Source organism: Salmo salar, chromosome ssa26 (genome assembly GCF_905237065.1).
Source record: "Salmo salar chromosome ssa26, Ssal_v3.1, whole genome shotgun sequence".
In the NCBI taxonomy this organism is placed as follows: domain Eukaryota; kingdom Metazoa; phylum Chordata; class Actinopteri; order Salmoniformes; family Salmonidae; genus Salmo; species Salmo salar.
In genome coordinates this window covers 20,507,258-20,635,000 of record NC_059467.1, presented here as the reverse complement: position 1 = coordinate 20,635,000, position 127,743 = coordinate 20,507,258, and the positions used below count along the sequence as shown (strand labels likewise).

At 43.5% G+C, this 127,743-nt stretch overlaps 5 protein-coding genes across 14 annotated transcripts in view; 3 read left to right on the top strand and 2 right to left on the bottom strand.

Moving 5' to 3' along the window:
- LOC106587341 (ubiquitin carboxyl-terminal hydrolase MINDY-2) overlaps window positions 1–5,194 on the top strand; it is a 35,385-nt gene extending 30,191 nt beyond the window's left edge. Inside the window, exons 8-9 of one of the 2 annotated variants that reach the window (XM_014175659.2) lie at window positions 51–227; window positions 913–5,194. In XM_014175659.2, coding sequence (XP_014031134.1) covers window positions 51–227; window positions 913–1,068 — 333 coding nt within the window. In that variant the 3' untranslated portion in view covers window positions 1,069–5,194. Of the gene's footprint in view, window positions 1–50; window positions 228–909 lie in introns of both variants that reach the window. The other variant, XM_014175658.2, reaches the window with a different exon arrangement.
- A 60-nt stretch (window positions 5,195–5,254) lies between these two features.
- LOC106587340 (SAFB-like transcription modulator) lies at window positions 5,255–17,765 on the bottom strand. Of its 2 annotated transcripts, XM_045708680.1 has the most exons (20): window positions 17,535–17,765; window positions 15,262–15,349; window positions 15,138–15,176; window positions 14,953–15,074; window positions 14,716–14,743; window positions 13,061–13,556; window positions 12,391–12,434; window positions 11,879–11,991; window positions 11,475–11,624; window positions 11,016–11,131; window positions 10,767–10,918; window positions 10,524–10,684; window positions 10,294–10,433; window positions 10,018–10,198; window positions 9,743–9,867; window positions 9,187–9,363; window positions 8,716–9,069; window positions 8,478–8,619; window positions 8,196–8,356; window positions 5,255–5,735 (listed from the first exon to the last, which is right to left on the bottom strand). In XM_045708680.1, the coding sequence occupies exons 1-20, from the start codon at window positions 17,667–17,669 to the stop codon at window positions 5,633–5,635; spliced, it is 3,027 nt and encodes a 1,008-aa protein (XP_045564636.1). In that variant the 5' UTR covers window positions 17,670–17,765; the 3' UTR covers window positions 5,255–5,632. The 2 variants fall into 2 exon arrangements, with proteins under 2 accessions (XP_045564636.1, XP_014031130.2); XM_014175655.2 differs by having other exon boundaries at window positions 14,953–15,176.
- Window positions 17,766–24,262: 6,497 nt separating this feature from the next.
- On the top strand, window positions 24,263–69,154 carry LOC106587339 (E3 ubiquitin-protein ligase Arkadia). 6 transcript variants are annotated; one of them, XM_014175650.2, is made up of 15 exons: window positions 24,263–24,403; window positions 35,704–36,683; window positions 44,265–44,391; window positions 56,617–56,774; window positions 61,495–61,689; window positions 61,821–62,167; window positions 63,486–63,738; window positions 64,455–64,815; window positions 64,967–65,092; window positions 65,295–65,412; window positions 65,875–65,955; window positions 66,153–66,248; window positions 66,555–66,647; window positions 67,118–67,221; window positions 67,619–69,154. In XM_014175650.2, exons 2-15 carry the CDS (start codon window positions 35,789–35,791, stop codon window positions 67,737–67,739), a joined length of 3,075 nt encoding a protein of 1,024 aa, XP_014031125.1. In that variant the 5' UTR covers window positions 24,263–24,403; window positions 35,704–35,788; the 3' UTR covers window positions 67,740–69,154. The 6 variants fall into 6 exon arrangements, with proteins under 6 accessions (XP_014031125.1, XP_014031126.1, XP_014031128.1 ...); XM_014175651.2 differs by having other exon boundaries at window positions 24,264–24,327; XM_014175652.2 differs by having other exon boundaries at window positions 24,266–24,697; window positions 63,489–63,738.
- Window positions 69,155–71,573: 2,419 nt separating this feature from the next.
- On the top strand, window positions 71,574–74,153 carry ccnb2 (cyclin B2). 2 transcript variants are annotated; one of them, XM_014175648.2, is made up of 8 exons: window positions 71,574–71,772; window positions 72,134–72,250; window positions 72,352–72,612; window positions 72,714–72,872; window positions 72,949–73,185; window positions 73,369–73,509; window positions 73,648–73,758; window positions 73,874–74,153. In XM_014175648.2, exons 1-8 carry the CDS (start codon window positions 71,746–71,748, stop codon window positions 73,988–73,990), a joined length of 1,170 nt encoding a protein of 389 aa, XP_014031123.1. In that variant the 5' UTR covers window positions 71,574–71,745; the 3' UTR covers window positions 73,991–74,153. The 2 variants fall into 2 exon arrangements, with proteins under 2 accessions (XP_014031123.1, XP_014031121.1); XM_014175646.2 differs by having other exon boundaries at window positions 72,349–72,612.
- Window positions 74,154–74,841: 688 nt separating this feature from the next.
- On the bottom strand, window positions 74,842–127,397 carry LOC106587337 (unconventional myosin-Ie). Of its 2 annotated transcripts, XM_014175644.2 has the most exons (29): window positions 127,096–127,397; window positions 104,282–104,425; window positions 102,934–103,023; window positions 101,752–101,846; window positions 97,900–97,987; window positions 94,560–94,649; window positions 93,502–93,633; window positions 92,866–93,000; window positions 92,487–92,619; window positions 90,992–91,188; window positions 90,806–90,886; window positions 89,964–90,050; window positions 89,750–89,836; window positions 88,674–88,841; window positions 87,998–88,083; window positions 86,549–86,630; window positions 86,034–86,140; window positions 85,253–85,351; window positions 84,229–84,373; window positions 81,500–81,614; window positions 81,154–81,323; window positions 80,912–81,057; window positions 79,181–79,327; window positions 78,798–78,955; window positions 78,594–78,683; window positions 78,286–78,499; window positions 77,991–78,026; window positions 76,495–76,664; window positions 74,842–76,337 (listed from the first exon to the last, which is right to left on the bottom strand). In XM_014175644.2, exons 1-29 carry the CDS (start codon window positions 127,096–127,098, stop codon window positions 76,261–76,263), a joined length of 3,372 nt encoding a protein of 1,123 aa, XP_014031119.2. In that variant the 5' UTR covers window positions 127,099–127,397; the 3' UTR covers window positions 74,842–76,260. The 2 variants fall into 2 exon arrangements, with proteins under 2 accessions (XP_014031119.2, XP_014031120.2); XM_014175645.2 differs by lacking the exon at window positions 77,991–78,026.
- Between the last annotated feature and the right edge of the window lie 346 nt (window positions 127,398–127,743).

Here is a 127,743-nt window from a genome sequence, read left to right as displayed (position 1 = left end):
ATTCTCTTTTTCTCTCTCTCTTTCTCTCTCTCTACCCCCCCCGTATGCAGGACTACCTGATGGCGTTGTCGCTGCAGCAGGAGCAGCAGAGTCAGGACCTGCAGTGGGAGCAGCTCCCCGAGGGCATCAGTGACCTGGAGCTGGCCAAGAAGCTGCAGGAGGAGGAGGACCGACGAGCCTCCCAGTACTACCAGGAACAGGAGCAGGCTGCCGCAGCACAAGCACAGGTCTGGGAAGGAGCCAGGGAGGGAGGGAGGGAGGGAGGGAAAGGGGGATACCAAGTCAATTGTACAACTGAATACCTTCAACTTAAATGTGTCTTCTGCATTTAACCCAACCCCTCTGAGCAGGAGGGGAGCTTGTGAGAAGGGGGGAGGGAAGATGCGAGGAGTGGAATTGAATGAGGAATATGATGAGAGAAAGATGTTTAGGGAAAAAAAGAGGAATGAGGATGAGAAAAAGGGTAAGGGTTGTCAGTTTATATAGATATAGCCGTCAGGGGATTAGTCAGATAGAAATAAAATATGTAGCTGACATGAATCTGTTGTACACAATACATGTTCTATCTGAATGTATCTCTATGTTCAGATACAGCTCAGGGCTGTTCTTACGCACGACGCAACGCAGAGTGCCTGGATACAGCCCTTAGTAGTAGTAAATTGGCCATATACCACAAACCCCCGAGGTGCCTTATTGCTATTATAAACTGGTTACCAACTTAATTAGAGCAGTAAAAATAAATGTTTTGTCATACCTGTGGTATACGGTCTGATATACCACGGCTGTCAGCCAATCAGCATTCAGGGCTCGAACCACCCAGTTTATAATGTTGCTTATTCACCCGCTTGAATGAGCCACAGGTAGGTATTATGGTTGATGCTCCTCTTCCATCCTGTCTGTGTTGTGCAGCAGCCAGCAGAGGGAAGTGACGAAGCAGACAGAGCAGAAGCAGCATCATCATCAACAGCAGCAGCTGAAGCCACGCCCAGCCCAGGGAAGCAGCCCTCTGCCGGGGAGCGCAAACCCAAAAAAGAGCCCAAGGATAAAGACAAATGTGTTCTATTGTAACAGAGGATGGTTGTGTGTTTGTGTGAGAGAGAAAGAGGGGGGCAGCATTTTTTTTCACATTGACCTGACAGCCTACGAACAGCCCCTTTTGAAAGCGAGAGTTAGCGATGAGACAAACTGAGGAGTTGCCGTTCCCAAGCCACTGGTGCCTGCCATCCTCTACCCTCAGTGGGCCCGGACAACAGAGGAAGGAACGCTATGACAACTACCACTAATCTTTTGTACAGTTGGCCAAACTTTGTTACAAGTTGCACAGTGCACTATATTTGTGATCTGGGGTCAAGGTTAATGGGGGTGGTTTTATAGCAAAATGAGAAAAATTCCAGAAACAGGATGCTGGGAGGGAAAGAATTCAGAATCTGAAATATCTCTCATGACACCAACTTTTTTCAAGGAAATCGGTTTCATTCATTTTCATTATTGCAGTTGATAAGCTATTTTTTGTTCAAAAGAAATGACAGCACATATGTATAGATATGCCTGCTTTGATTCAGTTCAGTGTTTGAGCATTAGACTTTTTACTGAAAACACAACCTTCAATAGCTAGCTATTGGTTGTTGGGGGTCATTTAGCTCCTTCCAATTGGAGATAATCAAGAATTTGTTCAGAGTCTTATTGGGATTGAGATGAGGTGATAGTGACATCAGTGAGTCTAATATCTAAGCACTCCTGTCTCTTCGCCACGTTAATGGACGCCAAATTACTACTTTAAGTGTGTTTTTGCGTGTGTTTGCATGTGCTTGTATGCGTGTGTGTGAGACTATTTTAGAGAACTATTTTATTTTGGTATATACTTAAATTGAAAGGGATTCATTTGTTTTTGCCGGTTAGAAATGAATGTAAGACCCTGTTGTGACAAGGCTTTTGTATATCTCTCTAACACTACCCACATCCCTGTTCTTCCTGAGAGGCCTGGAAGTCAGTGCCATACTCTGATAAGGGCTGTCTCTACCAACCCTCATCTGCCATTTAAGACTCGCCCTATCCAGATTGGCTTTACCAGAGTATGGCAGTGTTGAATTCTGGTGTGTGTGTGTATGGCATTGGTGTCTACAGTGTGTATGTGTGGCTGATATGCTCGGCTGCATTGATTAATGCTCTTAATTTCAACTTGGAAATAACCTAACGTCAACAACAAAAATGTTTTCCGATGTCTATGAGCAGTTGGATTGAAAGATATGCCATGTATTTCATTTCTCATATTTGCTGTATATGCTTCACATCCAGTAGAGTCTGGACAATCACACAGACAGTACCATGGAAACACAGGACGGTGCACCTAATTTGACTTCTGTCGCTCACTCCCTGAGAGACTTGGCTGGTTATTGGTTGCAGAGGAAGAGTGATAGTAGTATCCCACACTAATAGTCTTTAGTGCCCAGTGTCACACAGACCTGCCGGCAGTTATGTTGTCAATATGGGAAGCCTCATGACCTAGTTGAGTTATGGAAGTAGGATATTCTACTGTAGCCATGTTTCAATCCATGTACTCCTCCTACATCATCTGACTTTCAAACAAATGTATATACATTGTGTACATACCTAATGCACATTTATGACAGAGCTAGCTAGTAGTTTGCGCCACTGTCCTACTATGGTACTGCCTCCTGATAGAACACAGTAAATCTATCTACACATTCCAGCTGGATGCCTTGACTCAAGCCTTGTGTTGTACGTCAGACCTAGAAACACAGTTATAGGGGAGACTCCTCGCAGTGCTGCTAGTTAAGGGGTCTCCCATTTTTGGCTGTTACATTTTGTTCTCATTGTCCAGAAATGGACAACCCCAGCCTTCAAGGACAAGTCCAGTACTTAGTATTTCTTTTTGCCTGGCTACTGGCTGCATCTTGTAGGAGTAGGCTACCTGACTGACCGGTAGTAAGGCTTATCTGCAGGCTGGACTTGAGGACTGGGGTTAGCTCAGCCTGTCTATATGGTCCTCACGAGGCCACACTTACTCTGTATAGAAAATGCCTTACAACAGTTACAATATCTTTTATAAGAATAAACGGAAACAGGTGTATTACCGGAATGAGACAATCTGTAGATTTTAAACTAGACATCAGAAATACTCTCAGGCCTTCTCTGAAGGGACATATCCTTGAGTGTCTTTTGTAAATTGTTTGTGTATTAGCTGCCTTGGCAACAGCAATGATTGATATATACCATTGTAAAGTATTTAATATACCCTGTAGAAACTCCCTCAAGAGAATGTTGTAATGTAAATGTGTAACCACGTATAGGTATCAGTAACAAATTATTTCAACACATGGTATCTAACTAGGTCGACTTCATATTATCAGGCTGTTCATAATTATCGCTAGTTATGTTCATGGATGGCATAACGATGGGTTTCTGAGCTTCTCGCAGGCCTACCTAGTCAAAGGAATTCACTATGACTTTACACTAGAATAAGTTTACCCCTTGTAATGGAATTCAAGGCTGCTTTTCGAAAGTGAATTAAACTGCTGTTGCTTTTATGTTCACAATGACTACCCAAAAAGTAATATATGGCTGAATAGACAGGACTTAGAGAAACACCTATGTTGAAGCGAGCGTGTACATCCTGTATATGGTATGCTACAGTATGTCCTTTACATTATTGACTACAGTGATTTTGTGAAAGGTTGGGGGGATGGGCGAAGGACCACGTCCCTTTGAGTGTCAGGGACACAATCCATATTCTTGTTTCTTTTGTAAAATAACATCCATTTTAAAGTTACCGTCACACTGCAGCTTGAATTATACTTGTTAATATGGTCAACCTTCCCAATGGCCTAAACCCATTTGTAACGACATTCAAAAGGCAACTAGTACTGAGTATTAAGATGAGAACCTGAGGGCCACTTGATCTAATTACTTTGAGGTTTTTGGGGGAGCATCAAGATGTTAAACACATGCCTCACACACATTTTTTTTTTTTTAATTGTGCGTAAGCTTGCTTTGAGTCATTTACATTGCATTATTTACCAGTATCTAGATATTGTTTTGTGTTTCAGCTTGAATGTTGTTCCTCAAAATAATTGATAAGGATTTTGTTTGTGGAATGTCTCGAGTGAATATGTGTAAGCCTTGTTATAGTGCTGGGGCGGTAAATACTGTACAAACAATAGTCTGTTAACAAGGTAGTCCTTGAACATAGTCATTGTAATTGGTTTTGCACTGTTACATTGATATGCACTACTAAGGTTGTGTTTGGACAGGCATGTTCTTTCCAAGCGCATCAGATCTGATTGAAGACCAATTAGTGAGAAAAAAAAGATCAGAATTGGTCTGCCTGTGTAAACGCAGCCTAAGAGAAGAGAAAATACCTCATTTTATACAGAATTAGAAATTGTGCGAGAGTGCTATTGTTCTTTGGGTACCTTGTAAAAATAGAATACTGTCTGGAATTGCTACAACAGTCAGTTGAATATGAAATGCTCAATTGTTTCTTTATGACAAAGGTATGAAAGGGCTGGTTAAATATTTTGGCTAAAAGTACATTAAGTACTGTGTAGCCCTTTTCAATAAAAGTTGATGCAACTTGAACTTCAGGTAGCTGTTCACCCGTTTATCTGCTAAGGCCAGAATTGTTTTATAGCATTTGCTTTTCACACTAAAAAAATTGTCACTAATGCCGCTGGCTGGTCATCTAGAGGGAAGGGATTTTAAAAGTTGGCTATTTTGATACTGTATAGATTGGAGAAAATTGTTTTTTCCCCTAGTAGTTTCATATGGGAAATGTGTAAAAATCAGATATTCTGGAGCACAGAACATGAACGCAATCCACCATATTGATTTCACTTGTTCTGTTGAGATTAAATGCAATTATATTAATCCCAATGTTATTCTGATGCATAATGCATACTAATGACATTTAGCAGAGTATAACTTCAATGATGTATTATGTTAATATTCTCACTTATGTTTAACCACACACAAAAAGGTCAATCCTCGTGTTGGAAAGTTCAAATGTTTATCTATATACATATGACCAAATAATGTATGTAGCCTATCACAGTACCATTGCAAAATGTAGATGGTGTTTATTCTGTAACAAAATGCCTTAGACGAGGGACATTCAGCCTGATTATTAAAGTACATGGACAATAAAAAATAAAAACGTGTTCTCTTTTCACAACCACTCAATGTGTGATGTCTTGTATGTGCACTTCATGAGTAAAATGTAGGAGCGAAGACAAAATGAGCAAGATGTATAATTTAATAACCTTCAGAAGCACCAGGGGCATAACTAAAAATGATGGTTAAAGAATACATTGATCTGCTTACATTTTACATACGGTACATGGAGTTTCAGTTAGGGGAAGAGCAGTCAACATCAAACTTGTTACAAATAACTAAAGCTGTACAATTCTAAAGTTAAACATTATGTGCACAGGGTTGTTTAAGTCACAGCACAACTGTTAGGAAACCATACATTGAGGTAACCTATACAGAACAAAACATTTCTATATCAACCTTATGGCTAGAAACCAGCCTCTTAAAACACAATACTCAAAAGATGTACTTAAAAAAATGTATTTTTGAAAAATAAGCTTAAGCTGATCTGGGTGAGAGGCAGTTAGAACCGTCGGGGTGCTCCTTTGAAGGGCTTGAATCCGCCAACACTGGACATGGAACTGTTGGTGATCTGCACGATTCTGTTCATTGCAGACGAAGAGTGGCTGGAGAAACAAAAATACATTTCTGCCTAAAGTAGCATACAGTAAAGACACAGGAGCTCAAATATGCCTCCGGATGAAAGTGACGAGAGCGACAATGAAAACGATCCAATATCGGATGAAGCAATTCTGAGGCTATTCAACTCCGACACCGAAGGAGATGACTTCAGTGGTTTCAGTGCACAGGAGGAGGAAGATAGCGACCAATGACTTTCTTGGTAGGCTACTGTTTACTGCTAATTTTTATTTTTTGTTACAAGCCGTGTTTCGTTAAAGCCTATTTATTTTTGTTACAAGCCGTGTTTCGTTAAAGCCTATTTATTTTTGTTACAAGCCGTGTTTCGTTAAAGCCTATTTATTTTTGTTACAAGCCGTGTTTCGTTAAAGCCTGTGTAAAGTTAATTTGTTTCAATGTACCGGTAGGCACCTGCGGCTTATAGACATGTGCGGCTTATTTATGTTCAAAATAAATAAAAATAAAAATAATTCAGTGGGTGCGGCTTATATTCAGGTGCGCTTAATAGTCCGGAAATTACGGTACATAATATATTCATTGGAGTTTTTTTTACACTTGGATTGATAGTTTGCTTGGGCGGTATACCGGAGTATATGGAAATAGCCACTACATGGTTTTTCCATACCGCTGTTGAATTTTAATATTTGTAGCTACTTTAAGTAAATACCTGCAGTCAACTTGTACAGCCAGTAAGGATTGTCACAATTTTTCATTATGAAGCTTACTGGTAGTCCTCAGTCACATGGTGTTTGTTTATAAGCACACAACAAGAGACCAGAGCCTTGTTTTTTATTTGACCTTTATTTAACTAGACAAGTCAGTTAAGAACAAATTCTTATTTTCAATGACGGCCTAGGAACAGTGGGTTAACTCCCTTGTTCAGGGGCAGAACGACAGATTTTTACCTTGTCAGCTCAGGGATTTGATCTTGCAACCTTCCGGTTACTAGTCCAACACTCTAACCACTAGACTACCTGTGAGTCACTCACTTGTGTAGCACACGCCAGGTGATCGAGTTAGTTATCTTATACCTATGAACTGTCTAAAATGTGCTAAATGCTCTACAGTTGTGATATGGTTTGCTAATTTAGTAGCTATTTAGCCATCTAACTAAGTGGTTAACTTCTTTCAAAATCAAGCTTTGCTTGTAACAGCAGAGAATCCCCTCCTGGATCAAGAGCCTTGCTAATATTTGCTTTGTGGATGCAGCAAACTGTGGAGCATTTTTTAGTTACTTGTATAACTTCGAGCTGGTTTGTCTGTCCTGCAAATACTTTAGGTCAGAGACTGTACACAATGTCCTCTTTAGTATTTAGTTAGCATTATCTTTGGGATTTTACATCTACTTGTTAGCATTGCTAACCTTCGGATTACAGGAGATCCAGCGGGGTTTGAAAATAGTGCTCCTTTTGTTCAGTGTAGGTATTACGGTGTATTACGGAATATCCCGGCATGGCACAACGACGGTATGGAAATATGGATACCACCCAAGCCTAATTCATAGTGCTCAGACAAGTCAGGTACACATGATATATATATTCATTTCAGTCACAACTATTACAGATTAAATCCACCCCTGGGCTTCTCTCAGCCCATCCCACCTATCTCCATAGACCACCTGCTCTTGATTTCCTTGTGCCATTTCCTTTTCAACTGTTCTGTGATGTTTTACACAGATTCTCAAACCTTTCTAAATGGGATATTATCAACAGATGTGAATTAAAAATATATATTTTGTTGTTGATTGATTGACTCCGGCTTTCCTGATCGCCCAACAGTGCTATTTGTAGGGCTCATTTTGGAACAACGTCATGACTGTTTACCATTCCTGAACCTGTGACCAGAAACAGGCTACATAGGAGCAATACCAGAATAAGTGGTCAAATTATTGTCTCTTCGCAGCAAAATCTGCATAGCTGACATGGTTGTATGCCCCATATACATAACATTCTTCTTTTGGTGGCAAGAATATTGTATAATAATTTAAATAGAAAAAATAAGTTTTGAGTCAAGCGTTGTTTGTGTATCAGTTTATAAACCGTGTGCCGTGGAATCAGCACACTGGAAATCTCTTCCAAGTATTTTGCAACTTGTATGGTAGCATGGTCAACATTTTGGTCCTCAAATAAAACTGGTATATTTTTCTATTCATGACAATTCTCTTTCTCCAATTTTGCTCTTTAATAAAGGCCAGACAAACAAGCTCCCCTTCTCCTCCTTCCACTTGCCTCCTCCATTTTTGCAGTAATGCACCAATCAGTTGGTTGTAATTTTAGATAGAGCTAACAATTTCACATACTTGTGTTAACTGCACATGTGACATAACTCCACCTCTCCTATTCATAATATCATTAACAAATATATATATTATTTTTTATCAATTAGTATATTTGAGTTTAACCATAACAGGGAAAAGTACACAGTCTTAATGCAACGGCAGTGAATACCTTGAGTGTGGGGCCATCATGCTGCCACGGCTGTCTCCCATCCTGCGGCTGTCTGGGAAGCCCCCTCCCTGGGATCCAGCCCCACCATGCCACTCCTTCCTGGGGGCCGGTTGGTCCCGGCCATGCCGCTCCACCACCACCTGGCGGCCAGAGCTGAAATGCTGGGTAGAGAACAGGGGAGATTGTAGTTATGAATTCCCTATCTGAAATTTAACTAAAATAGAGGAAATGGAGGGTATTGAATGTGTAGATTTAGTTATGGGGGATTGGTGAGGTGCTGACCTGGTCTGCCATGAGTCTTCCTCCATCCCGGCCACTGAAGTTGGATCTTCCTCGGCTGGCTGAGGAGCCTCCTCTGAGAGCAGGCCCCTGGCCATCTCTGCCTGAACGCTCTGGCCGCATACCTCCGGTACGCACAGCTCCACTACACAAACACAGAGACATGATTATTACCACACGGATAACAACAAAAAGGCCAACTTTAATCAAACAAGCACACTAGGCATCCATCCATTCTCACCGTATGTCCCCCTTAGGTGCACTCATGCTGCTGTCATTCTTCCATCCTGCATGCCCAGTATGAGTAGCATGACCAGCGTGCCCGGTGCCTCTGGGGGAGCGGCCGGTATGAGACATGCCAGGCATGGGTGCTCTGCCCCCTGCTGGGCGCTCAGGCATGGGCGCGGCCCGACGCTCGTCCCTGTCTCGGATCTCTCGGCGGTCTGTGTCACGGACGTCTGCGCGTGGAGTTGGAGGAGGCTCGGCCCTGCGGACAGTCTCAAAGTTCTTGGGGTAGCGTTCAAACCCAGAGCTGTCCCTGCGAGCAGCAGGACGGGACTTCTTGGCCTCAGGCTCACTGTTGAAGCGGTTACGTCTGAAAACAACCCACACCCAAAATGGATTGTCAGATTCTGTCAAGAGCTGACTGTTACTGGAGGGGGATAGACATGCTAAACTGCTATGTGGGCTATGTAGCTTGCTCTTTGCCTACCTCTCAATGGTGTTGGGCTCAACGGCTGCAGCCTCGGGGAAGCCTCTGCCTCTCTCCCGGGGGCTGAACTGTGTAAAGCGGTTCTGCTGGCGGTTGTAGTCCGAGCCCTGGTTGACACGGCCCTCAGACTCTGGCTGGATCTTCTTGTTTCCATTCCAGTAGGGATCATCCCTCCGGCTGAAACATTCAATGGAGAATATGCTTTAACTGGGCGACAAGTAAACTGGTGTGGAATACCACTTTTTGAGCTTGGTCAGATATGATACCAAATTGTATCTTTCACTTTTCAGTTGATGGTCAAATTGACATCTGCTGGTCATGTCTGAGACCAAGCATCCCTGTCTGCCGTGGGATGCAGACAGACCAGGATAGTATGGGAGACAAGTCTGTGTGCAGGGACAACGACAAAGCAGTACTGCACAAGCTGATCTGTAACCTATCCTGCAACTTCATGGACATAATGGTGGAAGCTGGTTGTCCACGATCAGAGCCTCAACTACACAGAGCAAACCGCAGAAAAACATCCCATCACAAACAACAGCGTGGCCTTGTGTACCTGTGGTCCACATCGCGGCCTCTCTTCAGGTTGTTTCTCTTCTCCTGCTCGTAGCGGAGCTGCTCCTGCTGCCTCCTCAGCTCCTCCCGCTCACGAGCCATACGCTCCGCCTCTTTACGCCGCTCCTGCATCACAGCGAGATAACGTCAGTGTTACATTATCAATCCACTAAATGGTTTGAGTAAACAACTCACCTTCCTCCTGTTGTTTTTACAACAACCAACTAAGGTACAGCCTAGAAGACTAAACATCCTTAATGATTTGAGTCCAAGCACCTGCTCTATGCGGATCCTTTCTCTCTCCAGCCTTTCCCTCTCCATGCGCTCCCTCTCCAGTTTCTGCCTCTCCACCTCAAGCCTGTGGCGTTCCCGGAGCAGGTTCTCCCTCTCCTCCCGCTCCCTAATCAGACTGATACGCTCACGCTCCCGGCGTTCCCGCTCCGCTATCTCACGCCGCCTGACGGGACAGGAAGTCACAGAAACATTAGTACCCAGCATCCTCACGGTACTACAAAGTACAACAATTACAGTAGGAGTTTGTTTCAGGCTGACCTGCGAAGCTCCCCAGCCCTGCGGGCCCGCTCCAGCCGGACCATACGCACGCGCAACCTCTGCTCTTTCATCTTCTCAAAGGGGAGGATGTCTTTGCTGCCTCCCTTGTTGGGGAAAACTCTAACTCTATTCATCTCCATCTAGGAAAAACAAGCATGTAGAGGTGAACATTGAGAAAGAAAGTTCCATGATCAAACTTTGTCGGATAGAAGAAAAAAACTGTGACCAACCTCTTCGGGAGGCATGAAATATCTGGGTCTCCGCTGCATCATGTTGTTGTTGGTGGTGAAACCCGGCTTGTCAAATCTCCCCCTCCTGAACGGTGGTCTCACTTTGTTCAGGTCTCCTTTGGCATGATCAATCACCACCATCTTGCCAGGGCTCTTTGTCCCTACACAAAACAGGACAGAGGTTCATTTTTACTAACCTACAACAGAATACATAAAAAGGAACCTGAGAAGGAGCATACATACTTCCACCATGCTTTTTATCATCTTTCTTGGAGGCATCCGGGCCTGAGCTGGATGTTGTGCTTTTAGACTCCTGCTTCTTGGATGAATCCTTGCCGTCTTTGTCTGATGGCTTGTCGGACTTCTTCTCCTCTTTTTTGGAGGATGGCTGGGTTCTTCAGGGGGGGAAAAAAAAGAGCACACAGAAGTGAACATTTCTTTCAAATTTCCCCATTCTGAAAAAGACAGATTTTGTGTTTCTTCCTCACTTACTTGCTAGTGCTAGTCTTGTTTGTCAACGCACTACGTTTGTCACTCGATTTGCTGGAGCTGGTTTTGTCATCGGATTCCTTCTTCGAAGGTTCTTTCTTAAAGGGATCACTTTTAACCTAAAAAGACAACAAAAACTCCGTCACAGTATTTAAAGGCTCCGTCACAATTCTGAAGCAATGTAATTTCAATTAATTGAAGAACAAAAGGACCTTGAACCTTGTTTCTCCCTACAATGAAAATTACAGAGCGCATGTTGGCTCAATGGCTCAGAAGAGAATGTCAGCAAATGTTGTTTTGCGAAAAACTCTCAAAATGGAATCTTAGAATCATCAAGAGTTCTGGAGGTTTTATGACATCACAAAGATAGAAGTCAGAGAAAAGATTCGGAACTGGAAAATTGTTATCGTGCTCTCAACATTCTAGCTGAACAATGTGCAAAGCAACTGTTTGTCAGCTTACCCTTTCAACAGATATCTGCTGGCCGTGGAGTTCTGTGCGGTCTAGGTGGGAGATGCACCTTCCCACCTCTGCACTGGAAGACATTGTCACCAAGCCATAACATTTGGCTCCAGGACTGCGAGCATTAGTAACCACTTTGGCACTAAAAACCTGTGGCAACAGGAATTTGTTTAGAGGCGGTGCAACTACATGCTGCTTGTAGAGGGGTTGGGTTAAATGCGAAAGACATTTCAGTTGAATGCATTGTTGTACAACTGACTACGTATCCCCCTTTCCTCTAGTAAACCAGTAAATTGTTTCCAATAAGTCAAAGCAAAACCATGACACCCATACAGTAAGAAACATCAAACCCCAGTACCCCACCACAAGAAACAGTTTATGGATGTTTTAAGCTCTAGGCTTACCTTCCCATATTTGCCAAAAAGGTTTTTCAAATCAGCTGCTTTGGTGTTGGAGGACAGGCCACTCACCCATATGTTTCGAGTGGAGCTGCTTGCACTACTACTGCTGATACTTCCTGAAATAGGGTCGTTTCAAAACATACATGCACTGTAGAGGCTTTTATATGTCTACACATTGTACAAACTAATCTACAACAGCCTAATGTTACATACCGGTAAGCATTAAATGTTAAAATGCAGGTGCTTTTGACTAAATTAAATCACTTCAGACACCTTTAAAATGCCAAAGAAATGTACTTTTTAGATATGTGAAGAAAACTGGGTAATACGCAGATTACACCAGTGGTACTAAAATTCCCAGATCAATTCTGTTTGTTCTGACGCTTGAGAAAATGCCATTTTGGCTGTCCAGTCAATACGCACATTGATTACATGCACTACATAAAGGCTTATGCTTGATCATCGTCTGATCACTAGTAGTGACGTCTTGAGAAATGTATCTGTAAAATGCTTACCTTTGTCATCTTTTGTGGCCTTTCCATCTCTGTCCTTTGAAGAACTACAAAGCAGATTTCACAACAAATAAAAAGAAACAAGAGATGAGTACCAGTATATGAAAGCCCCTGCGGAATATGACGTACACCAGGGAAAACAACTTTTTTTGTAAAAAAAAAAAAAGAAACACTTTTTTTGCTGTATGTATTTTTTTTTTTATCCCCACGGGCAAGGCTTGCATTTGGACAAAACTCCCATAATGGCCTTTTTCATTGCTTTTCCACGGGTGATATGGGTCATGTTCTCAGCCAATTTACTCCCTGGACCAATGAAATCTTCAGTATTGCGTTCGACTTCACAGCGAATCATTTCATATGTTTCTGACAAACTGACATCACAGGGACTACTGCCCTTTAAAAAGCCCTACGTGGGAACTGGAAAAGGCAAACGTGCTGGAAAGGTGAAAGTAACATCTGTTTTCAGCTCCTGGTTAATGACACAAATTACCCAACTTCAGAAAAACAACCAAATGAAAGTAACAAATGGGAGGCTCATTAGGTACATCAATGAACATTTCTCATTAGGAAAAAAAGTAAAAAAAATCTTGAGGCTACCCACAATGCTGCGTTCACAGTGAGCTGGAACTTGGTAGTAGTATCTTAAAGAACTGACATAGCTAGAAAGACAAACCTCTTTCCTTGACCTGATGCCCCAGTAGACGAGGGGCCTTTCTTCCCAGAATCCTTGTCTTTGTCTCCCATTTCAGCTTTCTTCGAGGCCTCTCTGCTTTCCTTCTTAGAGGAGTCAACCTTGGTCCCGTCATCCTTCTTACCATCTTTATGGCCTTCCACTTCCATCTTCATGGCATCCTTGGGGCTCGTCTCAGCAGAGGCCTCTGGTTCGTCACAGCCCTTGTCTACCTCTGAATCTGGAAGTTTCACATGTTTACCTGTTTCCAGGAGGTCATCACCATCAACATCCAGCGTGATGGCATCTTCATTCTGGAGTGTGACGGATATGTTATCGTCCTCGTCTTCTTTAGCGGAGACGGCAACTTCAGTTTCGATCTCCTCCACTTGTTCGGCCTCCGCCTCGGCTTCTGCCTCAACCTCGGTTTCTGGGAGGCCGTCCTCACTGGGTGGAGGTTTAGAATTTTCACGAGTACCATCATCTGTATCAGTTACATCTGAGGGATTTAATAAGGATAAAACATGGCAAAAAAAAACACAATGTTTAACATTGACATGTCTGTTACTTGACCTAGGAAGTAGAATAGAAAGCAAGTTTAGTATTAGTGGTCATCGAAGGGTAGAAGACCACAGGAACACACAAAACATACATTCCTCATTGAAAAATGGTGGTGCGGATCAATAATCTTCATGTCATTTTCACCACCAATACTTCTTTTGCGATCCTTACAGTTATGTGTACTGTACAGTGAAGTTACTCTTCAATGCTCCTGTCATTAGGAGCTCCATTCCCGTTCTTCAGTTTGAAGAGAGGGCATTTGTTCAAATGAAAGGAAAAGACCATCTGTCCAACTTCTTCCGTAACCAAAAAAAGTATAATCTGTGCCCAAAGCCATAGAGGTCAAATTCAGTCTCATTTTATGGCTGTTCTACTGCCGAGGGCTCTCCCATCATAGTCTTTATGGTCATCTCCCATGTCTTCTTTCCCTCATAAAAGTCTGTCTTAAGTGACTTGGGATGGTTGACAAAAAAAATGGATGCCATCTTTAATCGTCCTTGTGACTGTAGTGACTGGCTCAAGTCCTTAGCAAATGTGTCCTCTAGTCTGTACATCATGTCCTGGTTGGTCTTTGAGCATTCTCAGCGATGATTTCTTCTCTCCGTCTAAGACATCTGTACTGCAGTTGGGTGCTACAGGAGGATGGGCCCTGATGGGCAGGAGTCCCCCATGGTATCGTCAGCACACTGGAACTCCCTCTAACTCAGCTTGCCTTCTTCAGTGCAAACCTTTCCCTCACCTTAAAGAAGCCTGTTGATTCCTGAGCTTTGTATCTTGAGGGAATGTACAATGCAGTCTGTATGGTTGATGCTCCTCTTGCATCTCAGGCCTGGAAGAGTAACATCCCACCCTCAAAAAAAGTACTGTGACAAAAAGAAGCAAGTCCTCCACAAACAAGATGTCCCTTCTATGTTGTATTCATGAACAATGAGTCCTGGATAAATGGCTGGCTGAGTATCCAGCCAGCAGACAAAAGAAATGGAAGGCATAAAGGAGAGAGGGGGCATAGCAGATTCTTACCTTCACGCAAAGGGGGCTACCTGCAAATCTCCCCCCAAAAAAGTAATCAATTCAATAGGGTGTGAGCACAAACATACCTTCTTCAACGTCATCCTCGTCTCCCTCCTGAAAGAGACCAACGTGAAAGGTAAATACACAAAGATAGTTTCAGTCTAATGCCTTACTTAAACTGGGTTAACCGATCTGAATACCAGCATTTCATTTTAAAAACGATATCTGATCTGGGTATGGTAACCTAATGATCTCTAGTCTACCGTGAGAGTGGGCTAAACACAAACATACTACAAGCGTAAACATATTCATGTGACACTCACCTTGGAAAAATATTTGTTTTCCTTGGTAGCAGATGCCTCTTCCTTGGTAGCAGATTCCTCTTCCTTGGAGAAGGATTCATCTTCCTTGGAGAAGGATTCATCTTCCTTGGAGAAGGATTCATCTTCCTTGGAGAAGGATTCATCTTCCTTGGAGAAGGATTCATCTTCCTTGGAGAAGGATTCATCTTCCATTGGATTGTCAGTGTCAGAGTCCACTTTCTTTCCTAAAGAAGTAATGGAGTCATATCATCCAAATTGGATGATAAGAAATATTGAACAGTAACTTAAATACTAGGAATGTCAAATTACCTTTAGCTTTTGCATTTTTTCTATTAGGCGTGTCTGCTGGGAGTGGAATTTCAATGGTCTCTGGATCTCCACCTTCCTCCTCAATGGCCTGAGAAAGTATTAAAAAAATAACACTATTGTAATTACTAGTCATTTACCTGACATTAATTTAGCTGCATGTCCCGCCCTTATATTTAGCCTCACAATGAAGTGTTTAACCATTTTCTTTTCAGGACAACAAGTAGAACACAAAACAATTTGACATAAAACAGTTGCATTCGTGAGTTTTATTGACAAATCTCGAGAGAGAAAAAATTGGTCCGCCAAAGCATAAACCTGATGAAAATGAATTTATATGAATGCTGTAAGTACAGAAATTGTTTGCTCACTGTGATATGAATATCCAACTTGTCAGAGACAACAACTATGTGAGCTTATTACAGTATTATAGAAACCATGTCACTACGCTCTTCTAGACAGAAGTAACCCGTACCCTTCTAACGACTCTTATGCAGCTTGTGAGCGTCATAGAGCAAAACATGGAGTCTCACATTTTTATAGATAATAGTTTGTAGCTCAAACCATTCGGGCTCCACAGACATTTTAGTAAAAAGACCCAGTCCTGGGCCCCTTCGGGGTCCGCCCTTGCCTCAAACACCGCTTTAGCTCAGCCCCCCTTAATCACACAGAAGTATGTAGTTCAAACACACTACGTTTAAAAGCGGTTAGAAGTCCAAAACGCACACCGGCGTTATGGTGGGACTCATCGAGTTAAAATACATTCGTTACTCACCAAATATGGAGTTTTGAATAGCAACTATTGTCATTTACTGCCGGCATGGCCAGGATGTACGTCCAAAAAAGGTCTAAATAAAAATGTACAAGCAACTGAAAAAATGCCTATTCTGCACCTCCAATGTAAATCACTCACGTCACAATGATCGCTGATAGCACTAACCTTACTGCCATGAACAGGTCAGAAGTCTACAACAGCTCAATACATTGGAGCTGCTGAAGAGGCATTGTTTAGGCCTACATACCGGGTTGTCACTAGTTACCACAGGCACAAAGTCATAAACCCCACCTATTTCTACAATTTAACATCTTAAAATCTGATTTTAAACCTAGCAGCTAACCCAAATCAAACTGCTAACCTTACGCCTAAACTTAAATCAGTGATGGTAGGTGTATTTAAGGTGATGGAGGGCAACAACAACAAATTATGAGTATGGCCTTATTTCTATTACAGCATATTTTATGACTGTCATTCATATTCCATTCACCCAGCTCAATGTAACATCGATAGGTTTAGGCTACTACATAATACCTGAATATTCCCTATATCCATCATGAGGTTGCTACAACCTAGCCTATGAATGAAAGTTTACAACATAGGTGCACAGGATCAGAGAAAATTGAGTAATCAAGTTGACAGACAGTGACATTCAATACAAACAGCACGATCATATAATTTATGATATAGACTATTTTGGCTTTGTGGCTGTGTTATCTAGTGGAAACCTATATACCGGCTTATTTGGTGAGTAACTAACGTACTTTGACAGGATTCAATTTGAGAAACTGGTGAATGGCTGCTTCCTGGGTTTAAATGAGCTTCACCATATCAACGTCTCCTGTCAAGTCAGATTATAGTTAATTATATGTATAAAAATGTACTTTAGTTTATTTAGTAAATATTATCTTAACGCTTGTTCTTAAAACTTCTTTGTTGGTTAAGGTACTGTAAGTAAGCATTTCACGGTAAGGTAAACACCCGTTTTATTCGGCGCTAGTGAAAAATAAAATTAGATTTTAATTTGAATTATAAACGTTAACTCTGATCAAGGTATTTTGCGAAATGTGTGTGTGGATGTGCTGTGGGCTTAAAGAAACCTCGTTTTCTAAGGGAGACATAGATGCGATAGATGTCATGGCCAGTTAACATTAGTTAGCAACGCCCCCACACCGACTGCATCGATGCAGGACCGTGGTCTACCTTGTCAACCTGACGCTGCAAAGCCAGGCCGCGTGCATGCAGTAGGAAAACAAGACAAAATCCAACGGTAACGTTAGCTAGCAGACTAAACATCTTAGTTGGCAACTATGAAAATAGCAAGCTGTACATAGATACACATTCATCCCATAACAAGTTGGATAGCTAAACTATCTAGTTGGCAGCAGTTGAGGACGGCCAAAATCAATCAGATTCGTACAACTGTTTGGTAGCTAACATTAGCTAGCCTAGTGGTCGTTAGCTTTGCGTTCGCCAAGTACAAATAAATTGAGCTCGTTACCTGTTTCAGCCTGGCAATTAGAACATTCTTCACACCTGTGACATCTAAATTCCGTCGCTTGAGTTCAGATTTGAGATCTATAACTCGTAAATCTGTTATTTTCTTTGACTCCGTTGAAATGGCACCCGACGCCATTTTACCTTGCTGGATGTGTTGTTGTAAACTTGTGTGTGCAGAAGGGAAGCACGCATGCTCACGCAATGGCCCCAAAGTTATTATTCTCAAAATGTGTATTGGCGGATCGCATCCAACTGAAATATGCATACACTGCCACCTACTGTACTGGAGTGGGAGGCTAATCACGGCCTCATTATTAATCTATCTTCTTCTATGATATCATGGCGGTCCGCAAACAAACGTTTAAAGTGCATGCCGCCATCTTATTAATCTATTTCTCTTATATAGCCCTTTGTTTCCACCTACTGTTCTGGAGTGCAAATTCATTACACTTTGTGACACAAAGGGGAAGAAAAATCCCTATACCATCTAACCCTACACCCATTAAAACCTCACCCCTATTCCACTACTTGGCCCTATCTGATCCTACACTGGCAGCCTGGGAGGACTGGACCCTATCTTTCAACACACCTTGTCCTCTGCAACAAAATATTGTACACCCAAGTACTTCTCTGCAGTTGCCACCCCAACATATATTTTCTTTGATTTACGTTCCATTTCTGCGATACAGTTGATAACCATGGCTATGAATGCTAAGATCCCAACCTTACTGAAACCCATGTTATTCCTATCAATTCAATTCAAAGGGGCTTTATTGGCATGGGAAACATGCATTTCCATTGCCAAAGCAAGTAAAATAAACAAAAGTGAGAAGACACAAAACAACAACAACAAAAAGATTCCCATTTAACAGTAAATATTGCATTCAAAAAGGTTTTAAAAAGATAAAGACATTTCACATTGGAGGCTGCTGAGGGGAGGACGGCTCATAATAATGGCTGGAACAGAGCAAATGGAATGGCATCAAACCATGTGTTTGATGTATTTGATAGCGTTCCGCCTATTCCGCTCCAGTCATTACCACGAGCCCATCCTCCCCAATTAAGGTGCCACCAACCTCCTGTGATTTCAAGTGTTACTATATATTATCAGCTATGTAGTGTTTTAGCAATGTGCAAATAGTTATAGTACGAATAGTAGGTAAAGATAAACAGATAAATATTGGTGGTATTTAAATCATTATTTGTGCTCCACATGGTTACCCTTTTCTCATGGCAACAGGCCACAAATCTTGCTGCTATGATTGCACACTGCAGTATTTCACCAAACAGATATGGGAGTTTGGTTTGTTTTTGAATTCTTTGTGGATCTGTGTGATCTGTGGGAAATATGCATATCTAATGTGGTCATACACTCAGTTTCCCCAATTAAGGTGCCACCAAGGTCCTGTGCTTGAGAGCCAGGCCTGCATATGGTGGCCTCTCTCGATAGCAAGGCTATGATCACAGAGTCTTCACGTAGTCAAGGATTTTATTAATTTTCTCAATCACATTTGTCAGGTATTTTCTGTTTAGGGCATTCCAATTTGCTCCGTTTTTTAGTTGATTCTTTCCAGTGTGTCAAATAGTTATCTTTTTTGATTGGGTGTAATTGTGTTGCTGTCCAGGGGCTCTGTGGGGTCTGTTTGTGTTTGTGTTCTACTGTCAAGTTTATAGCTTCACTATTGCAGTGAAATGTTTTGTCCGGGAAGTTGCCTTAATGGGATTGGATTTGTTGTTGCCCAATAGTTTTTTGGTAGGTTTCTACACTACTTTCCTTCCATCTATACTTTCATTCCATCTTCTTAACAGTATGCAGTTTGGTTGGCTTTGACACCTCATGATAGAGCATTGTTCTGTTCAAGTAGGCTGTGATGTTGATTTGATCTGATAGGGGTGTCATTGGTCTGACTGTGAACGCTCATTGGTCTAACTGAGACTCTAGGTTGAGGTTTGTGATAAAGTAATCTAAAGTACTACAGCCAAGGGATGAGCTGTAGGTGTACCTACTGTAGGAGTCCCCTTGACACCTAACATTGACTATGTACAGACCCAGTGTGCAACAGAGCTGCAAGACTTGTGACCCATTTTTGTTTTATGTTTTGTCGTAGTTGTGTCAAGGGGGGCATATTTGGGAGGGAATACTGTCACCTCCAGGTAGCTGTTTGTCCCCCTGTGTGCTGAGAATGTCAGGTTCTTGTCCAGTTCAGCCATTTAGGTTACCACAGACTAGCATGTGTCCAGGACCTGGAAATGATTGACCTCTCCCTCTAGGATGGAGAAGCTGTCTTCATGGATATAGGTAGCACACAGGAGGACATTTTACTCTGTTGAGATAATTTCCTTTAGAATTTCTAGCCAAATGTAAAATGTTCCTGTTTTGATTAATTTAATAGAGTGGGTTACGTCTGATCTCTGTGTAACAGCTGGTAATTTGGTGGATGCGACACCAGCTCCCTGTAATCTAGAGGGCAACCAGTGGGTCCATTTCCACTATACCATGTTTCTTGCAGGATGACACTGTCTGTAATTCTGATTTATTTGGTGAAGTCTGGGTTCCTGCTCTTTAGGCCAAAAGCAGATTACCCCAGACCTTGTATATTCCAGGATGAGATAGTAAAAGCTTTGTGGTCCATAGTGTCGGTGTTGTTATTTGTGTGGTTTAGGCTTGGACCAATAATTGTGAGCAGAGCATCTGATACATGCCTCTTAGGTCGCAGGATGGGGCTTGGGTGGGTGTAAGAGTGGGGCTTGTGCCCATCACTCTCTATTGGGGTCGGCCAACTCACAGGGAGCCTCTTAGGATCCCTCGCCCTGGACCCATAGGAGTTAGCACTTCTTTCCACGGTACCCTGCTCCAGAGAGCAAAGCATGTCACAGGTCTTGTCCTGAGGGAAGTGGTGCAGATGGCCCACACCCTCTGGATGGAAGACACACAGAAAATCATCACCAGTCCATTTCGAGTTACTTAAACTGATTCAACAGTCTCCAACTTCCTTTCCACCCATCCTGACACCACATATGGTTCAGCCAGAAGACAAGTATCCATTCTCTAGAACAATCTCACTCCCACTGGGCCTGAATCATCCTTGTCATCATCTATCAATCAATCAAATGTATTTATAAAGCCCTTTTCACATCAGCCGATGTCACAAAGTGCTATACAGAAACCCAGCCTAAAACCCCAAACAGCAAGCAATGCAGATGTAGAAGTACGGTGGCTAGGAAAAACTCCCTAGAAAGGCAGGAACCTAGGAAGAAACATAGAGAGGAACCAGGCTCTGAGGGGTGGCCAGTCCTCTTCTGGTTGTGCCGGGTGGAGATTATAACAGTACATGGCCAAGATGTTCAAATGTTCATAGATGACCAGCAGGGTCAAATAATAATAATCACAGTGGTTGTAGAGGGTGCAACAGGTTAGCACCTCAGGAGTAAATTTCAGTTGGCTTTTCAAAGTCGATCATTCAGTGTTAGAGACAGCAGGTGCGGTAGAGAGAGAGAGTCGAAAACAGCAGGTCCGGGACAAGGTAGCACATCCGGCCAACAGGTCAGGGTTCCATAGCTGCAGGCAGAACAGTTGAAACTGGAGCAGCAGCACGACCAGGTGGACTGGGGACAGCAAGGAGTCATCAGGCCAGGTAGTCCTGAGGCATGGTCCTAGGGCTCAGGTCCTCCGAGAGAAGAGAGAAAGAGAATTAGAGGGAGCATACTTAAATTCACACAGGACACCGGATAAGACAGGAGAAATATTCCAGATATAACAGACTGACCCTATCCCCCGACACAAACTATTGCAGCATAATTACTGGAGGCTGAGACAGGAGGGGTTGGGAGACACTGTGGCCCCGTCCGACTATACCCCCCGGACAGGGCCAACCAGCAGGATCTTTGCCAAAGCACAGCCCTCACACCACTAGAGGGATATCTTCAACCACCAACTTAGTACCCTGAGACAAGGCTGAGTATAGCCCACAAAGATCTCCTCCATGGCACGAACCCAAGGGGGGCGCCAACCCGGACAGGACGATCACGTCAGAGACTCAATCATTGAGAAGCATCCTCACCCTCGTCAAGTAAAAATGTTTTGCTACCGGTTGCGTTTTTTATTTTTGTACTTGACGCCAATCTTCCTCACCACACAGCTTCCCTCTACACTCAACTGCTTTCTTTCTTCGCTGTCCATTCCCACATCTCCACGCTTTTTCCGCTCCTTCATCCGCTGTAATAGCAAACTGTTTAAACGGTTCTTCTATCTTGAATTTGCCGCCATGTCGCGGTGACTCAAAAAGCTCTACCAGCCGCCATTACTCCTCACGGCTCGCAATATTGACGTAGCTATCGTGAACTATCGCCAATATCGGTATATACCGGGATTTTGATCACCAGTCAACTTACTGTGTATTGACATTCATATTGCTATGTATTCCCTTACCTATGGATCATCATCTTGGGTCCATGCAATGGGGTATCAGCCTACTCAGTGACACCCAGAGAACACAACTGTGAAAAGTTCACACAAATATTAGCATCGTAGCTTTTATTGCAAGACTTTGACTGTGGGAAATCACCCCCCCAGTCAGTCTATTGTGCGTATTGGTCATTCATATTGCAACGTAGCCTACAGCCTTACCCCATTTCATGGACCCAAGATCCATAGGTATCAGCTTACTCGGTGACACCAACAGAACACCACTGTAAAGAGTGTACACAAATATTAGCATCATAGCACTTATTGCGGGACTTTGACACCAGTATGAACTGAGCCACATTAGCTCACCAGTCAACCTACTATGTGTATTGGCATTCATACTGCACTGTACACCCTTACTTATAGATCTTGGGTCCATGAAATGGGGTATCAACCTACAAAACACAATAAGTAATTAATTTGACACAAAAAATATAATGTTGAAATCGCACTGTGGATGTATTAGACTTCAGAATTGCGTTGGGGGCATACTTATATGCACTGTACAGCCTTACCTATTGATCTTGGGTCCATGAACTGGGGTATCAGCCTAGTCGTGACACCCACAGAACACAACTCTGAAGAGTTTACACAAATATTAGCATTGTTGTTCTTCTTGTGGGACTTTAACTGTGGGATATCACCTCACTATCCAGCCTATTGTGCGTATTGACATTCATATTGGAATGTACAGTGTGAGCAAGACAAAAGAGCTGATCATGGACTACAGGAAAAGGTGGGTTGAACAGGCCCCAATTAACATCAACGGGGCTGTACTGGAGCGGGTCGAGAGTTTCAAGTTCCTTGGTGTCCACATCAACAACGATCTATCATGGTCCAAACACACCAAGACAGTCGTGAAGAGGGCACAACAAAACCTTTTCCCCCTGGAGACTGAGAAGATTTGGCATGGGTCCCTAGTTCTTCAAAAAATTCTACAGCTGCACCATCGAGAGCATCCTGACCGGTTGCATCACCGCCTGGTATGGCAACTGCTCGGCATCTGACCTTAAGGCGCGACAGAGGGTAGTGTGTACGGCCCAGTACATCACTGGGGCCAAGCTTCCTGCAATCCAGGACCTATATAATAGGTGGTGTCAGAGGAAAGCCCATAAAATTGTCAGAGACTCCAGTCACCCAAGTCATAGACAGTTTTCTGCGGTACCAGAGTGCCAAGTCTAGGACCAAAAGGCTCCTTAACAGCTTCTACCCCCAAGCCATAAGACTGCTGAACAGCTAAACAAATGGCTACAGGACTTTTGTTTTGTACACTGCTGTTACTCTGTTTATTATCTATGTATAGTCACTTCACCTCTACCTACATGTACAAATTATCTCTAACCTGTACCCCTGCACACTGACTCGGTACCCCCTGTATATAGCCTCGTTATTGTTATGTTATTGTGTTACTTTTTATAATTTTTTACTTTCGTTTATTTGGTAAATATTTTCTTAACTCTTCTTGAGCTGCACTGTTGGTTAAGGGCTTGTAAGTAAGCATTTCACGGTAAAGTCTACACTTTAAAAATTCTGTCGTTCTGCCTCTGAACAAGGCAGTTAACCCACTGTTCCCCGGTAGGCCGTCATTGTACATAAGAATTTGTTCTTAACTGACTTGCCTAGTTAAATAAAAAAAGGAAAAAATATTCGGCGCGTGTGACAAAGTTTGATTTGATTTATAGCCTTACCTATGGCTCTTGGTATCAGCCTACTCACTGACACCCACAGAACACAACGCTGAAGAGTTTACACAAATATTTGCGACGTAGAATTTAATGGACCCAAGATCCATGGGTAAGGCTGTACATTGCAATATGAATGTCAATACACATAGTAGGTTGACTGGTGAGCTAATGTGAGTCAGTTCACACCGGTGTCAAAGTCCCGCAATAAGTGCTAAAACGCTAATATTTGTGTAGACTCTTCACAGTTGTGTTCTGTGGGTGTCACGAGTAGGCTGATACCCCATTTCATGGACCCAACATCAATAGATAAGGCTGTACAGGGCATATACGAATGTCACCAACGCAGTTCTGAAATCTAATACATTCACAGTGCGACTTCAATTTGTTTTGGTCAAATTAACTAGTTATTGTCTTTTGTTGGATTTAATTAACAACATTCCAACCTTGTTTAGCAGGATATGTTCCAAATATGGTATTACTCCACTATTTGTACCCATTTGCATGTTTCAATGGGGGACATTTATTTTGAAGGTGAATCGCAAATTCCAGGCACCTTTGTGGCTAATCCTTATTGTGGCTAGCTTCACACAAGTCCAGCAACCCAACCTAGGTGCCAGCGAGAGTAAACGGACGAGTCGACCTGGGTAAACAACAGTGGTCGCCTCGAAGAGGCAGGAATGGGGACTTCATCGAGGGCCCTGATGGCAAATAGAATGGAATGTGTGTTTTATCGTAGAAAAAACTGTATGTATTGCGTAGCGTGTTAATATGCCACATAAAGCCAGGAAAAATAGCAAGTATTTTTCTCTCGGGTCTTTAGCCAGGCGCTGATTTGTAACGACGTTGGTATTGCCACGGGCCCACTTCGATTTTGTTCCTGTTGTCAGTTTCACTACCCGGTGACTGTCGTTCGATCGCGATTTACTTGTGTCCCTTATTTAAGTTTATCCAGGGCATATGTAATTCAAAGGAAGCCACGAAATAACACAGAAGCCCACTTTCAAGAGAGTACAGGTATGTGTTGAGTCAATATAGCTAGCTAGATAACTGTCTTTGTTTTTCTCTCAGCGTTAGCTGGCTAACACGACCAGACAGTAGCCAGCGTACTGTAGCTAGCTAGCAAGCTATTGTTTGCTCTGAAGATTCAGTAGTTAATGTTAGCTTGGTACGGTAGTAGCTAAAATGTCTTGTTGTGAGCCATTTTTGTGGGGGTTGGATAGCTAATGAGTTAGGTAGCTAGCTACATTGGTTATTAGCTAATATGATCTTATCAGCGAGTTCATTAGAAACACAACATTTGATTGTGAAGCTTTGCAGCTCTTCCATCTTGCTAACTAAGTAAACTAGTTAGCCAAGGCCATGTAGCTATAGCCATTTCTTTATTACATTTTACGATGAACTCGGACGTAACCCAAGTAGCGAACGTTAAGTTAACCAAATAAGACAATTACACGTAGAACTGACTTAATTAAACGTTAGCTTACTAGTGCTGGATAACGTTGGGCAACATCAAAATGTTTTGTATCTGTGACAGACACATCAGAGAGGAGGATGATGATGATGAATGTTAAATCATCATCATCATCATGATGAAACTGCGCTGTCAAATCAGCCTGGTAGCGTTTTAGGTTTGTTAGGTTTGTTGACTTAATATTGCTAGAGAAGAAAACAAAATGCTGAAGACACTTACAGCAGTCATTTGAATTATGGTGTGGCTTTGGTTGTAATCTTGATGCATTATGTATAAAGATTAAATACAGACAGGCTTGTACAATTAGTATGGTTAGGTACCTAAAGAGCCATAGACCAAATTAGGAAATATCTCAGATTGAGGCCTAGTACAAGCCAGAAAACATTAGGCAAATACTGGCAATGGTTAATAAAAAAAAAAATGCATGAAGGAGAACATTGTCAACCGAATGACTCATTGTTAGGAAACTTGATGTGTACACTTGGGACCAGTCAATCGTTAATTATCCTGTCCTAAATTCTTCGCCCTGTTCCAGTATAAGAAGCACCAATAATTCTTCCCTCATTACATGTTTTGGTTTGTGTTCACGATGTTGATGCCACTCTTTATCTATGATAGAAGACAGCCCATCTCATAGTGACAATTTGGAGAACAATAACACATCACTGGATAGATTTAAAGCTGCAATATGTAACTTTTTGGGCGACTCGAACAATTTCACATAGAAATATGAGTTACAGATCTGTCATTCTCATTGAAAGAAACACTTAATCCCCGTTTCCATTGGCACTTCGAAGTCAACCCAGGCTGGCCTGGCCTTGGTGGGCAAGCTCAAATGGCATTCCCCCCCCCAGAAATGATAAATTATGTCATGTTGCTAGGTAGCCAATATGTGACTGTAGCTTGCTTCGCTGATGTTGCTTGCGAACAAGATGTTGAATAATTGAATTCACCCTCACCATGCGATCACAAACGTTAGTTACCCTATACTCCTGCCAGTGCCAGCCAACCACGTATTTAGCTTGCTGACGTTGGCTAACTAAACGTTAGCGTCGTTGTTAGCATAACTAATAATTCCTACCTTGCTTACCATGGTATTGGCTATTAGCTAGCTTTCAATACGACCTGGCTAGCAAAAATGTCAACTCTGATTTGCTAGTTAAGGTTAGGTAGCTAGCATTTGAGTGCTGACAGTTCTCATTAAAGTTTGTGTAGTGTAATAATGAATAAAGGACCCAGCTATTATGGTAATTTGTGTTATGTCTAGCTACTGCAGTACTGCTTGTCCATGTGCTAGCTAACAGCAACAAGCCCAGAAAAGCTAGATAAACGTATCAGCAACCAGCAGTGATCCGCTTGGTGGTTGCATAGTAATGGCGTCACCAACCCGAATTCGAATCGAGCTGGCGCCAGTTGTGAAACTAGGCTGCGTTGGCCCGGGTTTCCCTCGACCCAGGTCGAATCTGGCCAAATTTCAAGTGCCAGTGGAAACGGGCCTTTGGAAGCGGTAGCTCTGTTCTGTGTTCTATTTCTATGCTTACGTTCTTAAAGTTAGTTTTTGCGTCTTTTACTTTCGGTTTTGTACACCAGCTTCAAGCAGTACAATGATTCTCAACACTATACTTGCTTGTTTTGTCACAAACTGAAATTAGGTGAACTATTATAAGAAAAGGCTTGGACATCTCAAATACAGGCTTGAGATAATAGTGCCATGATGTAGGCCTATTTCAATACTACTACAATTCTGTGGGCAGAACAGACGTGATTACTTCTGATGAACATTCATATCACTGTTTTTATCAAGTCAAACTGAAACTGACAAAAAAATTAACCATGCTGATGTGCTGAGGGGAAATGCTGAAATGGGCCCCACTATTATCATTCTATAACTGTGCCACTGCTCTGCAATAAGGCATCCAGTGGGTTTTAGAAGCTGCCATAGTTGCAAGGGAATGTGTGTAGCTACAATTAAGTTTATTTCTAGCTCATATCATTTTAACGGTGCTCTGCCATTTCCTAAAATTATCAAGGATCTAGTATATAGTACCATGTGCTAATAGGAAACCAATGCTTAATCACTCAAGGGTTGTCTAGGTGTTCCTTCTTTGAATGCAAAAAATGTGTTTATACAAATGGCCGTTCTTGTCAACGCATTAGGTGATTTCCATCCACTTTGCAGAATGTAATGCTGTCAATGTTAGCAGTGCTGGTTGTGTCATACGACATTAAATCAAAGAATCCCTGTGATTGTGATGAGGATGATATCCTAGCTTCTCAGAAGGGCCTGTTATAGCGGCAATGTATGAAGTACTGTGCGCTTTTTGTTTCTTGGCCAACATGTTGGCTACCTTTTGTAGAGACGAATGTGTAACTTCCTGTTCTGCAGTTCATTGCACTGTTGTGGCGTTTTCTACAATTATTGACTGGTAGAGGTACTGCATAATGAGTTCTGATACACCTCACAATTTGAGTCACACCTTGCACAGAACACATTGACAAACCTGCACTAAAAATAGTAAAAGCTAAATTAGGTAAACATTTGGGATAGGTTAATAATTTATGTGTGTCCTTGCGTAGGTGGTAGATTTGTTTTTTCTGCAGCCATTGCTGAAACTGTGTACTGTGAAGCTCAAGATAGGTCTGCGTTGTGCTCCTCAAGGAATGAATTAAAGCAGTTTCCCATAAACGCCCTCTCCTCTGAAATGTCTCCACCTTGGTGCCAGGGGGGATTGATTGCCAAGGTGGCTGTCCACTGAGGCTGCTGTGTTGCTGAGTGTCATGCGCTGCTCGCTCTGTGGCACAGGTGCTCATCAGTGGCTCACAGGGGGAGCCCCAGAGGATCATGGTTTGGGGCTTTGGTTCCCTGGCAGCAGTTATACATCGGAACCCAGGGAGGGGGCATCTCAGAACGCCCCAGTTCCCAGAAGTCTCCACCTGCGGCATCTTCTTCTCTCTCTTTGCTCATGAGATGGAAACACAGATATGATACATGAGTGTTTTCATGAATACTGTATCAGGTATTTGTTCAGTGCTACTGTCAATGTTAGTTTGCTTTAGTAGGCTAGGCTACACATTGAGGGCTCCTGGCCAGATAACCTCTCCTGTTGTCTAGTTTGTGGGGTGGATATCGTGTTTTAATGGTAGTCAACTCAGGGCTGCACGAATCCTCGAGCTGTGGAGGATTCGTGAGGAAACTTGTCAGTTTGGATTCCAGCCCTACCGGCATTAAATCTGACTTCAGTCCTCAGCCAGCCCACATGGCATGGTTTCTACACCAACCTGTGCTTTCTTTGGCTGGAAGGTCTGCTCAGTTTATATTGGGTAAATGCAGGATGTGAGTGCTTTCCTACCTACTGTGATGATCCTTAGTGATTGACCCGCTCAGGGTTCAGTTGCTGTTTGAAGACAAGCACCCACACAATCCTTATGTTTCCTGCAGGCTTCTACCTACTTATGGGTCAATGGGGTTTAATATGCATATGGAGAATTCCAGCGGAAGGTCAACCTGAGAAAGTAATGTTGTCCTTTTAAAGTGAAACCAACATGCCAATATTGTATACACTCCCCCCAAGGGGTACTATAGACAAACACATCAAACTTTTAATTTATAGTTTGTCCATTCTGTGAGATATTTAAAATTTGTGGTTTTGCATGCAAATGTAACATCCATAACTCTAGAATCACTCTTGTCACTGACTGACTGGGTTTTGCAGTAGGTTTGCATTCTAGTGTATGCTCACACACCAAATTACACTCTGCACTACTTTCCTGGTGCAGATTTGAACACACTTTATAATCACTAAATAAGCTAATAGTGCTGCATGCTCACGTCGTATGGTGTTGTGTAACGTCAAGATCTCAGGGTCAACGAATGGAATGCAGTATTTGCTATAGCTACGGCGAAAAGGCTGTGACCTGACCACTGTTGCTGGGTGCTTTCATTTCTCTTTGCCTGAGATGTGCTACCGTTGGGCCCTATAAAATCTGTTTAAATTGTTGCCCAATTTGTTTCTCTCTCAAATTGTTTTCTCTTTAGTTTTCCCAGGTTTCTGAAATGTTCCTGTTTGTCAGGTTTTCGCTCTCAAAACAACACGTTTTAATAGAACATCCAATTTTGTTGTTTTTCTAAGTCCACAAAAATGCTTAACAAACCAGGGGACAATTCTTTAGGTGTGGGAAGAATGTAAGATATTTATATTTTGGCATGTAGTTACCCTTTAATTCAAGTGAGCAGCTAGCAAGAGAATGCTGTTATTATAGCAGGCATGATGGTAGAGTTTGCTAAACAAATACTCACGATATCATTCTGGCAGGTAAGCATAGGCTACTTTGTAGTTAACATGAATTGAGAAAGTTTGGGAGAGCTTTTCCATCAGACGACGGGTTTGAATTAGCATCATCGCTAACGGCTACACAAAGTGGCAGACGCTCGCACCTCACACAGACAGGCATTCTCATTGCCTCTTCAGAAAGTTGCAGGAAATACATTCTGTTCTTGTCTTATGATAAACTTAGGCAAATGTATTACTTTTCAGTACATTTACTTGATTCCCTACTAAGTTCAATATGTTTTTGAATATTGTTGAATTCCGTTTTAATGTCTGGATTCGGTGACACAGTAAATTCATGTGTTTGATGATTACACAGAACAGAACCTTCACTTACTATAATGTGTGCATTCTTAGAGCCTATGCCACTAAAGCCGTGTTCACATTGGCAGTTTGAATTGACTCAAATCCCTTTTTTTTTTTTTTTGCATATCTGATGCAAATGTCCTTTTCCTGCAGTCTGAACAGCCAAAAAGGACATGGAATCTGATATTGCAAGCCACATTTGAAACCACGCTACGTGGTTTGAAAGCAGATACAAATCTGATTCCTGGCCTTGTCTGAAGGGTCAAATCTGATTTATTTGCCCTCAACTGGTTTTTAGACTGCTATTTGGCATATCTTGTTGCTTGCTAGCTACTCTGACAGTTTGACTAGAAAGAACATGTTAGTTTGACAACCACACACTAGAGGTCGACCGATTTTTAATCGGAATGGCCGATTTTTAATTAGGGCTGATTTCAAGTTTTCATAACAATCGGCATTTTTGGACACCGATTATATTGCAATCCACGAGGGGACTGCGTGGCAGGCTGAACACCTGTTAAACAAGTGCAGGCAGCAGGGAGTGATGGTAAGTTGCTAGCTAGCATTTAAACTTATCTTATAAAAAACAATCAATCTTAACATAATCACTAGTTAACTAAACATGGTTGATGATATTATTAGTTTAACTAGCTTGTCCTGCATTGCATATAGTCGACGTGGTGCCTGAAATTGTCACTTGTCTTGCGTTCAGTGTAAGGAGAGTCAGGGTATATGCAGCAGTTTGGGTCGCCTGGCTCGTTGCGAACTGTGTGAAGACCATTTCTTCCAAACAAAGACCGTAATTAATTTGCCAGAATTTTACATAATTATGACATAACATTGAAGGTTGTGCAATGTAACAGGAATATTTAGACTGAGGGTTGCCACCCGTTCGATAAAATACGTAACGGTATTTGGAGCACAAATAATGATTTAAATACCACCAATATTTATCTGTTTACGTAACAAAGTGTCTATATCCACAGTAAAACGAGTCCTATATTGACATGACCTGAAAGGCCGCTCATCAAGGAAGAAGCCACTGCTCCAAAATGCCATTAAAAAAAGCCAGACTACGGTTTGCAACTGTACATGGGGACAAAGATTGTACTTTTTGGAGAAATGTCCTCTGGTCTGATGAAACAAAAATAGAACTGTTTGCCCATAATGACCATCGTTATGTTTGGAGGAAAAAGTGGGAGGCTTGCAAGCCAAAGAACACCATCCCAACCATGAAGCATGGGGGTTGCAGCATCATGTTGTGGGGGTGGTTTGCTGCAGGAGGGACTGGTGCACTTCACAAAATTGATGGCATCATGAGGCAGGAAAATGATGTGGCTATATTGAAGCAACATCTCAAGACATCAGTCAGGAAGTTAAAGCTTGGTCACAAATGGGTCTTCCAAATGGACAATGACCCCAAGCATAAAACATGGCTTAAAACCTCTTGAGGACCCCTTTGAGATAAAATCCTGTTAACGGGATTGGTTGGACAACAACCAGTGAGATAGCACGGCGTGAAATTAAAAACACAAAAATCTCAAAATTAAAATTCAAGTATTATACGGCATTTTAAAGATAATCTTCTCGTTAATCCAACCACATTGTCCGATTTCAAAAAGGCTTTACGGTGAAAGCAGAACATTAGATTATATACTCGGAAGGACTCCCACTTCCACAAGAAATGTTCATTTGTTCTGCAAAGTCCATCATTTATATCCAAATACCTCCGTTTTGTTGGCCCATCAGAACACTATTACAATGCCATGAGGCGTGGGTGCAAATCCATAGACGAAAAGTTCAAAAGTTCCATTACCGTTTGTAGAAACATGTCAAACGATGTTTACAATCAATCTTTAGGGTATTTTTTAACGTAAAATTGCGATAATTTTCCATCCGGACAATAGGTATTCATCCCAGAAGAAAAATTACGAACAGTGCACGCGCATCACGAGACCACTGTCCTCAGACTGGCCACTGATTGACTGAGCCACAATTTTCTGCCCGGTAACAGGAGACGGATGAAACCAGTTTCTAAAGATTGTTGACAGCCAATGGAAGCCTTAAGAGGTGCAACGTAAACCCTATGTCACTGTAGTTTCTCAAGGGATTCAAAAGAACTAAATTTCTCATTTCTCCCACTTCCTGGTTAAATTTTTCTCGGGTTTTTGCCCGCTATATGAGTTCTGTTATACTCACAGACACCATTCAAACAGTTTTAGAAACTTCAGAGTGTTTTCTATCCAAATCTACTAATAATATGCATATTCTATTTTCTGGGCCAGAGTAGTAACCTGTTTAAATTGGGTACGTTTTTCATCCGGCCGTGAAAATACTGCCCCCTAGCCCTAAGAGTAATATTTCTAGTAGAAATATTTATTTATTTGTAATAATGACAATTACAACGAACACTTTTAATTTAACTTAATATATTACATAAAAATCTATTTAGTCTCAAATAAATAATGAAACATGTTCAATTAGGTTTAAATAATGCAAAAACACAGTGTTGGAGAAGAAAGTAAAAGTGCAACATGTGCCATGTAAAAAAGCTAAGGTTTAACATCCTTGCTCAGAACATGAGAACATATGAAAGCTGGTGGTTCAATATTCCCAGGTAAGATGTTTTAGGTTATAGGAATTATAGGACTATTTCTCTCTATATGATTTGTATTTCATTTACCTTTGACTATTGGATGTTTTATAGGCACTTTAGTATTGCCAGTGTAACAGTATAGCTTCCGTCCCTCTCCTTGCTCCAGCTGGGCTTGAACCAGGAACACATCAACAACAGCCACCCTCGAAGCAGCGTTACCCATGCAGAGCAAGGGAAACAACTACTCCAAGTCTCAGAGCGAGTGACGTTTGAAATGCTATTAGCGCGCACCCAGCTAACTAGCTAGCCATTTCACATCGGTTACACCAGCCTAATTTTGGGAGTTGACAGGCTTGAAGTCATAAACAGCGCAATGCATTGCGAAGGGCTGCTGGCAAAACGCACGAAAGTGCTGTTTGAATGAATGCTTACGAGCCTGCTGGTGCCTACCACCGCTCAGTCAGACTGCTCTATCAAATCATAACATAACACACAGAAATACGAGCCTTAGGTCATTTAATATGGTCGAATCCGGAAACTATCAGTGCGAAAACAAAACGTTATTCCTGTTACATTGCACAACCTTCAATGTTATGTCATAATTACGTAAAATTCTGGCAAATGAGTTCGCAACGAGCCAGGCGGCCCAAACTGTCGCATATACCCTGACTGCGTGCAATGAACGGAAGAGAAGTGACAATTTCACCTGATTAATATTGCCTGCTAACCTGGATTTCTTTTAGCTAAATATGCAGGTTTAAAAATATATACTTCTGTGTATTGATTTTAAGAAAGGCATTGATGTTTATGGTTAGGTACAGTCGTGCAACGATTGTGCTTTTTTCGCAAATGCGCTTTTGTTAAATCATCCCCCGTTTGGCGAAGTCGGCTGTCTTTGTTAGGAAGAAGTAGTCTTCACAGTTCGCAACGAGCCAGGCGGCCCAAACTGCTGCATATACCCTGACTCTGTTTACAAGAGATGTGACACATTTTCCCTAGTTAAAAGAAATTCATGTTAGCAGGCAATATTAACTAAATATGCAGGTTTAAAAATATATACTTGTGAATTGATTTTAAGAAAGGCATTGATGTTTATGGTTGGAGCAACGTGTACCTAAGCGATGATATGCAACGCAGGACAGGCTAGATAAACTAGTAATATCATCAACCATGTGTAGTTAACTAGTGATTATGATTGATTGATTGATTGATTGTTTTTATAAGATAAGTTTAATGCTAGCTAGCAACTTACCTTGGCTTCCTACTGCATTCGCGTAACAGGCAGGCTCCTCGTGGAGTGCAATGTAAAGCAGGTGGTTAGAGCGTTGGACTAGTTAACCGTAAGGTTGCAAGATTGAATCCCTGAGCTGACAAGGTAAAAATCTGTCGTTCTGCCCCTGAACAAGGCAGTTAACCCACCGTTCCTAGGCCGTCATTGAAAATAAGAATGTGTTCTTAACTGACTTGCCTAGTTAAATAAAGGTTAAAAAAAAAAAAAATTGGACCAAATCGGCATCCAAAAATACCGTTTTTTTTCTCTCTCCGATTGTTATGAAATCGGCCCTAATTAATCGGCCATTCCGATTAATCGGTCGACCTCTAATTTCTACCACACACACAAATTAGTGAATGTGCTAGAAAGCTAAACGGCTAGCTAGTTGACTGCTGTGGCTAGCCAAAAAGGACTCGTTTTGAAAGTTGGCTCATCTTATCCTCGAGGCTTAATGTCTTATTACATGATGCATTTATACATTAGAAGCGACTGGGAAACGTCCTTGACGCCATTGTTGTCACCTTAGCTTGCTACATAACTTCTGAATGATTGGTGGTGGTGCTCCTGCTTCCTGCTTCCTATCAGCCTACACTACTGCGCCCACACCTGTCGTTACAATGACAACTAGCGTAGCCATGTCAGCAAAATAATTTTGACTAAACTCCAACACATCCAATGTGATTACTTGTAACTTGCTGTTTGGACAGTCAGTATTCCAAAGCGGTTTTGAAAAACCAAATCGATTTGAGCATTAAGGCCTGTAGTGTGAACAAGGCTTTATACCATAGAGTTCATTGTTTTCATATTGAGCCTTGTGTCAATACACAGGATATTGCAGGCTGGAGAATGGCAATTAGTATGTCTTTACACATTACTGTTTAATCAGTACGGCTTCATTAGGCCATCCATTTTAAGGCTTCTAAAGGATAGCTTACAATGTCCAATTCAGCTCACTTGTGTCATTTAAATAAAACACATCTCATAAAGTAGGATTTTATTCTGAATCTCAGTTTGAGGTGTTTACTGGTGGATCAAATATAGGAAAACACCACACTGCCAGCTGTGTGTGCACGTTCTACCACACTAAGAAGTAGGCTAATGAACTGATCCAACGTGCCTTTTTTAAACAGATGGCTGCTTTCATAATTCAAAGGATTTGAGGTGACTGCACTGAAGCAGAAGACATTTTACTCTGTCCTACCCTTGGTGAAAGGCTTCTTTTTGAAGTAGAAACAGTTTGATTAGACTAGACAATTTTAGGAAAGGAGGATGTGTGAGGGATGGAGAGGGGAAGCATGATAAATGGTGAGGGTGGGTGGATAGGAGGAAAGCGGTGAGATTAGGCCTATATGAAGGCCTAGAATCTTCCATCTTGGTAAGAGTTTGCGCGAGGCTAGTGTTTTGATGCCAGCATGCTTGTTTTTATTTACAAGATCTATATCAAAGGGATGCGTGCTTAGCATTGGTTGCTTGTAGCCTGGTACCTTCTGAAGCTGTAGATAAGTGAGTTCTCCAGTCGATTCTGTTCCGGTAATGCCATTATGAAAATGTCTCCTAATCTCCCCACGCAGCCTTTCCATGGTTTTATCACTCTACAATAGAGAATTGAGCTGGAGACATTAAACTGGTAAAAAATATGCTCCAGTGTTTGTTTCCACCTTTTCCATATTGCCAGGCTGCATGACCTTACTTTGCTCATCAGTTTCCTTCATTACAGCATCAAGCCTAGCGAGCATACTGAGATTAGTCCCAGATTACCACCCAGTCTGAGTCATGCACTGCCAGGAATGGATAATACAACAAATGCTACACAACTGACTCAGCCCAAGGCCTCAATTCATTTGCTCTCACAAACAAACCATGGTGCACTGTTTTTGCCTTTCTCCTCGTACACGACGAGATAGCGAGCTCGTCTATATTACCACAGCATGTAATTATTATCATAATACATTTAGCCCATCTTTCTGTTTTATAAATTGCCTCCATTAACAAAGTGCAATCATTATTTTTCAGCATGTCTAACATTTATCTTCTCTTGTTTCACAGAACTAGGTTAGTTGCGGTGCCGCCAATGGACCTATAGGAGCTGGTGGAAGTTTAGTTGGCATTGCGTCTGCGTGGACCAGGCAGCATGAAGAGTGAGGTGCCCTCTGAGGCCCAGGGCAGACAGGAGCACCTGAAGGGTCCACTGGCCAACCCAGAGCCCATGGAGACAGCCAAGAGCTTCCCTGCCAACATGGAGGTGATCGGCAAGGCAGGCAGCGAGTTTTCACCACTGTGTGCCGAGACCAGACACCGGCCCCTGAGGGACATAGGGCCCCGCAGAGACCCAGACAGGGGCCTGCCCGGACGCAAAAAGCGCAAGAGCCAACAGCCAGGGCCCTCGGACTGCTCCCTGAAGGAGGGTCGTGTCAGTGAGGGCTCTCTTCCCCTTCAGCGCCACCAGCCAGATCTCTTGGAGCGTCGCAGCGAGGACGAACGCAACCCAGAGTCCTCGTTCAGTGACTGTGCCTCCTCTCCCTCCTCCAGCCTGCGCTTCGGGGATTCGGACACTCTGAGCTCAGAGGAAGAGGTGGAGGCTGGAGGGACGGGAGCAGCAGGGGGACCGCAGCCCCCACAGCAGGCGCCGGTCTCCACTACAGGGGGCGGGACAGGGGTGGGTCTGCGCACCATTCTGGGTCGGACTCGGGGAAGCCGCTCTCATAAGTGGGCACGGTCGGAGGTGGAGCCGGTGCTGCTGAAGCGGCCGTGTCTGAGCGGGCGGCGGTCACTGCATAGGAAGCGGTTTGTGAAGCCTGGGCCCGGCGGCATCCAGCGGACTCAGAAGCAGAAAGAGCGCCTACTTCTCCAGAGGAAGAAACGGGAGGTAATCGCTCGCAGGAAGTACGCGCTTCTCCACAGCACCAGCAGCTCCAGTGAGGAGCTGACCACTGAGTCATCCTCACCCTCGTCCACAGAGGCAGAGGACGAGCTGTATGTAGACGGCAGCAGCAGCAGCCAGCCAAGCAGCGCAGCTGTGGCCACAGGTAAACTCACCCTCCTTATGCACTCTGGTCTGTGCTTCAGACCTTTTCTCTTACACACACATTTTAAATCATTTTATTTGAATTACACATTACAGTCGAAGGATTCGAACATTTAATATGTCATGTATATATGGACATTTATGGATACAGAAGCACATTCTTCTCCATACAGCTACGCTGCCCATGACCGCTGACAGAGCAGTACCTCGCTAGCTGCTTTGCCTTTGTCCTACGCAGGTCTGCAATCTGAAGCCCACATACTGTCAGCCTATGTACATGGCCGAGGCTCCCAAATATCAGCACTACAAAGTTTGCAATGATAGCCAAGGCTGTTCAGACATGACACAAGGGGCTGGTATTTCAGCAACTTGTCAGTAAAGGTCTGCTCCATCTACAAGTCAAAAGAGTAACCCGCTTCCAGAATGAGCACCCCCGCCCCCACAACAACAATGGCTGGTATTTTGTGAGAAAAACACACAATCCCCGTAGAGAGGAACATCTTCCTCACTCTGACACTGAGCTTGCTATGACGTATGACACGAAGCTGCTCTGACCAGGGTAAATTGTACTGATCATTAAACTCTTACATTTTAGTGATTTAGCAGATGCTCGTATTCAGAGCGACTTACAGGAGCAATTAGGGTTAAGTGCCTTGCTCAAGGGCACTGACAGATTTTTCACTTAGACGGCTCGGGGATTCGAACCAGCGATCTTTTGGTTACTGGCCCAATGCTCTTAACCACTAGTCTACCTGCCACCCCACAAAACAGACAACAGGCAAAGGAGTCGCTCACTGTTAGCCAGCCAGCCAGAGTTGAATCACAGATAGACTCCACCCGTAGCACCGTTCACTGCTGTCCAACTGCTCTGTTTCCCAGCTGTCTGCTTTGCAGGCCTTGTTAGTATGGAGTGGGGGTGGGGTGGGGAGGTCATGGACTTCCTGATGTTGCAGAGCCAAACATCTCATACTTTTGTCCACATTAGTCAAAGTCTGTTGCATCACACCCCAGAAATGTGTTGTCAAATGAATCTAATGCAAGCTAATTTTGGTGAATCAGCTTTGCTCAGAATTGAGATCAATTCCATATTTTTTGCCTCGGAGAAAAGACTGAGCAAAGGGATGCATGAATGGCCTTCAGAATGTACATTTACAGTGTGTATGTACACAGCCTATTCCTACAGTTTTATTCAGTCTCAGTGTAACTGTATTGGGGGGAATATATTTGGCCTCTGTGGTGTTCTCTGGAAATGAGATGTGTAGCCTGGGGGCCAAGCAACCATTACAATGTTTTTGTTCCTTCTTGCTGAAAGATGTCCTACCAGGGCTATTTGAAGACACTCAGAATTGGGATTTCTTTCACCAGGCCTGAACTGTTTGTTGTTTACGGTCTCCCTCTCCCCCATTATTTGGAAAGACACTTGATTTGGAAGTGAACATCAACCGAATGCTCGTTACACTCTCAAACACACGACTCCAGTAAAATGTTACTTTATTCAGAGAAAATGATCAAAATAAAGCTCTAGTAAAAGATACATTCCTCCTCTGATCGTGGAAGAGACCATTTTAATCCCTGAGCCTAGTTTGGTTTGTGCCTGACCTTCCCCGCTCTGTGTGCTCAACAGCAATGAGAAAAGCTGCCTAAATATTGATTGATGAATTAGCTCAGTCAGAGCTAGGCTATTTTATGAACAAAGCACAATATCACAGGACTAGGATGGGTGTGGGTGTGTCTGTGGGTGTATCACATTTTATTGGTCACATACACATGATTAGCAGATGTTAATGCGAGTGTAGCGAAATGCTTGTGCTTCTAGTTAAGACAGTGCAGTAATATCTAACAAGTAATCTAACAATTTCACAAGTACCTAATACACACAAATGTAAAGGGATGGAATAAATATATACATAAATATATGGATGAGCGATGGCTGGGCGGCATAGGCAAGATGCAATAGATGGTATAAAATACAGTATATACATATGAGATGAGTAATGTAAGATATGTAAACATTAACGTGTAATTTTGGCTACTGATTTGAGTCAGTATGTAGGCAGCAGCCTCTCTGTGTTAGTGATGGCTGTTTAACAATCTGATGGCCTTGAGATGTTTTATTTATGTCTATTTTTCAGTCTCTCGGTCCCAGCTTTGATGCACCTGTACTGACCTCGCCTTCTGGATGATAGCGGGGTGAACAGGCAGTGGCTCGAGGTAGTTGTCCTTGATGATCTTTTTGGCCTTCTTGGGACATCGGGTGCTGTAGGTGTCCTGGAGGGCAGGTAGTTTGCCCCCGGTGATGCGTTGTGCAGACCTCACTACCCTCTGGAGAGCCTTGCGGTTGAGGGCGGTGCGCTTGCCGTACCAGGCAGTGATACAGCCCGACAGGATGCTCTCAATTGTGCACCTGTAAAAGTTTGTGAGTGTTTTCGGTGACAAGCCAAATTTCTTAAGCCTCCTGAGGTTGGAGAGGCGCTGTTGTGCCGCCTTCACCACGCTGTCTGTGTGTGTGGACCATTTCAGTTTGTCCGTGATGTGTACGCCAAGGAACTTAACTTTCCACCTACTCCACTACTGGATAGGGGGGTGCTCCCTCTGCTGTTTCCTGACGTCCACAATCATCTCCTTTGTTTTGTTGATGTTGAGTGAGAGGTTGTTTTACTGACGCAACACTAACGAGTTCCCTCACCACCTCCCTGTAGGCCGTCTCATCGTTGTTGGTAATCAAGCCCACTACTGTTGTGTCGTCTGCAAACTTGATGATTGAGTTGGAGGTGTGCTTGGCCGCGCAGTCATGGGTGAACAGGGAGTACAGGAGGGGGCTGAGCACGCACCTTTGTGGGGCCCCAGTGTTGAGGATCAGCGAAGTGGAGATGTTGTTTCCTACCTTCACCACCTGGGGGTGGCTCATCAAAGTCCAGGACCCAGTTGCACAGTGTGGGGTTGAGACCCAGGGCCTCATGCTTAATGATGAGCTTGGAGGGTATTATGGTGTTGAATGCTGAGCTGTAGTCAATAAACAGCATTCTTACATAGGTATTCCTCTTGTCCAGTTGGGATAGGGCAGTGTGATGGCAATTGCATCATCTGTGGACCTATTGGGGCAGTATGCAAACTGAAGTGGGTCTAGGGGGGCAGGTAAGGGGGAGGTGATATGATCCTTGACTAGTCTCTCAAAGCACTTCATGATGACAGAAGTGAGTGCTATGGGTGGCGATAGTCATTTAAAAACAAAATACTACATAGTTTCCTAAGGACTCGAAAGCGAGGCGACCATCTCTGTGGGTGTATCTATGGGTATTGAAGAAGCAGTTTTTTAATTTTTTTTATTCTGTCCACGGTGTTTGAGCTCTGTGCAGCTTTGTAGGTGCCACGGGTAGAGGCAGTGAAAAGTCCAGCATTTTCCATTCTTTTGAACATAGCTCTTGTGCAGTGGAATACACACAGAGAAGTTAAGCCCAAGGGTTTGCTGGAATATGACCTCTGGGCATGGCCAAGCCTGTTAGGATTTTTTGAATTTACATAGGCTGAAAATGCCTGAAACAAAGAGGGCAATGTTCAAGAGACATTTCAGTTTTTTCCTCTCGTATTCATATGCCTCTTTAGGAACCTCTGAGGCTAGCAGTTACCATGAATATACATGCTTTGATGGAGCTCTAATGTATGTGTTTCACTTTGAGACATACAAATGAGGGCGTGCATCGCGTGCTATAGAATGGCCCGGCGCTGCACACACACATTTCAAGTTTCAGACTATATGTGCACATTTTGAATTTCCTGTTGAGTAGCAATAGCATCTTCCCTCCCACATCTCAGTCTTGAGCAAGGTCATTATTATGTAGCACATTCTCTTTGTTCTACCGAGGTCACTCACTGGTTCTCTCTATCACACCGCTGAGTCACCCTGACCTGTGACCAGTGGAAAATAGACTTTGCACGCAAGGTGGGTAGGTACTGCTGATTTGAGGCTAACCGGCCTCACACCAAAAGGGCATGTGTCGCCTGTCTCCTCTCTGCTACCCGGAGCTCCAAACCTGGCAGCCCAGAAACCAGGCCTCTTCCTCTGTCTGAGCTGCAGGTGTCTGGGTTTATGCACCCAGCTTGTCCTCCCACAACACACCACAGTAGAGCAGGGTAGAGCAGCACAGCACGCCTCTGACAACCACCTGCTGTTTCCCGAGCTGCACCGCTACAACACTCGCCAAAGAACTCCATTTTTCGAGGAACTCTTAATTTTCTGTTCCTGCCTTACCCTCTTTCACCTCTCTCAGTTGAATGTCTTGATGTAGCTAAGCTGTAATAGTGTTTCCACTCAGTGGCCCTGGGGAATCATCGAGGGGGTCATGGGGCGAGGCTGCCTCTCTCTGTGTCTTTGCTATGGGAAGTAGGTGGGTGGAGAGGACTGACTCAAGCACTAAGCCCCACTGTAGCTTGCTAACAACAAGGGCTCTCAGAGGAGAAACTATGCCATTGTTTATAGTAGAGGAGAGGAGGCAGTCAGTAGAGATAGATCTCTATTGGCCAGAGGAGGGGGTGAATGTAATGGACATAAAAAGGCTATTCGTCAGACTTTAAATACATGGACATGACATGAGTGTTTTACTACTGTAATTCCTGTATTCATGTCACAATATAGACATATGCCCTGCAGTAGGGTGTGAAAATCATGACAGTTCTATAGATTACATTTCTATCTGCAACTGTCCATACTGTGTGTTATGCCAAGCTGCATACACCCCTGAGGTCACAATCTGCTTTTTCTCAACTGCAAAATGGAGAATGCAGACACTACACACTGAAATAAATATATATTCAAAGCTAGGTGCCAGGACATTTATCTTATTTGTCCATGTCAATAGTCACATCGGCTATTGTTAGATGTGAGGTCATATAGTCTTATTTCCATTCCCTGAACCAGGAAGTGTTTGTGTAGAGCAGTATGTTTCATGAGGGAGAGGGGTAGCTAGGCTAGGAGAGGGTGCTAAGCAGCAGCACCCAGTGGACCACTGCAATAGAACTCACTCAGGGGAGTGCTGATGTTCACTAGAGCAACAAGCCACTGCTCACTGCACAGACACACAAACAACACAGCATCTATGAGGCAACACATGGCACAGTTGAACCTAATGTTACAATCATTTCACTATAGTAATAATACACAGTGGACTAGAATTAATTTAGTTTTTGAGCTGTCATTTTAAATCTGTAAAAATATGTCTGTAGATCAAACAGACAGTGAGTATAAGGGCCACATTTAGAACTAGCTGTTTGGGGTGGTGTGACTAAAACAAGTCTCTTGCCTTCCTGGTTGCGATATTATGAAATGTTAAGTGTATTGAACACACCCTGGGCCTCTTCCTGACAGTGAGGCCAGGTCAGGCATGGCTGAAATGAGAACTGGAATGAGAGATACTAGACAGGGGACCAATCAGAGTGCAGATGCAGAGATTGCACTGCAAATCCTGCAGACAGTGGAGAGCAGAGCAGCATTTACTGACCTACATTTCACACAGGCCCAGTACACAGACTGTTAGCCTGCACACCCACACCACAATCACTATTCATTTATATTGATACTGATACTCCTATTTAGCTTTGGGTGTGTTTCTCCCCTGGTGAGGAAGAACCACCAGAAGATGCTGGTGGAGGTTGTTTATGTTGCTGCGTAACACACATGAGCTGATGTGTTGTCAACCAGCCATTTTAGCAACAGAGCCTGCTATATACAGCAACAGACATGTATAACCTCTCTGGAATTAACTGCATACTAAAACGGATGCAATTTTATTTACGTAAAGAGAATTTCCGGCTACTTTTCCAGCTACTTTATATGATCATTATCAGTTCAACAATGTTTACATCAGGACTTTCAGGTCAAATTGCTGGATGTCTCTCTCCCCAGTATACTCTTATCTATTCGGATGCCTAGTAACTTTACCCTGCCTTCATGTACATATACTACATTACCAAAACTATGTGGACACCTGCTCGTCAAACATCTCATTTCAAAATCATGGGCATTAATGTGGAGTTGGTCCCCCCCCTTTTTTGCTGCTTAACAGCCTCCACTCTCCTGGGAAGGCTTTCCACTAGATGTTGGAACATTGTTGCATGGACTTGCTTCCATTCAGCCACCAGCATTAGTGAGGTCGGGCACTGATGTTGGGCGGTTAGGCCTGGCTCGCAGTCGGCGTTCCAATTCATCCCAAAGGTGTTCGACGGGTTGAGGTCAGTGCTCTGTGCAGACCAGTCAAGTTCCTCCACACTGATCTCGACAAACCATTTCTGTATGGACCTCGCTATGTGCATGGGGGCATTGTCATGCTGAAACAGGAAAGGGCCTTCCCCAAACTGTTGTCACAAAGTTGGAAGCACAGAATCGTCTAGAATGTCATTGTATGCTGTAGCGTTAATATTTCCCTTCACTGGAACTAAGGGGCCTAGCCCACACTGTGAAACAGCCCCAGACCATTATTCCTCCTCCACCAAACTTTACAGTTGGCACTATACATTCAGGCAGGTAGCGTACTCCTGGCATTCACCGTAGCCAGATTCGTCTGTCGGACTACTAGATGGTGAAGCATTATTCATCACTCCAGAGAACACGTTTCCACTGCTCCAAAGTTCAATGGCAGCGAGCTTTACACCACTCCAGCCGACGCTTGGCATTGCGCATGGTGATCTTAGGTTTGTGTGCGGCTGCTTGACCATGGAAACCCATTTCATGAAGCTCCCGACGATACAGTTATTGTGCTGACGTTGCTTCCAGAGGCAGTTTGGAACTCAGTAGTGAGTGTTGCAACCGAGGACAGACTATTTTTACGCGCTTCAAGCACTCTGCTATTCTGTTCTGTGAGCTTGTGTGGACTACCACTTTGTGGCTGAGCCATTGTTTCTCATAGACGTTTCCACTTCACAATAACAGCACTTACAGTTGACCGGGGCAGCGCTAGCAGGGCAGAAATTTGACGATCTGACTTGTTGGAAAGGTGTTATCCTATTATGGTGCCATGTTGAAAGTCATTAAGCTTTTGGCTCCCGAGTGGCACAGCGGTCTAAGGCACTGCATCTCAGTGCTAGAGGCGTCACTACAGACCCTGGTTCAATTCCAGGCTGTATCACAACCAGCTGTGATTGGAAGTCCCATAGGGCGGCACACAATTGGCCCAGCGTCGTAAAATAGGCTATCATCGTAAAATAAGAATTTGTTCTTTACTGACTTGCCTTGTTAAATAAATAAATAAAAATATTGCATGGTTGTGTGCTTGATTTTATACACCTGTCAGCAACAGGTGTGGCTGAAATAGCTGAATCCACAAATTTTGTGTCCACATACTTCTGTATATGTAGTATATCTCAAGTACTTCGTACCCCTGCACATTGATCTGGTACTGGTACTTCCTGTATATACTTCCATTCTTGTGTATTTTATTCCTCTTGTGTTAGTTAAAAAAAAATTACATCTATATTTTAGTCTGCATCAATTGGAAAGGTTCGTAAGCAAGCATTTCACTATATACTCTACACCAGTTGTATTCGGCGCAAGTCATTTAATAAAATTTGATTTGCCTGTGTTGTGTTCCAGGTTCTCTGGATGAAGACGTGGTGGTGATCGAGGCGACCCCTGCACCCCCTGTCCCAGCCAGCGAGGAGATCAACGTCACCTCCACCGACAGCGAGGTGGAGATAGTCAACGTGGGAGATGGCTTCAGGTGAGCACCTTCCCCTGTCTCCTCTCTGAGGAGATCAACGCTGTACAGAGCTGATGAACCACAGTGGAAAATCGAATGAAGTGACATGGTAAAGTACTTTGGCTGTGAAATTCTCTCTCTCGGGAGAAAAAACATCCACCTCAATATTTCCCCCCATCTTTAAGCTGTGACAGTAATCTAAATGGCACCAGCCTTCATTTGTGTCCTGAGACAGCCTGGCCCTGCAGTACTGACAGTACTTTATCCTCGTGGCTCTGTCGATATATTCAGTCAACTGTGGTGCGTCTAATAGAGGCTCGCTGAGCACTGGCTTCTCATCAAGTGTCATAACATTTACTGAGACTGCCACATTGGGCTGGGGTAGTGTTTTTCCAGGATACCTCAGAAATGCAGTGTAGGCTCTCCAAGTGCTATTTGGCCCCTATGGAGAAGTTTCTGGTATCGCTGTGGCAGGGGAGATAATGCTCATCTGTGATTGGCCGTGAAGCTGGCAGGCTGCAGCATTGCACTGGCATTCCGCAGCTCTCCCAGCTGTTGCTATCGCTGTCTTCTTCAAGGGCAAGGCTTCCATACAGTAATACACAAGCTCTCTCCCCATCCTCCATGAACAAACTAACGAGAGACCCTCTCCCCCCAGGGCATTCTCATCTGACCCTCAGTTCACTCTGATCCAGGTCCAGTTACCTCTGATGCCCCTGTCAGGGAAGTACAGGTTCAGTTCGTCTCTCTGGTACAGTCTCTGATCTAGAGAACCAGGACATTAGATCCAGGTGGATTTGCTTTTCTTCTCGCGGCACGCTCTCCTGAACTGATATGATTACTAAAACATGGGAAATAAATGCCAGCTGGTTACAGGGCTTTTGGCAGGCTTTGTGAAGTGGGTACCCAGAGTGTAGTCTTTCTACATAGACCTAGGCCTACATGATTTCTCTATCTGACTCTTGTGGGAAGTCTTCTGAAAATGCTCTCTGCCATGACCTGAGGAGAGTTGATCTCATGCATTGGGATTTTACAGCAGTGCCAGTGTGAGAGCCCTATGCTACAGTATGTCGGTGCTGTTATAGTGGTGTTCCTCTCTGAGTTGTTTCTACTTGTTTCCCCTCGTCTTTCTCTCCTTGAACCCCTCTCCTTTCTTTAATTGTTATTGAGGTGTCTTGGTGCATAGCACTGAGAATCATTTACACCATCTTGATTCCATTATCTCACCCTCTGCTTCCAGAAATAGCAAGGCCTGTGAATTTCACTCCTGCCAGCAAAGTCACTCTGTCAACCCAAATGAATTGCTCTCTGTTTGTGATATGCCTCGTCTCTTGTGAGAGAAATTAGCAGAATTCCAGCAGAAATTCTGCTCCAGCAATCAAATGGTCAGTTTGTTACTGTTGCGTTTATCTTGTATAAAACTTTTATACACAACACAACACTGAACAATACATTTATTGCACTATAACGGTGACAAACAGTGCCCACAAACTGTTAGTGCCTACAGTGCTTTCGGAAAAGTATTCAGACCCTTTTACTTTTTCCAAATGTTACTTTACAGCCTTATTCTAAAATCGATTCAACATTTTTTTTATTAATATACGCACAATACCCCATAATGACAAAGCGAAAACAGGTTTTTAGAATTTTTTTCAAATGTATTAAAAATAAAAAAACGGATGCCTTATTTACATAAGTATTCAGACCCTTTGCTATGAGAACCAAAATTGAGCTCAGGTGCATCTTATTTCCATTGATCATCCTTGAGATGTTTCTACAACTTGATTGGATTCCACCTATGGTAAATTAAATTGATTGGAGGGCCTTGGTCAGGGAGGTGACCAAAAACCTGATGGTCACTCTGACAGAGTTCCTGAGTTCCTCTGTTGAGATGGGAGAACCTTCCAGAAGGACAGCCATCTTTGCAGCACTCCACCAATCAAGGCTTTATGGTAGAGTGGCCAGACAGAAGCCACTCCTCCGTAAAAGGCACATGACAGCCCACTTGGAGTTTGCCAAAAGGCACCTAAAGGAGTCTCAGACCATGAGAAACAAGATTCCCGGTCTGATGAAACCGATATTGAACTGTTTGGCCTGAATGCCAAGCAGCATGTCTGGAGGAAACCTGCCACGATCCCTACGGCGAAACCTGCTCCAGAGTGCTCAGGACTTCAGACTGGGGCAAAGGTTTACCTTCCAACAGGACAACCCTAAGCTCACAGCCAAGACAATGCAGGAGTAGCTTTGGGACAAGACTCTGAATGTCCAGAGCCCGGACTTGAACCTGATCGAACATCTCTGGAGAGACCTGAAAATAGCTGTGCAGCGACGCTCCCCATCCAATGTGACAGAGCTTGAGAGGATCTGCAGAGAAGAATGGGAGAATCTCCCCAAATACAGGTGTGCCAAGCTTGTAGCGTCATACCCAAGGAGACTCGAGGCTGTAATTGCTGCCAAAGGTGCTTCAACATAGTCCTGAGTAAAGGGTCTGAATACTTATGTAAATGTGATATTTGTTTTTTTATTTTTAATACATTTGCAAGAATTTAAAACTGTTTTTGTTTAGTCATTATGGGGTATTGTGTGATGAGGATTTTCAATTTTTTAATACATTTTTGAATAAGTTTGTAACGTAACAAAATGTGGGAAAAGTTGAGGGGTCTGAATACTTTCCAAATGCACTGTACATAAATCTGTCCCAACAGCAGTCCCAACACCTTACCACTGCTACACCTGGCTATCAGCGGAGCCTTGTCGGGCAGCAAAACAGTTCATTCAGCCTAATTTACTGACTTTAAAAAAACATGGCTGACTTGCTTAAAGAAATGTGCTTACTACTGCCAATTGAGATGTACAAACTATGGCGTAAGGGGACGACGTGCGGATGAGGCAATGCGTTATTTCGATTAAGACATTAATGAGCGAGTTAGGACAGACGTTTTCAATATAACTAATTTTTTAGCACTTTTGAAATGGGCTGTTCTTACAGTATTCTCCCTGTACACCAAGTCAGAACTGTAGGATAAATAAAGGGGCTTATAGGCAGACAATGAAAGCTCTTACAATATTCTATGATTGCATTTCTCTAAAACAGGTTATTGGCACCACCAAGTCAGAACAGTAGGCACAATTTTAAGAGGTGAATATAGATTACATTTATTAGGGTGAGGCACGTGGGCTACTAACAGCTTACTACACAACATACACTTAATATTACTTTCTTAGCTACAGTATACATATCTCCCTGGCATGTTAGATTTATGCAGCAGCATACAAGATATCTTTGGACTCACCTTGTTGTACTGTTCTCACTTGAACAGGAAGGTGGCGTGGAGGTCTTTCGTGGGCAAATTTTGGCATCAAACTCTGTCATCAATCTGGCATTCTCTGGATTTATGGTGCTTTCAAGACAACTGGGAACTCTGAAATTAACAAGGGCGAATCATGATGACGTCGGAGCTCTAGAAATAGGCCCGAGTTCCCAACTTGCAATTGCGAGTTGGATGACCACTCAAAACTTATTTTCCCAGTCGGAGCTCTTTTTCTTCCGAGTTCCCAGTTGTCTTGAACTCACTGAACTCTGAGATTTCCCAGTTCAGAGATCCCAGTTGTTTTGAGCACGGCGATTTGCGATTTCCAACTTGTTGTGTAATGTTTATGTCCAATGGCCGATGAGCACCGATACGTTTTATCTATAATTTCTCTTTTATTATTTCTCTTCATATGACAGGGATTGAAAAGGATTGGCCAGTAGATTGTCGACTTGATTCATGATGATGACTGCTACCTAAGATTTTGAAAGAAAGATGTTGACATGATCAGTCTAATCAAAGCTACTGTAGATATAACGTGATTTGAAGTCATTTTATCTGTGGCCAATGACCTTAAGCCTTCTTGGATGGACACTTCTAATGTAATTCTATGGCAGCACCCAAGGGGCTTGAATTTTCGAGCTCTACCCGTAGATTTTGCAGTGATCTAGGCTGTCATTGTAAATAAGATTTTGTTCTTAACTAACTTGCCTAGTTAAATAAAGGTTAAATTATAATATATATTTTTTTATCTAGTTTCCCCATGCGTGACTGAACACTGAGCCAATCACGGCGCAACTCGAGAACACTACCAACCCCTTCGCTACGTATTTTCCGCTGGCTGCCGCACCACCACAGAAAGCACTGAGCTAGGCTGAAACCCCTGCATTTTGGAGCTGCCCTACTCAAGAAAGCAAAAAAGAGACCAACTTTGTATGCAGGTTTATTAACTCAATTATATTTTAGATTTTTACATTGTTTGCGAACTGATATGTGACTCGTATTAATGCCAAAATAACATGCAAAACAGGCAACAACAAAAAAGCTAAACAGGAGGAGCTCAAAACAGCCCTGAATGACGAGTCGCCCTTGCTTGTAGGTAATGGCTAGGTATCTGGGGAGTAAAGTAAACAAAATAAACCTACATAGGTGATTTTTATGTATCCATTTTATACCATTGCAGGTCAAAACACTGTTCTGACACTTAAAAATACTTCAACAAGCAACATTGTGCAGGTTTACTGAATAGGCACAAAGCATACCATAGGTCTAAAGATATCAGGAGTGGCCAGCCCAATGAGCCCAGTGCATTTTCATGTTATTTCCATTTCATCTGAATGACATGCATATGTTCAGGGTGGCAGTAAGGTAGTAAAGCTTATTGATCTGGGGAATGGATGGCTGACTGGAGAGGAGATAGAGACTGCTAGTAATCCCAGGTGAGCCTCCCAGCTGCTGTGTCCTTGAATGAATCACTAATTTGCTTCAGTAAATACTCAGCTAGCTACATAAATGCAAACTTAATGAGGCCGTGTCATTCATTTGCATGTTAGGGGATTGGTTGGTTCCTGGCGATGTATACTGTTTACTAGCTAGCTAATCCACCTTGTGTAATTATGCTCCTTACTAATGTAATCCATAGCATGCTAGCATTGTTAGCCATAAGCTTATGTTTTGTTATTCCCGGTCATTATGCTTTCAGGAAGATAATCAGCCAAATATGGCCTCCTCAATGATGGCTAGAGAGGAGGTGCACAGCCATGTCATGGCGTGTTCTGTCTAAACAGGCCCATTGAGGCCAGAGAAGGTTCTAGAAGCCTCTGTCTCTCCGGTATGACCAGTCATGTGGCATCACTTCCCATTATTATCAGGATGAGAGGAGCCCCCTCCACACTCTACAAACAACCCTAAAATAGGCAACTCCATATCTGACCAGTTAGAGTCCTAGGATGTTATCCCATATTGACCTACAGTATCTATCATATAATACATTTACTGTCTGCAAGGAACGTGATCATGTTGTTTTCAAGGGTAGGTTTTTAGATGTAGGATATTTGTTCTGTATGTAGGGCAGTGCAATGAAGTGTTGCGTAGTGTCTAGCTGTTCCCAGAATGGGACCCTCTGTGTGAAACCTAAGGTCAGTTAGTGGTGCTCCCTCTCTCAGGCTCTGACCGTCGACGTGACTCATCTCCAGGCTCCCAGCTCTCTCTGTGAGTGGAATGCAGGGAGTGGGGGAAAGCTGGGGGGGGGGTTAATAGCATCAAGCCTTAACATCTCAGGAAAATTAATGACCTGTGCCCAAGGTCAGGCCTGTGTGTGTGTGTGTGTGTGTGTGTGTGTGCGCGCAAGAGGAACCAGAGCAGGAACAAGAAGAGTAATAACATACTGTTGATTAGTGGCGTGGATGAGCAGTTAAAGAACAGGTTTAGAGACCAGTTCAGGCTGCTGTGGAGTGGAATAGCAGGGGGCCAGATAGGGTCTCTCCATAGCTCTGCATAGTGCATAGCGTACCCAGAGAGCTGCACTGGGGAGCAGGCCACATGCCTCTGGTTGTTTTTAGCAGTGAAGCCAAGCCCCTTTTCCAGAGGCCAGCTCATCTGACCACTCTCTCTGGGCTCACCATCTCAGTGAGCCCATTCTGCAGGTCTGGAACCCCAATGGAGAATTTCACCCACTTGGCTTGACTGACTGGAGCTTTAGTGGCCCTGTTAATTTCTCCCATGTTCCCTCTGTCCCACAGACACACGATTAGCTTGCCCGTGATTGATTGTTCCCTGACAGTGCTCCTCTGTAGATTTATTCAGGTTGTGCACTGTGACTTATTTTTAACGGCTTTATCCAGGAGTTGATAAGGCTAAACGTGTCTGGCCTTTTCAGAAATATTCATGTGGGAAGAGATCAGTAAGGGGGCAAGAGAAGAGATCAGTAAAGGGGAAGGGAAGAGATCAGTAAGGGGGCAAGAGAAGAGATCAGTTAAGGGGGCAAGAGAAGAGATCAGTAAAGGGGAAGGGAAGAGATCAGTAAAGGGGAAGGGAAGAGATCAGTAAAGGGGAAGGGAAGAGATCAGTAAAGGGGAAGGGAAGAGATCAGTAAAGGGGAAGGGAAGAGATCAGTAAAGGGGAAGGGAAGAGATCAGTAAAGGGGAAGGGAAGAGATCAGTAAAGGGGAAGGGAAGAGATCAGTAAAGGGGAAGGGGAGAGATCAGTAAAGGGGAAGGGGAGAGATCAGTAAAGGGGAAGGGAAGAGATCAGTAAAGGGGAAGGGAAGAGATCAGTAAAGGGGAAGGGAAGAGATCAGTAAAGGGGAAGGGAAGAGATCAGTAAAGGGGAAGGGAAGAGATCAGTAAAGGGGAAGGGAAGAGATCAGTAAAGGGGAAGGGAAGAGATCAGTAAAGGGGAAGGGAAGAGATCAGTAAAGGGGAAGGGAAGAGATCAGTAAAGGGGAAGGGAAGAGATCAGTAAGGGGGCAAGAGAAGAGATCAGTAAGGGGGCAAGAGAAGAGATCAGTAAGGGGGCAAGAGAAGAGATCAGTAAGGGGGCAAGAGGAGAGATCAGTAAGGGGGGAAGGGGAGAGATCAGTAAGGGGGGAAGGGAAGAGATCAGTAAAGGGGAAGGGGAGAGATCAGTAAGGGGGCAAGAGAATAGATCAGTAAAGCGGAAGAGAAGAGATCAGTAAAGGGGAAGGGAAGAGATCAGTAAAGGGGAAGGGAAGAGATCAGTAAAGGGGAAGGGAGAGATCAGTAAAGGGGAAGGGAAGAGATCAGTAAAGGGGAAGGGGAGAGATCAGTAAAGGGGAAGGGGAGAGATCAGTAAAGGGGCAAGAGAAGAGATCAGTAAAGCGGAAGGGAAGAGATCAGTAAAGGGGAAGGGAAGAGATCAGTAAAGGGGAAGGGAAGAGATCAGTAAAGGGGAAGGGAAGAGATCAGTAAAGGGGAAGGGAAGAGATCAGTAAAGGGGAAGGGAAGAGATCAGTAAAGGGGAAGGGAAGAGATCAGTAAAGGGGATGGGAAGAGATCAGTAAAGGGGAAGGGAAGAGATCAGTTAAGGGGGCAAGAGAAGAGATCAGTAAAGGGGAAGGGGAGAGATCAGTAAAGGGGAAGGGGAGAGATCAGTAAGGGGGAAGGGGAGAGATCAGTAAAGGGGAAGGGAAGAGATCAGTAAGGGGGCAAGAGAATAGATCAGTTAAGGGGGCAAGAGAAGAGATCAGTAAAGGGGAAGGGGAGAGATCAGTAAAGGGGAAGGGGAGAGATCAGTAAGGGGGGAAGGGGAGAGATCAGTAAAGGGGAAGGGAAGAGATCAGTAAAGGGGAAGGGGAGAGATCAGTAAGGGGGCAAGGGAAGAGATCAGTAAAGGGGAAGAGAAGAGATCAGTAAAGGGGAAGGGAAGAGATCAGTAAAGGGGAAGGGAAGAGATCAGTAAAGGGGAAGGGAAGAGATCAGTAAAGGGGAAGGGAAGAGATCAGTAAAGGGGAAGGGAAGAGATCAGTAAAGGGGAAGGGAAGAGATCAGTAAAGGGGAAGGGAAGAGATCAGTAAGGGGGGAAGGGAAGAGATCAGTAAGGGGGGAAGGGAAGAGATCAGTAAGGGGGGGAAGGGAAGAGATCAGTAAGGGGGCAAGAGAAGAGATCAGTAAGGGGGCAAGAGAAGAGATCAGTAAAGGGGGCAAGAGAAGAGATCAGTAAAGGGGGCAAGAGAAGAGATCAGTAAGGGGGCAAGAGAAGAGATCAGTAAGGGGGCAAGAGAAGAGATCAGTAAAGGGGAAGGGAAGAGATCAGTAAAGGGGAAGGGAAGAGATCAGTAAGGGGGGAAGAGAAGAGATCAGTAAGGGGGGAAGAGAAGAGATCAGTAAAGGGGAAGGGAAGAGATCAGTAAAGGGGAAGGGAAGAGATCAGTAAAGGGGAAGGGAAGAGATCAGTAAAGGGGAAGGGAAGAGATCAGTAAAGGGGAAGGGAAGAGATCAGTAAAGGGGAAGGGAAGAGATCAGTAAAGGGGAAGGGGAGAGATCAGTAAAGGGGAAGGGGAGAGATCAGTAAAGGGGAAGGGGAGAGATCAGTAAGGGGGCAAGAGAAGAGATCAGTAAAGGGGAAGGGAAGAGATCAGTAAAGGGGAAGGGAAGAGATCAGTAAAGGGGAAGGGAAGAGATCAGTAAAGGGGAAGGGAAGAGATCAGTAAAGGGGAAGGGAAGAGATCAGTAAAGGGGAAGGGAAGAGATCAGTAAGGGCCCTCTAAGAAATAGAAGGCTGTCTTTTTCTGAGAACTTGTAAATATTTGGAGTGTGATACAGATGGGTTTACATAAGCACTGCTCTCTCCCCCTCACCCCATCCCCCTCCTCTCTCTGGCATGCCCTCACTTGCTCTATCACTCTTCCTCCCTCCCTCTACTCTTGCTGTTTCGATCCCTCTTTCTCTCTCCCTGTAGATATCCGTCACTCCCTCCGCTCTCTATCTCTCTCCCTTGATCTCCGTCCCTCCCATGGCTCTCTCTCTCCCTCTATGTTCCTTCTCTCTCTCTCTCTTCATGCTAGGTTGACCATATTCTCCCTAGGTATTTCCGGGAAGTGAATGAACAGAGTGTAGCTAGTTGTGTGTGTGTGTGTGTGTGTGTGTGTGTGTGTTTTATCTCCCCATCTCTGCCTGCACCTCCCAGAGATGCCCTGGCTTGCAGGAGAATACAGAGAAGGGCCGTTTCTGAAGGGGGAGGTGTAGCAAGGAGTACTGGGTGTAGAGGTCAAAGGGCACCAGGATGAGTAATGCAGACCTGCCAACATGCACGCATTTTGCGTACCAACTATGCAATTCTCTGTCCATGTACGCATAAATGAATAGGGCCTGATTTTGTTATTTTTCATATTTATTCTTTTTTTACATTTGACAAAAAAAGAAATCCACTGAGTCAATCTAACATCCCGATTCTCGAGCTGCAACACACAGACATGTACGGAGTTTGTGTCAACAGACATGGTGATGAATACATCATTATTGGACGTAGCTACCCTGTGTCTGCCCATCCTCCTGTTTGTTGTGATGCTGAGTTTGCTGACTGTCGGCTGTATGTAAACACGTGGACAAATCCCTTTTCGACTCCGTGTGTTGTGGAAAGGTAAACACTAATTGTTTCAAGCTAATGTTAGCAAACATAAGATGGACATTCAGTGGGCTCTAAAGTGCCAGCAGTTAATTTGCTAGTGAAAGAGATGCAAATACGAAAAATAACTGGTCGTATTTGTGCGAGTGTGATATACATTTAATTTTGCGTCCCATTAGTTGTATTTTCCACGTAACATTACGAGGATCACGCAACCTGATAAACTGTAATTATGATCCACGTCACCAAAAGTCTAATCAAAAACAGATATAAACATCTTGGAATGAAATGGAGTGGGGAGTTTAGAAGACGATGAACAATGAATGAGTGTCCGGTATTCGCTATAGAGGCAATGCTTCTAAAATGCCTTTGCACTAGATTGGAGATTTTATCATTTTCAATCATTTGTTTTTATGTTTACAAAATTATTTAGCTTTTAGTGTTGATTAGGAATCGTGTCTAAAAAGCCAATACTTGTGAGCTGGCCCTAGTGATTGACCCTGTTTCAGAGGTGACAAGCGTTCCTCTACTATAGAGACTAAACTTGGGGGCGTGTGCTAAGAAAAACTTTATAGATAATTATCTCCATTCTATACTGTACATGGAATAAACATACAGACAATCTGTGCTAATTCCATTAAACATATATTTATTTGATATGTTCTGTACTTTTATGTTTTGTAAATACCTTTTCAGAGAACTGAACCAGGTGTGATCCATAATGTTTGTCTAAGTACATGAATCTCCAATTTGCCGCGCGCGTCTGGTACTCTAAAAAGTTGGACAGGATTGGCAATGGCGGTTTTCCGCTGAAAGATCATTTGTTTACAGTGCAGAGAGGCCAATGGTTGTGATAGAGGGTGTGAGTCTGCATGCATGCCATATTCAGTGTCAGTGGAGGCTTTGGACTTCGGTGCAGAATGTGCAGCTTGCACTTCTGTCTTGCCCCCCCCCCCCCCCACCCCCCAGTACCATAGCCCAGTTTGTACACAGTCCATAGATCCCATCCTTGCAGTTAGCCCCACATTACCCCACTGCCGAGCCCTCTAAGCCCTCAGGCATTTGGCAGAGTGCGCGTGGAGATGGCAAAACCCTGGTCCTGCCAAGCCCCCAGTTCCCACAGTGTTCATGTTTACTGTGTTCTGTTTTCCCCTCGCCTCCACCCCTCAGAGGCCACGGTGGTAAACAGGTATTTACAAAATAATCCCAGGTCTATGTTGTGGGTAATTAGGCGCTTGTCCCTGGTGGGCTAGCCTGTTCCCCGGGCCCCGAGGTGGGCTAGCCTGTTCCCCGGGCCCCGAGGTGGGAGAGAGGAGGAGCAGGTGCCAATTACAGTGCAATCAAGCCACACCTCCTGTACTGGCTCTCTGCATGTACCACCTTCACTGCTCTGTGTGTGTGTGTGTGTGTGTGTGTGTGTGTGTGAGAACTGCCCCATGGGACATGCCATGGAATTTTTCCCCCCTCTTTTCTGCATTGCCAACATCAGAAGTGGCACTAATAGGTTTTTGTTGCCTTCCTTTCCTTTTGGTTTGTTGTGAAGTGTGTCCGTCTGACAGGAAATGGAATGGGCTGCAGTATGAGCTAATGGGAACCCCCCCCATCACAGCACCAATGCAGCCCAGAATGGCATTTCCTCTGCTGAGTGGTGTGAGTGGGGGCACTCTCTCACGCCTGCTTATTAGACGGACTTCTTAGGCCTACATGGCGGTGTGTGTGTATGGCCTTGCTATTGTTGTGTGCGCACACACACACACACTGGTCTCACTGGAATAGCAGCAGCCCACCATGCTTTTCTGTAATCTTATTGTTTTAATGATGCAACCTGTGGTTTAGAGGTTCTAGCAGCAGCCATTTGTTGAGAGGAGCAAGGGTCTCGCTGCTCTTGGCTCTCCCCTTCCCTCAGCCTGGTCTTGGCCCTCAGGCCTGCTTTAACGCAGGGACTCCCCTAGGCTCCCCCCTCTCATCCTGCTTTACGGCACACTGACACTCTTTGGACTCCCACATCAAATGAGAGAGAGGAAGGCAGGAAGAACAAGTGAGGCAGTGAGATGGGGAGAGAAGAAGACTGCGAAAGGGAGAGGAAAGAGCGCAGTCAATGATGCACAATGGTTGTGACTTGAGCAAATATGTGTGGTTGATGAGGCTAAATGAGGTAGAGGTGTTTCTGTGTGTTGAATTGTGTTTTCCACAAGGTTGTTTTGGAGTTTAGTGGGTGTGGTGGATGAAACCATGTGTGTGATACAAACATGGTCTTTCTGTGTGGTTCTCAAAGGTTTGCACAGCTGTGTGTCTCTCTCATGCGCGCGGCTGTGTGTAGACTGTCTTTATGAATTAGCTGCAGCGCTAGCACTCATGTCAGCTGGCTCTTATTTACATTCCAGCCAGGCGTTCCAGCAGCTCCCAAAGTGAGCTGATTTGGGCTCAACACACAGAAAAAGCACTGTGGACAGTCCCCTGCCTCCAAATGACAACGCTTCAACTTTCCCTTTTACTACATGATAAATGACATCATAAAATGAACTGTTGTTCATATATTTATTTAAAGGACAATCAGGCTGGGAAAGCAAGAGATTTGCTTTGGGAGGAAAATTGGGCTGAATTGTCTGGATTTTCTCACTTCTCCATGAAGTCCTATGGACTGGGTCTCATCCACTGACCACCGGTCTCCAGTGAGAGGGCTGTGTGGTCAGCAATATATCATAGAATTGTTACAATACCGTAGCCCAGGGTCCAGATGACCTGACATTATCAGCGTGGTCCCAGTCAGTCTGAACTGAAGCCTTGTGTAATCTGGTTGTTTACCCCTCCTCTCCTTCCTCTCTAACTGGCTGTGTGTTTGTGTCCACAGGCCTCGCTCGGTGGGGGGCCATGGCAGGATGTACTGGGGCCCCAGCTGCTCCCAGAACCGGCCCCAGGAGCCCCGCGGCCGCCACCGCCTCTCTACCGTCATCCAGCCGCTGCGCCAGAGCGCCGGGGAGGTGGTGGACCTCACAGTGGACGAGGATGGTGAGCATGAGGACGTGCCGACCCACAATTCCACTCTGAGTTGAACTATATGATATAACAGTCACAGAGGTCCTAGACTTAGACTCAGGCCTCTGTGTTTCCACTGTCTTTTCTTTCAAAGCTAGGCTCATTCGTCTTTCAACACAAAGGCGAGTTTACAGTAGTCCTCTGAGGCATTTGTCCTCTTAAGAAGGACAGTCATTTTTATATGAACAACATACAAATGGTTGCACACACTCTCTCTCTCTCTCTCTCTCTCACTCATTCACTCATTCACTCATTCACTCACACACACGTACAGAGAAGCAAGTTTACTCTTGAGGCAGAAAGAAATAGATCTGGTGATTATATGTGTAAAAATCAATTACATTTGGGAACAGCTTTTTCATAGATGCTGCATACGATAGCCGGACTGTCGCACAGTATATGAATGTGGATTTTGATTAGTTTAATGCTTTCTTACATGATCCAGCTCAACACTGCGTAGGGAGTTCGGAAATATTACATGTCAAATGAAATACTCTCATTCACACTCTATTGTTTAATAGGATTGGCTAGCTTCTTCCACACATCTCTCCGAACTTGCGAGCGAGTGGCTGTCGCTAACTTGAATAAGAATTGTCCTGTCATCACAATTCAATTTGAAATGTTCCCGTCATCGAGCACTGTTTAATAATGATTCATCTGTATCTTTTCATCAAATGGAGGGATATTCATAGCGACCGTGCCCCTGAGAGCGACTGACTGCTCTTTCATTGTTTGGCTTTTACACATCAACCCAATGCATTTCTGATACATGTCGTTTCATACTGTCAATCCTATCATGTTTGTAGCATGATAAAATGTCACAGCGATGCCAGCCACTGGAGCAGCAGCCAGAAGCATGCTCTTCATTGTAAATGTGGAGGCTTTAGGCACAAGGAATGAAATACACCTGGCAGTATTAAAGCTTATGTGGGTTAAGGGTTTCACTCCGGATTTAGGGGACATACAGCGGACTCCTGATGAGTATAGTCTACATTGAATTCCAGAGTCCATTGAAGAGCTGTGTATTTAATCATTCATATACGTACATTATTCTCACCAGATGTATAGGCCTACTCCAGTTCAGTTCATACATTCATGACAGCCCCAAGCCATTGCATATACACCTTTTTAAAATGGGTTCTTTGTTTCAGTTTCCCTGTCTAGTTGTTCATTGTTTTTATTTATTTAAATGAAAAGCACATTATAAATTCAATGTATTATTATTTTAATATGTCAGGTGTGGACTGACTGTTTTTGTAATGGCTTTACCATTCCAACATCCTACATATCTCTGGCTAATGGCTTTGTTTTCCCAGACCAGTTTGCCCTCTAACCTGAGGCATTAGCAAACCAGACCAAAGCATTAATGTGACTTAAAAGTCCAATTTGGTGCATTCTCTTTATGGTCTCGCACCGTGTGACTGATAACAGAATAACAGAGCAGTGTGAGATATGAGCGCATTTGCATTTCTTTGGAGGAGGAGGAGAAATTAATTTGTGAGTATGAAAAGCAGATGGAGCGCACACTGTGGAATGCTAATGAGGTCTCTTCTTCTCCCTGGCTGCCAAGCCACTGCAGCCAGTCTACACATCAGGGTTTCCGTTAGCCGGTAATAGCCAGCTTTTAACCGCTTTTTTGTTGTTGTTTTTTTTCAAAAATAAATAAATAGAAAAGCAGATAAAATTGCCATGTGTATAGTAGGCTTACACTGAGGTGGCCAAAACATTAGGAACACCTTAATATTCAGTTTCACCCCCTTTTGCCCTCAGAACAGCCTCAATTCGTCGGGGCATGAACTCCAGAAGGTGTCGAAAGCGTTCCACAGTGATGCTGGCCCATGTTCACTCCAATGCTTCCCACAGTTGTCAAGTTGGCCCTAATGTCTTTTGGGTGGTGGACCATTCTTGGTGCACACTGGAAACTGTTGATCGTGAAAAACCCATCATCAGCGTTGCGGTTCACCTGGCTCCTCCTACTATACCAGTGGTGGTTCTAGACCATTTCAACTGGGGGGGGGGCCCATAAGGGGTTCCAAAAGTCACAGGGGCACTGCACCCCCCCCCAGAACCGCTAGTGTACTATACCCCGTACAAAGGCACTTAAATGTTTTGTCTTGCCCATTCACCCTCTGAATGGCACACATGTCTTAACCTCTTCCGCTAGCGGGACCCCTAGCCAACAGCCAATGGGATTGCATGGCGCGAAATACAAAAACTACTAAAATACCACAATTCAATTTTCACAAACAATCAACTATTTCACACCATTTTAAAGATAAGACTCGTTATTCTAACTACATTGTCCGATTTCATAGACCAAAATAACCACACAGCCATTTTCCAAGCAAGCATATATCTCAATAAAACCCAAAACACAGCTAAATGAAGCACTAACCTTTGATCTTCATCAGATGACACTCCTAGGACATTATGTTATACAATACATGTATGTTTTGTTCAATCAAATTTATATCCAAAAACAGCTTTTTACATTGGCGCGTGATGTTCAGAAAATGTATTCCCACCAAAAACTTCCGGTGAATTTACAAAAATACTCATCATAAACGTTGACAAAATACATAACAATTATTTTAAGAATTATAGATACAGAACTCCTTTATGCAATCGCTGTGTTAGATTATAAAATAGCTTTTCGGCGAAAGCACATTTTTCAATATTCTGAGTACATAGCTCGCCATCACGGCACCCGCCAAGTTCGGGGCAAACTAAACTCAGAATTAGTATTAGAAATATTGTATTACCTTTGCTGATCTTCATCAGAATGCACTCCCAGGACTGCTACTTCCACAATAAATGTTGTTTTTGTTCGAAATAATCCATAGTTATGTCCAAATACCTCCGTTTTGTTCGTGCGTTCAGGTCACTATCCAAAGGGTAACGCGCGAGCGCATTTCGAAACACAAAAAGTATAAATGTTCCGTTACCGTACTTAGAAGCATGTCAAACGCTGTTTAAAGTCAATTTTTATGTTATTTTTAACGTAAAATTGCGATAATATTCCAACCGGACAATAGTGTATTCATTCAAGGAGAAAAAGAAAAAATTGCGTGCTCGCGGGAATGCGCATATCCAATCTCTTTGTCCTCAGGCAGACCACTCAGTAACTGAGCTCCTATACTCTGCCCAGAGACGGGAGAAGGCTCAATCCACTTTCTGAAGGCTTTAGACAGCCAATGGAAGCCTTAGAAAGTGCAACGTAACAGCACAGATACTGTAGTTTCGAAAGGGACTAGAAAGAACTACATTTCTCAGATCCCACACTTCCTGGTTGACTTTTTGTCAGGTTTTTGCCTGCCATATGAGTTATGTTATACTCACAGACATCATTCAAACAGTTTTAGAACCTTCAGAGTGTTTTCTATCCAAATCTACTAATAATATGCATATTCTCATTTCTGGGCAAGAGTAGTAACCAGTTTAAATCGGGTACGTTTTTGCATCCGGCCGTGAAAATACTGCCCCCTATCCACATCAGGTTAAGGCTTAAAAATCCTTCTTTACCTGTCTCCTCTCCTTTATCAACACTGATTTAACAAGTGACATCATAGTTTTCACCTGGATTCACCTGGCCAGTGTGTCATGGAAGGAGCATGTTTTGTTCACGCCGTGTATATTCGTTATGTAGGCATATCTTATTTATCACACGCCTACAGCATACAGATACAGAGCCTTTGAGTGGAAAATCTGTCAGAGCGCGAGAGCTGCTGCTACAGCATCTCAAACAGCAAATGCATAGGCTCTTCATCAGCGCATCACACACCACTTTGCAATGAGCTGGAGGCAGTATGCATTTTGAAAACATATACTTAATTGTTTGAAACCTGAACGTTTTAATACATATGAGGCATGTCTTACCTTGCTTCAAAGTAGCCATGCCAAAATCAGACCATATCCGTGGAGGCAATTATTTTATATCAGCTTTCTTTCATTGTCCAGTATTCCAAGGCACAATCCTAGTCATATTAGCAACCCATGCACGTTGTTGCATATTACATCTCCCGTCTTTCTAAATTTCTGCCATCACGTGTGCAGTGCCCTTCTGACAAGTGTTTTCCCGCTAATTGGGTTATGGAACGAACATTCGCGCGTAGCTTTCTGCATTGTGCGCATATAATAGTTGATCAACATTTTAAGCTAAATGTTTTGATCTGTTGCATCAGACTCATTGCTATTTAAGGTTTGTTTTATGTAGCCTAAGCCTACTGGTTGTATGAATTTGGAATCTATCGTCCCACAACTATCCCAGAGTGTTTGGAATAGGCCATTTCTTTCTCGACAAGCTGACCAATAGAATAGGTCAACTGTTCTACTGTGGAGGATAGTAGATTGACAGGCTAGTGATTTTGCTGTTTGTTGGCTGAGGAAAAGTAGATATGGACAGTTATTCTAACCTCTTTAAAGTGCACATCAGAATTTGTTAAGGAGGACGGCACATCATTGCGTCCTTGACTTGCGTGTTCTGTTAGTGATTTCTGCCATTCTGAGTACTGTGGGTGGATGCCCTAATAGGTTATGCACCCAATGCCGGTCAAATGTCCGGCGTCACATTTTTGTAACGGAAACCCTGCGACGCACACACACACACACACACACACACACACAGATGGATATGTGCTACGTAATGAATTCCCACCTATTAAATCTGTATACCTGTCTCTCTTCCCTACCTCAGATCTCTCTGTTGTGCCATCTACCTCTGACAGCATTCACCCTCAGACTGTCAGCTCCTCCTCTTCATCCTCCTCTCATCATACCTCTACCTCAGAGCCCCACGATGCCCCAGGCCCCTCCACCAGCTGCCCTGGTCAAGGCCCAGCCCCAGACAGCACGCTGGCACAGGGGCCAAGGGGTACCGCAGGCACGGAGGGTAAGACAGACCATAGACTCTCCAGAAAGCCATGATGTCAACCTTGTGTGCCTTTAAGTTTAGTAATCTTCCCTGTGGGTCATCTATGAATAATGATTGAAGCTTAAAGGTGTTTTCCATCTCTCTATCAGATGAGAGCAGAAGAGGATCGTCCGGCGTGGGAGGAGAGAGTGGGGGTACGGCCATGCCCAGGTTACCCTCCTGCTGCCCGCAGCACTCCCCCTGCGGAGGACCCTCCCCTGGTCACATGACCCTGGGCCATTCCAGCTGCCTGCAGGCCCAGCCCTCCCAGCAGCCGGGCTCCCAGCAGCACAGCCACGCCCACCACTTCCACCACCACCATCACCATGTGCCTCAGCACCCACCTCCACCCACTCTGCCCTTTCCTGAGCCCAGCTGCCCCCTAGAGAGGCCCACTGCCCTGCCTGCACCATGTAGAGGGGGAGGGGTCAGCAGCTCCACCCAATACCATGACCAGGTAGGCCTGAGCATCAACACCCTGTTATGTTTTTTACGTTGTAGCATTGGAGGTTTGGCTGTTACTTCTGCTTCCTGTTTTGGTTTCCCCAACTTTAATATATCGACCAGAGAATTTATGCATTTCTTATAGCAGTAACATTTTATAAATATATTCGATATTAAAATGAGATTTTCTTTAAGTCATGAAAGTATTTGATCATATTTTCTTTTTTGCCCCAAATCTATAAAAGTAGGCTAAATGAATAGAATCTGAGGAGATAAAAGGCTGCCTTTCCCTCCCACAATAGCTGGAGATAAATTAGGAATCATTTATAGTTTTAATAAGCCATGTTCTCCCTGGCAGATGGCACCATCGCATTCAAATGTATCTTTGAGTAAGTCTTTGTGTATCTAAACAAACGGCTCCACCAATATCTGCCAATGAATCAGATTCAAGGTGATTAAAAAGGATTAAGAAGGAAAAAACAGAATAGGAACTGAAACAGACAAATAACTGGTATCTTAACAAAAAAACGTTACAAAGGATCTAGCTGGCAGCCTCCCTTGAAGCCAGATTCACCGCTGAATAATTTAAATTGTGCTAATTGTTAGGAGCTGCTGAATTGTATTATTTACCATCAAAGTGGAGGAGTGTGTGGTTAAAGTGTAATGGGTTGGGTTGGGAGGGCTGTGTCTGCAGGTCAGGTTAGGGGCTCCCTCCATAGCCCTCCGTTTCTCTGTCTTGATACTCTCTGATTCCTACATAATTCATGCAGGGCTGGGGCAAGTATTCAAAACTGGGCCATCAGTTCTCTACCATGAAAAGGAGGAAGTAGTTGCATGGGTGAGGCAAAATGCTGTGCCCTTTGATGGGCTTGGCCTACATGTAGATACCATCCTCAGCTACAGCTCAGAGAAAGGAGACATACTGCCTGCATAAGGTGAATAAGTCATGTTTTATGCATCAGTCTAAATATTATTATTTATTTGAATAATTCAACGAGGGAGGGCTGCTACTATGATTTGAAACTCCATCACTTAGATTGAATTTTCTCAGCCGGTTTACTGCAGTCTAAACTGTGAAGCCCATTGTCTTGTACTTTTATCTTGTGCTTTGTGCTGGCTGGACCATGAAGCCCTGTGGTTTTAGTTTAGTGTTTTACTGGTTAGTTATATATTCTGTCACCTACAGAGATCAAAGTCAGACAGTAGCACCATAACATCATAGTCTGGTTCTACTCTCTCCATACCTCCCCTCCCTGTATCTCTCACCCCTATTCTTTCCTTTTCATTCCTCTCCTCTCCAACCCTCCTATCTCTGTCTCTCCCCTCCCAAGCAGACTCTGCCGGTGGACCTGAGCAACAGTGGCTTGCGGAGCAGCGGGGCCGGTAGTTTCCATGGCACCTCAGCCTTTGACCCGTGCTGTCCAGGCTCCACGTCGCGGCCCGCTGCCTACAACTCCCAGAATGCAACGGGGCCAGGGCCCAGCCAGCCCAGCGCAGTGGTGGACTCCTTCAGCTCAGCCATGGTGGCCCAGCCACAGCCACAGCCACAGCTATCCACCTGCAGGCACTTCATGCACCCCTCCTGTGAGTAGAGCTACATCTGCACCAAAAGGGAGATGGCCTTCTATTTTGGGAGGTGAAGTTATTTTGTGGTTAGATTTTGGTGTGGTTTCTATTGTTTAAGTGTTGATTTGTTAGGAAAATGAAATGCTGCGGTAGTAACTATAGTGTGTTATTCCCATGCAGAACCTGCATACTACTGTACTAAACACGTGAGCCTTTAGGATATACAGTAACTATTACCACCAGACCTTGAAAGCCAGTGCTAATAGTAATTAAGAGAAACACCTGATGTTTAATGTGCTAAGTGCTGCGGGTGTGCTACCAAACAGGCCCTGTTAATTGCTGATTCTCCTCAGAATAGCTCTGTGTGGAATGAGGAGTGTGGCGGGGCTCCCTGGTGAGGCCATATTTAGAGGGATAATTGGAACTGTTGGCGCACCTGTCTAGTGCCTACACTCAGTCACGTCAGAGTCATCCCTGCTCCGGCCCCCCCTCTCTCTGCAGTAGGGAGGGAGACAGACAGACAGAGGCTGGGTCTGTCCGGGGTCTCAGGTGGGAGACCTGCTCAGCACAGGGAACAGCCAGGCAGCATGTTTCAGTGAGGAGAGTCATAACTGATGATGATGATCAGGTGTCATCATTAGGAAGGAGACTTAAAGGCGATCTGGAAAGGTGTTACTAACTACTTCTCAACTTTCTCCCACCATTCCCACTCTCTCTGTCTCTCTGACACCCAGACGCCCCCCTGGCACGCTCCCTGCACCACCAGCCCTCTAACACCTGCCCCCATTCCCATGGTAACCCTCCTCCCCCTCCTCAGCCCGCTCCACAGGGTGACTACGTCATCCCCCACCCCGTCCATCCCTTCCACACGCCCCTGCCTTCCCACCCCCCTGGCCACGCCGTGCCCCCGCCCCCCCCTGCCCCTCTGCCTGCCCACCACCTCACAGGCTCCAGTGCCCCCCAACACCTGCCCGCGGAGCACCAGGCCCTGCAGCACCACATGCCTGCGCTGGGGACCTCTGTGCAGAGGCTGCACCAGCACGAGATGCTGCAGAGGATGGAGGTTCAGAGACGCAGGATGATGCAACACCCCACGTGAGTGTAGCCTCTGGCCCCGGTCCAACCCGTCTGATGGCAGCAACACAACTGCAAGCACAGACAGTAGCATCCAATTGTCTGATTACAGGGACAATATTATGGTATTTTCCCTCTTGTGTTTCTGATAATCCTCTCTCTCTTTCTCCAGACGAGCACATGAGCGCCCCCCTCCACACCCCCACAGAATGCACCCCAACTACGGCCATGGCCATCACATCCACGTGCCCCAGACCATGTCGTCCCACCCACGCCAACCTGAGCAGAGGACTGCGTGGTCAGTACCATTTAGAGCAGTTGAGGGCCAGTGCCTTGCTTGTAGGGCCAAGAGTTTTTTGTTGTTTATTTTTAGCGACGTATATGTGGCCTGCTGTGCACTAAGGATATAGTCAGTCACTCATCTTCACTGTTGAAATGGCACCTGTGATGTCAATGTCTGAGTTGATGATGATTGTTGTTGGTCTGGTTCTCTTCTGTAGGGAGCTGGGTATCGAGGCTGGAGTGACCGTGGCCCCATATCCTTCAGGACACCTGCACCCTCACCTGCCCCACTACCACCCTCCCCCAAGACTGCACCACTTCCCCATCCCCTTCATGGTGAGTGCACGACTGGCACCTTCACTCTAAGCACACGTGCCTACATTAGAATACATGAGAAGTATGGCTTAGATGAATGATGCTAGCCCTCTATTCATAACATCTGTTATTTCAAGGATGGTTTGTTGGGCCACATGAATAATGCGTTGGCAATTAATGGTGGACCATAAGGCATTTCAAGTGCATATTCAACATAACCAGTGGCCTGAAATCAATGGATGCCCCTTTGAAAAGATGTTAAAAGTTAATGCACAATGTCTGAAAATATGAAATTGTGAGACTTCTGCGGTTATCAAAAATACTAACCGGAATTTATACCCAAGTCGAGCAGTGTCAGCAGACTTAATTGATAATGCTATATCGCTATATGTGCTTCATGAACTGTAGCCCACAGAAACAAATGACTGTACTCCACTTAAGTGAACATATTTCCATGGAATTGTTTTGCCTCCTCCCTCACAGCACACTGGCATGTCTGAAGTAACCTACCCGCACATTCGCTACATCTCATCCAGAATGACTGGATTTGGACGAACTTATGAGGTGACACTTGATTAGTAAAGAGCAAGTAACTAGGGCCTGGGGTTTTTCCTGCTCAGGTCAGGTGGTGAGGAAACACTCCTGGCCCTGGTAATTAGTTATGAAGGCGCTAAGAGCGTGTTATGGCTGTGGCTCATGAGCTGTGTGGAACTGAGTTGGCTCAGTCTGACGTTGGGTTGTTTTCCTGCCCTTTTCCTCAGGATCTGCTGCATTTAGAGGAGAGATTGGGGACTGTGAACCGAGGGGCCTCTCAGGGAACCATAGAGAGGTGCACTTACCCACACAAGTACAAAAAGGTGAGAGCACTCCTATAAAAGTATGTGTGTGTTTCAGAACATATCCTATTTAATGTAGTTTGATGTGATGTATTTTGTGCATGTCTGCACAAGATTTTATTCTGGGACAGAGTGCACACTCGGTGGTTATTTTGTGCTCCTTTCAAAATATGAATGTTTTGCTATCGTTAAGTCAGATGCTGTAGAAACTAGAAAGTGTCCCTTTCAACCAATGTTTCAGCCTTAGAAAACATTGTTGGGAAAGATTCCATCTAGTTTTCCAAATGTATTTAAATAAGTAACCTAATAACCTGCTGCCCAATACAGAAGGTGTTGGAGACTGAGCGAGACATTGACGAACAGTTAACCCCTGAAGCATGGGCAACTATTGGGAAAAATATGCACGCAACCTCCGACTCGGTGAGAAAAAAATGAACAAATTCAATTTGGAAACATGTCTCTGCTCATTTATAGTTGTTAATGGTAGTAGTGTTGGGGGCAAGGGGATTCGGCAGTAGGAACATTTGATAGATTTTTTGGGAATATTTATTTAAATATATTTTTTAAAATCCATATTACCTTGATCCATAGGGATGTCATGTTTTGTAGCCAGGACAAAATGACCATTCTCTGTCCTCATAGGGATATGTGTTCACCCTCATAATGTATACAGTAAGCCCTCTATCAGTCATAAAGGATAGTTCATTCGCAAGTTGGTCTGTACCTGTAATGTTTACAGCCTATGAACCCTGAATACATTTATCGTGTTTGACGGTAACCCTCATAAAATGGTCTCAGCCTTCCCTGTTTAATACGTCTTTATAATGTGAATAAGAGTTGTTTTTGGTGCTGTGTATCTATAATGGTGTTTCCAATGTTTTCATCAACAGAGAAAGCTGCATGGTAAGCAAGAAGAAGATGAGGGGGCGGACGAAGACACAGAGGAGAAATGCACCATCTGTCTGTCAATACTGGAGGAAGGGGAGGACGTCAGGTACAGTTATACTGTAGCGTGTGTTTTAATGCGGGGCTGTTTTTGTGTGAGAACGACCACTCCTTTCCCACATTTTCTCTTGATATGCCGTGGAGATTTTCTCAACACCCAAATATAGTAATCAGCAGAAAAGCCAATCATTTGAGTGCCTGAAAATGACTGGTCTCAGTGGACATTTCTGGAGCTCAACATATGTGCTCATGTGATTAAGTGAGTTTAAGAGTTTCTGCCCTCTGTTGGTGTAATGTAAGAACTGTGTGAATGTTAATTTTCTATCTTTCAACAAACCAAATTAAGCAAATTGTATTCATTGTCATTTCATTCCAACTTTACCAGATCTTTCCATTATGAAGATGAAATTCAAAGTCTGTTTAACAATATATTCTCTCTTCCACAGACGCCTACCTTGTATGCATCTCTTCCATCAACTGTGTGTGGACCAATGGCTCCTCACCAATAAGAAGTGCCCCATCTGCAGAGTGGACATCGAGGCGCAGTTGTCTGCCGTTGAGAGTTGATGCTGTTTTTCTCACAACTCTTTGTTGGAATTTTCTTTCATTGTTGTTTATTGTTTGAATTTTTCTTCAGTACTGCAGTCAACCAAAGAGGGCATGAATTACCTGTGCAGATCCACTATGAGAAAATAAAAACATCAGGCTAAAAAAGCATTGAGCCTAGAGTGCCAGATATCACACAGTACAATACTGCTCGAATTGACATCTCCATTAAGGATTTAAAATGTTATTGTATTTATAAAGCTTTTATGTAGCTTTTGATTGTTTCCTCGTGTCATATTTTATTTTTATTTGTTTTTTTGCATGGCTCCTCGCAATGCATTTCTTTGCACATATATTGTGGGCTTCTCATGGCCTAACAACTTGCAGGTGAGGATAGCTGCTCAAGTAAAGAAGCATTTCTATATACCTAATGCCTTGCTTTACTGGAGTAGAATGTCAACCTCCAATTAAATACATTGCAGGACTCATTTTACCGATCATTGTATTGATTAGTTTATGTTTAGACAATGTGGTTTGCTAGTGGAAGACGTTTCGTTTCTAAGAAGGTAAATCAAGACATTCCTTAATTAGGAAAATATCATGTTAAACTGATCAGCTGCTGTATTTGTGTTCACCCAGTATTTCTAGAGTGGGAATAAACTCAAACTTCACCTCATCTCCCAGAAAATGCACATGCGTGTCTTACACCTCTCCTGCACCACCTTGATTTGACTAAACACCATTCACACGTCATCTAATGTATTTTAGAGAAAAAGAAAATGAATGTCGCATCTGTTTTTGACTGTTCTTTTTCAGTGGAATGATTGTTGAGGTCTGCTGAGGATACAGTCTCTGTGTTCTGTTTGGATTTCTCCCTCAGACAGGCCCCAGATGGATAACTGGGTTCTATAAGGGGATCTCAGGCCCACAGATGCAACCAGTTTCACATGAGCCTGCAACCTGGGGATGTCTGTTGTTTGGAAACTGGGAATGGTATTGGTTTATCCCCGTTTCTCTTTTCAGAGGGAAATACACAGCGCTCAGCTCAGAATAATAAATAAGTAGCTGATTATTCTTACAACCCAGATCATTGTTCTTACCCACACTCTCCCTCTCACTCTCTCTCTGTAGCTGTGCAGCAGCAATCTCTCTTTGCTGCCATTGAAAAGATAACACTAATATTATTCTCGACTTGCTAACTTGCATATACTTGCACAAGAGAGAACAGACAGGAGTGTTGTAAAGAGAGTGCGTTGAGGCCATGTATTTCCACTCTGATTGCTGAGTTTTGGAGAGAAAAAAAACATTTTGAATGGCGTGTTGGAATGCAGTACTTATGGCAGGTATCCATGCATTCATAGACTTAATGGCACCAGGATGATATTCCATGGGATTTATATTAGTTTTAAAATAATATTAATAAAGTTAGAACTCTTTCCTGTGTCTGTTTATTTGTGTCTTACCATTCACCTATGCATGTTGGTCCATATTTCAGAACTGAACGTTGAGGGATCTACTATCAACGAAATATATTGGTAACATTTGGTATTCACACCCCAAGACTTTTTCCAAATGTTGTGTTACAGCTTGAATTTAAAATTAATGATATTTTGATTTTTTTTGTCAGTGGCCTATACTCAATACCCCATAATGTTAAAGTGGAATTCAGTTTTTATTTTTACTAATTAAAAATGAAGGGTTGAAATGTCATGAGTCAAGTATTCAACCTTTTTGTAATGGCAAGCCTCAAGTTCAGGATTGAAAATGTGCTTAAGTCACAAGTTGCATGGACTCCATGTGCAATAATAGTGTTTAATATGATTTTTGAATGACTACCTCATCTCTGTACCCCACACATACAATTATCTGTAAGGTCCCTCATTTAAGCAGTGAATTTCAAACACAAATTCAACCACAAAGAGCAGGGAGGTTTTCCAATGCCTCGCTAAGAAGGGCACCTGTTGGTAGATTAAAAAAATTAAAAAGAAGAGCAGACATTGAATATCCCATTGAGCATGGTGAAGATATTAATTACACTTTGGATGGTGTATCAATACACCTAGTCACTACAGAGATACAGGCGTCCTACCTAACTTAGTTCCCGGAGAGTAAGGAAACCGCTCAGGGATTTCACCATGAGGCCAATGGTGACTAAAAAAGTTACAGGGTTTAATGGCTGTGATAGGAGAAAACTGAGGATAGATCAAGAATGTAATTACTCCACAATACTAACCTAATTGACAGAGTGAAAAGGAAGACTGTACAAAATAAAAAATATTCCAAAACACGCATCCTGTTTGCAACAAGGTGCTAAATGAATACTGAAAAAGATGTGATAAAGCAATTAACTATTTGTCCTGAATACAAAGTGTTATGTTTGGGGCAAATCCAATACAACACATTACTGAGTACCACTCCACATTTTCAAGCATAGTGGTGGCTGAATTATGTTATGGGTATGCTTGTAATCGTTAAGGAATGGGGAGTTTTTCAGGATAAAAAAGAATCGGAATGAGGCTAAGCACTGGCAAAATCCTACAGGAAAGCCTCATTCGGTCTGCTTTCCACCAGACACTGGGAGATTTATTCACCTTTCAGCAGGACAATAACCTTAAGCTCAGTTGCTTACAAAGAAGACGGTACATGTTCCTGATTGGCCAAGTCACAGTTTTTACTTAATTCTGCTTGAAAATCTATGTCAAGATTTGAAAATGGTTGTCTAGCATTGATCAACGACCAATTTGACAAAGCTTGAAGAATTTATTTAAAAAATATGGGCAAATATTGTACAATCCAGTTGTGCAAAGCTCTTAGAGACTTACCCAGAATGACTCCGTAATTGCTGCCTTAAAGGCTGCCAAAGGTCACTGTAACATGTATTGACAGGGTGTGAATACTTATGTAAATTAGATGTTTATGTATTTCATTTACAAAAAAATAGCAAAAAAATATAAAAACATGTTTTCTCTAGATAATAGGGTGAGAAAAAAATTATCTATTTAATCCATTTGAAATTCAGGCTGTAACACAACAAAATGTGGAGTAAGTCAAGGGGTTTGAATGCTTTCTGAAGGCTCTGTAGATGTGATATAGCAGTAATAAAAATGCCTATTCAGCTCCTGCATATAAACTGTTTATAATCTGTAGTCCTTATGGCGAATCATCAAGTAAAGATGAACTGAAGTATCCATCCATGTATCCAAAGAGCCTGCAACAAGAATAAAAAACGTATTTTATGCATTCTATGTAGATTTTATGAATATTCCCCTTACTTATTACTACTCATCAATCAGTGAAGACCAAGTGTAGTGTTTAGCCAAGAGTAGCCAAGATTAGCATTTTGGTCAATTCATAAAATATATGTTATGTTAAAGTGGATTTATCAGCAATATATACATTTATGAAGATTTTACACTATTGTGGAGAGATGTACTGCTTTGATTATTTACCTACAATAGAAATAAGTTGAAACAATTTTATGTAATTCATTTCATTTGTATTTTGGCCAAATGTCATATTCACAAATATACATTTACAAACAAAACACATTTTCTTACCTTACAAAAAGAAATTGTACTATATTTTAAGACAATTAAATACTCTACTAACAAAAAAGCTGTTAGAATTATAAGTGTATGTATGTCCCTTAAGGTCCTTGTGTAATGTGATATTGTACCCCCTAGCCCAATTGTCCTTGTATGTTATTTATATATACTTGTGTTCCCCCATGTACTTTCTGTATTGATTTGTTGTTGGGAAAAAAAGAAGAAAAAAACGAGATCCGTTCTGATTGTGCGACGTCATTAGTGATTCCTCTGTGGCAACCAATGAAATAGGTGTATTCTATGAAGCGGTATCCAATTAGAATCAACAGAGCGGTATTTGAATGACTGTGGAAGTGTTCGTTGAGACTTGTTTACTTGGGCCTTGTGTCTGTGGAGATAGCGAGCAAACAACAGAACTAAACGCGGCGTTTTGCCCATTATAGCTGGCTATCTAACTGCTTTGTTTTTAACGAAGCGTGAAGATGTCTTCATTAGAAGTTCGTGCTGCGGTGAGTTTTTACAATATGCACTAGCGAATGTGTTTTTGTGTGCATTTTACTCACAGCTAACGTTACTTGCGCTTGTTAAAGTAATATAACTTGCGTAGTTGTCTGCTTTCAGCTTGCTATTTTTAGTTTAGCTAGCCAATTTGTTATCTAGTAGGTAAGTAATACAAATGCCTAAGTTATTTAACCTGCCTGAACATCTACCTAGTGTAATTTAGCATGGTTAAATTGAACGTTGTCACTAACTGACGACGTTGGTAGTCGGCAGTTTCTTAGCTATGTTAGCTAACAAGCGATGTCTTACTTAATTAGCTATATTTTGTGTTCACATGGTTGGTTTGACGGGTCATTTTGTCTTAAACAGTTAAAGAACGCAGACAACCCAGCACTAATGGGGAAAGCAAACGTAGCTGGAGCAAGAAGGGCTGTGCTTGGAGAGCTGTCCAACTTTCCCAATGCCAGCAAAGCGGTGCCGTCCAAGGTATGTTGTCTTACACGGCATTATTTGGTCCATTGTCTGGCTCTCACTAGCTACTCACCCAGATAGTTCTCAAACATGCTTCTCTATACTCTCTACAGAAGACTGTTGCTGCTAAGTCTTCAACCAAACAATCTATGAACCAAAAAGATCAGCCAGCAGCTGTTCGGCCTAAACGTTCCCCAGTGGCTCAAGTTCCTCAGCCTGAAGAGTCTGCTAACGTGTCCATGAAAGAAGAGGAATTGTGTCAGGCGTTCTCAGTAACTCTACTTGCTGTAGAAGACATTGACGAAGGGGATTCAGACATGCCACAACTATGCTCTGAATATATAAAGGATATCTATCGATATTTGCAGCGCCTTGAGGTAACTTGTGCTTTCTCTAGGCTAACATGGTGCTGACTCGTTAAATATTTTGTACTAGTTTTACTCGACGTCAATCTTGAGTTGTCTTCCTTTCCCAACAGACCCAGCAGTCTGTCCGGCCGAAGTACATGAATGGCTATGAGATCAATGGACGCATGCGCGCTCTCCTGATTGACTGGCTGGTTCAGGTGCACTCCAGGTTCCAGCTACTGCAGGAGACTCTGTATTTGACTGTGGCCATCCTGGATCGCTTTCTTCAGGTAAGCCTCGTTAAAAAATAAAAATAAAAATTGTATATCCCGTTTAGTTACTTTTTTATAACCCCTCTCTATCTAGGTGCAAACTATTGGCCGCAAGAAGCTCCAGCTGGTTGGGGTGACTGCCATGTTGTTGGCTTCCAAGTATGAAGAGATGTATTCCCCAGAGATTGGTGATTTCGTTTACATCACAGACAATGCATTCACCAAGGCTCATATTCGGGAGATGGAACAGCTGATTCTGCAGAGTCTGAACTTTGAGCTTGGACGGCCTCTACCCCTACACTTCCTCAGGAGAGCCTCCAAGGCTGGCAATGTAGGTTACTCAATGCCATGCATGTTTTTGTAGTTTTTCCTTTACTGGTGTAGTTATTAAAATTGCTTATCAACATGAACTGCAATTATTTAATTGTTAGAGGTGGGAAAGCAATCAACAACTGACAGGTGACCACAAGGTTACAGTATTACTTGCATGCTTAACCAGTAGTTGTATTTTCAGGCTGATGTTGAGAAGCACACACTAGCCAAATACCTCATGGAACTGACCCTCCTTGACTATGACATGGTGCACTACCATCCTTCTGAGATTGCAGCTGCTGCCTTGTGCCTCTCCCAGCTGCTGCTTGATGAGCTCAACTGGGTAAGTTGCTGTCTCCTGGCAATTATTGGGATCTTTATGGGATGTGTGCTACTCGGATTATCATAGATTACATTCAAACTGATTTGGTGCTAGCAACATATGGTCAATTTTTTACTGTTGGTTATGGTTCTTGTGCAGACTCCAACACAGGCGCATTACTCTACCTATAACGAGAACCACCTCAAGCCAATCATGCAGCACATCGCCAAAAATGTTGTCTCTGTCAATGAAGGGCGAACAAAGCTTCAGGTAAGTTGTCTGAAAGGTTGACCTTGCTCTAGTGATTTAATGTTAAACCATTGGATTTGGGTAATATGATACATGCCAGATCTTGGAAAGAACCATTGATTAACTTGTGTTCCAGGCTGTCAAGAATAAGTATGCAAGCAGCAGGCTAATGAGGATCAGCCTCATCCCTCAGCTGAAGTCTGCTGTTGTAAATGACATGGCTGCTGCTCTGCTCCCAGAACATAAACCCTGATGTCATGTGATTATGGACTGATTCTTAATCTGCTGCACTTTATTTTTTTAACAAATTTTTTTGTCTTTAAGAATCTTTTGTGAGATGGCCTTTTTAGACTGCTGCTTTTAAGTACATGTAAATATTTAAATTTGTACAAATAAACGTTTTGAACAATCTTAAATATGGTCTTTACAAAATGATTCTTTATGGTCTAGATGCATGTTGGGTGTATGCTTTGAAACATAGCTGTATCAATAATTTGGTACGTTTTAGTCATGTTAAAATCCAAAAGCCACAGTCTAGTTTAAATTTTATTCTTAATGGAGTATCAAAGAGTGAAACACCACCTGTAGTCAAAGTACTAACACTCCAAATGTGAACAGGAGTATAATGTATTTCATACACAACTAATAGTTGTGCTACAATGGTATGGGCCAGAATTTCATTAAGACATGTACCTTTACCTCTCCTAAATGAAGGACAGTAATTATGGTCAAGTTGATTGGTATGTACAGCTTCTTAATTGACCATACTGTAGGGGTTTACAGCCCTGTGTTCCTGAACAAATGGCTGCACCTTTTATCAAGCTGCCCTGGGATGTTGCAGTTAGCATGTAGTCTTGCCAATGCTTTATGACCAACTGGGAAAGTTGGCAATACTGCAAACATCTGGGACCAAGCTATGAGTAATTAGTAAGGAAAGAGTATTGCCTGTCCAGCTAGGGCAGGATGGGAAAGAGGCAGTGTTTATGCAAAATCACATGAAATGCAGAGTAACTACATTAGTACATTAAGACTCATTTGCCATAATGCACATGTTTCCCACCATACAGGACCACAAACTATGCCTGTTAAAAAAAAAAGTCCAAGTTGTTTTAGGGCTTTAATCAATCCATATTGATCTGCTACAGCGCAATTAGACTACATTCACGGTAAACGCTTCATGACGGCTCAATCTGAAGTCACCTTTTGAACACGGCTCTTCCAAGCTACTTTGGTGATATGGATTGAATCCAGCCCTTAATGATGTCATAAATGGAATGTGTGAATGCAAAAGCTGTGCCAACCAGCAAGAAAACATGAGGTCAATGGAATTCTTCCTTTACTTTCACCTGAGAACAAATTCCATAGTCTTATGACCCATACTGTGCACTAGTCTACAAAATGTAATAAAATCAAAAGCAGAATTGAGTAGAAAATACAATTTAAGTGAAATTTAACACAGTACTGACAATTCCTAAATGTCAAGAGATGTACATACAGTATAGGTAGAATTTTTATAATGCATTTTAGATCTATGTAAACAAATTATCCTCCGGTAACTAGGCCCATCACTAGTTTGGCAATCTTTCAAAATATCCAAGAATTACTAGCTGTGGCAGGAGTAACCAGTCTGTCCAAGTTAATACATGTAGCTACTGATAAAGTGCTTATAAACCACAGACAATACAGAGTACAGTACACTGTGGCCCAAGATTTCTAGGGATATCACTCATTTTGGAAATAAGAGTAGGGGATTCCTGAAGACATTTACCTATTGAAAGTTACACTGCATTTCCTTTTCCCAAAAGTGATTGCATCTGTTTAGCTGACCAATAACAATTTGCATTGTTTTGAACACTTGGTTATCAAACAAATTTGATCATTGTTTTTCTGGTGAAATGCATTGCCGACATTTATAAAATCACAGTGCAATGAACTATTAAAATGTCCATTTTATGTAAATGTCTTGTGTCAACATATAGATTTTTATAGCCAATACATCTAAATTCAGCTTAGCAGCACAACTCCCCTTTAAACAACTATCTGAAACAGAGGCTTCTTGGAAACAACCCCGAATTCATGTTGAAACCCTTTCATTTCCAAAATTAGAAATATGAAAAATGTAATTACAACCTGGTTCCACATATCATGCATATGTTATATGCATCCAAAATATCACCTTATAACCATAGCGAAGTGAAAAAGGGAGGGAGAATGTAGAAAGCTATATAAATACAATAAATAGTTTTGTTCAGTGCTCACAGGGATTGTGTAGCGATTTGCCCCTGGACAAAAGTATTGTCCTCAGATCCTCAAAAATAGAACTTCATTGCAAGCCTGACACTCGTCTGTCCAGAATAACAGGACGTTACATCCAGAAGAAGGCTACAATGCAGGAGTGGTGAAAAAAATATGTTTCTCTTCTCTCACAAAATCCGTTTTGTTTGGTAGCTCTATCTCCTCCAGTCAGTAGAGGTGTGTACTCCTCTCCGGGTGATTGACAGTCAGCTGTTATTCATGCAGCTCCTAGATCTTGCTGACGTAGTTGTTGGGGAACAGGCCTTGCTTTGCCCGTAGCCTCCCCGTCCACCAGCCAGAAGCATCTGATCAAGAAAGAAACTTAGCTTACAGTGGGACCAAACTGTTACATCTTTTAAAGTGTGAAAGCGTTAAAGTACAAATGTTTTATGCACCCAGCACCAAACAAAATCCAATAATTCCCTTTGTGCGATGATGTGATTTCTGCCTCCTGTGTATTACCTTCCTTGATGATGTCGATGACGTCGTCTGCATTGAAGCTGAGCTCATCTGTGTCCTGAGCATCATAGGCATAAAGGGCTTTGCACTGGGGCACCTGGGGCTTGGGTTTGGGGGCAGGTTTGGGTCGCCCCCCTCCTGGGGGTGGTCTACTGACTGACTGTCTTTGGACACTGAGGAATAAAGAGAAAGACAACAGGAGCGAGCCTTAGTTATCAAAGAAAAGAAAGTCTCCTATCCTTCATTAGTGTGACACTATTCTACTGGCTGACTAGAACACTACAGTCAGTCATTAGGAAAGCTGGTGATTGTGTGGCTTTAGCAAAGGATGTGAAGTTATCGATATTGGGATGAAAAGAACATACCATGTGAGTTTGTGGTAGTTATTATTGGATTGGTATGTGCTTACTCCATTGTTTCTTTCAAAGACACCTGACTAAATAGAATTTGATATGCACAGTTCCACCACAAGATGGCGGGCCATTCCATAGATTTGTCTCAGTACAACACTATTGGTGCCTTTCCATTTAGGATTTACCCCAGTGTTTAACCCAGAAGGCTCAGACTTTTCTGTTTCCATTTATGCGGGCCGGCACCCGTGTCTCACTGGGCCATGGCTCCGGCGGACCTGCTCTGACTTGGAGCCGATGCAAGTCCCTGGGTACTTTTCAGCTGGTACTTACAGTACATAACAATGGCTAACAGTGAACTTTAACACCTTCTCATAAAGCAATAGTCTTGAAAGATGCAGAGGTGGTTGATTATGCGCACCACAAATCTTTAGTGTCATACTAAAGACTAGTTATTGTGGAAACACAATAACACTAGAGCTCACGTTAGCATAAAGCACTGGTAACCCCATGGTGTGGGGGTAAATCTCATTGGAAATCACCACATGGTAGTATGGAGTATAAAACACTGGAAAGTAGTTTGTAAATACAGTGAATTAACTTGAGAAGGCTAGAGATGAAAAAACACACACAACCCCTTCACGAAGTCAACCAATAAGCAAACTATCACACCAAAGGAATCACCAATGAAAAAGTAATATCTTGCTTCCCCAAGATATGTATCCAGGATATCTCAAAACCATTGAGATGTACCCAATGGAGGTTTTCCGTGTTAACTGACACCAGACCCAATTTTGGGAGAAAAAAGTAAGCCCAGTAATTTGCAAGCAGTGGGATCTAGCGATATTATATGACAATAGATTCCATATCAGGAATCCATATCATGCCTTTGAAGGTATAATTCTGGAGCAAAATAACTCAAAATAACGCATGTTACTGGGCTCAGACTTTTTCCGGTAGTTTCATCCAATCAGATGATAGGTTTTGCCTTCTTCTGATTCAACATCAGCTGTTAGAGATGTCTACAAGCAAGAAGGAGAGCATCTAGCTACAGGAGAGCTAGGAAGAGATACACATCATGCCAGTGAGCTGCGCCTGGCTTGGCTAAGGCCTGAACCATCACCCAACACACCGCAAACACTGACTCACATTCCTCCATTCGAAGCTGTCCGGGTGCCTCCGTTACTATAAAGGAATACATCATCCAAGTTACAGCAGGACACTGTGTGTGTGTGTGTGTGTGTGTGTTTTCACACACTGAAACAACACTGCACCATACTGACACAAACACACCCTCATACACACCATGTTACACACCATACTCATCCTCAGTATTTACATGTTTATGTAAGAGCAAACATATCTGTATAGTAAGTCATTATAGTTATCAGTCCTTAGGGCTCTGTATTGGGGGGTAATCAGGGCTGTTGATGCCAGTACTCACCCTGCCGCACCCTGGTCGGGGACCTTCAGACAGTCCAGATTTGGCTGGTTGGGCTTAGGATGGTTGCTGCCTCTCTCCTTCAGAATGACGTTGTTGGGCAGGAAGGGGCGGGACCCATTGCCTGTTGACGGAGGCCTCTGATTGGAATGCTGTGAGGCGTTCCTCTGATTGGCCATGTGGTTGGTGTTTTTCGGACCACCATTCTGATGGGCAACTGTGACAAAGAGGAAGATGGTTGTCATCAAGTGTTGCTAACTGCTTTATTATGTACAGGGGTGAAGGCCTACACCAGCTAATGATTATTCTACCTGGAGGCCCAGGGGCAGCCCGTGTGGGAGTGTTCTGATGGGTTCTGGACACGCTGGAGCGACTCTGAGTGAAGCTCTTCTTGGTGGGACCTACAAAGGGACTCTAAGTCAGTAAACAGCATGTTTCAGACAACACTAAGAAAACACCATGTCGATTGAATCCTGATGTGTCGGGATGGTACACACTACTCCTGTAATACTCACGTGTGTTCTTGGGCAGACCGGCTCCAATGCTGACCTGCAGCGTCTTACTGGAGGGCTTTGTGACAGCCACGTCCCCCTGGCCCTGGACAAACATCACCTGTCTGGAGCCGCCTCCACTCAGGAAACCCCAGTTCTCCTTCTTCAGCTTCAGCTCCAGTCTGAGAGACAGAGCAGAGAGATCTCCCTTACAACCACTGACTCAAACCATCCACTGGAAACTGCCAGAGAAATGTCATCCGTTATCTCAGTACCAAATCAAAAGCAGTGTTTCCAGAACAACCCCAGAGTATTGTAAATCATGCTGACCAAAGCTTTGTCTACTTCCACTCCACCCATATATCACACTGTCTGTTTAAAGGCATGTTTGTGTTTACAGCACGTACGTGGTGCCAAACTTGAGCGGCAGCTTCCTCTGGGTCCTCTCCTCGAACCTGCGGGCCAGCAGGCTGATGAACTCGGTCTTAAAGGTGCACTCCAGCAGGCTGTCATACTCCTGCTCATGCAGGATCAGCAGGTCGTCCTGCATCGTGCTGAGGGACAGGGACAGACCAATCAGTTGGGACTGGGGAGAAACCTTGTGACATGAACTGTAATATGACAGATATGAATAAAGTTGATTTGAAGTTTGAACTGATATGTTGGAGGAGAGTGATTGTGAATTTGACATTCGATTCTATTGTCACAAAACATAGTACATCTGCATGTAAACGCCAAACGCTCCAGATGAATTCTTTTATTTTACCAGGCAGGTCAATTAAGTACAAATTCTTATTTACGATGACGGCCATTTTGTTTTGTTGAAGTCACCAGTAAAGACAAATAATACTGACAGCATCAGCCCAGAGGTCAGGTCAGGTCAATTATTACGACCCACATTACTTCATGACCCACTAAGTTTAACATTTGCATATAACCAGCGAGAGACAACGCAGCAGGTAACTAAGGAGAAAGGGAAACCTGTTCCTGCAACTCACACAGCGATGCACTGTTCCCCTCAATGAACTAAAGTCTTCTCCAATGAGCTTTTTACAATGCCTGCTTTCCCTCCCAGCACCACCTGGTTCATATTACCCACAACCCCCCACTCAATCACACAGACTCAAAAGCCACGTCTGTGCCTCTACAAAGTCTTCTACAATGTCCCCACCAAAAACAAAACCCCATGCAAATCATGTGCAACATTCAAACAGATAAGTACTGAACAACAAGCTATATGACAATACAAGTCCTACAGTTACACTCACAGTCTAGTTGAGTGTTAAACACGGCTTTGACCAGTCAAGTTTTCTTTCTTTTTTCCTCACTGGTTATATGCAAATGTCAAGCTTAGTGGGTCACAGAGTAATGTGGGTCGTAATAATTGACCTGACCTGACCTCTGGGCTGATGCTGTCAGTATTATTTGTCTTTACTGGTGACTTCAACAAAACAAAATGGCCGTCATTGTAAATAAGAATTTCTTCTTAATTGACCTGCCTGGTAACATAAAGGTAGAATAAAATAATTACTCTGAAGCGTACTATGTAGTTGTGTTGAGAATGTGTATTCAAATAGCCTTTACACACCCACACACACACAGGAGCAGACATATACAAGAGGTTTGAATCTCTTCCATGTTTGTAATACCCCATGTGTGACATTTAAAGGAACATGGGGACTTGAGTGATCGTACATCCAGACTTTGTAGCTTTTACATTTCTGCATATAGCTGTAGCTTAACATGGTGGGTTTCTGTGAGCTGACAGAACAATCTCATGTGTAATGGGGGACTGATTCCTGAACTGTTTATCAAGTTTCTTATTGAGACCCAGTGAGTAGTATCTTTTGTACTTGAAAATACAGAAACCCAGATACCATGAATGTACAACCGTTTGGATGACATCACTGACAAGACCAATAGTCTCTATGTACAGTACATTGTGCATCTATTTGTGACCGCTGGTGAAAGTGTTGCATTTTAACTAGCTGACTTTGCGAGGCCTTGTGTCTGATACTACTCACTGTGTGTTCTTACTGCCTAAGGGGAATAAACACTAAACAGTCAGTATGGGGCTAAGCAGACCCTGCCAGCCTCTCCTGGCGCCTAGGACCTGGGTCATAATATCTGGGTCTTACCTGAGAGACACAGCCAGGATCTTCTCCACATCAATCCGCCTCTTCAGTACCTCGGTCACCTGACCTTTCTCAGGGCCCTGCTTCACCTTTTCTCTCCCAATCAGGTACATACACTTCGGGGTCAGGATCAAGTCTCTCTTAATGCCCTGGAAACACATATGGACAGAGAGGAGACAAATGGTCATTGGACTAACAATATCAGAAACAAACAAACAGAGAATTCTGCTGCTCAAGACACCCACTTTGAAGCGGCGGTCGTATTTTGTGACTTTGTCAGCGAAGTCAATCTTTTCCCTCTTGGCCAGGAACTGTCGTAGCTCAGGCCTGTCGTCCATACCGAGGTAGTCCCCCACAAAGTTCCTGTTGAGGCTGTGTCTCCTCCTCTCCTTCCTGTTCACCAGCAGGTCAGAGGCTGGGGACGGACACACAGAGACAGGCAGTCAGACAAGAATGCATACATACAGTCTCAATTCAGTTCATTTTCAGAAGCATTAGACCAGAACCTTGATACTATTTCACATCTAAGTTTTAATATTAGTCATGACGATTGGGCTATTTAGTTTTTTTCAAAAAGTGATTGTCACTCACCTTCCTCCCTCATCTGAACGTACTTCTTGCGGGCCACATACTTGCGCCAGGCTTTCTGGATGGCCCTGGCATGGCTGTCAAACTTACGTTCCCTTGTCTCCTCCAACAGGAAGAGCTGTAGAGAGAGGCACAGATATGAAAACATTTATACCTGAACAACCTGTGAAAGCAAAACATACTGGGCATACCTCATATATTAGTAGACACACCCAAATACAATGACAGGGATGACTGTACAGACATACTGTTAATGCCTGAAGAAATCTGAATATACAAACCACAATTCCAAGTTGTCAGGTTTTTTCAGATTCCTATGAGTATATAATAGCATAACAATATAATGTTCTCTCCAAAGCGAAAGATGGACTGTTTGGATAACACTTTGACTAAATGGGTTATGGATAGATAAGCCATCCAGTGGAAGGAGCCTTGCCTAATACGCTATTTTCTCCAATGTCCAGACCCATGAGTCCAGATAGTAACAGTACTATGGGTGGGTGGGCCATCAAGTCCTAAGCCCACCCTGGCTCAGCTACCTCCCTCTCATTTCCTGATGGCCCCCCAGACACCCAGCATCAAATCTCCCCACCCCTGTCCCAGACTAAACATCATGCCCACTCACACGTGCCCAATGCAGCCCTGGCACTGCCACACCCCTTGCACTGCCACACCCCTGCCACAGGCCACACAGGCTCGCTCATGTCCTATCACTTTACATCAAATTACCCTTTAGTTACTAAACACATTCAAACTAGATCTGAATGTCAAATCAAATCCAAGTGTATTGGTCACATGCACACGCTCCTCAACGCTCATCAACAATGTAGTAAATAACAATATCGATCAAAAATGTTAAGTTTAAGATTTTAAAAAAAAAAACAAAAAAAAAACAAGTACGAGTAGTAAGTTCATAATAGAACAAAAAGTATGATTGATTTAACGAAAATAATGTTTTATACATGTTATAAGGAAATGGGGAAAAAACTATAGTGAGGATATGAATGACTATGAAAGGAAGGAGATGACTGTTAAAGAGACTGCGGAGCCAGTGTTTCATCTGGGCTGGGAGTGTGTTTAAGCCATCCAGACCTTTAACTCTAAGCAGCACCTGACAGTGTGACACCTCTGACAGACAGTGTCTCACAGGGCTAACCGTCTACTCTGAAGAGAGAGTGATTCTACTCTTGGCCTGGACTCAAACTATGTCATCTAATTGCATGAAGAGAAAAAAAATGCTTTAGCCATGAACTAATGACTTTGTGTCAGCATCTTATCAGAGGGAGGTTTGTTTTGAGAAGCCTGGCAGCTGGGTAATCGCAGGGTCCGCCCCTGTGTGTTATTTGTGTTTCATAAGCACACCTCAGTCGCATGGGCTCAGGAGGGCAATGTGGGGGAAGGGGGGATGGGGAACTTGGCAGTCTGCTGCTGGAATCATACCAGGCCTGATTCAGGACTATGTAATGTATCTTCATGTATGTGTGTACAGATGTCAATAAGTGATCTCACGGGCTAGCCACAAGCACGGCTTTCATTGGAGCAGTGGGAAAAAGTGCAGTTACGGTGGAAAAAACTGGAAACCTGGAAAAAACCCTCCAATGTCCCACCACCTCCTTGACCACAGACTCGCACTGGTGTATGAGTTCCAGTGTAGTGTTGACTCAACAGCTCTAACGTGGGCACCAGAGCTGGTCTAACCCCCTCCTTCCTGCTCCCCAATCACACATATACTGACATGTTCCTGAATACTACAACCTTTTATGGTGATCAGTCTAAAAACTCTTGAGTCTTGGATTTCTCTCCCTGACAACAGAATTATTGCATGCCAACGCACATGTCAACAACACCATGGCAGCCTGTAGCCTATGAGCGATCTAATTCTACGCCTGTTCTAACCTGTTAGAAGAACGTTAGGTAGGTGGCATTTTAATTTGGATGAAGGCAGGTTGGTGGTACAGGGGCGGTCAGAGAGGTGTGGTCTAAATGTATGTAGGCAGGTCAGAGAGGTGTGGTCTAAATGTATGTAGGCAGGTCAGAGAGGTGTGGTCTAAATGTATGTAGGCAGGTCAAAGAGGGGTGGTCTAAATGTATGTAGGCAGGTCAGAGAGGGGTGGTCTAAATGTATGTAGGCAGGTCAGAGAGGTGTGGTCTAAATGTATGTAGGCAGGTCAGAGAGGTGTGGCCTAAATGTATGTAGGCAGGTCAGAGACGTGTGGTCTAAATGTATGTAGGCAGGTCAAAGAGGGGTGGTCTAAATGTATGTAGGCAGGTCAGAGAGGGGTGGTCTAAATGTATGTAGGCAGGTCAGAGAGGGGTGGTCTAAATGTATTTAGGCAGGTCAGAGAGGTGTGGTCTAAATGTATGTAGGCAGGTCAGAGAGGTGTGGTCTAAATGTATGTAGGCAGGTCAGAGAGGGGTGGTCTAAATGTATGTAGGCAGGTCAGAGAGGTGTGGTTTAAATGTATGTAGGCAGGTCAGAGAGGGGTGGTCTAAATGTATTTAGGCAGGTCAGAGAGGTGTGGTCTAAATGTATGTAGGCAGGTCAGAGAGGTGTGGTCTAAATGTATGTAGGCAGGTCAGAGAGGTGTGGTCTAAATGTATGTAGGCAGGTCAGAGAGGGGTGGTCTAAATGTATTTAGGCAGGTCAGAGAGGTGTGGTCTAAATGTATGTAGGCAGGTCAGAGAGGTGTGGTCTAAATGTATGTAGGCAGGTCAGAGAGGGGTGGTCTTACCGACTCAGGTGCTTTGATGAAGACCTTTGTGCGTCCAAGCTGGAACTGGTCCTGGTCCATGTTGACTGCACGTAGGAGATGAAGAACACCCTGCTTCTCATCTCCACGCCATGTAGGCCACGACTCCTTAGTCAGGATGGCATACCTGAGGAACATAACGAGGGAGAGAGTGAGAGATAATTAGATGAAGACAAAGAGGAGAGAGGGAGATTGAGAGAAAAATACACAACCAAACCCTCCTTTTGAATTTTGGACATGTTGTTGCAGCATTTGTGAGGGATTAAGTGAGTGAGCAAAGTAAGGCCTATGCCAAATGTAAAGGAGCGGTATACTATTGCTATCTCTGTCCTATATGATGCAAGGGAGAAGAAAGAGGTCTGGGGCGCATTAAGAAAATACATTCACCACAAGTCTAACAATACAATAACCAAACTCTAAACTCTGCCTTGCTTTTTCACAATGACTCTTATACAGTATGTGTATGATACAGTAAAGCCTACAACAGAAGCCCTGAGCTCTCCCTGTGTTCTATAGCAGTAGTTCTCATCAGGAGGCTCAGCACACAGCCTGTTCCTTCGAGCCTGCCAACACGAATATTAGCAAAGTGAGCACTTCCTGATTGCCTGCAAATGCCGACCCTGTGTCCTTTTCCTGAGAGAGATGAGAGAGAGACCGCCCTACCCTATACTGCCGACTGGGATAGGAGCATACAAAACCAACCGCTGTCATTCTGGGGGGGAAGGGCAGATCGTGTCACACGAAAGTGACTCATACATATATATATTCTTAATTCCATTCCTTTACTTAGATTTGTGTGTATTGGGTATATGTTGTGAAATTGTTAGATATTACTTGTTAGATACTACTGCACTGTCAGAACTAGAAGCACAAGCATTTCGCTACACCCGCAATAACATCTGCTAAACACGTGTATGTGACCTATACAATTTGATTTGATTTACACTGAAAGTGTGAATTCATTCATTCCTTTATGCCACTCTTCCCCCAGAAGGAAGGGCCTTACCTGTTGAGGAACTTCCTGAAGACTCTGCGGTAGGCATAGCCAGCACGCCTCACCCTGATGTTCTCCTTCAGGCCCAGGTACTCCACTTGGTGCTTTACCCTGAGGAAAGAAGAGAGAGAGGGGAATACAGGGTCAGTCTGGCTGGGATGTATGAAGGTTGGTCAGATGCCTCAACCAACCCTTCACCACAAAGATATAGCAGTGAAGATGTTCATCTGTCAGCATCTACCTACCTCCATTTCTAAGATAAATCTAAATAGATAATTGTATTTTATAATGAACCTTATGGTGGGGCTATAAAGTAATTTATATTTTCCAACACTAAGGATACTGTAAGAAACTAAAGAATCTCTTTATGCACCCAGGCTTCCTGTGAAAACAGCAGTTCCGGTGCTAATTAGGCAGTCCGGCCTGAGCCTGAGCCCAGCTCACTGCTGCTCACAAAAGGAAGGCCATTAGGCCCAAACAACACAGCACCCTGCATCAGTACATCTCGTACCCAGCCAGGGAAGAAAGAGCGGGAAGGAAAAACAGAGGGAGTTAGTGTAAGAGTGTCTCAGAGACTTCCTCCATCACGCAGTCTTAAAGAGGCCAGAACAGGGAAATACAATACCAGTGAGTGATTCACCAAGCAGACCTAACAACATTGAGTTGTTAATATCAATTGGCAATCTCCAGAACGGACTGTAAATGATGTAGTAAAAAAACGGTTTAGTTTGACACACATTTCAAAGACTATGTATTTTGCTGTTCCCTGACATTTCAGTGTTCAGACACTCACCGGCTCTCCTCCCAGTCCTTGGGCTTCTTGGTCTCGTTGGGTTTGATGCAGCGGATGTAGTGAGGGGTGCACTTCATCAGCGTCTGGACCAGGTCATTCGCTTGTTTCTGAACGGAGAAAGAGGAGGAAGAAGAGGAGGAGGGAGAGGATGAAGAATAGTTTGTGTTTAAAACATATCAACTGTATCTACATGTTGTTGTTGAATCCCTGTTTGTAATCCAAGCTGTAGCGTTCAGGGACACAGCACAGACGAGACTGATTACAAGGTGGTATCTTTGTGCTTGAAAGATACTGATGGGTGTCAGAGAGAGAACCTGAACCCTGATTAAAACTGTCATCACGAGAACACAGCGACGACACTAAAACAACACTGGAGTGAATGAGCTTTTCATCCGCAGGCTCTGGATTTGCACCTGACAGAAAGTGATAAGGTCAGGTAGGCGCGTGGCCCATAGATACACCCATGTCACTGATGTACGGCGTACAAACACACGTCTCACAGCTGCTCAACACACCTTGATTTTACTGCCCGCTGTCGTCGGCCGGCCTTTCTTTTCGGCGTTGAGGTTATCTGGAAACAGGGCCCTGATGAAAGCTCTGTAGAGGAGAACCAGGTGTAATAAGGACTGGTAGACAACATTGGTAACATATATAGAAGACCAGGCTAAGACTGTTCTCCACTTTAGTTTCCTTAGAAGCAGCAAACTCAGGTCTGTGGAATCTCTGAGCTGGCTGCCAGTGGCTCAGCTCACATTGTTGTTTAGCTTCAGGGAACTGAGCTGAAGTTTGAATAACTGTGGTTTTTAGCTGCTCTCCTGCCAAACTGTGACATTTACTTCCTCGAAAATGTGCATTTTTATTGCACTGTGACTGGAAAGTTATACCAGCAAATATGGTATTTTCTTTATATTCATTCCTTTTAATCATGCTACAGTCAGAATGTCCTCACTCACAACATGGCCTCTAAACCCATGATGGATGTGTGCTGGTCAGAATGTAGCACATAGTTGCCAGCATTCCAAAACCTCAAGAACAGTTCTGATCTCAACCTTTCTGTTTATCACTTGAAGTGCTCAAAGTGCTCATTTTGCAGTCCTCAAATAAACCTGTTGTAAATAACAACAAGGTTCAAGTTCAAGAAATCTACTGCTTAAGGAATTATTTATTTGTTGTTGACAAACATACAGGTCAAGTAAAAACAAATGCAGGGACTGTCAGGACGCAGAATGTGCAAACGTTTACACATGAGAGCTACCATCTTTCCCTGCATGAGTATTTGTCTGGTCTTAAACTTTTGAATGAAGGCCATGGGGACATAAGGGAGGATCAGTGGACTGTGTGTGCAGATGGACCAGCAGCACGCTAACAATGTCCAGCTTACTATAATGATATTTTCTTTCTTCTCTGAGCAGACCTGCTGCGCTAAGGAATGAGGCTCCTTTCCCTCCACACATTTGTGTCTGTGTGTGTGTGTGTGTGTGTGTGTGTGGGGGGGGGGGGGGTCTGAGATCACGTGTCTGAATGAGGTTTTGGGTTCTTGGCATGGCCCACCGTGCAGCCCCCCCTGCAGGCTACACACAAAAGGGCTTTAGAGGCTGTGGAGGCTGTTTGCACAGATGGCCACTGGCGGCTCAAAGGAGGCCCAGGAACGCACAAGACGGGCAGGGGAGTCTACTCCTCAATGCGGCTCCCTAAGGAGATAGTGAGACACTAGCCAGACCTTAGAAGTCCTGACCAAACCCCCAAGAGAGGGGAGAGCACCTCCAGCCCTGCACACTCCTATTGATCTGCCTTTTCCAGCTGCACTAGTAATCTACAAGTCTCCTTCAGATGCATCCATTCATATACACCATAATAGAAGATCTCTCTTTGTGGATTTCTAAACAAAATGCTCAGCCCAGTCTCAGAAAGAACAGCTAGCTGCATATGCTCTCTAATGCTTGCATAAGTGATGAGTGACTTACATTTCGCTGCTTTGCATCAACTCGATGAGGTCACTGAAGAGGACGTCACGGTTCCTCTCACAGAAGCCCTCTGCGTCGTAGGACACCTGGAGGAGAGATGTTAGAGGGTTAGTGACGATCACAGCACACAGTTAACCCATTCAGATAGCAGTTAGTACCCTCAGCTCAGTCCAGGTGCTCTATCAAAATTAACTGAGAGAATGTTAAGGGCAACAACAAAGAATTCATTGACAAAAGAGAATCGATTGATGACAGGTTCTCTGCAAGACCACCAATGTTACATTTTTAAGCTTGCTTCCCAACTACAGCTTCATATACATAGAGTGTGTACAGATCATCGGTATAGCCACTATAGTCTGGGGTGGTACTGTAGGAATGTTCTAAGCCATGATGACTTAGGTCCAGGACCCCTCCAAGCCATTATGACATGGTTCATTAGGACTTGTGGCGTGCAGAGTGTACCAGGCTGAGACCCAAACACATCTGAAGCACACAGCACAGACCATGAGAATGAAAGGGTGAGAGAAATTGAGAAAGAGTGAGAAAAGGACTGGAAAAAGAGAAAGAGATGACATGTGTGAAAGACAGAATGAGAGAAAGATAGGGAGAGAGATGAGAGATGAGAGAAGAGAGGGATAAGGAGAGGAGAAAAGAGGTATACTGCAGTGTTGCAGACCTTGCCAGCATAGTGGTGGATGATGAAGCCTTGGTTCCAGCTGTTGAAGTGTTCATGGGAGTTGATGGCCACCCTCAGCTTCTGCAGCATGGTCTGGTCTGCCCCCTCGCCCACCGCGTGCATGGTGGCACACACGTCATCCAGGATGCTCATGATGCCAGGGGGGTTCTGGGAGGAGAACCAAAGAGATGAGCACAGAGAATAACCTCAGCCACGACATCAGATCTAAAACATGAACATATCCCCCATGACCATCTTGATTACAACTGACAATGCCAACTTTCTCCACACACTAGACACTCTTTCTGAATTCCACATAAATACATGTCATGTCAATGTCATGGATAGGCTAAAGTGATAAACATGGGTTACAGTATTCGTTGTGTACTCCACCAGCTCAAAGCATAACAGCAGAGCCAATTTACAATTAGCTACCGCGTTGCATCCCAGAACATCACACACCCACACACTGAATAATGTCATCACAACACACACACACACACACACACAGCTGCTGCCCTATCTGGCTCCATGCTGTGTGGACACGGCGGCCAGTAGCCTTAACTAGGGACAGTAGTTGCAGTGTCTCTGGCTCTTTAGTTGTGGCAAAGTCACAAACAGAGAACACAGGTTTCTGTCACTAGTGTAAATGAAGCTCTGGTAAATTTGACACAGTCACAGATGTAGCCAACTGGGCTTGGTCTAAAACAGAGGAGTCAGAGACTGGACACAGACTCCCTGCTTGGCTGCCTCAGATCTCAGCTTGTTTAAGGGTCGCCCTTGTTGTGGATTTCATGGATTAAGCCTCTCAGCGGGACGGATAAATCAAATTAAGAGGCATGTCGGCACGTTTGAGGATGTTAGACTGCCGGTCATGGGAAGAGTGGGGAGGCTTCAGTGGCCCTACTGTAACTCAATTGGCAGAGTGTTTGCTCTTATTTGGAGCATTAAGATGGCAGGCATAACAAACTACAGATCTATCTAAAGCAGTCTCACAACTGTTTCCTGTTATCCCATTTATATGTGACTTCAAGGTGTGCATTAAATTAATAGTGGGCACTGGGGACTCTGCTTACCAGTTTGCTCTCAATGAGATCGCAGACAATCTTGTTGTTAAAGTATTCGATAGGAGTCCACCGGATGCCTTCTTGTACATACTCCTCCTAGAGAGAGAGGGGGGGTGAGAGTGACTGGTCTGACGATGATTCTCTACTTAAACATGATACAAGTAGCTTCTGCTGGTGAAAAGGTGTGAGAACAATGACAAAAAAGAAAAGCCCAAAACATTACCTGCTCAGCTTTAAGCGTGAGCTCAATGAAGATCTGCTGCAGTTTCTCATTCACAAAGTTGATGCAGAACTGCTCAAAGCCATTTTTCTACACAGAAAGAGATGGTGTGTTAGTGATAAACCAGAGAGGCTGTGAGAGTGAAGTCATCCGTACGGACACCGAGAGCTGGGGAACTCCTCTGGGCTTCCTGAATGGGCCATGTTTATGAGGTGAGGATATCTACCAGTCAGCCTGGTGTGGCTGGAGGAAAACATCTACACAATACTTTACACCACAATAGACCTGGGACTTGAGACTAATGTTTTATATATATCCCATTTCAGGCCATCTGAGCACTAACACAGGAGGTTTATTTTCTCTGTGCTTTGTTAGTAATAGGCCTGTGTATTAACATAAGGACTGTGGACGGACCCAACCAAACTGTTTAGATAACAGCTGTATGCTATCTAAACTTACAGCTTTACATTAGCTCATGTTAGGTATCAAGAGGACAGGTACATCATGGTTTGAGACTGTAGCCACGCTACGACACAGAAGCTGTCCCGTTTCATTATTTAATCAAGGCCAATCCTTTTCAGGGGGCATCAGTGAGACCCCAAATAATGCAACCTAAACAAACAGCTAATCAGATTAGAAAGGTCCATTAAAGAATGCTGTCCCAATCAAGAGATGGGACATAATCCAGACACTTTACAAAATCAGGCTGATCCTCTGTCTTTAAGCTGTTTAACTACCCAAACTTTACTATGATTACTGAGAAGTAGTGACCATGTATTACCTTATGCTATGATTTCCATATGTAAATCACAAAACATAAAAGGGCAAATCTACAGAAAACTTACTTGGAATATTTCAAATCCATAGATATCCAACACGCCAATATTAAACTCTTGATGAACCTTCACGATGGCTTTGTTGATGGACTGAAACAGAAAAAAGCTTTGTTACATTTGGCCATTTATGAAGGGAGAGGACCAGGTACTATTCTAAAGGTCAACAGGTCATGGAGAAGGAGTGTCCATTCATACCTCTACTAGGAAGTCAAAAACACGTGAGTGCAGGGCCTTGGACAGGGCGTCCCGTGTGTAACACGCCTGCTCCACATTCAGTGTCACGTCGATGGACTCCATGGAACTGCCCCACTTGCTGTCCATCTTCCTGCTGGTCAACTTCTCCTTCAGCCGCTTCTGGTCAATCCCCAGCAGAAACGCAGGGAAGGCCAGGACTGTAGAGAGAGAGACGAGAGAGAATGAAGAAAGAGACAGACATTCTACAGATGTGTGGCACACACCCTCCTCATGAAACAAAACACCAGTACATTCTGAATACGTTGGATCCAACGAAATAAAGGGTTCAACAACAAACCGGAATGCAATCAAGTCTGGTGATGACTCATTGCTCCCTCCTCCCTGCCATAGCCACAACAACTGGGTTCTCCTAGCAGAGGCCTGAGCATGCGGAGGGCCATTAGGACTCTCCTGAGAGACCCCCCCCTGCCTCATTACACTGAGTCACTTCCCCCAGAAGGAAACTGCTCTCAGTCTCTGGGTCTGTCTCTGGGTCTGACGGTGTCTGAGAATGCATCAGACGGATCAAATAGCCCCCGTTTGGGAAATGAGGGTGTGACTGACTGTACATACCACAGCACAGGCCAAGTCTATCCTCAGGACCATGTTGCATCTCCTACTGTAGCCTGCCAATGCACTCTCCCTCAAAGAGGATATAGATAGTATCAATGATCCATACCAGTCTGATGGATGGTTAGAGGTTTATGTGTACAGTACAAGAGAGTGTTCTTTCTAGTGGATCTGAGGCAGGGATTTGTTTGGCTGAGCGTGAGCAGATGTTTATGACGACTTGTGTTGGTGTGGTTTTATATGGGGCACCAGGGGTCTTGATATGTGAAACACATTGCAGTCAGACAGGAAGTGATATAGGGGAAGAGGAAACGCAGAGACTCTACACAACGCCGCTTTGTACCCTGGCTAACCAGAGGGGCTACATTGCATCATTCAGCCTGGATGGGTGGCTGTGAGGCGGGCAAGGAAGTAGAGGAGGGAGGAAGGGGAAGAGAGGGGCGGGGGAAGAGTAGGAGTGGGGCAGGAAGAGGCTGCGTTTCTCTGAGTAATTTTAGTCTGTGATGTAATGTGCCCAGACCTTGAAAATTGTTTTTTATTTTCTCTGGTAATTCAGCGTGGCCTGGAGCTTGGCTGCAGCCCTGCATTAACACAATGAAGCTTTGGGGAGTGAAAACAGTCAGCGCAGCGTGCTGAGAAATGTGCTACCTAACCTAACCCGTCCCATAAAGTGCAGTCCAGGACACTGGAGAGGAACGCCAAGGGGACATGCCAGTCTGCAGGCTGGAGACACACAGAGACAGTCTAACTGCATTTCAACTTGACCACTTTCTCCCTTCCCACACCCTGTTGACTCCCCTCACAGATGTGAAAGGACTGGATTGGTGTAAGCAACAAGCTCTACCTAGCCCTCTACATAAACAAAGTTACAAGGGTTGGTACATACACTCCTCGCTCTCAACGGCGGCGTAGTTCCCTGCTTCCCTGAAGTTGATGTTCCCAAGGTGCAGGACTCCGGCTACAATCTGCAGCACCAGGCCACGGTCCTCCCCTGAGATGCCAATCACTTCCATGGCATGCTGGTAGAGGACAGAGACAGAACAGGAGACATGAACCCAGGGATGAAACATGTGTTTACTTACTGCTGTGGTACCTAAACCATGTCCTCTAATTATTCCTGTTGTGGTTTCACTGGTAAAACAAAAACAGGTGGAGTACAGGGTACAGAATCAAAACAACAGAGGAGAATGGAAGACAGACCGAGAAGAAGAAAGAAAGGCAGAGAGAGAGAGAGAACCGTAACAATGGAAAGAAAGTAAACGTACCATAGTTTCCTGAAAATCGCTTTTGTCGTTGATGTCATCCACTTTGTAGGATCCAGACTGATTGAGGTAATTGTAGTAATCTAAGCTTGTGATTCCGAGGCTACTCTTCTGTTCTCCAGTGGCTCCCTCTATCAACTGCACAAACAGAAGGCAGTGTTAGATGATTACACTTCTGTCAAGTAAGAACCTGTATACAGTAATTCTAGACTCAAAGGTCTACAGGAGCTTTCAACCTGTGAACTCACATTGTCTTTCCTCACATTTCTACATGTCAGACGTCTTTTAGACAGGCAGCACCACATACACATGCTCATTAAGTGATCAGCACCACACGGTTTACACCCAATTTAGAGTCATATGCTTTATTCTCCTTTCATGTGTCAAGAAAGTTGCATTATGGGAGTTTGACCGCTGCCTCTCTTCCAGAGTCCTCAAGTGGTACACAGTGAGAACAACTCGACCTGCTTTCAGGAGCCAAATGGCACTTGTTACTGTTAGTGTCCTGAATGCTGAATTTTACTCATGGACACTGTGAGCCAATTCCTGTACACATTTCCCCAGTTCTAAAATGTGCATAAACACTCTTATTAAAACAGGAAAATGATAAAAACACACCATGTTACTGGAGTCCCTCACCTGATAGAATATATGGAAGCTCCTCTCTCCAGGATTCCTCATGACGACGCGCGATTTCTCCAACAGGAAGTTGGAGATTTTCCCTCCATCTGGCTCGCCGCCGGAGCTGAACTGGATCTCAAAGTATTTCCCCTGAAGGAGGAGAGTGTGGCGCTTTAGTATCAGCACAGGCCTCGCTAAAGCTAAAACCCAGACCTCTCCGAGCAGGAAATAACAACCATCACATGAGTTGTACTTTGGGTGCACACCTGCAACCCAGTGGTGTGTGTGTACTAAGGCTTGAACTCTCTCTCTCTCTCTCTCTCTCTCTCTCTCTCTCTCTCTCTCTCTCTCTCTCTCTCTCTCTCTCTCTCTCTCTCTCTCTCTCTCTCTCTCTCTCTTTCTCTTTCCTCCAGACAGGTCTGTCCTCTGTAATGTCTATCCCATTCCCAGCCAATCTGAAGCCCCAGAGTGCACTGAGACACTATTCCTACAGGGAGACTTCCTCAACCATTTCTCAGACCATGTGTCAAACCTCATTTACTTTTCCCAAACTAAACCAGGAAAACTATGAACAGAGACAGTACTGCCTTGTCTGTCAACCTGAATACAATACTTACCACTAAGCTTTGTTGTGAATGCTGTAAGTGGATAAACTGGCTTTAGAGGGCACTAAAGACTGCCTTAAAACGTCTTTCCAAGCTAACTAACGGCCTTTAAAGTATAGTATGTGTTTTTCTATGTGCATCTTTACTGGCAGTGGAGTTCCCACTCTTTTTGGACAGTGTGTCCCCACAGCCCTGGTTAACCAGGCCACACGAGGCTAGCAGCCCCAGCCAAGAGGAGACGGGAGAAGGCAGTAACACAGCTTATAAAAAGAGGAGCACACTGTAATTCACTATCTCCTTTTTTTCTCTTCTCTATTTGCACTGGACGGCCTTGTGTTTGCTTTGGTTCCGGAAACGACCGCGAAGCACCTTCAAATCATTCCAGGGCAGAACACAGTGCCAACCATATGATGTTAGGCGCCCCCATTCCTCTAATAAAAAAAGAGATTTGGAAAGACGTGGGACCCTTACAAATCTGCTGGAGTTGTTGTTCCTCACTGTCTTGGCGTTCCCGAAGGCCTCCAGGAGGGGGTTGGACTGGAGGATGATGTCTTTGACGTGCTGTGAGGGAGCAGACAGACAGTAGGCTCGTTTTAGTGTGACAGGTAGGGTATAGACGCAGTGGGTAGGGAGACACTACTACACTCTGCAGTTATCCACATCCCTGCTGGCAGATCGACATGCACCGTCACCGTCTTCCACCGTCACTCCGCTCTCATAGCGTCTGGAGCACATTATCTTTCCCATGAGCCATCTGCATATCAGGAGCCCATGAGTTTTAAATCAGCACAGCGTCGTGGCCGACTATTATCCTCTCTATTATTGAATGCTTAAGTGGAGTGGTAGATTTTCTTGGAATCCTTTTGCATCCCTGAACTATTGTCCTCTATGAAGAAAAAAAAACTTTAGTGGCATGGTGATTCTAGTGTAACAGCTTTTTGTACTTACCCCAGGGTTCAGTTAAACCTTACATATTTATGTAGCTAATCAAACCGCTCTGTGAGAGCCACGTGAGACTTCAAAACACTTACAATTTCCAGGTTAAAAACACATGCTGTGTCTGTCACATCGATTTGCATGCATATGATTCAGGGGCATGGTAATCTGATATGCACCTGCAGTCAGAAACCGATACAGGGTGACGATAATCAGAGACAACAACTTTGCTGTTCAGTCTGTCTGTTTGAGTAGACAGGGGTAGTGAAGTGACAGTCATTACACCCCCCCCCACAACAACAAACACACACACACACACACACACACACACACACACACACACACACACACACACACACACACACACACACACACACTCCACAAGCACTTACACACACCACAAGCACACAGGAGTTGGGGAGACCATGTGAATGAGACATGTGGACAGAGGGATTGACAAAGCTCAATGGGGCAGGAAGGGTATTGAGAGAGGTAGGGGGTTTCCAACACAATGGAGACCTTATTCAATAAAACAATAGAAATTCCAAGGGCAATTTCTGTAATATATTACATAGACCGCACATAGACTTATTTTAAATACATTCTTCAACAAACGTTACAAGCACACTTTTCAGTACATCTTAAAATGATTTAAAATATGCAAGGCACATAAGACTCATAGCCAGTAACAATGCAGAACCATGTACAGGACATTCAAAAAGTATTCACAACCCTTCCCCATTTTGTTACGTTATTCTAAAATGGATTAAATCATTTTTCCCCCTCATCAATCTACACACAATACCACATAATGACAAAGCGAAAACAAGTTTTTAGAAATGTTTGCAAATTTAAAAAACAGAAATACCTTATTCACATAAGTATTCAGACCCTACGCTATGAGACTCAAAATTGAGCTCCGGTGCCTCCTGTTTCCATTGATCATCCTTGAGATGTTTCTACAACTTGATTGGAGTCCACCTGTGGTAAATTCAATTGATTGGACATGATTTGGAACCGGTCTATTTAAGATCCCACAGTTGACAGTACATGTCAGAGCAAAAACCAAGCCATGAGGTCCAAGGAATTGCCCGTAGAGCTCCGAGACAAGATTGTGTCGAGGCACAGATCTGGGGAAGGTTACCTTACAATTTCTGCAGTATTGAAGTTCCCCAAGAACACAGTGGCCTCCATCACTCTTAAATGGAAGTAGTTTGGAACCACCGAGACTCTTCCTAGAGCTGGCCGCCTGGCCAAACTGAGCAATCGGGGGAGAAGGGCCTTGGTCAAGGAGGTGACCAAGAGCCCAATGGTCACTCTGAAAGAGCTCCCTCTGTGGAGATGGGAGAACCTTACAGAAGGACAACCATCTCTGCAGCACTCCACCAATCAGGCCTTTATGGTAGAGTGGCCAGACGGAAGCCAATCCTCAGTAAAAAGCACGACAGCCCACTTGGAGTTTGCTAAAAGGAACCTAAAGTACTCTCAGACCATGAGAAATAAGATTCTCTGGTCTGATGAAACCAAGATTGAACTCTTTGGCCTGATTGCCAAGCGTCACTTCTGGAGGAAACCAGGCACTGCTCATCACCTGGCCAATACCATCCCTACGGTGAAGCATGGTGGTGGCAGCATCATGCTGTGGGGATGTTTTTCAGCGGCCGGGATTGGGACACTAGTCATGGTCGAGGAAAAGATTAACGGAACATAGTACAGAGAGATCCTTGATGAAAACCTGCTCCAGAGCACTCAGAACATCCTACTGGGGAGAAGGTTCACCTTCCAACAGGACAATAACCCTAAGCACACAGCCAAGACAACACAGGAGTGGCTTCGGGACAAGTCTCTGAATGTCCTTGAGTGGCCCAGCCAGAGCCTGGACTTGAACCCAATGGAACATCTCTGAAGAGACCTGAAAATAGCTGTGCAGTGACGCTCCCGATCCAACTTAACAGAGCTTTAGAGGTTCTGCAGAGAATGGGAGAAACTCCCCAAATACAGGTGTGCCAAGCTTGTAGCGTCACACCCAAGAAGACTCGAGACTGTAATCGCTGTCAAAGGTGCTTCAACAAAGTACTGAGTAAAGGGTCTGAATACTTATGTAAATGTCATCCTTTTTTATTTGTAATAAATTTGCTAAATAAATCTAAAAACCTGTTTTTGCTTTGCCATTATGGGGTATTATGTAGATTGATGAGGGAAAAAAAACAATTTAATCCATTTCAGAAAAAGGCTGTAACGTAACAAAATGTCTGAATATTTTCCGAATGCACTGTACATTGAAAATGTACAGTAATTAGTCATACACCCTTTTCCACATGACTCACTGAGAGCATGATAGCTAACATTAGCTTTGAACTTGAAACCTTGACTAAAGTACAATAATTCCAAGGTGGAAAAAGCACTATACTAATCAGACTGAAAAAATGACTACCATTACAATTGCGTCTGAGTGTTAGCATCTTGTGATCCAGCTTATATTCCTACAGACTGGAAATTCCAAGCCCTTTTCAGTGGGCCAATAATACCAGGGAGGCTGGTGGAGAGGGGTGGCTTGGGGACAGGACATCTGCTGAGTAGTGTAGGGGCCATATGGCTGCTGGGGGGGGGGGGATTTGGGGGTTGGATGGGCTGATGATGGACTGATAATGATAATGGGAGATAGGAGGGAGGGATGGCAGGAGACGGTTTGGGCGGTGTGGAAAAGGGAGGTTTAGACTGGAAACAGCAAGCGGTCATTAGGATGGACTGACCTCATAAGGTACATTGTAAATGACAGTGGATGTGTGTGATCGTCTGAGATGAATCACATTTTCACAACTGTAGTTGAGCTGTGTTTCACGGTGTAAAATGGAAGTAGCTTCTCTGGACTCACCTGCACTTTGGGTCCTCCTCCAGATACTCTGGAGATGTAGCCCATGATGTATTTGGCTGCTACAGTCTTCCCCGCACCACTCTCTCCACTGAAACACAAAGTAGAGAGGTCAGAAAGGTGCATATAACAGGGCAGTCCTCTGAAACACAATGTACAATACAAGGATGCCCACGTTGTTGTCAACTGTATAGGTTGACAGTTAAAGGCTGTCAGTAACCAGATGATGTAATTACTCTGCTTGCCTTGCCTTGTTATTCAAGAGGACGTCACAATTCTGGAAATAACAAGTGAATGAGAGTATACACTTTCTCTGTGGAAATTCAACTGAACTGCGAAGCTGAAAAAGCAGTTGCAGATTTATGGTACTAGACAGTAGCATGTTAAATAACACTCCATGAAAATCTCCTCTAAGCCTGGTTTTAAGAGGGTCAGTAGGGGTTTACCAAAATGCTCCATTATTGTCTCTTCTTATCCCCAATTAGCATGAAGGTAGCCTACTATTGAAGGAGGGGATTTCTCAATTTGACCCATGCCTCTTTTCTCTTCTCTTTAAATGTGCGATGTAGGAACAGAAGTTGAGCCAGTCAAAATGCTCTTCCTCTAATTCTCCCAGCTGAGCCAAACCCTTCACTTCAAAACAACTTTTTTCAAACATCCAGAATTACCAGGTGAAATGCCATTTCTTAACTTCCTGTCCACAGAGACTCCACTTCCTATATTCACTCAGCTCTCCTTCTCTGTGGTTTATGCCAACCAAAATCAGACCCATCTCAGCAGTAAACCTCCCACTCTAGAAGGGGCTAATATCACTAATCCTGTTTTGTCACATTTTCCCAGTTTCTTTTCTTCCTTCTCTTTCCTCAACCTCTCCTTGCATTTTTCCTCCTGTCCTTTCACTTCACCAGGGTCATACTTATTTAGACATATGTGGTTTGGCAGTGGATGACAGGAGTCTGTTTTTTTATTTCATTTTTTAAGGGGAGTCATGTCGGTAATGCCCTTCTGAGAAGACCCAGCTGCAGACCGTTAGAGGACGCCATAAGAATTCATCAAAGCAACTCTATATGCTTATTCATCTCCCTTAGGCCGATACTAGACTCTGCTCCTCTATAGTATCCAGTCTAGCTTGCTACACAGCTATTCAAAACCAAAACAACTATAACAATTCTAGATATAGTGGTCACTACGATGCACTCAAAATACAGTACACTGACTAGTGACCAAATGTGATCCAATGTTCTCTCTAATCTTTGCCAATAAGCATTTGTTCATCCATTTGTAGGACCTTAACCCTTAGGAGAACCCATCTGCACACGGTTGACTTATGGGCATGTTCTTTTCCGCTGGAACAGGCTAGGGGCTGGAGTTTGAATCACATCCTATTTTTACCCTCCTGAGGGGTGCGCCCATTGTTGTAATTACACAGCACGCAGATGCTTAACACATTGTTGACTTCCTCTCCCATTTATTGGCCAAACAAGGACAGAAGGAGAGTCATGTCGTTATAGACGGCTTACTGTAAAGTACTACATTCAGCGCTGAATCACTGGGCTCACTGATGTCACTCACAGCTCAGCTTGACAAAGAAAGCACCTGAAGTGATCATTACAGACATCAGCTATGAGTGAAATGGAATGCATGCCGAGTATGATGTGGGACGATGGATACCAGTTATGCATATTTGTATGATTAGGCACATTGTGTTCCCAAGCCACTACCATATGACACAAGCGGGCGGGCGGGCGAGGCGGGCGGACACACACACACACACACACACACACACACACACACACACACACACACACACACACACACACACACACACACACACACACACACACACACACACACACACACACACACACACGAGGTGTGACTGAAGTACGGCTTCATTTCAACTTGTTGGATAGCATAATTTCCTGCAACTGAAGGGTCCATCCATTAACAGTGACAAACTGTAAAACTTAGATGGATTCTCCATTTCCCATGTCATTCCTTGAAACAATGACCCATCACCAAGCATGTCATATCAATGGGGGAGAAAATACACTTCCCTACAGACCTAGACCCAAAGGAATAACTCTACTCAGTATGAGGGTAACATTAATAAGCAGAACAAAACTGTTATATGAGCAGAGGGTAGAGTGTAGTGTGTCATTAGACACTACATTTCAGGCCACCCTTTCCGGGATAGATCTGTAAACTCACTGGCCAGAGCCTTGATAAGAAAGGACGGCAAAAACTGTGCACAACATAAATGGTGCTATGTGATTTGAAATATTGTAGCGTCAGTGTTTGTAGAAGCGCAAGCACTTCTATATATGAAATGATGGCATCATTTGTGTTTTAACCACTCAGGGAGTTAGTTAATCAATTTTTTAAAACAATTTTATAATAATACTCTACATCTTTATTGCCCTTTGTAACTTAGCTTTTCTCTCCCAAACGTTTGAGCGCAGACAAATAGGTGAAGTCAGACATTGACAGAAAGGCCAGTCAACACCACTTGACCACGTCAGATGACTCATGTCATGTTGAATGACTTCTTTAATAAGTGGGAAAGAAAAAGGTCCAACACAGTACAGTGCTGACCACACTGCCTGGACAGCAATTTCATGGAGGGCTTTGTTTGCTGATCTGGTGCATCACAAATCCACTTCCATTCCTTTTATGTGGGAATCTGTACTGGCAGCTGTCTAAACAACGGGAGGAAAGTGCTGAACCAGGGGCCATTCGCCATGAGGTAAGCACTACAGTAACCGTCCGGGCCCCGGGCCCCAGGTGACTGGCCCACAACATAAAGCCCCAACTATGAGACAACACTTTTCCCTTGGGAGGCCTCCTCCCATGGGAACCCATTGTACAGTCATGTTACCCACTATAGGCTTCACAACACTAGGGAAGGATCTCTGGACTACCACTAGCTTCCAGGAATCCAGGGCTGTGACCAAACACATTTTAATGGCCAGTTAGGCTATTTTACATTTCCTTCTTGACCACTGCTTGGTAAGACCGACTTTGGTTTTGTTCAATCATATTGCTTTCAACTGTCAAGTCTTTTCAGCTGAGTGGTCTAAAGAGGAAAGGAAGCTATATTTGGGGCATAGCCAGAGAGTCCATTACATTTTCAAACAGTCTTGTGATCCTCTGTCTGCCTGAGGCGAATAATCCGTATCCATGTGTAATATACAGTATACTCCCAAATGTGTTAATTGTCACTACACATCTGCTCTCAATCCATAACAGCAGAGGAACAGTCCCTCCCCCTTCCTGTATCGTAAGAGAGGACTCATGCATGGGTAACAAAGTACTATGCAGGTGCAATTCCTGTTTTATAAAAGCAGGAAGCTAATGCATAAATAGACGCTGTGTTTTGTTTTCATTCTACATCCTGAGAATATTTTCTAAAATCAACCAGCTGACACAAGAAAAGAGACTTGAGGCCATTTTTTTGACTTGAAGGTGTATTTTCCCAGTGTGCCTTTCCCAGCAGGCTGTGATATAAGGAGGGTGGATTAAGACTCTGGTTGAATAACCCAGACTGAGCAGGTCACTGTCATTCAGCAGCACTCCTCCCAGTCAGGTGGTGTATCCTGTTGGTTCCCTTCCCATCTATTATCATCACATTCAACAGCAGCACTCTTCCACCTGTGTCACCATGCAGTCTCCTCCTACCCCTCCCTGCCTCTCGACTTCTGCCTCTCGACTTCTGCCTCATTCACAGGCATTTCCCACATACCAGCTCTGTTGTTATGGTTGTCAGTTTTCACCCTTTCTCCCCATACACAAACACTGAAAGGGAGGGGAGGTGCCTGAGACATAATAACGAGAAAAGCAGGCAGGCAGACTCACCTGATGATGACACACTGGTTTTCCCTGTCGATCATCATGTTTCTGTACATGTTGTCTGCCAGGGCGTAAATGTGAGGAGGGTTCTCATACTGGGCCTGGGGGTTCAACAGAGATCATGATCTAAGCATATCTCGTCCAAAAAACTGTGGGTCCATTTTCCTAAGGGGAAAACTGACTGTAAAGGCAAGACTGTAAAGAATTAGGAGTAATTCATGTAATTAAGTAATAAAGTTAGAGGGCTAACTGTTTTTATCAAGCATAGTTAACGTCTGATTTGGCAGCCAAGGCCACTTTCAGTACGCTGGCCAAGAACACTTTAAATAATGCCGACTTGAACAGGCTGTATTGAAGGTAATGCCAAGCCTTTTCAATGGGTAAGGCAAGTTTCTAAATATGCTCCAACTGAGTGTCACGTCCTGACCAGTAAAGGGGTTATTTGTTCTTATAGTTTGGTCAGGACGTGGCAGGGGGTATTTGTTTTATGTGGTTCAGGGTGTGTTTGTGTTGTGTATGTGTTCATGTAGAGGGGGTATTTGGTTTATATGCTTCGGGGTGGTTGTGTATGTAGAGGGGTATTTGATTTATTAGTCCAGGGTTTTGGTTATTGTTCTATGTTAGTTTATTTCTATGTTCTGTCTAGGCGTTTGTATTTCTATGTTTTGGTAATGGGGATTGGGGCCTTCAATTGGAGGCAGCTGTCTATCGTTGCCTCTGATTGAAGGTCCTATAAATAGGTATGTGTTTGTCATGGGATTTTGTGGGAGATTGTTTCCGTGTATAGCTTCATGCCTTACAGGACTGTTAATTGTCGTTGTGTTTTTGTATACGTTTTTCCTTCTTTGTCCTAAATAAAAAAGAAGATGAGTATACATTTTCCCGCTGCATTTTGGTCTACACCCTGTGACACTGAGGGGTGCTCCTGGAAAATGTATTTGAAGCACACCTAACCCAGTTCATTTAAAACTTTGTTCTTTTTACTGATAACATCATCCTAAAAACATGACTTATCTTAACTTTTCCAAGTACAATTACTCTTAGCTGCTATGAGGTATGAGGTGATGTTGTGCAAACAATTAGGATACAAGTTGAATACAATGATAGCAGAGTGATATTTTTTCCCAAATAGAAAAACCTATTGGTAGCCTGTCTCATACTCCTGTCGAAAGAGAAAAGGCTGCTCACCGCGCCCTGATACATCTCCACTTCCTTGTCCCCAAAGTATGGCATCTGCTTGAACGGATTAACAGAGATGAGCACAGGGCCAATGTAAGTCTGTAGAGGTTATGGGTTAAGGGTCATACTAATGACACATATGTACCAGTAATATCAACTGTTCAGGTCCTAGTGACTCACATGGTCAAAGGAAAAAAGAACACTAAGAATTCCCAGAGCACACTAGTCATCTGCATTGAGCACCAATGATAACCCTCCACTCATTTTACTCTTTAAGACAATGCAGTTTCAGAACACATTTATAAATCTTGACGGAGTCTCTCTTGGAGTAGATGGAGAAAAATGACCTAACTGTGAGTAATTGGGCCCATGACGTCATTGCAATGTGCATCTGTGTGGTAGCACTGGAGTGTGTGGTGATTGGACACAAGCCTTGTAAAGACACAGTGTTCACACATCAGAGTGAACAGCCCAGCAGTGTAGTGATGTGAGGTTTTGGCCCTGCAGCCCAAAGCAGCTCCCGGCACATAAAGCTGGTATTGAGGGCGCCCTGCAGTGACCCCAGCCCCAGTACGCCACTGGCTGGAACACTCCGTGTTGATGCTATTTTCTGACCACAATCAGAGGATTGACTCAGAGTTTTCAATCTAAAACGGCCAGCATCCGCTCAACTCTATAATCCAAAAGACTGCCAGGACACAAATGAGGTTTCAATTAATGAGCTCCTTTGAGAACTTTCAACATCTTCCATCAAAAGGGTCATTCAGAAACCCAAAACATTTCAACACTACTTGGATACATTATATGGGCACAAGAACAAAACTTTAAACCTCAATATATTCTTGAGGTCTGTAAGGGTGAAGCTGAATACTCTTCTTAGGGATTGTATAGGCCTACGGGCCTGGGGCATTTACAGATCTGGCCCTGAATGCTCTCAGCACAGCCACACAAAACCATTACTGTTGTAGGAGAGTAGCTGCACTGCTCACATTCACTGTGCAAGGCATACTGTACATTTCTCAGCCCCCCCCCCAACCTCTTTCCATATTTCTCCATGGTGAGATTAAACCAGAGTAAACCTGATTAAGATCCATTCCAGCCTGGAGGAGAAGGAAGCTGAAGGAAGCTGAAGTCAGAGGTCCAGATAGGGGCGCAGAGGCCCATCTCCCCCTCTCCACTGGCGATACATGGTGGGAGTAGCCCAGTGTCTGGAGCCTCAAACACTAGATCATTAATCTGAGTTCTTACAGCACTGTGAATGGTCACTCAGCTATTCTGGGAACAGTGGGAGTGTGTGTACGGCAGGGCTTAGCCAATCTTCATCTAGGTGTGAACTGTGTGTGAATGTGAAGGATACAAAGATGTAGTCGTCCATGTATCTCTTCTTGAGGTTGTCCACAATGGCGTCCTCGTTGATCTTGGAGAGGAGCACCATGTCGTCCACTCCACTCTGCTTGACATTGTGGCTCTGCCAGTGGTACCGGTAGTGGCCCCGGCTCCCCTGGAACACACAGAATACAATACACATCTGTTAGTGCCTTCAAACGAGTAGCGCCTTCAGACTACTAGTGCCTTCAGACTGCTTGCAACCGCATCAAACTATAAAGGACAGAATAATATCTAGGCTAGGAGTTTTTCCCTGACCACGTGACCTGACCAGGAAAAATCATGGTCCTATAATCTCATAGAAACTTAATTAGCAGAAGCTTACCTTTACCTAGGACTGAAATCATCACATTTGGTGAGAGTACTAGAGTAGGCAGTCAAAACTTTTAGCAGAAAACTGTCCAACAACTGAAATGAACTTGGGCTTTCCCCTGAGTAACTCATTTTCACCCATGCAGAGTTTTGATATTTTTTTAAACTTCTAATAGGTGCAAGGTCAGGATTCCCGAAAGTGCTTTCAGTGTGTTGTTGGCTCTTTGATGTTGGCTCTTTGATGTTGTGTTCTGACTGCTGTCAGACCTTTCCCTTTACCTCCCTCTCTCTTCCTCTCCTACCTCCGTTCCAGTTAGATTTTGTTTTCTGAGAGCGGGTCTCCAGAAAGCTTAGGTCATTCATCATGTGCTGTGAGTCAATGTCATCTGGTTACTGAGGAAAGGATTACAATGTGCTGTGAGGAGTGAGTCTTATTCTCCTGGATGGAGAACCAATTAAAGCCACAGACCAGATCCAGAACATTAGTCAACACTGGACACGTCAATGCCATTTAACGCTTTGTTTGCCTCCTGATTCCACTGAGAAAGAGCATTTTAAAACCCCCCTATTCTATTTTAGTTTACCTTTCAACTGGAGTGTAGCTTTACATACTGTACAGCTGAACGATTTGTATTTCTACGCCTGTTTTCTTCTTCCTGGTTCTGGAATGCTTTGTTTCAACTTTTGAAGCGGTTGAGATTGGAAAGGGCTTGTGCATAGATTAGATGGCAGCAACAATTCCATATTTCAGATTCCATAGGCTACAACAGACTGAATGCTGCTGAATAACAAGTGACAATCACTTGTTAAATGGCAATTTGTGGTTGAAGACAAAAAGCATAGTTGCATTAAGATGTACTTTCTCTACCAAAGCAACACAGAGCAAAACCATGGTGAAATTACAGGAAAATAAAGTAACGCACAGTAGATTTAATACACCAATGGAAAGCCATGGTAACTTTCAGTAATTGACTTGTACAAAGTCAAGCAGAGAGACTGCTCAAATGAAACCTTAACGTTCTCAGGGGTGGCTCAATTTTCTTACACCAACAAAATAAATACCACAACCTCTCTTTACAGACTCACTCTTAGCATGGAACATAGTGAGTAATGTTAATAGCTTCTCAGACTATTTCTATGTGCATTTTCACTCAGGAGCCAAGACATAAATTACTGCTCCATTAATTTTCCAGACGGTTCCCATTATCATGTTTTACAACTTTTTTTTTAAAACAGAAGAAGAAAAGGCTGATTTCTCCTCTCATTGGCATGCTAAGCAGGGTGCATTACATGTGATTCCATACCCTGGGAGCTCATAAACACCTCAATGGAGATGTGTGAATGAAGAGAATATTGATGGGACACTGGGAAATTGGTGTTTCAGGAATTTGAAGATATACAGCGCATTCGGAAAGTATTCAGACCCCTTCCCTTTTTCCACATTTTGTTACGTTACAGCCTTATTCTAAAATAGATAAAATACTTTTTTAGTAATTGGTTAAATAGACATCTTACCCGCCAATGCCTAAATCTACCCGCATTTGGCACGTGGCGGGTGTTAATTTTAGGTCCTGCTTCCAAGTCAAGGTCAATTTTTGGTTTTATTAATTATTTACCACCGAGGCCCACTGGTGTAACTGCTTGCTGACTGTAATGCATGATTTTAGAAGGTTTATTAACGCGTTAGATCTAGTAGCTATGTTGACTATGACGTTAGCTAATATGGTGGCAACGATGTAGGCTGTGTGTAGCGATTATAATATGAAGATTTGGCTTGGAAAGGTTTTTTCACCTGGTCACAGACAGCTGATTTGTTATACTGTATTTCCATGTTTGACTACATCACAATCAAAGTATGTATGTGAGACTACTCAGACAGACTCTTGATAAAGCATGAGCCAAGTCAGAGGTTCACAGAGCCCTTTACACAGGAGAAACAGTCCAGTCTCCTGGCAGCTATCATAAACATTCAGAAGAAAAAGACTAGTTGATCAATAACATAGAATAATGTTATACTGAGCTTCTCTGTTATATTTCCATGCTCATCTGAAATCGAACACATCAGCTTCATCTCATTGTCATGCTCTAATGCAGTAGCAATGACATTAACTGCATTGTGCTTGGAATCTACTACAGATGTTGCAGTTGAGCCCACCACACATATGCATAAAACAGCTCAGATCTATAGACCAACCCCAGGCAAATGTAATTAAAGCCAGCACCATGTATGCTGTAGGACACAACCCTACATCCAAAAATGAAAATGAAGTACCACACTAGGCTATTTTGAGTGCTATATTTATCCTGTTGCTGCTTTGTTGGGAATGATAATTCTCTACTTGAAGAGGGAGAGGACGTAAGCCGGAAACACAGGAGCCAAAAGTTCAGAGTATTTCCATGGGGGTTAGAGAAGAACATTGGGTACATTGAGATGTTTACAATAATTTGCTAACATTTAATAACTCACCAATACGCACCAATAAAATAGTTTATAAACATTGATAAGAATGTATAATGGCTTATTGATGACAGTGGTTATAAAGCCAATCATTGTGACTGCTTGTTGGATGCTGTGCCATAAACTGCTAATGTTTGGCTCTGGTTGAAACCTACCTATGTGTTTTGACTGAGATCTTGCCTAGAGCAGGATGCTGTTCTCTCTGGTAAGTGATTCCCCAGGTTAGTGGAAAAGTTGAGGTGAGTCAGTCCGTGCTGAAGGTCGGAGAGCATACAGTCCCTTAGGAGACAGATTGGACTGGGAGCTACCAATAATAACATCACCATGGAACCAGCACTGACTTCCCTCTGAGTACATCTTAACAACCACCTTCTACACACAGACCGCCCTTAGTAACAGCATACTACAGAGCATCAGTCATAACTAATGATCTTTGCTTCTGTACAGTTCCAGTCACATATTATGTGTTTCACAGATGTCAAAAAACCTTGATCCCAGGAAGTATGATTGGGACCTCTATCGAAAGAGATCTAGGATTAACCTGATTCATTACTTGATCTCATTCTCTCTCTGAAATAACATTCTCTCTCTGAAATAACAATCAACTCCTTAAAGTCTCCCAGGTTTGGGACCAGACATTTTCCTTAAAGTTATCCCGACAGCATTTGAGGAATTTCTGCACCAACCCCAGATTCATAATGCCAGGCTTTTTTCATGCAAATACCATTACCATATATGGAGAGTGCCGAGCAGAGCTGAACTCAGGAAATGGCTGGGTTTGATTCAGTACAACAGGCGGCACTCTTCCCCCCCCCCATTCCACACTTTTGCTCTGTTCTCCTTTTCCAACCTTGGATTTGACACAGAGCCCACCATGTGTTAAGAAAACCACTTTCTGGGTGCTGCACTCTACTACAGAACTGGATCTCTTTCCAGTAACAATCTATGAGTATAAACTCTCCTCCATTCGATAAATATGATTATCTTTTACTAGCCTAGATTATTGATGACTACAACAGTGTTATTTGATTGTTTGAAGATTTGAAACATGAAAATAAGACATTTGAAACAGCTTCAAATATGTCTTTCACAGTCTTTGTCAACTGAAAAGATAAATTGAATAACTGTGTGATATCATATTACAAAGCAATAAAAACGGCTGATGTGCAGCCTCCTCCCTTCCTCCCACAGCTGCCTTGCAGGCTGAGCTGTCCAGCATGTTGTGGTTTGGCCAAGACCAAGCAAAGACTCAGGGCTGTCATCAACAGATTAAGATAGGGTTTGTTAATGAAGTGATGGTCTTCAGTGCAAACTGCAGGAGAGAGCCTCTTGGTCCTGATGAAGACAGAGGCTATTGGATGTCTACAGTAAACCTCACTAAGACACAAACCCAGCTGCGTGTCCAAAGCCGGTTTGCATGTACCGTCTTGAACTACATGGGAAATGCCCCATAGCTAAACTGTACTAAAATGCTGGCATCTTGGTGGATATTGCTTGGGATGTAGCCAGGATCAGGCTACAAATGTATTTTGTTCATGCAAGGGTTTTACTCAGTGTTGGATAAGTGCATACATGTGCTACCATGTAGCAGTTCAGTTGACCTGATTTCTGAAAGCAGCTCCGTTCTGAGTCAGGTTGCCCTCTCCAGAGAAGGATTATGATTTTATCAAATATTCTTGACTTCATTTAAACAGTTTTGAGAAGCTTTGGATAGATGCACATATACTAAGTCTTACAGTATGAAATGCCATCATGCATTTTGTTGATTAAAAAATCCCAACCCCCCCACCACCCCAAACCTTGAAGAAAATACTCTGTGATCCTCCACACCACCCACAATATATCTAGCATTGGAAGGCATGATGTCAGTTAGTACTTCCTGTCTCCATGACCCCGGGTCACAGCCAGGTCACACAGCCATACATCAGCTATGACCTTTGCAGTTGTAACATCCATCTTTGGTGCGTACTAATTGATTCTTGAAGAATATAACTTATAAATGCCTCATGAGCTTAGTTCAACTGTCGTACCCCATCAGAGCCCAAGATATCAGCTTGTTTTACTTCAATGTTTGTAAACAAAGTAAATGGAAACAAACACTATATAGCCTCAAAACATGGTTAAAACTATAATGTTGATATCATGGATGTCCTGGCATCCATAGCTCGGTTTCTCCAGCCCATCTCTCAACGTTTTACCGAAACAGGGGTGCTTTGTTATTATTTCAACTCCGGATTGCCCCTTTAACTGACATAAACTAAACAGAACTAAATCAAGGCCAACAATAAGCAGTGCTTCCACCTGGACTCTATCACTGCTCTGGATTAACTGCTGAATCTGCACTTTTAAAAACCACTCATTTCAGAGCAGTGCCAGGAACAGAGTGCTGACAGAGAGTAAACCTTCCACAAGTCAAGAGGAGAAAACAAAGCAATCAAAGAGAGAGGTTGAAAAACCCTGGATGATGATTGAGAATACTGTGGTGTCTCTAATATTAGAGACAGTAGACTGAACAGTCTGAATCATCATCCTGGGTATTTCAAGATGAGAAAAGAGAAGTAACAATAAGCAGCAGCATGGGGCTGTTGCCATGCACAGCTTCTCCATGGGATGGGATATTCATTAGGGTCACAGTGCACCCTAGACAGCAGCCTCTTCCTCAGCTGGATCTGGACCCAGACTGGACCATGGTCACCATGGCAGCGCCTGCTGTCTAAGTGGCAGCAACACCCAGGGTACAGCCAACGGGGAGCCAGCTTCACCACTGCTCAGCACCATGCCAGTAGAGGAGACATCCATGCCAAGCCTAAGAACACTACCCAGACTTGGACTAATAGTTGTCTCGCGTCAATAAGTAAAAACATTTCTGACCCTGTCTGGGTCTCCTAGCCTGGCAGCCATAACTACCCATTAATGAAAATACCCAGAGCCCAATGCCAGTGGAAACAGTCCCCGCTACCAAAGCTCATGGGCATGAAAATATGACTTACACCGACTAGAGTCAATTCAGTGTTTGTCTGAGAGACATAAACACCTCTAAACATGCAGTTTTTTTTTGTTTATCTTTATTTAACTAGGCAAGTCATTTAAGAACAAATTCTTATTTTCAATGACAGCCTAGGAACAGTTCAGGGGCAGAACGACAGATTTTACCTTGTCAGCTCGGGGATTCGATCTTGCAACCTATCGGTTACTAGTCCAACGCTCTAACCACTAGGCTACCTGCCGCCCCAGGTTTGGTCTATATCTATTAGGTGTAGGTGGTAGACATGAGAATCCAGGCTGCAGTGCTTCTCTCATTCTGCTGTGCAGCTTACCCTGAAGTCACCTGCTTAGAAAAGATATACCAACATCAATAATGCAGAGAAAACCACCACTACTCCTTAACTGTCTAAGTTCTTATACTGTTTATCTGGGCCAGAGCTGACGTACACGTTGAATAAGCTTTTACGTAAGACAAGTGAAAAGAGGCCCTATTTTTCGAAGAGTTTGTTACATAATTGTACTAAATCAACTAGATGGTAGCTGAGGGTAGTGTGAACTGGAGAGAGCTGTAGCCTGCAGGGTAGGGGCAGGGCAGGGCTAGGTAGGGCAGGGCTAGGTAGGGCAGGGCAGGGCAGGGCAGGGCAGGGCTAGGTAGGGCAGGGCAGGGCTAGGTAGGGCAGGGCAGGGCTAGGTAGGGCAGGGCAGGGCTAGGTAGGGCAGGGCAGGGTTGGGCAGGGCAGGGCAGGGCTAGGTAGGGCAGGGCAGGGCTAGGTAGGGCAGGGCAGGGGCTAGGTAGGGCAGGGGCTAGGTAGGGCAGGGCAGGGCTAGGTAGGGCAGGGCAGGGCTAGGTAGGGCAGGGCAGGGCAGGGCAGGGCAGGGCAGGGCAGGGCAGGGCAGGGCAGGGCAGGGCAGGGCAGGGCTAGGCAGGGCAGGGCAGGGCAGGGCTAGGTAGGGCTGGATAGCTGGGTGCCTGTGTCCTCCCCAGGGAGAACAAACAGAGAGATAAGGAGAGGTGTAAGCTGAGATAGAGGAACCTCTCCTCCTATGTACTGATCCATGGAAACTCATGTGAAATGTCATATTTCATGAGAATACATCTACAGTTTATAATTCCCCCTTAAATACATGACAATGTTATGTTAAGATTCACTTCTAGACACACAAAAATAATAATTAAATATAATATCACATGCTATGGTATATGGTGGAACTTAGAAAGACTAAAAAAAGCTAGACGTCGCCGTGGGTAGGCCTACTCTTTTAAGAACAGCCACACTATTTTTCTTGCTGCTTGAATGCAAACAAACCATTTGCAGCGGGCTCTCATTCGTACCAATGATTTTCTGTGCCACACAGCGGCTGCTATTTGTCCAGACCAGTCTCAGGTTTCAGTCACACAGCTTCCAGCTAGGAGCCCTCGAATAGGAAGGGAATTTTTGCAAATGTCCAGCGGCAATAATATAAATTATATATTTTTGCAAAGACAATATCTCCCTGGTCTCAGTTTTTGTAAGGCGGTTTGCTCTCTCTGTCAAAGAGAACCTTCCCTCCTTCTTTTTCAGCTTGCCATACATTACCGGGTAGATGCGTGCCACACATAGAATTCCCTGAACTACACCTAAGTGTGTCACCATGTCACTGCTTAACATTGCTGTGGCAACAACATTCACTCCCTCTAAAATCAGGTAGACCTCAATTAACTCCTGTAAACATGGCTGATAAGAAAATGCCATTTTGTGAGGTGTGACACCTGTAGGTATACCCTCCCACTCCCAACAAGTAATACCATACTGTAGAGTTCCCTAATAGGCAGCCCGCGGGCCAAATTCACCCCCTGGATGATTTTATTTGTCCCCCCCAAGTTCTCTTTGCAAAAGAAAATAAAAAAACTTTTGTTGTTGGACATAAAATACTGTAAAATCACCAGGAAATCAGCTGAACGTCATTTTAATTTAGGAAATCTGTTCCCAAGTTTTCCTACGCATAAATAGAGAGGCATATGTGATTTTATCCTAATGTAATCAAGGTTTGAAATCTTTTTGTTTTTGTCAAATACTGTTTGGGATTCTTGCCGACCATCCACTCAAGGATAAATCGGCCCACAGCTGAATGTAATTGGGGACCCCTGCTATACGGTCATTCAATATCCCTTCACTGTGGAACACATCTGGGTGGTCTTACATTCATACTCATTCATAAGGGATATGGGTAGCACTCTCTGGAAGTCAGTATTGGAATAAAACGTCAACCTACAACACTGCCAGTTAGCAACGTGTTTTTATAGTATAAATTACCACTCTAAATTATGTTTTCTCAAAAGAAAACCCGTATGACTGAAGGATTATACCAAATACTGCTTCTCAGCTGTGAAATCACCTGCTAGTCAGGAGCCAACCACTTCTCATAAATCCAATGCACCATTCAATATCCACTGGGTATCTTGAAGATCGACCTTTAGAAATCAACTCTATAAATCTTTCATGACATAGTAAAGACTCCATCCTCAGGGTCTAAGACACCTTCTGCATCAGTAAGAAGTTTGGTATCTCCTCTTGTGGTGAGACTGTTGCCAGGAGGAGAGTCAATTACCATAAACAGAAAACCCTCTGAATTAGTGAGGCTTTAGCCCAGCAGCAGTCATGGGTTATGGACTGGACTAATTGGCCCATTTAAAACAGATATATGACAAAGGACCTCCCAGGCCTAGACAGGAGAACTCCTGAATGGGAGAAGGGGAAGAGGGAGGGCCACTCACTGGAAAACGCATCAATGCAGCAGGAGTTGTTTTTACAATGTGTACCAAAACTGTCTGGGTCCTGGGCACAGTACTACTGTGGCATAACATGGCTTAAATGAGCCCAGAGTGCCTCAAGTTACTGTGGGATAGGTCTGTGAAGGTCAGACACTGTTCAATTGTGTGGCTGGAGCAAAGAGAGGTGGATGTATAGTCTCTAAGACACGTTGAGTGCTTTCAGCGCCTGGAATTTTAATCACCGCAAAGGAGAGTAAGAGAGATAACTTCGACAGTGACAGAACAGGAGGGATACAGGCGGTGGTGGTGGTGGTGGTGCGACACGTCAGAAAGAAATGTGAAAGAGAACCTCGTCATAAGGGGTGTAGCTGGCTGGGTGTGTAGAAAAGCATGCCTTGTGCTTGTTCATGGTATAAATAGAATAAGGGCCCAGTTTATACATTGCATGTATGGGTCATTTTCCTCCTTTGGCTCCACCAAGTTCATTCCTCTGCTTATGAACCAGTCCTTTCAGGAGGGCAAACAGATGCCTGACATAGCGATCAGTCCAACAGGATAACAGCAGAGAACACATTCATTTCACTAAGAGGACACAAAGACACATAATCCGCCTGTGTCAATAACATCAGTTGTGTGATAAGCTGTCCGACAGAGGTGAACTTCTATACAAGTCAATATTTGTGTTTTGGGCCTTGCTGCCTCTGTGTACATATACAGAGAGGAAGCCACACTAGGTGCCAACTGTACAGTAAGTCCCCTACTAGAGCGCATAAATTACAGCCTGCCATAAAACTGCCCTGCCTAAACAAAGTTTGACAGATACATACAAATATACAACAGCTTTTAAGAGATATTAGCAGCCCACAAAAGGGAAACATAACCGAGAAGTTAATCAAAGCCAGACGTGTGGGAGCTTGATTAAACACTAGCAAGAACTAAAACTCTCTTTCTGCCATCTATTTTTGGACTGAATAAAAAGATTGAACATTCACCATAGTCATACTTAAATTCAACTGGGTGCATGAAAAAAAAACAGGGATGTCCTGGGAACAGTAGAGCCAGATTGGGTGATCATTTATCCTAAATGATAACATCTGGCATGGCTCCCAGGAAGGTAGTGTCAGAGAGATGAAGGGCTGTGTGTACTCCTGATGGCATAGAAAACAGGCAGACTAACGATGTCGGTTAGAGCATCTTACTCCCAGCCGCTCCGGGAAATGGGTGCTGGCTGACGACCAAGAGCAGCACAACTCCCATCTGAGCTGACGTTAAACACTCAGGAAGTCATCAACAATGACCTCTCTCCAGAAAGCATTCCACCCTCCCCAAGTGTGGCCTAATAACCTGGCCTACCCAACAGAACACTGGTAATAACCTGGCCTACCCAACAGAACACTGGCACAGACCTTTACTTTACACACCCATGCATTTACAGTCTGTCTAGGACTGGGTATGAGGCTGCTGTCTGTCACTGTGTTTCCACACCGCATGCCCAGAGAGATCAAAATAAAATACTTATTTTGGAATACTTCGTTTTGTCACTGACTTACTTTGTGTCTGAACACTCCAAGCAGCTGACCAGGTCTAAAAAACGAATTGGAAGAGAGCTCAAACTCAGTCACTGCTACAGAGACACACACACACATTGAAAAATTATCCCAAATACAGCTTCATGAATTCATGTTCTGAATATACACAATGAATCCAATGACAAACATTTACATTCCACAAAGACAACCTTAATGAATCACAATCAGCTTCACAGTCACAAAGCAAATGTTCACACACCAGATTTCACTGCAATACTTGACACAATGAAGAAGAATAAAAATGATAGATGTTGCAGTAGGCTGTTTGTAGTCCTTTCCAGCTTTGAAGGGAACAATATAGCACAGTTTCAATTATATCCAGCTGACATTCTCTAGATTCTCTGACATTAATCTTATATTTTGTTGGTCACTATAGAATTGCTAATGGATTGCAGAGCTACATCACACCCTTTCATTGAGGGTTACAGTTGATGTTTGGTTCAGTGATATGTACAGTTAATCCATCCATCCATCCATCCATCCATCCATCCATACAGTACTAGTAAAAAGCTTGGACACACCTACTCATTCAAGGTTTATTTTTTATTTTTACTATGTTCTACTTTGTAGAATAGTAGTGAAGACATCAAAACTATGAAATAACACATATGGAATCATATAGTAACCAAAAGTGTTAAATCAAAATATATTTTACATTTTAAAATCTTCAAATTAGCCATCCTTTGCCTTCATGACAGCTTTGCACACTCTTGGCATTCTCTCTTCATGAGGAATGCTTTTCCAACTGTCTTGAAGGAGTTCCCACATATGCTGAGCACTTGTTGGCTGTTTTTCCTTCACTCTGCAGTCCAACTCATCCCAAACTATCTCAATTGGTGATTGTGAAGGCCAGGTCATCTAATGCAGCACTCCATCACTCTCCTTCTTGGTCAAATAGCCCTTACACCGCCTGGAGGTGTGTTTGGGGGTCATTGGCCTGTTGAAAAAGAAATGACAGTCCCACTAAGCGCAAACCAGATGGGATGGCGTATCGCTGCAGAATGCTGTGGTAGCCATGCTGGGTAAGTGTGCCTTGAATTCTAAATAAATCACAGACAGTGTCACCAGCAAAGCACCCCCACGCCATCACACCTCCTCCTCAGGCAGACTAACGATGCCGGTTAGAGCATCTTACGCCCAGGCGTCCATTGCTCGTGTTTCTTGGCCCAAGCAAGTCTCTTCTTCTTATTGGTGTCCTTTAGTAGTGGCTTCTTTGCAGCAATTTGACCATGAAGGCCTGATTCACGCAGTCTCCTCTGAACAGTTGATGTTGAGATGTGTCTGTTACTTGAACTCTGTGAAGCATTTATTTGGGCTGCAATTTTTGAGGCTGGTAACTCTAATGAACTTATCCTCTGCAGCAGAGGTAACTCTGGGTCTTCCTTTCCTGTGGCGGTCCTCATGAGAGCCAGTTTCATCGTAGCGCTTAATGGTTTTTGCGACTGTTCTTGACATTTTCCGGATTGATTGACCTTCATGTCTTAAAGTAATGATGGACTGTCGTTTCTCTTTGCTTATTTGACCTGTTCTTCCCATAATATGGACTTGGTCTTTTACCAAATAGGGCTATCTTCTGAATACCACCCCTACCTGGTTGCAGCACAACTGATTGGCTCAAACGCATTAAGAAGGAAAGATATTCCACAAATGAACTTTTAACAAGGCACACCTGTTAATTTAAATGCATTCCAGGTGACTACCTCATGAAGCTGGTTGAGAGAATACCAAGAGTGTGCAAAGCTGTCATCAAGGCAAAGGGTGGCTATTTTGAATAATCTCAAATATCACCATTTTTATTTATTTAACACTTTTTTGGTTATCACATCAAATTAAACTTTATTTGCCACATGCGCCGAATACAACAAGTGTAATCTTTACCGTGAAATGCTTACTTACAAGCCCTTAACCCTTAACAGTGCAGTTCAAGAAGAAGAAAATATTTACCAAGTAGACTAAAATAAAAAGTAATAATAAAAAGTAACACAATAAGAATAACAATAATGAGGCTATATACAGGGGGCACTGGTACCGAGTCAGTGTGCAGGGGTACAGGCTAGTTGAGGTAATCTGTACATGTAGGTGGGGGCGAAGTGACTATGCATAGGTAACAAACAAACAGCAAGTAGCAGCAGTGTACAAGGGGTGGGGGGTCAATGTAAATTGTCCGGTGGCGATTTTTATGAATTGTTCAGCAGTCTAATAGCTTGGGGGTAGAAGCTGTTGAGGAGCCTTTTGGTCCTAGACTTGGCGCTCCGGTACCGCTTGCCGTGCGGTAGCAGAGAAAACAGTCTATGACTTGGGTGACTGGAGTCTCTGAAAATGTTATGGGCTTTCTTCTGACACCGCCTATTATATAGGTCCTGGATGGCAGGAAGCTTGGTCCCAGTGATGTACTGGGCCGTACGCACTACCTTCTGTAGCGCCTTACGGTTAGATGCCGAGCAGTTGCCATACCAGGCGGTGATGCAACCGGTCAGGATGCTCTCGATGGTGCAGCTGTAGAATCTTTTGAAGATCTGGGGACCCACGCCAAATCTTTTCAGGCTCCTGAGGGGGAAAAGGTTTTGTCGTGCCCTCTTCACGATTGTCTTGGTATGTTTGGACCATGATAGTTTGTTCGTGATGTAGACACCAAGGAACTTGAAACTCTCGACTCGCTCCACTATGGAGCGATGTTAATGGGGGCCTGTTCAGCCTGCCTTTTCCTGTAGTCCACGATCAGCTCCTTTGTCTTGCTCACATTGAGGGAGAGGTTGTTGTCCTGGCACCACACTGCTAGTTCTCTGACCTCCCTATAGGCCGACTCATCGTTGTCGGTGATCAGGCCTACCACTGTTGTGTCGTCAGCAAACTTAATGATGGTGTTGGAGTCGTGTTTGGCCACGCAGTCGTGGGTGAACATGGAATACAGGAGGGGACTAAGTACACACCCCTGAGGGGCCCCAGTGTTAAGGATCAGCGTGGCAGACGTAATGTTGCCTACTCTTACCACCTGGGGGCGGCCCGTCAGGAAGTCCAGGATCCAGTTGCAGAGGGAGGTGTTTAGTCCCAGAGTCCTTAGCTTAGTGATGAGGTTTGTGGACACTATGGTGTTGAACGCTGAGCTGTAGTCGATGAACAGCATTCTCACATAGGTGTTCCTTTTGTCCAGGTGAGAAAGGGCGGTTGGACTGCGATTGAGATTGCGTCATCTGTGGATCTGTTGGGGCGGTATGCGAATTGGAGTGGGTCTAGGGTGTCCGGGAGGATGCTGTTGATGTGAGCCATGACCAGCCTTTCAAAGCACTTCATGGCTACCGACGTGAGTGCCACGGGGCGGTAATCATTTAGGCAGGTTACCTTCGCTTCCTTGGGCACAGGGACTATGGTGGTCTGCTTGAAACATGTAGGTATTACAGACTCGGTCAGGGAGCGGTTGAAAATGTCAGTGAAGACACTTGATAGTTGGTCCGCGCATGCTTTGAGTACACTTCCTGGTAATCCGTCTGGCCAGCGGCTTTGTGAATGTTGGCCTGTTTAAAGGTTTTGTTCACATCGGCTACCGAGAGCGTTATCACACAGTCATCCAGAACAGCTGGTGCTCTTGTGCATGCTTCAGTGTTGCTTGCCTCAAAGCGAGCATAAAAGCCATTTAGCTCGTCTGTTAGGCTTGCATCACAGGGCAGCTCGCGTCTGGGTTTCCCTTTGTAGTCCGTAATAGTTTTCAAGCCCTGCCACATCAGACGAGCGTCTGAGCCAGTGTAATAATATTCAGTCTTAATCCTGTATTGACACTTTGCTTGTTTGATGGTTCGTCTGAGGGCATAGCGGGATTTCTTATAAGCATCCAGATTAGTCTCGCGCTACTTGAAAGCGGCAGCTCTAGCCTTTAGCTCAATGCAGATGTTGCCTGTAATCCATGGCTTCTGGTTGGGATATGTACGTACTGTCATTGTGGGGACGACGTCATCGATGCACTTATTGATTGAGCCGATGACTGAGGTGGTGTAGTCCTCAATGCCATTGGATGAATCCCGGAACATATTCCAGTCCGTGCTAGCAAAACAGTTTTGTAGTGTAGCATCCGCGTCATCTGACCACTTCCGTATTGATCGAGTCACTGGTACTTCCTGCTTTAGTTTTTGCTTGTAAGCAGGAATCAGGAGGATAGAATTATGGTCAGATTTGTCAAATGGAGGGTGGGGGAGAGTTTTGTATGCGTCTCTGTGTGGGAGTAAAGGTGGTGTAGGATTTTATTTCCCCTGGTTGCACATGTGACATGCTGGTAAAAATGTGGTAAAACTGATTTAAGTTTGCCTGCATTAAAGTCCCCGGCCACTTGGAGCGCCGCTTCTGGGTGAGCATTTTCTTCTTTGCTTATGGTTGGTTGAGAGCGGTCTTAGTGCCAGCTTCGCTTTGTGGTGGTAAATAGATGGCTACGAATAATACAGATGAGATCTCTTGGTAAATAGTGTGGTCGACAACTTATCATAAGGTACTCTACCTCAGGCGAGCAATACATCGAGACTTCTTTAATATTAGGCATCGCGCACCAGCTGTTATTGACAAAAAGACACACATCCCCACCCCTCGTCTTACCAGAGGTAGCGTCTCTGTTCTGCCGGGGCATGGAAAATCCCGCCAGCTCTATATTGTCCGTTTCTTCGTTCAACCCCATCTCGGTGAATCATACGATGTTACAGTTTTTAATGTCCTGTTGGTAGGATAATCTTAATAATAGGTCATCAATTTTATTTTCTAACGATTGCACATTAGCAAGGAGAATGGAAGGCATTGGGAGTTTACTCGGTTGCCTCTGGCTTCTCAGAAGGATCCCTGATCTGCGTCCCGTTTTCCGGCGTCAATTCTTCACGCAAAAGGCGTGGATCTGGGCCTTTTCCAGTGAAAGCAGGATATCCTTCTCATCGGACTCGTTAAAGGAAAAAGTTTCTTCCAGTCCGTGTTGAGTAATCGCTTTTCTGATGTCCAAAAGTTATTTTCGGTCGTAAGAGATGATAGCAACAACATTATATACACAATAAGTTAAAAAATAAGTTACACAAAACGCAAAAAAATAACTGGTTGGTTTGGAGAATATAAAACGTCAGCCATGTTCTTCGGGCCATCTTACATGATTCCATATGTGTTATTTCATAGTTTTGATGTCTTCACTATTATTCTACAATGTAGAAAATAATAAAAATAAAGAAAAACCCTGGAATGAGTAGGTGTGTCCAAATTTTTGACTGGTCGTGTAGCTAATGAGATTATGGGTATTACTGGCACAATACAATGGGAAATTGTGTGGCACAATAGTATTGCGAACTGATGATTATAGGAAAGCCATAATGAGCCAATAGACTTAATCTGAGAAGTGACGCAGGGTGAAAACAATGGTGACTTAGGGCACGGTGACAGACTGAGATGGGTCTCCATGGGGCAGTGCTGTAGCCGAAACACTGAATCAGAGGCCTATGATCTTTTGACATAATGCGACAGTGGGAAGGAAACAAGCTGAACAGATAAAGGGAACTCAGCTCTTGGCAGAGCGTGACATTTTTCCATCTCCACAGCTGTCCTAACGGGTGAGAAAACACATGCAAATAGAAGCTTTAGATAGGTCTTTTATTACTTATTTGTTGCTGAACAGTTTCACCTCCTTAGTGTGGGAGACTGTAGACAGCGGATATCTGTTGAAAATTACAAAAAAGGTGTACTTGTCTCTCACTGTGGTGCTACTTGTTTATCATTTAGCAATAAGGCCCGGGGGGTGTGGTATATGGGCAATATACCACGGCTAAGGGCTGTTCTTACACACCAAGCAACGCGGAGTGCCTGGATACAGCCCTTAGCCGTGGTTTATTGGCCATATATCACGGCCCCCCACGTGCCTTACTGCTATTAGAAACTGGTTACCAATGTAAATAGAGCAGTAAATGATTATTACATTATTTCTTTTAATACCTGTAGTATAGGGCCTCATATACCACATCTGTCAGCCAATCAGCATTCAGGACTCGAACCACTCAGTTTATAATAAGAATTATTACAATTATGCACCAGTAACACTAAAGTGACATAAACATTGACATGCGACTGATGATTAATCTGTGCACCCAGGAAAGAGATTGATAGACCTGGGAGATGAGCTATCCTTTTACTGGAACGCAGGCATCCCCCATGGAATTCAGGGCATGTTTGTCTGTATGCTAGTGAGCAAACATAACCCTGTCACTTCAGCTCAGATCCACAGACAAGGCAGAAAATATCCAGAGGCAGACAGAAGACTCCAGCTGTGCTCAATGGGGCTGATATCATGGTAACTACGTTTGGAAACTATGAAAATTATAGTGACAAATGTTGTGAAATCTTTGTCTCACAGCATGAAATTGCCTAAAATATGTCAATCCTATATACTTCAAGGAAAAACATGAGTTTCCATTTACTACACATGACACCTCTATAAAACATAGCAGCTGTTTAATTATTGGCCAGACTAAAACAGGTGGGTATTGTCTGTGAGAGAGATGATATCACATCAGCCTAGAAGTCTGATCAAAAGTGGCCTCTACTACATGGGACCAAAGTGCAGCCTGGCACAGTCCTCCCCATCCCTCACTGGGGTAATGGGAGACATTCGCTGGGAGAACAGACTGTGCTCTCAATTGGGCTGCAGCCCCAGTGAGGGTAGAGGCCTGCTGGGCTCCCAGTCCTGTGGGTAGTGGTGTGAGAGCCAGGCTCACAAATGGTGTGCTGTACCGAGGGCTGGGCAGCAAGAAACCTGGGCAAGCCAAAAGAGAAGAGGGGAGCTGACAGTGAGCTGGCTGGGACACACAGACCCAGATCACTTTACAGAGAGGAAAATGCAGCTGGCTGTTCCTCACCTGACCACCACATTCACAGCTGGCCCAGGTTGCTGAGGGATGTGTTTCAGATTTCAAAGAATATCAAAGGCCTGCCTTATCACTGAACCGACTGAGGAAAGCAGAAAATTAAAATAAATATTTATGGAAACGTTCATTAAACAAAGGTGAGGCAGAAAATGGGTATACAATTGGATCTCAAAAGGAGAATCCTCTATATTTTTGCTTGCTCCAAAACCACTAGACTGACAGGTAACCCTACATTATAAAGGCATCAATGGCCACAGTTAGCAGGTGCTAATAGTTTGCACAAAGGGAACATTTACTTGTCAGTAAAGAACAATGGGGTTTTGGTTTTGGAGAACAAACTGCCAACATGCTTAACTACTGAGGAATACTAAGTAAGTGCCAAACAGAGGAAGTTGCTGTGTTAATGGCATCATGAATGGTCACCATGAAGCGGTATCCTCTAATGTGATGCACTTTAAAAGACATGGCAGGATGTGGCATCACATCAGACAGCATATCTGTTTGAAGACAGAAAGGTCAACATCAGCTCTTCATAAAACTAATGAAAATGTTAAACCTTCAATAAAAAGTTAAATTAAAGCAATGCTCATTTTATGTTTAATTCGTCCTTTTAACTTTTCATTTTGCACAAACAAACCACAAGGGGTTACAACTAATGAGTAAATATCCTTCAGGGGAGCTTCTGTGAGAACATTATCAGATTAGTATAGCCCAGACCAGCGTTTAACACCCATGAATAAATCTGATTCTACACCTTCCAGAGGACAATGGCAGAGCATTGATCCAGTCTGATTCTGCCATCTGTTCTGGAAGTCAGTAAGTTGGAACTTAGAACCTGTGTGATGGCTTACGGAACGCCACGAACATGAAGATGGAGCTTTGTAACAAAGACCAATATGTGTGGGATTGATAAAGAGGAGAGTGTAGGTTTACTGGACCTCTGTGAACAAATTTAACAAGTTCCCTAGTTCTACAGAAGGGGTGTTCGCCATGTTTTAGAGAAGGTCTCAAATTCCTGCAAAAATATTTTTAGCAATGCAGGGTGGAAAATGGAGCGCAGGCTTTGAAATGGAGCGATGTTACTGAGCATTCACCTCCCTGCAGGAAAAGCTGATAAAAACCATATGCTGTCATACTGACCTAGTATTCAGCATCTGGCAGTGGGGCCTATGAGTGATGCTACCGTCTGGTGCTCCAGACAGTCAGAGTGACAGACTGCTTCTCTCCACACAAGCCAAATATTAGAGTTCGCTCAATGTGGCCCCAAAAAGCCTTTCAAAAAGGAAGAGTTTTGCACTGAGTAACTGCAGTGTGTTTCGCATTGGTGCATTACATTCATTCTTTATCTCTGACATCAGACTAAATAGAGGAGAATATCTGGGGAAGGTTTGTTATTTGACAGAAAGTCTGTTTTTGATGAGCCAGGTTCTGACACATCCAGATGACGTGCTATGATCTTGTACGCAAAACAGCAACCTACTTTTGGAGCAAACCTGGGAGAAAAAATTGCTCCTTTCATGTCCAATTTTTCCAGTGGTGCAAAATGTTAAGATGCAAGACGTATTAAATGTATTCTATCTGGTTCATTGAAAGGATACGTTCAGTTGTGTCCAACAGTTTCATATTGTTTTGAACTTAACCTTTCCATTTTCTGCTTACTGAATATTATGCTCAATAAATCTGTCACTGATGAAGGGATCTGTATATACATCGCATATGTTCTACTGTCATTAAAGCTACCTCACAAGAAGGAAACCACTCCATTTCCTTCTGGTCATTCAGCATGCAATTCAGCACCCATGCCAGGGAACCGCCCACAAGCGCTAGCCTAAATAAGAATATCTCCAACTTCAGCAGAACCAGGGGAATATCAAAGGCCTGCATTATTCTGCAGAATACTACCTCTGAAGTGAGTCAGATTGTGCCTCAAGGCTAAAAGTTGTCTAATGCTGGCTCATCTAGATGTTGTGTGCACAGCATGCCGAATCTATCTATCCTCATCTCTGGGTTCATTCATTGGAATCTACTATAGAAGGAGAAAGAATGTTTTTAAAACCACTATGAACCTACAGAGAGGTTGTCGTCCAGTCATCAAGCAATGTAAATGCATGCATTTTATGGTACCTCATATAGGAGGACAATGGGAAAATCCATTTGAATTCAATCAATTTTGACAGCAACCCTTATGATTTTAACTAAACCTTCCATACATATTTGTCCATTGTAGAAGTGGTCAGAAAGAGATAAAGAATGCTTCCATAGATAAAGGTGCTCAAAGTTGACGTTTTTTGCATACCCCACCATACCATAAGATATCCATGTCTTCATCACTGGAGAAGATAAACGGTTGATTAAATTTAAAAGCCTGCAAACAGAGTTGTCAAACTGTTTTTTTTATTTTTATTTTTTACCTTAAACGTCAATTATCTAAAATCGCATAAACTCAACAAAAAAAAGAATATTTGGATGTTGTACTTAGACCCTATTTGACATCATTTGAGGTTTTTGTGTTGTGCCCGCCATCGGTTGAGACACCACATGCTCTTGAATACAGGGTGGGTGTCATGTTTTGGCTGATAAATGTACTAAAATGGGAATACCATTTCAAAATCTAAATTTAAATTGTACCACAAAAATGGTTGCAGGTCCACAAATCAGACAACGTTAACTTGAATGGGAATAATCTGTTTACAATTACACTGTCAATAATCCTCCATAGGAAACCTATTGAAGATTGAAATCATAGAAATATAGATAATAGAATACACATGACCATATTAAATTGACACTAGACGGTGGGTGGACTGGAGGTCCTCTTTGTGGTAGTAATTAGAAGTTACAATTTAAATTCAAATTTCAACAGTGTACCAGTTAAATTGCAGTGGTCTGAAGGGATAGGATTGATATTTCCATGATTGAAATGACACCCACTCTGTATTCAAGAGCATGTTGTGTCTCAACTGATGGCGGGCATAGCACAAAAACCTCAGGTGATGTAAAGTAGAGTCTAAGAAACTATCAAATAGTTTGACAATCCTGTTTGTAAGCTTTTAAATTATATCAAACTCAAACATGTATCTTTTCCAGTAATGAAGACATGATGTCTCATGGTATGCAAAATGGACACATCTGAGCAGCTCTATCTCCTGAATGTTTTGGCATTCAGGTGCAAAAAGTCACTTTCTGAGCACTTCTTCCATGGGCAAACATGTATGGAAAGTTTTGTTTAAATCAAAAGGGATGCTGTCAAAAAGTTATTCAATTTATATGGATTTACCCCAATGGAAGCTCACGTAAAATAGTTCAGTTAAATCTCCTATAATCATACCTCATTGTCCTGATATAACATGAAAATACTTTATGTTTTCAGTTTGACTGTTAGCTAAGGTATAGAGCTCAGTTATGTGCTCCTGAGTATGTATTATGTAAAGGTTTGTTCCTTGGATTCCCTTGTGGGAAACCAGATCTACAGGATCCATACACTGTGCACTTGGAGCAGAGCAGTGAGACTGCATAACAGGGTTGACCTGTTCTAGAGAGACAATATATGGACATAGGGCAGGGTTGGTAATGTCAGAATACACACAGTGTACAAAATATTAGGAACGCCTTCCTAATATTGAGTTGTCCCCCCTTTTGCTCTCAGAACAGTCTCAATTTGCCGGGGCATGGACATCACAAGATGTTGAAAGCATTCGACATGGATGCTGGCCCATGTTGACTCCAATGCTCCCCACAGTTGTGTCAAGTTTGCTGGATGTCCTTTGGGTGGTGGACAATTCTTGATACACACGGGAAACTGTTGAGCATGAAAAACTCAGCAGCACTGCGCCTTGCACCTACTACCATACCCTGTTCAAAGGCTCTTTTGTCTCTCCCATTCACCCTCTGAATGACACACGTACACAATCCATGTTTCAGTTGTCTCATGGCTTAAAAATCCTTCTTTTAACCCGTCTCCTCCCCTTCATCTACACTGATTGAAGTGGATTTAACAAGTGACATCAATAAGGGATCATAGCTTTCACCTGGTCAGTCTATGTCATGGAAAGAGCTGGTATTCCTAAATGTTTTGTACAGTAAGTGTACAGTACATTACATTACAAGTCAAGCAACGTCATTCAGTGAATTTGGGCAATTCAAGCGGAACAAATGATAAAAAATGTGAAAAAAAACGTATTTAATTGAATCAAACAAAATAAAATATACATCATTGATTAGACCCAACCTCTGCCTTTAAAGAGAATGTAATACTGCAGTTGACCTGTTGGATTCAATAAACAGTATTTTAGCGGATATCCACATTGGGATATCTGCCACAATGGTAATGGCCTCATGAACTCTGGTCTAAACACAAAGCAAGAGGCCATGCAACAGGGACAACTTTCTCCATAACTCTCCCCAGTACGATTAAGCTGCTGGGATGACATTCAGTAAGCAGGAGAAACCGGTCTCCATGTGGATAACACACAGGCTGCTCTCTGTCTCCTCTTCCATGACCAACCTGTACTTTTTCAAAGTAGGGCCGGGCCGTACCTCACGCACCAAACTATACCTAGGAAGTGGGAGCTGCATGTCTGTCAATATAGGTGGTTGCTATAGTGACTGTATCTGCAAGCCACCTTTCTTTTACAACACCCCCCCTACAGATGTATAATTATATGGTAAGTGAGATGAAAGTTGTTGAGTAGACAACAATTAAAAGGGAGGCGTTTTTTTTCCATTATGCCATATTGACTTAGTTGTGAGCAGTGTGACCCACCTGTATCACAGAGAGTAAACAAACAAGTTTAACAACGATCAGGGCAGACTGTTTCCAACTGGGCCCTCTAGGTCTCAAGAGATCCATGATCCAGTTATCTTTAGCATGTCTCACTAAGGCTTTGGTATCCGATACACACTGTTGTCCAAAACATTTTATTGGTTCAATGTTTCATGGTTTACTATATCTGTCGTCCACATACAAAATCCTACTCAGTTAGAGAGGGAGGGTGAGAGAGAGAGTTTGAGAGAGTTTGAGAGAGAGAACTTTTATCATAAACATATGGTAGGTAGGCTGCTCCTCAAATAGGAGAGGGAAAATAGTGGATTGGATTGTTGTTGCATTCTTATCAACATTCCATACAACCTGCTAGATTGGATTGATGACATAAAGAAGACTAGAATAAGCATTTAGTCCATGTTGTTCTTTGAATTGAACTTTACACTGTAGCAAAACAAAACCTAACATGATTGCAATTCCTGTTTACTTAAAAATATATAATTCCGTGAAGTAGGCACTCATACATCCAGCTATGTTATTATTCTCTATGGCAATTAAAAACATAATGGCTATTGGTTACAATAATAGGAAACTTCACAACAGCCTCTAAAAATGACCCTTGCAGCCCCTCAGTAGGCTATGACTCATGACAACATGACCTTGTTGAACGACTAGCCAAGTTAAACTAAACATTTCTCCAAATAGTTTGGTGACAATATACAGGATGCAATATCGGTCTTATTTCACAATTCATAAAAATGATATGATCATTAGACTAAAACATAAGATTATATTTCATTAAATTACATTGTCCCCTTGTATTGACAGTATTGATACTGTGCAATAGGAATATGCTGATCTTGAGATTTATAACAATGTTATGACATGTGATGGAAATGTAACGTCATAGTGTCACGAATCCATTAGATCTCTGTATATTTAAGAATTTATAAGAATTGTCACATCCCTTTCAACAATAGATATTATCGTGTTCCTTCATAGCTATATGACATGATTATCCCAAAAAACAGTCTGTAACAGATAAGTTATCTTACCATTTTCTCTCCTTCCACAGACAGTAACAATGTATCTCTGTATTCCGTATTGAACAGGGGCTGTCTCAGTAGTCGTCTATTACTAAAAACTGTAAAACGTTGTTGTTTTTGCAGTAAGACAAATTCCAAATAAACAATAAGATCCCAGATGCCTTCCAAATAGGAACGCACGGATTCTCCTCAGGACCTGGTTGCTCTGTCCATACTGTAGCTATTGTCTAAAAGTGAATCGGCACAGGAACTGAACTCAGGCTCCGAATGCTGCTGTATGTTTGAGCGGTGAAGTTAAACTTCGAGGCTGTTGACTGAGCAGCCTAACCAAACAATCCATAAATGGAAAATTCGTCTTTATCCCTCAGCCAATAGGAGCGAGATCTGGACGCGTCACTCCAGAGGGAATCCCACCAGATGATTTTGGGTACGTTGGAGAACGCATTTGCTGTGGGTAGAAAGTGTGGCGCAATCAAATCAGACAAATAAGAGCTTTGAATTTGATAATAATTTATTCTGAAAGAGGACCATATTGTACAAGCATTATACACTTTATGATACTTTTAGATCACTCCTGGGATAGCTTTTACAAATGTATCTTTTTTATCTTTTAGGTTGAATTTGTGTTTGAAATTCACTGCTCGACTGGGGGACTTT

What these genes read in the sequence shown, in the direction of transcription:
- LOC106587339 (XM_014175650.2), top strand. Translation starts at nt 35,789, where the DNA reads ATGAAGAGTGAGGTGCCCTCTGAGGCCCAGGGCAGACAGGAGCACCTG. An exon ending in CCTCACAGTGGACGAGGATG is followed by an intron (nt 56,775 to 61,494) that starts GTGAGCATGAGG and finishes TCCCTACCTCAG; the next exon opens with ATCTCTCTGTTGTGCCATCT. An exon ending in ACCCACACAAGTACAAAAAG is followed by an intron (nt 66,249 to 66,554) that starts GTGAGAGCACTC and finishes TGCCCAATACAG; the next exon opens with AAGGTGTTGGAGACTGAGCG.
- LOC106587340 (XM_014175655.2), bottom strand. Translation starts at nt 17,669, where the DNA reads ATGGCGTCGGGTGCCATTTCAACGGAGTCAAAGAAAATAACAGATTTA. An exon ending in AACAAGACTAGCACTAGCAA is followed by an intron (nt 10,919 to 11,015) that starts GTAAGTGAGGAA and finishes CCCCCCCTGAAG; the next exon opens with AACCCAGCCATCCTCCAAAA. An exon ending in AGGGCTGGGGAGCTTCGCAG is followed by an intron (nt 10,199 to 10,293) that starts GTCAGCCTGAAA and finishes CTGTCCCGTCAG; the next exon opens with GCGGCGTGAGATAGCGGAGC.
- ccnb2 (XM_014175646.2), top strand. Translation starts at nt 71,746, where the DNA reads ATGTCTTCATTAGAAGTTCGTGCTGCG. An exon ending in CATTAGAAGTTCGTGCTGCG is followed by an intron (nt 71,773 to 72,133) that starts GTGAGTTTTTAC and finishes TGTCTTAAACAG; the next exon opens with TTAAAGAACGCAGACAACCC. An exon ending in GATATTTGCAGCGCCTTGAG is followed by an intron (nt 72,613 to 72,713) that starts GTAACTTGTGCT and finishes CTTTCCCAACAG; the next exon opens with ACCCAGCAGTCTGTCCGGCC.
- LOC106587337 (XM_014175644.2), bottom strand. An exon ending in GAGGAGGACCCAAAGTGCAG is followed by an intron (nt 94,650 to 97,899) that starts GTGAGTCCAGAG and finishes GCTCCCTCACAG; the next exon opens with CACGTCAAAGACATCATCCT. An exon ending in GCGATTTTCAGGAAACTATG is followed by an intron (nt 92,620 to 92,865) that starts GTACGTTTACTT and finishes GTCCTCTACCAG; the next exon opens with CATGCCATGGAAGTGATTGG.